We start from the raw sequence: 144,179 nt of genomic DNA on the forward strand, positions 1-144,179 counted from the left end.
CTGCACATAACCTCTAGAGATGGAGGTCACTGCAACCAGTCAGTTTCTAGCAGAGAGAAAATTCAGACAATAAGGCACATTGTTAACAAGCATCTTTTATCCAAATTGATAAGTGGTTTGATGACGCTGGAAGAACACGTGAAAAATCGGCTACTTGTCTGAGCAAGCTGAACAAGGAAACAAGAAAGAGCATCTGCAAGGCCCATTTCAGAATGTGGAATGCACAGTGTCAAATCCATCCATCGTTTAGCTGCCTTAATAGTAGATCTACGTCTCCGCCCCGCACAGAGATGAACAGGAGTGCCACAAATACGGTAATGACAGCTTCCCCCTTCTCTGTTTGCATTTTTATTATTGTATTTATTTACGGAGGGCACCTGGCATGCCACAGTGAGTGAGTAGATGTCAGAAGGCAACTTTCAGGAGTCAGTTCTCTCTTTCTACCTTTGTGGGTTGTGGGGTTTGAACTCAGCTCACGAGGTTTAGCAGAAGATGTTTCGACCTGAAGAGCCACCTCATGGTCCCTGTTAATTTTGTAGGGAGAGTACATCTTTAGCTAGAACATTTCAAATTCGACTACCCATGCCCCTGCGCCCTTCACTGACATTGCCATTTCAAAAGTCATACACCCTTTCCTTCCATTGTTCTCTTGATTAAAGAACATTTTGGCTTCTGTTTAGAAAAAAAAAAAAATGAGTCATACAGAACAAACCTGTCAATTAGGCAATAAGCCATGCTCTAGCAACCCTCATTTAAATGCTTCTTTAGAGGACACATGTTTCAAAAATTGAATATGAAAAAAAAAAAAAAAAAACACCAGGCCCATAAACTTCCTTATAACCAAATAATTGAAAACAGATGACGTCCTTGCCAAAAATACTGCCCTCCCAAATTTATCTAAAACATATAACATTCATCAGACATAGAGAACAAATAACTAAATATACACAATAATATATAATTATAGATATGTCGTACATGGTAATGAAGAAGAGTGATGTAATAAAATATATGAAAATCGTTGTAGTTCTATAAGACATTTCAACATCCAAATGTATACATACAGTTTTATATTGTGAGAATATTGTGAGAGAATGTTTCAAAGTACATTCCCAGAATAACACATCATGTAAAAAATCAATTTTACCCTTTCTTTTCTGAAAATTTGTTATATGAATAATCTTAAAAACCATCGGGGCATTGAAATGGTTTCATGTGTGAAGGCTTTTGTTACCACCCTGATAACCTATGTTTGATCCCAAAACCCATGTAACAAGGTGGACATCAACCAAAGGCCTGGGTCTCCAGTCTCCTTGTACATGAGCATATCTGCAAACACTTGTGAATACAGTCACACAAGCATACGTGCATCCAAATAATTAAGTATTAAAAACGTATAAATCACCCAATCCAGTGAGTTGATGCATGCCTACTGTAGTTCCACCAACTTAAAAAGCTATTTTCTGGAGCCCTGGGATTTTAAGCAAACCTGACAAGAGGGGACTGTGTCTCAAAGTTTTCTTTCTTTCTTTCTTTCTTTCTTTCTTTCTTTCTTTCTTTCTTTCTACCTCTTTCAGGAACAGAATGTTTTCTCTTTCATCTTTATTGGCAGCTCTACTTCTGGATTTGCTGGACCAATTCTCATAAGTCAGGTCTACACATGTAAATTGTGTCTTCATTCTACTACCAATGGGCTCATTTTGGTTCTCAGATTTCTTTGTATTGTTTTTCCAAATTAGTTGAGTAACCATATTTTACCAAAATTCTTTTTCAGTTTTAAACCTGTGTTCATGAAATAAAACAGTTTCTAAAATTTGTAAAGAGTAGAGAACAGACTAGCACAAATAAGTAAGTTAAATAAAGTGATCACATTTTTGTTAAATTAAAAATAACATTAAATTCTCAGTAGAGATAAAAATGACATGAGGTGAGGCTTCATCAAGTCTTTTCTGCACGCTCTCTCTGGAATATTCTGTTAAATCTTCCACAGCTCATTTTATTGTTTCCCTCAGTGCATCTTGAGAAACACCCTTCATTCTTCCCAGAGTGGAGGAGCGGAGTCTTGCGTACTACAAATTAATGTTCCCATTAACAGTAAACCTAATTAAAATTGTAAGGAATGAGCAACCACTCTGATTCAAAGAGGAAGTGATATATGAGCCAGGCTTCAGTAATGAAAAGATTTCGGGCAGAAAATGAAGGAAAGGCAGCTTCCTGCTGAAGGAACAATGAGCACAGGAACAAGAGTATGAGAGAGCAAATGTTAGTTAGCTAACAGCAAGTTGGAAGGACTGGGGCGTGCCATAGATGAGCCCAGGGAACGCTACATACTGTGACCACATTGTGAGTGATTTGTTATCAGTCTTTCCGCCAGTGAAATGAGCCAATTCAATACAAGTTAAAGTATATAAATGCAGGTTTATTGGGAGCAGCTCTAGGTGGATTCACCAATTCCAAGGAACACGGCCAGGGAGCTGGGCATGCAGAGCGAGAAAGGAAAGTGCACACACAGAGAGAGGAAAAAGAAAGGGCAAAGAAAAAGTGGGGAGGGGAGGGAGAGAGAAGAGAGGAAAAACAGAAAGAAGGAGAGGGAGGGGAAAAGGGAGAGGGGGTAACAAAAATGTCTGGTTATATAGTGAAGAGCTTCTGGGAGAGGGAAAGCCCCACCCCTGGGCTGCAGAGCTCCGGATTGAAGTCAGGGAATGCCAGCCACGCCCTGAAGCAGGTAAGGGACTAGGGAGAGTCTTTAAATAAACATACATCTGTAGGCAGTGAAGTGACATGGCCAGATTTGTACTCATGTGACAGCAAATTTCACAACAAAGTTGAAATGCTGTCCATGGATAGTCAGGTGAGATTCACAAGATTTCTCTGAAGAAAGTCAGTGATAGGAATGGACAATGAGTTGGAAGAACTTACTGATAATGTTGCAGTGTCTTGGAATAAATCAGTTATTGACTATTACTACTTGTGAATATTTCGGTAAAACAGTGCTTTAGAAAAACATTAATTTTATGAACATTTATTAACCCTATGAAGGTATGTTAAAATATTTGTCAACTGAATGAACCAGTGAATATGAATTATTACTTCTGATAGATACCCAGAAGCTCATTCCCTAAGACTCATTTCCCCAATAACTGACTCATATCTGGCCTCAGTAACGTCATCAGATATATATTTGGAAGAGTCCCTATGTTCACAGCACTAGACACTAGAGATAAAATTATGAATGAAGGAAGGTACACAAAGTCTGTGGTTTTAAATAAAATGATCACAAAAGCAAACAAATGTAAAACTACAGCTGTTTTGCATAAAAAAGGAATTCATTATTCAGTTTACATTAAGAGGAGTTGAACAATTGGATGCCATCAGTAGCAGCTTTGTTGGTGAAGAGAATACGGGGTGCATTGAATTCAGACCGCAACACTGACTGAGCAGATACGTCCTAGGCAAAGACTAGAGAGTGGAGGAAAGTGGGCCAAGCAGAGGCATGAGGAAGGGAGCATGCGCAAATGCACTGAGAGCTGGAATTGTGGGAACAGGAAAATGACTTACCTCTTGGGGAGCTCAGGATGTGCCGGGGAAGACTTTCCTATACTCTGGATTCTCTGTGACATGAGCAGTGGCAAGCCACCAAAGCTTTTCAGAAAAGATGCTTCTACAATCAGAGAGTGATTCTTACCTCTTGGCCTGTTCTCCTTAGTTATCTAAAATTGGAAACAGACGACGCAGCCCTTCTGGTACCATATGCATAGATAGTGCAGGCTTCTGTTCAGGGTGCTGTTTTACAAAAGGGAGGTGGGTCGTTGGATAAAGCGCTTGTTACCCAAGCATGAGGATCTAGGTTCAGATCATCAGCGTACAGGTGAAAGCAAGGCATGAACACATAGGCCTGTAAGCCCAGCACTAGGAAGGGAGGAGACCGGCAGATTATGGGCACTCGGCCAGTCAAGATAAAACTGGTGCTCTTCAGGATCAGAGCGAGACCCTGACTCAAAAATATAAGCTGGCAGATCCCATGTGTAGAGCATTGTCTTTCCACATGTAGGTGAGTGTACCTCACACACATATGCATAAACACAGATTCATCACACATGCACACACACCACACAGAAATGTGCACGCAAAGTCAACATATTTATCTCAAAGAGGACAAACAGAATGATGAAAGAACACACCACAGGTCCTGGGTTCAAAGCAAAGATTTATTGTCTGTATTTTCTAAGTTAAACATACTTAACAACAACAAAGTAGTAAAGCTCCTCCCAATTTTTCCACTAATTGAATTAATTTCTTAAAATGCACAAAACTGTCTACCAATAGCATCAGAAATATAGAAGACAAGAGACCTGGATGGAGGCTTTCTACCCAGCACGCTCCATCTTGAACTGTGTGACAGGGAGCCCATTGCTTCCATGAGAAAACACCCCCGTGTTCCTCCTCTGTTGGACGTCATCCGCCTGTTTCTCTTCTGATGAGGACTACGTGCCAACCTATATCTGCTCATAAATACCAACCATAAAATGTATTGTTTCTGATCCAATCCTCATCTCAGAATGAGGACTATGATGTTTGGTTTACTACCAGCTCTTCCCAATCCTTTTCATGTCTACTTTAGATTCCCCCAACTTTCAAGTCCCTCGGTTGGACCACAAAAATGACACTGTGGTAATGACAGTCGATCATGTGCTGCATGCTTAGACAGTACAAACAGCGGATTTTTAATATTCTCACCCCTCAAACTATATGAGAATGCAGGTGCTAATTAGTTTGGTTTTTAAAATTTCACCATAGGGCTAGAGAGATAGCTGAATGAGTAGGAATACAGATTGCTCTTCTGGACAAACAGGGTTCAAGTCCCAGTACCCACAAGGCGCCCCACAACCATCTGTAACTCCAGTTCCTGGGAACTTGCCTCCCTGGGCAAAAGCATGGTTCATAGACATACGTGCAGGAAAAACACCCATAAAAGTAAAAGTTTAAATACAATTTAAAGTCACTATATTTATGTATATATTTATATTTATGTATATATTTATGCATATCTATCATGTTGAACATTATACACATGCAAATTTTTATTTGTGATTAGCATTTGAGAAATGTAAATACTTGACTTCAAAATAATTTTTAAATGCTTTCCTGTATTGTTTTTATTCACGTATGTGTACACTGTGTGGGGAAGAGCACACATGCTACCGAATGCACACCGAGGACGGAGAGCAGCTTTGTAGAGATGATGTACTCCTCTTTCCACTTTTACGTGGATTCCAGAGACTTAATTCAGGTCATGGCTTTTGCACTGCATCTTACCTGCTAAGCCATTGTGCTGGCTCAAATAAAAATAATCTTTTTGTAAAATATTTATGTTTATTCACATTAATATATATGCATGTCTGTGTGTTACTTGTTTGCAGTGCCCGTAGAGGTCAGAAGAGGGGGTTAGCTTTCCTGAAACTGGAGTGACATCCACTTAGTAGTTCTGGGAGCAAAACTTGGATCCCCTGGTAAAGCTATAAGTGGTTTTAGTAACCGAGCTAAGTCCCCAGCCTCACAAAGTAACTTTAATGGAGGAAAACACTTGCTATGCCCCAGCTATTTAGATTAAGCATTTCTTTTTAATATTTTATATATTTGTATCCATTCCTGCCCGCTTCTCCTCCTCCTCCTTCAACACATTATGTGTTACAAAGTGTTACTATGTAGACCTGGATGGTCTGGAACTCAGAGGAATCCACTTGCCTCTGCCTCCTAAATGCTGGATTAAAGGCATGTGCCACCAGGCCCAGCTATTGTTTGTACTAATTCTTAATAAAGACAGTTTATGCAGAAAAAGTTTAAGCATCAATTTGAAATCATTTTTACATTCTGTTGATCTGTTACATTATTAAATATACGTTCTGGCCTACGCTCATGTTGTATACAAGTTCATGAACTTAAAGCCATCTCAGCGTACTTGTGGTTCTGAATGCCTGGCTTTGAACCTCGGAGGCAAATCCTTACAGTCTGAAGGGGAATCTGAAAAAAAAAAAAAAAAAAAAAGTCAAACTTCCCCAAAGTCATCTCTTTAGATCTCAGTGCAAATTGTAGGGATAAAGATCTTTTGTACATACAGCAGGTATTTGGAAGATTCTGTCTGACAAACTGAAGAGACACGGAAGGGCTGTGTTAAGACCAGGATTACCAGGGAGGAGCCCTTATTTTAAGATTTTCCAATGTGTTTGTATTTGGTACTGTTTTAACCTTCCTGCTTCTTCTAGTCAAAATGGTTTGCTGCAACTTTTTGGTTGAAAGTAAAAATTAGTTGTATAATATTTTTAGCTTTTTTTTTCTGGTTTCCCACACCAAAATTTAATGATCTGGTAATGGAAGGACCTACCCTTCCAGGTGGGAGCACCCACGCAGGGTGCACAGATTAACCTCCACTCTGTTCCCGACAAACTTGCAGATGAGTGAAGCAGACCTCTTAGCCCTTGGAATCCGTGATTTATGTTCCCTAGCACTTCCGTTAAGAATCCAGGCTGCCAGTGGAATTCAGATTGCTAAACAATTGCCTTTAAAGTGGGGATATTATTCTTATTACTCAGGTAAACCAATGCAATCTCCTAAACCCTTAGAAGTGCCATAGGGAGGCAGACCAGAAGTAAGCATTGTCTGATTGGAGACTTAGTTCACTGTTGCTGGCTTTGAAGATAAAGGTGGCTGCGTGTGCTAGGAACCTGGGCAGCCTTAGAAGCTGGGAAGGCAAGGAGTTCTGTCACTCAGCCTGCCTAGAGGAATGCAGTCTTGGCAACCGCTGGTTTTTCCTCAACAAGAGGCATTTCGGACTTTTGACCCCCAGCGCTAAGATGAAAGCGTGATGATTTACACCACTTAATCCGTGTTAACCTCTCGCAGCAGCAGTAGGCAGGTAGGACAGTGAGTTTGACTTATTTATTTATTTATTTATTTACAATGACAACGGAACTAATCAAGCCAAACTGGAATACTCCCCTCTTATAAGAATGCCTGGACTCCCATTTATACAGCACACTTGCTTCAAAAGGTTACTGATGGGGATATTGGGTTAGTATTTTCCTTATAAAAATAACAATATGCTTTTTTAAAATTATTCCTCAGTTATGTGTAAAAAATATTGAAGGGCTTTTGGAAAATCAAGAACATTATTGTTTGTCATATTTTTTTTAAGGCAGTATATGCAAGGTTCTGGATTTGAATCACTGCTACTTGACTATTTGGGAACATTAACCTCTTGAGTCTCTTTCTTAATCTGTAAAATGGGACACACCCACACAAACACACACCAGGCTTACACACTAGGTTCACGGGAAAGTGATAATTTATTCATAGTTCTTGTACAACACCTAGTATGTAATAAATCATCCATCGCATAATGGTGTGAGCTATCACTATGACTGTTCCATTACCTTTTCCATTTTACAAACTTTCCTAACCAAAAAAAAAAGACCTTTTAAAACCCCTGCTGTGAGAACAACCCACAAGTTTAGTCTTTTTCTTTCAATTTTGTTTTCTGAAAGCACCATAGCAAACTGTTGAAAATAGCACCTCCCTAAGTAATATTTGGCCCTGCGTCAATAATTTTGTCACTAAAGTAATTGATGCGAAAAAAAACAAGAAAAAAAAAGAAAGGAAGGGAAAGGAAGGAAAGGGAAGAGAAGGAAGGAAGGAAGGAAGGAAGGAAGGAAGGAAGGAAGGAAGGAAATAGACTGGTTCAGAATGGCTAAGACAAGGATTGTAATTAAAACTTTCTTGTTATTGGTTCTATTTCCCCGAGTCCGGGCAGAGAAAAAGTCTTCGCCCAGAACCAGGTGTGCCCCACCACGTGGCTCCAGAGCTGGGACCCTCTCCGGATCTCGAGGAGCAGCGCGGGTGCCCGGACGGGGCGAGGTGAGCCTGCTGGGACTGCCGGAGCCCAGCACTCTGCGCGGGCGGCCACTGCAGGTTGCTTGGCCGCATCCGAGACTCCTCGCGCCTCGGTGGACTCTGGCCAGCACCCGGGCAGGGGACGCACGAGGCCGGATCTGTTCAACCTCTGGGACGATCCCCGCCCTCCAGCGCGCTCCCGGGTCTCCCTGCCCCGCCGCGACTCGCTGCGGGCCTCCCCGGGGCTCCGGAAGGGAAGGAGGCGTGTCCGGAGCGGGCGGGCGGGAGCTGTATAAAAAGCGCTGGCGGCGCAGCCGTCCGGGCTTCACTCGCAGCGTGTCTCTGGGACCGAGCGTGCCGCGGGAAAGCAACGGCTGAAGACGGGGCGCTGCGCTCGGGCTACCCAATGCTGGAACTATCTGCAGCCGCTGCTCGTGCAATATGCTGGAGCTCCAGAACAGCTAAACGGAGTCGCCACACCGCTGCCTGGGCTGGATCGCAGCGCTGCCTTTCCTTATGAAGAAGACACAAGTGAGTAGGGCACGCCCGGGAGGAGCTCGGAGGCTTTCCAAGAAAATCGGCGCCCGGAGCCCCCGGCAGCCCGGCGCGCCCTGGGACCGGCAGCCGGGCCATGTGGGGCTGCGCCCGCCGGGTGAGCCAGAAGGCTGCGGGGGACGCAGGCATCGTGAGCAAGCCGCAGCCACCGCCCGGGGGAGGGAGGGGGTGAGCCCGGGAGCTGGGGAGTGCTAGGGGTGAGAGGGAGCCGCTGGCAAGTTTGCAGCGGCGGCGGCGAAGTTTGAAGCTGTCAGTCGCCAGCCGCGGCGGCAGCCTTCGCTCCCCGGCCTGGGAGTTCGAGTGATCACGGGGAAGGCTTGCTTTTGCACGGGAGGTCTTTCCCGGCGGATTCGGGGAGGTTATGAAACAGCTTCCCACGCGCCACCCTCGCTCGCTCGCTCGCTCGCGCAGTCGGCTTTATCCGTGCCGTACCCAGGTGGGCGCGGGACGCGGTGCGGACGCGAGTGCAGCCACTGGAGCGGAGCCAGCCCCGAGCTCCTCGGCGGCTGCGCCAGGCGGGGTGCAGCACCTGCCCGGCGGGCGGGGGAAACTTGGCAGCCGGCGAAGTCGGCCGGGTTCACAGCTCTGGGTGGGCCCTCCGGAAAGCTCTAGATGGAGTAGTAGGACCTCCCCACCGCCGACACCCTCTTCCATTACAAAACAGTAAAAGTTCTTTTTTTTCCTCTTTTTTTTTTTAACTCCTCCCCCCCTTCTTTTAATGTGCACCTCCTAAGGATAGTTATTGAGATAATGCCCAGGGTCGCTAAATTGCTCTTTATGCATAAAACATGGCCCGGGGGTACAATTACGTTTTTTCTTCGTTGACACACGTATCTGGCTAGGGGTTAGAAAGAGCCACTGAAGTCACCTTATTCTTCTCTGTAGTTCTTTTTATCCTCGCGGTTGTTACCTCTCTATGGCTCTTCCTTTCCGAATTGATCTGCAGTTGGTTGGGTAAAGCTGCGCTTTCACCCCTAGCCCTTCTCCCAACCCCCGCGCCTCCCCCCGCCCCCCCCCCCGCTCCATTCTATAGGTGATTGAAATTTCTGAAATAGATGGAAGGGGATGGGATCCGAGGGTGCTCATCTTCGGCTTTGTTAAAAGCATCAGCGTGTTGCAAATAATTCATTAAGTTACTGGTTACTGGTGTTATGTCTTATTTGAAGAAGGTATCTAGGGCGGGAGTCTGACCCATCAGGAAACAGGAAGAATAAAGCACCTTTCCCTAGTGTGGAAAGGGATCCGGTAGGGAGCGTGGCCTGGCATGCCGGAGGTGCTCTCCTTAGAGCGCTGACCTGAGTCTGTGAGGCTGGGGGAGAAATGGGACTCTGGTATCCGCCCCTGCGCGCAGGCTAGTTTTTACTCCAGACTTCACACCTGAGATCACTACGCTCTCGAGATGCGGATGTTAACGAATTCCTTCAACAAAGAAAAGTTTCGCTGTGATTGCTTGCTGTGTACATGCCTTCTGCGTTGTGGAATAATAAACAAGGGTGGGGTACCTATTTCTTTTTTATACTAGCATCCGCTCACATGAATAATGGTGGTGTCTCTGAACGGAGCAGCAGGAAGGGAGCTCAAACCTTCTTATTTAAACAAGAAAACAGGAGGCAGACGAGGTTAATGTCCAACACGCCATGGCAGAGCAATGTGCTCTGGAGTGACTTTGAGAGTCAGTAGGATTGATGATCCCTGCACCCTCCTTGCAAAACAAGGGCGAGCTGTGTAATCTTCTTCCTCGCTTTGATTAAATGGCTGTGTAAATAGGATTACATGGAATAATTCCATTGAAAACTAGAAAGAGGTCCAGCCAGCCTGAAACACTGTGGCAGTGGCATTCGTGACTCAGTGCTGCCGACCAGAGATATTTGAGACGACTAAGTATTTTAGAAATGTGACCTGTTGGGACCAAGTTAAAGTGCAGGCCCTTTGGGGGGGAACTTGCTGCTGATAAAGGGTTTGCAGGCAAAAAGGGCAGTGCTCTCATTGAATGAAGGCATTCATTGTCTGGGATCTAATGACCTTCAAGGTTTCTTTTAAGGATACGGCTAGCAATTCATAGTCTTGTCCCTGAAAAAGAGGACAGAGGAAACAGCACGAAATCAATAAAAATAATCCATTGCAATGAAGGAGGGGATCAGATTCTCTTTCCTGTTGTCAAATCTTCGAATCCAAGAGTTGCAAAGAGATTTTCTGTACAACTCTGCATGTGTGGGTCCTGGTGTACAAGTGTAGGAAATGGACACTAGGAAGGATCCAGGCTTTTTTTTTTTAATCTGATGTTATTTTTTGCGTGGGAGGAAAATCTATTGTTATTGAATAGTCTATTGTAAATATGGGAATAATACCAACTTCCCTTATAGCCTCCTTGTTCAATATGCTCTCATGACCCAATAAACGAAAAAGAATTTAATGATAACATTTGAAAGGATTTTAATTAAAATTATATAGTTTCACAAGAATCTTGGGAGCACCAGGCCTTTTGAGTCTTCAGTGAAGCTAAATAATTGTGAAAATTCTAACAGCAGCCACTTGGGGCTTGATGGATGACTCCTTAATTTACTTGGTAGCAGTGGTGTACTTGAGTATTTGGGAAATAAGTACACAAGTGACAGTCATGAAGACATCCAGAGCAATAAATTATGTCTTAAGTCTGTAATGGAAAATATGTATTGTATTTTTGAGATTTCTTTTTGTTTCTCCTCCCCCGCCCCCCATATTGTAGGAATTTATGGTATATAGAGAAAATTGCATCTCTCATTTAGAAACTGCTATCAGCTACTTTTAAAAACACAGGGTTCTGATAGTTACATTACAATGAGAGGCCATGTTGCAACGCCACTGATGGTTAAAAGTGTGGTCAGTTGAAGGTGCTTGTATTTATGCCTCATGTTTTAGCTCCCCAACAGGTTTCTAGAGTTACTGTGAGTGTTGTCAGTGTCAGAAATACTGAGACAGGAAAGATCTGTCTTGAAAACAATGCAGAAAGGTCTATTTTAGGAACACTGAAGCACTCGGGGAGGAAACAAATAGCATTTTAGCTTTTACTCTACTAGAAAAAGATCCTCCATTTTTTGGTTTATGAAATATTTGTTACTTGAGTTACAATGGCAGTTACCATATAGATAAATTAACATATTTGTGAAAAGAGCATTTGAGAATCTTGTCCTTGCATTCACTCAGTTTGCAGTGTATGCTTCCAATAGTTCTAATTTATGTAGCTTTTAATTGATACATTTCTGCCAAGACCTTCAGACTCAAGTGCTAAGTCGATTACATTTAACATAAAACGGAAAATAACCATATGGAAATCTAAAAGTCAGTGCCAAACCAATTAAAATTGCTAAATTTTATTTATGTCTAACTGTTGAGGTGAAGATAGCAAATTGTGAGTGAATGTTTGTTGCTTAATGACAGGTGATTGATCAAAATCTTGCCAGCACCTTAAGTAACATTACAAATAAAATTCCTGCCAAAATAGCTAGTCTTTCAGCTTTGGGTGTTCTTTCATGTTCCCTTTCTTCTCCTGCCCTGTTGGTGGAGCACCTAAAATACTGTTAGTGGGAGGACCCTAAGCTCTAGCCTGTGAACACTTAGGCTCTGATTTCTGTTTCACCACTTGTGAGAGGAATGACCTTCGGCAAATGGTATCTTGGGATTTCCGTTTTGTAATCTGTATGATGTCTGTAAAATCGTTATAAAGATGTTTCTCAGATGGTGGCTGAAAGGACTGAAGGGGATAAACAGTTTCTGTCCCTGCACAGTAGCTCACTAGTACAGTCTGAAATACATCCCTGAGAATTGTCTTTCCCACCAGTTTAAAAAGCCAGAGGAAAATGATCTCTAAGGAGAAAGCAGAGGCAAGCTTTTCTAAATCTGGATCCTTTAATTCAGTGCCTGGCCTTCATTACCAGCCGACATCTGATTAACAGTTGTCCTTAACACAGGGCCAAACTGCAAATGTGCAGAAACCAGGATTGTGTTTGGACCTGAGAATGGGAAGCTAACTATACTTTTCTTTCAAGTTGAAAGTGAATGAGAGAACGAGGGGAGACACGGAAAGCAGGAGCACGCGTTTGATTTAGTTTCCTGTTTGTGTATTTGTGCTAAGTTCATCCTCTGTGGTTCTGAAAGTCTGTCTCCCCTTAGAATAAGAAGAATTGGTCAGCTTGATGTTGTAATTGCTTTTCTCAGTGAGGATGTACATTCATTTACTCTTTATTGCCCTAACCAGGCAACAATCAGTGATATTTCTCCCTGCATTATCTAAGTTTGGGGACCCCCTTTTTTCATCCACCTTAATGTTGCCATCTGTAAATTGGGGTAAGACATTAGGATATTAATCTCTGAGGAAAAAAATCTCTTTTCTGTTCAGGAACGTGACTCACCAGAGGCTGTAGGAATTCCGCTTTTGGTCTCAGTCACCTGTGTGATGAGAGAGGACGCCCAGATGAGACTCTTGAACAGTGCTCTCCATTCAGGGCTGTGTACAGACTTACTTCCTGGAAACCACCGACTCCAGCCTTGCTGATTTAAAGATGCCACAAGATATTTTGCCTTTTCACTTAATTATGGGCATACTAAAAACTGTTTACCCGGGGCTGGGGCTGGCATTATCATTATCCTTCCCTACCTATTTCAGTCTATCCAGAAAGAAAAGAGAAGGTGGAATGCTTTTCATATAATTAGGCCTCCAGGTTCTTTTTCTTATATTTTTTTTCAAAAGCGTGATGTGTGTCATCCAAGGGAAGACTGTTGTGTTACTCTCTGTCCTCTGGCTATATTTTACTGATTGTTTCTAGGCCGCCACACAGGCTTGCTTATTAGGAGACTGTTCTTTTCTTAACCTGAATACTGAGTTGTGTGACTTTGGGAAATTATTTGAACCTTTCCTAACCTGTTTCCTCAGTCGAAGGAAGGGAAAATAAGACTGGTTATTTCTAAGTGCCTCTACTTCTAAGTATCTTTCTCTTCTAAGACACTAAGGGAGAAGGTTGAGCCAGGTGACCTGGGAGCCTCCATTGGTTCTGAGATTTATATGGCTGTTGCTTCTGTGTGAAAACAATAAGCATATCGCTGTTGCTTTAGGATGACGGTGAACCCGTGGGAGGGAAAGACCCTCAGATTTACCTTTAGACTGCTCTTTCACCTCCTGCCTGTTATTTCTTTAAAACAAAAATGATGTTTGTAGTTGAAGAAGACCTCTATTCTCTCCTAATCTTCCGAGTACTCTGAGCGAGGAAGAATCTGAAACAGAATCAGACAGTCCTAGGACATGCATTTTCTGAGACAGTGTCTTCCGTGTCTGCCTGACCAGTGGCTGATGTGGCAGAAAATATCATGAGTACAGAGAACCAGAGGAAGAGGCTGTGCACCTGTTCTGTCTCCAGGCGTGTGACCCTGGTCCAGAGTCTCTTGTGGCCTCTATCCACAAGTTAATACTGAAAAGATACTGGAGATGACAGGCAACAGCTGAGGCCACAGAGGTGGACAGAGCAGAGAGCCTTGGGGGAAGGCTAGCTCTGTGGTGTTTCGCTAAGTCTTTGCTTGCCTCAGCATTTACCAGGTTCCAGGGCATCTCTCCTGCAATCCATGTCAACTTTATTTCCTTGGTTAATACTGGATACAGGACTATAGCCAAAGGCAGATTTTCTTTAGATGTCAAAAGCCACGCTTCTCCTTGTTGACATCAGAATATTCAAAAGCCAGCTGGACCTTCCTGCAGCCAAGAGACTGGAGATTCCTCTGAAACTTATGCCATGGAGATGGCAATAATGCTCAATTCTGAGTGCTGCCAGAGCGCAATGAGTCGCCTATTAAAAGAAAGTTCACAATTGAGGCAATACTCCAGATAATTAAAAAAACAAAGACAGCACAGCTCTCCTTTGGTCATCTGGATGCAGATTTAGCACTTGACTTGCACCTGTAGCGGCTGGCTGTGCTTGGCTTTCTTGAGTGCTGTGGATTAGAGCCTGGTTTTATTGGAAGAGGAGTGAATAGGTGGCCCTTTTTTGTGTGTTCTCTGTACACAGACGACAGCTGAAACATCTCCTGGTTGCCTTGCAAAGAATGCCTTCGCTCTCTAGGGTGACCTCGAAAAGGGGTGTGAAAGGAGCACAGGCAAACTCATCCATCCACGGAACCCACATAGAAAAGCAAGTCTGCGTCATCTTTGCAGAAAGGGCATCTCTGCTGTGCAACTGTGTCCCTGTGTAAACCTTGGGGGGAAGTGCACAGCCTGGCCCGGGGTGGGGGGTCGGGGGTTTGGTTTGCTTTGTACACACATTATTGTGTAGCCACCAGCAGTCCATCTTAGGAACAAAAGCCCCGTGGGAGCTTAGAACATTATTTTTCCTTTTCACCTTGATGTATGGGAAACCTCTGAAGCAAGCGACCATTTCCATTTCAGTGTGCTTACTAAACTCCTGGGTGAATCATGTCTCATTACCGGTTTGTGTGTGTTTGAGTGAGCAGAGTCAAGCTTGCTGCCAACTCAAAACTGTATAGTGGTTGGTGCCTCTGGAGAGTCCCTAGGAACTCCACTGTGATGAGTTTTCTGCTGTGTTCTGGGTCTCCCCATCCCCATCCTCACAGCAACTACCCCATGAGAACACACCAGTTCCTGGGTTTGGAAGAAGAGAGCTCACAGAGAAGTGTGCTTCTGTTATGAAGGTTTTGCTACCTCCTGGGATCTGCGCTGTGGCTGTGCCGCATCTTAACACTGTTGAAATGCACAGTCACTGCTGAATGTTAGCTGGATGAGCCCTGGGAAGGGAGAGTAGAGATGTTTTCACAGGAACAGGTTTCCAATATGATCTGGGAAACCCAAGAACTGCAGAAGAGATCTGTGGAGTCCTATGCGGAGCTTTTATTTATGCTTCAGTGTCACCTCACACGTTAACACCTCTGAAATCATAAACACATCAGACATTTCCAGTTCTCACGACCAACTCGGACCTCCTTGGCTGCTTTAGCCTGGATCTGTGACTCTTTCAAAAAGAGTATGTTTTGTAGGCCTTACCAGAGAGCTTTGGTGTGCTTTCTGTCACTTAGTAGGCTCTTCCTGCTGTGGGGTGTGAGTGCACAGGGGAGCACTGGCACTCCTTGTCTCCAGGTGGACCCCAGGTGGGGGCTACTGCAGTGTCATAGAGGGGCCAATCAGAGGGAGAGCATTAACATGGAGTGCTTAATACTTGGAAGACATTAATTTTGTGTAGAAATGCAATTTCCATAGCTTTTCTCTTTCTGTCTTTTAAAAACTTAAATCCTTCCTAGGAGTGTATTTTAAACCCTTTATATATGTTTATAATGTCTAAGAGCCATACCAGTAGATACCCTAACACTATTTAGAAGACAGTAGAAACCTTTTTCCACTCTTAGAATTGTTTGGTAATTTACTAAGCTAGATAGTTTAATTTCATGAAAATGTACATTTCACTGTGAAGAATTTTAATTTTAAAAATCAGGAATAGCTTTTTAATACTTATAGCTAGTTTTAAATCTGCCATTCATAGTTAAAAGCAGATTCATTCTAAGCCCTTTATATGCCTCAACATTTTAAACAATTAGACTTTTAAATACAAAGCGGATTTGGCCACAAACTTCTGAGCACATGCTCGCATATTAATAACTCCACTTGAAGGATCAAAATTCACTATAACCTATGTAAAGAATTAAAATGTGAAGCTATAAAGTTGCTTTATTTTCTAAAAGTAGATCCATAATTAATTAATTCATTTACTTTTTTTTTTAGACACAGGGTTTCTCTGTGTAGCCTTGGCTGCCCTGGACTCCCTTTGTAAATCAAGGTGGCTTGGAACTCACAGCAATCCGCCTGCCTCTGCTTCCTGGAGTGCTGGGATTACAGGCATGCACCACCTTGCCTGGCTCATTTACCTTTTTTTTTCTGGGAGGTGGATGGTATTTCTTTTTAAATTTCATTTGGCAGGTGAGGAAACTAATGAGTTTCTCAATGAATTTGCGTCGTTGCCATTATTGTCACCCAAAGAGATGAAGTGTGACTCAACAAGTACATTAGTGTGACTTATTCATTACTTTGGAGATAGCAATTCTGTTTACAGGAACACTAAATAAAAAGCAAATGTGACTCAGATAGTGCAAATGGCTGCCAGTAATGGAATTTGGACAAAAAGTCATAGTTCCTGTTGCCTAGCAGAATGCCTCATGCTAGATGCTCAGTCAGTGCACAGTGAAGTAAACACATGTCTGATTCAGGTTGTTGACTATTCGCGCAACTGTCTGAAAGCTTTTCTTTCTTAAAAAAATAAAATACTGAATTTTTAAAGAATAGTACTCATTTCATGTGCAGATAATTGTAGAGGCGGCTTAGCTCACCACTTACAGGAATAATTTCCAGTGGGCAGGCGATTCATTTAGTTCTACGGACCACATCCTCTATTGCTAGAGACTGTAAGAGCTAAAAGAGCCAAGGATGAGACTAGTCACTGCTTTAGTCACTTACTGCCTTTGTGACCCTCACTCGGTTTTGTTTTTTCCTCTCAGAACTTTCCTTTCCCCATATTTAAATGGGCAGCAATAACTACAGGGAGTTTTCATGGGACAATCAAATGGGAGGCTAGGAGCTGTCTGGCGACTGGCACCTCACATATTACCATTTCAGTGAGCGGTACCCCAGAGGAGCCGCTGCCTAAGAAGTGAAAGAGCAGTCTGTTGGTTAAGGATAGGAAGAGTAGTTACTAACAGAGCGTGCGTGCGTTGATCTTACTATGAAGAAGACACTGAGCCACAGACTATGCAAGATTCTCAAGCAAAAATATCTTGACGCACATCATACAATGACCCTATTCCAGCCTTTGCCAACACTGAGTTTTTCAAAATAAAGAAAGCAAAGTTCAGATGGGTTCTGAAGATTTGCGTAGGGTTAACAGGGAAAGAATGCAAGGAAGTCTAAGGATTTAGAAGTGGAAGCCACACCTGTTGAATTCTAGAGACTGGGCTCCTCTAAATCGATGACTTGTCACACACCCGCATTTACGCACGTGCTTAGAGATACCACCTGTGCTATGGTCTTGTTCCCCCAAGGCAAGGTGCCGAAGGCCTGGCGCCAGCTGTGGTGCTATCGGGAAGTAGTAGAGCTTTTGGGAGGTGGACCTAGGGAAAGGAAGTTAGATCATCCAGTGCATGCTCTCGAAGGGAATGCTGGGGCCCTGGACCCTCCTCTTCCTTTCTGGCCTCTGTGAACAGTCCTCAGCCATACCAATTCCACTACGGTGTACAACAACCCCAAAGCCATGGGGTTATGTGACCACGTGTTACACAGTCTTGGTACCTCAAGGCCAAACGAGCCCTTGTTTCTTAAAAGTTAATCATCTCATCCCCACCCCCCCATAGCTATGGAAATGACCGTAACTTGTAAGGTTTGATTGGCTGTTGCTGCAGCCTCCTCTTCATTTCCCCCACCCGCCAGTCCAGTCTTTCTCCTTCCCCTCCTCTTCCTTCTTGCCCCTCCTCCCCCTCTTAGTCCTTCTCCCTCCCCTCCTCCACCCTCTCCTCCTTCCAATCCTCATTCCTCTTCTCCTTCTTCTCCTCTTCCCCCTCCTCCACCCGCTGCTCCTCCATTTCTGTTTAAACCAGGGAACCTGAAAGCAAGCAGAGTTGGTAAACGTCCAGTTAAGTGGAAATTTTGCTTCGATTCCAGCCCCTCCGTGCTGTTCAAGTGTCAATGGTTATGTTTGAACAGTGCCCTGCAAGTCAGAGATCCTGGCCTTCCTAGGCAGCTCTCCAACCCCCATTTCCGGAACTGCCCAGTGCCCCGTCGACTGTTATAGGGGAGGCCTGTGGTAAACTGTAAAAAAAAAAAAAAAAAAAAAAAACCTTTTACTTGATGGATCTGAAACCTTGGTGTCTTTCAAATAAAGTAGCGTTTGAAAATTTAAAATATTTCTAAATATTTTAAAATTACAGTTCTAGATAATTTATTGGAGGGAGAGGGATGCTCCATGGATTACTTTTGACAATTTGTTCTGACCCTATTTCCAAGGTTTTTGAAGACAATTTTAAATCTCCACAATCAGATAAGGAAACTCATAAAAATGCCTTTATGATTGATAATGTCTGGGATTTAAGTCTGTAATTCATTTGTATTGTGGCCTTTGCTTTGGAGTTCCATACCATCTCCACAAAGACCACAATACAAATAATATAAAGAGATTTAGAACCATGCCCCAGGATCACAAGCGTCCACTGCATGTGCCTGGCTTTTTATGTGCCTGCTGGGGGATCTGAACTCAGAACGTCATGCTTGCACAGCACGCGCTATACTGACCTGAGCCCAAAGCGGTAACTTTTTTAACAGATAATTGTTCTAGCATCTTTAGCAACAGTATTGGCGTGGAACTAAGTAATTTGCGGTGTAGTGCACAGCAAACAGGAGGCTCAGTAAGCAGAGGACAGCAGATGCTCTGCTCTTCCCTCTGTCCCGGTCTTTCCATTTGTCAAGCAGAGTGAGCAGTTGCACGTTTCAGGAGACTGTGAAGGATAAAAGAAGCAATCCACAGGAAGCACTTGAGCCAGTGCCTTGCAAAAAGGGAACATTAAACACCCAGTGAAGTTACTATATTCGCATGAAGCCATCGCGTAGTGGCCGTCTGTAGTGATGCCTCATTTCTTACAGAAACCAATCGTCAAGCCCCAAATGACCGCAAGGGAAGATTAGAAGCACTTATCCAGTCTTAAGAGAGTTTACCAAGAGCAAAGTTCCTTTTCTGTCATGTGCCCAAAGCTAGGAGGTCTGTTTTCAAAGATCACATGGATGAGTTTGGTGAGGGATGGAGGAGTGGGTGGGGGCAGGGAGGGGAGATGGCACAGTGTTAACCTTTACCCATTTTGATTCAGAGAATAATTTCCTAGGTGTTTTTTTTTTTTTTTAATTTGAGAGGTGTCAGTTGAGGGAGAGAGGGAAGGGCGCTGCTTCTGTGTTAAAGAGCACCTAGGTTTTACCTCTGGCTCTGCCCCTGGGCTGCTGTGGGGTCTTGGGCAATGTATTTGTCTTTGTTTAACCTTTCTGTAACCTTAGGTAAAATGGAGTGATGAGACTTTGTAGCCTCTCTTTCTTCCTCCTTTGTTTGCTTTTTTCCCCCTCATCCCTTTGTTTCTTCCCTTTGCACCCTCTAGTCTCCCTTTAAATCTAGAAATAACATGTATGATGAATTCTTCTCAGAATTCTTCTATGATAGTATTTTGTAGAACTGGGGACTGCTTCCCTAGCATGTGAAAGGCCCTTTCTATCCCTAGTTACAACATGCAAATAGAAGGAAATCTTCCAGAGTTAACACATTTTGTACTATATTGTAAGCCAGCAAATTCTGTTTTGGCTGTTGTTGGCTGGCCACACACCCAGGAGAAACACGAGTGAGGAGGAGGCTTATAGCTCTGTCAGCCACTTAGGCCATCATAGCTGATTATTTTTCTTTTTCGAGGCCTCATATCTTCATCTAGATCAGTGGTTCTCAACCTTTCCCATGCTGCAACATTTTGATACAGTTCCTCATGTTGTGATAATCCACAACCATAACATTATATCATAACTGCAATTCTGCTACCATTATGAATTGTAATGCAAATACCGGGTATTTAGAATATCTGACATGAGAGTCCTGTGAAAGAGTCCTCACCCCCAACCAGGTGGAGACCCACAGGTTGAGAACCACAGATCTAGACAAAGGTGATGGGGGTAATTTACAGTTAGAAGAACACAGGATTAAAGGAGGTACTGCAGGAGAACTGTCTAACTTTAGGTGCCGTGCCCTTTCAGTAATGTCCCTTCCTGATCTTCCAGGGGGCACTCTCTGTCTTCATTCCATGGGTAGGATGGCTATGATCATTTTAAGGCTGTTTTCACTGAAAAGCAAAGCAAGATTATAGGCAATATGTGATGTGAGGTTGTGTCACTACAGACAGCCTAGCAAAAGGCATGGATGTTCGTAAGGAGGCTGACCCAAGTTTTTGAGAGTCAAGGGAGAGGAATGGATAGGGTAGTGTTCTGTAGACTCTTTTGTCCTATTCTGAGGCAAAAGTCATACTGTCATGAGCCTAGAGTAAGGGAAAAAATTTCAAACAAGTCATAAAAACATTTTCAATATCTGTTTATTAATGCCTTTTAACTTTTTTTTTTTTTTTTGGTTGTCGAGGTTGCTCTTCTTGGGTGCAATCGATTTCTCTACTATTTAGATTTTCCTCATTTGTAAAATGAGGCTACAGTCTAATTTCTAAGGTGGTTCCAAGCATTAATGACTGTAAAGGGAGAGAGCCTGGTTACCAGAAACCTAAGTAAATATTTCTTGCTTCCAGTTAAATTTTTTGTTGTTGTTTTGGGATATAATATTATTGTTAATTTTTTTTTGTTGTTGTTTTTTGTTTGTTTGTTTCTTGGTTCTTGAGACAGGGTTTCTCTGTGTAGCCTTGACTGTTCTGGAATTTGTTCTCTAGACCAGGCTGGTCTTGAGCTCACATAGATTCTCCTGCCTCTGCCTCCCCAGTTCTGGGATTAAAGGCATGTGCCACCACCATCTGACTGTTGTTAATTTTTTAAGTGTTACTTTAATAAATGTAGGAGAAACACAGTTTGAAACATTCATGTTTTGTTTCTTGTACAATTGAAGTAAACCAAAAGCCTCTTCCCAGTGATTCTGTTCGGAGCTTAAGGGCTTAATTGTCCAGGTTAATCTGGGAATAAGTTTTGTATCAGCCAAGCCAGACGCAAGTTTCTTTTTATCAATCCATTAGCTCAGGTAAACAAGCATTCCGTTCTTTGACAGAACATTAAATTGTTATGTTTCTTTAATGGTGTGCCAATGTGTTCAAAGCACTTGTGAGAGAGGAAAAACAGCTCCTGTTTTCTATTCTTTTCCAGCTTCACAAGCGTTTTCAAGGGTTTCTTGCCTGAATCTTTGACTAAACTCACCAAGCCAGAGTGTGTAGAGTAAAACTGAGCTCGAACCCAAAAAGTCCAACCAAAGGAAAACAGATGAGAAATCTCTCATTCGTGGTGGTAGTGGTAGCCGGCAGTGATGGCGGGGTGGTGTGTGATGGTGTGCTAGGGCGATGGGATGGTGGGTGTTGTTGCTGCTGGTAGTAGGGTGTTGGTGGGTAGTGCGGTAATTTGTAGTCTGCTTGTGATTTCCTTCCCTCAAGGAAGAGAACAGTCAAGACACACTAGGTCATTTTAAGGCTGTTTTCACTGAAAAGCAAAGCAAGATTATGGGCAATATGTGATGTGAGGTTGTGTCACTACAGACAGCCTAGCAAAAGGCATGGATGTTCGTAAGGAGGCTGACCCAAGTTTTTGAGAGTCAAGGAGAGGAATGGATAGGGTAGTGTTCTGTATACATATGCCTGTATGCCTATGAAGAAGCAGAGTTGGATTTTAAAAGACCCGAGGAAGGTTTCTACTTTTCCCTACGGGTCTCTGTTGCCCTAGTCTTTTGAGGGAGAATCCAGGAAAAGCAGACTAAGAACTTGAAAGGCAGCACAGGAGACTCACACCGTAAATTCAGTTGTCTGGGACTGACCTGTAGTCATGACACAGAAGAAGGTATCCCTTTTATTATAGGCAAAATGGACGGTGGCTTCTAGAAACTTAGATGTTTTCTTTAGTGTGTACTGCGCAGGGGTGTCCAGGCAAGGCTGACTGTATGACTAACCTGGCCAAAATCTTCCATTGGTCTTTGCAGTACCAGGATAAACTCCAAGTCTGTAGCACCCTAGTCAAGGTCCTCTGTGGTTATCTCCTCCACACCCTAGGTAATAAATGTTACTTCAGCATCTTCTCATCATGAACAGAGGTATTCACACCATAGCTCATGTTCTTAAAGGTCCTGTAGTGACTCATTTACCAAAGCAGATGAGTCTTTTTTTAAAATTATTTTTATATTAATTAGATTTTATTCACTTGGTATCCCAGCTGTAGCCCCCTCCTTCATTCCCTCCCAACCCCACCTTCTCTCCCTCATCTCCTCCGATGCCCCTCCCGAGGTCTACTGATAGGGGAGGTCCTCCTCCCCTTCCAGCAGATGAGTCTTTCTCCAGGACTAGTCATCCAGGGCAACCATTTGCCATTCTTTCCTTCCTCCCTCCCTGAGCACTCATTCTCTCTCTCTCTTTCTCTTCTACCCCCTCACACACACACACAATCATATTAGAAGTACTATTACAATCATTTGAAATTCTTTTTTCCACTTTTCAAGACAAATTACATTGCTTATCTTCTTATAGTAACACAGTGCCAAAGTCTTTGTGAAGATTTTGTTAACTGAACTACGATTTTTTTTTTTTTAAGATTTTACTGCATTTATATAGTGTGTGCATACTGCGGCATGTGTGGAGGTCAGGGGAAGACGTGCAAGCTTGGGTTATTTTCTTTCCACCGTGTAGGTCCTGGGAATTGAACTTAGGTTGTCAGGCTTCTCTACATCCCTGAACTAAGATTTTAGTGAGTCATGATTGGTGGCTCAGGAAAACATCCACCACCACCAGCACCACTCCATCTAAGCATGGATCTGGGCACTACTGAATCATTTTATGCTTAGGCATGAGTTGACACATTGTTGGCATTAAGGAGGGTAAGTAGGACAGTAGGAAGAAATGAGTAATATTATTAGTATGCATCAGAGTCCATGAAAACACATGAAACCATGTGCATACCAGTCCCCTGCATAAACACACATGTTGTTCAAGCATAATTCCGCTCAGAGAGGGAAATGATAATGACTCTACTTGAGGTTATGGAAGACAGTGGGCAGCTGCTTGGCTTTTTTTTTTAAGGCAGTGATTCTCAACCTTCCTCAGACTGTGACCCAGCTCCTCATGTTGTGTAATCCCCAACCATAAAATTATTTTGCTGCTACTTCATAACTATAGTTTTACTACTTTTATGAGTTATAATGAGAATATTAGTGTTTTCGGATGGTCTTAGGTGATCCCTGTGATAGGGGGGTTCAGCTCCCAGGGGGTCACAACCCTCGGATTGAGAACCACTGCTTTAAGGAAATAGCACAATAGCTTGAAAGGCAAATACCAATTGCAGATAATTGAAGATATATGGATGAATTAAGAGCTAGTTAGAGTTTAGAACTAATGCTGTTCATCTTGCATGCCAGATTCTTAACTGTGAGTTAAGTGTGTTCCATACATTGTATCCTAATTTGCCCTGTCTGTGATAGCAGCAATGTGACAGCTCCATTTTACAGAAGAAGAATATGGGTTCAGAGAGGTTAAGCAAGTAGCTCATTTTATAACTGTCAGACATCATCTGGTCTGTTCCCAGTTCCCAGGTAGGTGGTAACGCTGTGGAAGAAAGTTAGAGTAAATGTGTCACCTCGCCCAGGTTACCCGTACTCACCATGCTTCCTTCAAATATCTCCCCATGTTTTAGATTAGGTAATAGGTACCCTAGGTAGCCAGTGCAGGGCACATGCATAGGGTGTTGTAACCACATGCCAGTTCTGAGTCATGTAAACTGAAATGTCAGTTCTGTAACAGTGTGAGAAGCTTCGGATGGTCCCATCAAGAAGATAATTATCAGCGAAAGGATGACATGGTTAAGGAGTTTAGCAGAACAGTATTCCCATGATTAAGATTAGAGATGATGTCGGTGTGGAGTACGGTCTCTGGAGAAGGCTTCGCAAGAAGGGATGTTTTTAGGTAGCATGTGTTCTTAGAGGGCAGTATCTTAGGCATGCGTATGGTGGTGTATGTTGCCATGCCAATACTTAGGAACTGAAGGCTGGAGAATTGCTGCAGAGTTCAAGGCGAGTTGGACCACATAGCAAAACTTTCGTCTCAAAACCAAGCAACGAACAAACAAAATCCAGATAAACAAGTTAGTAGTTCCAAAACCAGCATGCCTTTCAAATTTTAGATAACTTTTATCACAAAGGGCAAAGTTCAACTCTTGCCTCAGTTTGCCAGTGGACCTCCAGAAAGAGACCATTAGTGAGGGGAGGAGATAACAGAGAAAAGCGAGCAATGGAGGCTCATTCAGGAAGGTCAGGGCAGCCTTGGCACTGGGACTCTGTAGCAGCTGAAGCATGTCGTCTTAATTTCATTTAGCTGGATGCCCTGCTCACAGGCCCCTCTCTCCGTTTCCTGAGGAAGTCATCCCATCCCCATCCCCTGCCATCTGGTGAGAGAGCCTCTTTGCTTCCCAAACAGTCTAATGTTTACATTTCTTCCTCCACCCTCTTTTGAATCCTCAGCAAAGCAGCTGGTTTGAAAAGAAGCCCAAAGGATTATCCTGAGAGGGTTTACCCACTTACCCTCTTTCCTGTCCATAAGAGAAAGTTTCTTCTTTTCCCAGCATGACTTATTGTGGGGATGTGAAATCTTGAAGTACATTTTTCTCCTTCTTCTTCTGATTTCTAAACTTACATTAATTGGTGATTTTCTTAAAGTCTCACAGAAGGATGGATTTCAGAACATCATATTATTGTTTATTTAGAACATTAATGCATAATCTTTAAGAACATTTAATAATGCCAGTGGCACTACATACCTTTAATTCCAGTACTGTGATAGCAGAGACAGGTGGATCCCTGTGAGTCCTAGGCCAAACACAGATACACAGTGAGACCCGATTTCCCCAAACAAACAAGCACTTAATGATAGCAGCAATGTCTGCTGTTACCAGCTATGCTGATCCATTACAAATACAATATCTACTTCTTTTTACTTCCAGCATGCATGACTTTAGAATATCCTTTAGAATCTTATTATACAGAATGCTACGTTTAGTTTCCCAGACTTCATGGTGAAAAAAAATTGAACAGCTTAAAGAAATTGAAAATTGAAAAGTTTAAAAAGTGAGCTTGCTTCACTTACTCATGCTTATTAGCATGAAAATGCAATAAATAAGCGTCTTTTGCGGAGGGATGAGTATCAACATGAGTTATATGACATGCCACTTCTGTTTCGTCTAAAAAGTCACATAAGAGGGTGCGTCAGCACTGTGCCACATGACCTTGAAGAAAGTGCAACAAATATTGTTCTAGAGTCAAAGTGAAAAAAATGCCATCCCTATGAGTGGTTTTTGGCCTGCCTTTGTAGGGATGACAGATAGGTTAAGAGTCATCCAAAGCTTTGGGAAGGGATGTGATTAGCATTTAAAAGAGTAACCTATGTTATCACTTCCAAATGTGTCTGTCCCTGGGTGAAGTCTTACTTCCTGTGTGTGTTTCCTGTGCAGAGTGGCCATGAATACACATATATACATACATGCATACACACACACACACACACACACACACACACACACACACACACATATATATAAAATAAAAAGCTGCTTTAAGAATTTGGATTGATTGTAGCTTGTTTGCATTATGTGGAGAAAATTATAGCAGCATGGAATTTAAGACGCCTCAGAGACTTGCATACCGCTGTGTGGGAACAATATAAGAAAGTGACTTTCCTAGGCTACCTTTACCTACTTCTTCAGGAGGAGAACTCAGGATTGAACCACCATCACTCAGACTTACTATGTATTTGCACCATCTACTAGGAGAGGATTTTTCTAATGGTTACTTATTCATGAAAACCAACTTAGCAGTTTTATACTGTTTCTGAAAGCCAGAGATACGGTAATAAGCACACCACTTTCAGTTCCTCTGGTCTCCACGGAACTGGCAGAAGGCAAGCAGAGAAGCATTTTGTTCATTAATAGTTAGATCTTAGAACTCTGCAGTGACTAAAACCAAGAGTAAGAGCTATGACCATGGTTTATGCCCAACTGTCAGAAGACTCTTGTGACATTCATTCATTCATTCATTTATTCATCCATTCATTCTTAAAATATTTACAAAAGGCTTTTTCAAATTTGACACTAGTCTAACCTCTTTTGACAGAAGAGTGAAAGACTGAAAGTTCTGTCTTACAATGCATATACTCGAGTGTGGGAGACAGATAAGCAAAACTGGTTAGGGATGTTGCAGCTCAACCCCATTTAGCAGACACCATCTGCTAAAGATTGAACGAAACACTACCGGAACTTCCTCTTTACCCATTTCATATACTTAGGATTATTCTCAGTATGGTGGATGAAGATGTTGCAAGTATCATGGTCTACACTGTATAAAAGAACATTCAATTGTAGGAGGATTGATTTTTTTTTTTTGGTGTGTGTGTTTATGTGTTTTGTTTTTGGATACAGGGTCTTACTGGCCTGTAACACATTACATAGCCCAGGGTAACTTTAAATCATGTCAGTCCTTTTGCCTCAGACTCCTAAGTGATGATATTATAAGACTATAACATCACACCTGGCATTGTGCAACTCTGAGGCGTTGTGTAGGAACGGTGAACAGTGCATACCACTCACAAATGTGGAAGAGTACACACTACAAGGAGCAGGGTAAGGCAGAACAGGAATGGTGAAACCCTCACTCCTACATTCTATATACACTCACCACAAGGGGCAGATGATGAGTGTATCTTCTAGGTTTTCATACATGTTTTTGCCCTGGGTAACTCAGGGATAGAGTGCTTGCCTACTGTGTGGAAAGAAGTAAGCAAAAACCAAGTGGATAAAAATAACCATTTACTTGAAGCAAGACTGTCAAGAGTTCAAGGCTAGCCTGTAATACATAATAATTATCAAGCCATTCTTGCTTACAGAGTGAGTTCTTGTCTCTTTCTCTCCACCTCTCTCTCCACACACACACACACACACACACACACACACACACACACACACAGAGCATTACTTTTTACGGTTGACATGAAGAGCTTTCTTGAGATGCTGCACTAGTAGCCTTGTGTTGCTTGGCACACTGTATGACGAAACAACGGTGAGAAAATGGCTCTGGTTCTCATTCGGGGGCTTCCATCCCATTACGGCAGAGCTCAGTTCATGGCAGTGGGTATGCATGCCAGAGGCTGTTCTCACCAGGGCTGACAGAGAGCAGGAAAAACAGGCTGAGTTGGAAGCTTCAAATGCTGGTCCTTAGTAATCTTCCCTCACCAGCTAGTCTCTGCCTTCCAAAGGCTTTAAGCCCTTCCTAAATAGTATCCATCAGCTGGGGACCAATATTCAAAACAACAACAACAAAATAGCCTGTGTTACACGTGTCATATTTAACCATACTTAAGAACCAAACATTGGAAGGCTTCCCCGAGGAAGAGGTTCTGAATAATGAGAAGGATTTGCCACTCAAGAGCAAGTACAGGGGGCTTGAGGATCAAGTGTATTTCATATGTTACAGAAATGTAAAGAGGCTGGTATATATAGCCAGAGCATAGTAGAGAGAGAAAGCTTTGCAAGGCACAGAAATTCAGTATAATAGTAGATTGTGCAAGAATTGGTTGCGAGTTCAAATCTTATTGTGAGTGTAATCCAAAAGTACTGTGAAATTTCACGCAGGCGGTGACAGTTTATGTTTCCAGCGTATCAAGCACAACAGGGAAAATGCTGTTTATAATATCCCTATAGACATACTCCAGTAAGGGAGAAGGAGCTTAGTGGAACTACAGTTGTATAAAAGAAAATGAAGAGGAGTGACTGTTTCAAAATCATGTTTGTTTGTGGTATTAGGGAATATAACAGACAAGGTGTAGTGGAATAGGGGAACGGAAAGAATCAAGATGATATCCAGATTTTTGACTCAAACCAACATCATGCAAGTTTGCAAATGGTATTACTGTGTATGTGTATTTAATATGTGGTTGAAACTGATAATAATAGCTGGAGCATTTTTGAGATGTTTCTCAAGTAATGTATCAAATGTCTTACATAACTCCGACAGTTCCGTCTAATCTTCCACCCATCTGATAAGTGCTTTCTTCTCTTATGCCCATGCTACAGACAAGGAAACAGGGACAGAAAGATCAAGCAACTCTCTGAAGGCCACAGGTTGGGTGATGGCAGATCCCAGAGGAACATTTGGGAAGTCTGCTTCTGAAATTGATGCTTCCCATCTTTCTCTATTTACACCACCCCTCCCCCCGCCATAGTAGAGTAAACAAATGCTTTGGCATCTCTAGCTTCCTTGGCATTATCAGTGAAGCTGAAGCTGGCTTTTGAAGCTGATATTTAGGTTAACATTCAGCTATTACCCAAACAGAAGAGCCACACTTTTACAGCAGGTAGACAGGAGACTGTCTCCTTTGGGATTGCTGATCCAGATCCAACCCCAGGGGTGATTTCACAACTTCTCTTTATCACTCCTGTGTGCTTGTCTTTCATCTGCAGGGAGACCAGAATGTGCCCTCCAAAAGTGTCTTTGACTTTGGGTTGTACCTTTCAGAATTTAAGGGATTTACTATTTGCTAATAAAACAGTAACTAGCATGAACTGTCACATAATAGTCTCATATCTGCCTACCCTTTTATGGGTACGTTACAAATAATAACTTATTTAATCTTTTCAAAGAATTAAAAAAATGTTATTTCAGAAGAATCTTTAAACAAGATTCAGGAGAATCATAAACAATTCATAATTTGTTTATGGTGACATTGCAAAAAAAAAAGACAAAACAAAATTTGAACCCTGGTCTTATTTTGATGATATTCTACTTCAAACATCATTGCCTTTGTAAAAACAGAAAGGGGTCCGCTGAAGTGCAATCAGTGATCTGTACAATCCGTGGAAGGGCTGCCCGCAGTCCAAGGTGTGGGCTGAGCTTGGGAACACTTCCAGAACTGGAACCCAGTTAAGTTCACTGCAGTCTGTAAAACTGTTAAAACCAGTTTTGAAAGACATTACCACAGCTGCCTGTAAAGCCTCGCTGCCCTGTTCCGGCGCTGCCAGCCTCCAGCGGCTCTTCCCCACTTTCTCTTCCCATAAGAAATCTTACAGAGTCATGTATGACTGACTAAGAAAACTTTAGTCACATCCACAAGCCTTGCAAACTAACTGAAAGCCGGAAAGGTCAGGCGTTTAGCGTTCTCGGCATTTCAGGACAGGATCTCCTAGAAGAAAGGTACAGTGGGGTTTGAAAAGCTAGTTCATGTTATATACCCCACACTCACTGTACCTGCTCAAGTTATTCTAATCTCAGGTATCTCAAGATGGCCTTTGAATGGAATGAAACCCCATGTACCACCTTAGACATTTGTGTGTATTCTCCCTAAACATAATGCTCATTAGCTGCCTGTATAGTGGTCCAGGCTGCACAGAATGTGTAAGAATCACTTAGGTGGCGTGTGATGTACATGACTGAAAGACACCCTGAGAAAGATCTTGCATTTTAAGTCAGCATCTCTAACCATAAGAGAGCTGGCTCCCCTTTTTCCACATGGGACACATTCTATGAGAGGGGAGAACCCCTGTAATTCATTTAGTTCACCAGAAGGCAATTAATGTGTCTAGCACACATTGGGCAGCTTGTCATCTGATGTGATGAAGAAAATGATCAAGACTGTGAATGTTTGCTGAGTTCATGCCTTCAACTCTGCCAGTTTTGATAATTTTTTTTTTTTTGGAAAATACTCAAGCAAATGATAAAAGCTTAGTTTATCTTAATACAAGCGAAAAACCCAGGAAACATAAAAGTTTTGATTTCTGAGACTGTCTGACCTTCTTCCTGATATGAAGGGTTTTTTTAATGCTTTTATTAGAATCAGTGAATATATACCTAATTGTGGATTTGATTATTTATGTTAACTCCCCTTTTTAAATTTAATTTTATTTGCACATTTATTTATTACAATTTATTCACTTTGTATCCCCACTGTAGCCCCCTCCCTCATCTCCTCCCATTCACCCTCCCCTACTCTCCCTATGCCCTTTCCCTAGTCCTTTTCCCCTTCTATCTGACCCTAACCTATCAGGTCTCATCAGGACTAGATGTATTGTCTTCCTTTGTGGCCTGGTAAGGCTGATCCTCACCTCAGAGTTTCATGATCAAATTGCCAGCCAGAGTTCATGTCAGAGACACCCCCTGTTCCCATTAAGGGAACCCTCTTGGAAACTGAACAGCCAAAGGGCATTCTTTAAACAGGGGTCTAGATCCCCTGTTTGCATGGTCTTTGGTTAGAGTATTGGTCTCTGCATGCCCTTCTCTCTCCCCTCCCCCAACCTAGGTATTTTGGCTCTGTTGTTCTCCTTGTGGCATTTCTGTCCCCTCCAGGTCTTTCTGTCTCTCTCTTCTTCCATAAGGATTCTGGCACTCTGCCCAAAGTCTGGCTATGAGTCTCAGTATCTCCTTTGATGCCCTGGTGAGAAGAGTCTTTCAGAGGACCTCTGTGGAAGGCTCCTATCCTGTTCCTTGTCTTCTCTCACTTCTGAAGTCTATTCTGTTTGTCCTTCTGAATGAGGCTCCTCCTTGTCGTTTAGCTTCTTTAGGACTACAGATTTTAGTATGTTTATCCTATATTATATAGCTAATATTCACTTATAAGTGAGTATATACCATGTGTGTCTTTCTGCTTCTGGGTTATCTCACTCAGGATGATCTTTTCCAGTTTCTACCATTTACTTGCAAATTTCATAATTTCCTTGTTTTTAATTGCTGAGTAGTATTCCATTGTGTCAATGTACCACATTTTCTGTTGCTATGAACATAGTTGAGCAAATGTCCTTATTGAATGGTGGGGCATCTTTTGGGTATATGCCTGAGAGTGGTATAGCTGGATCTTGAGGTAGCACTGTTCCTAATTTTCTGAGAAAACACCAGATTGATTTCCAAAGTGGTTGTACAAGGTTACATTCCCACCAGCAATGGAGGAGGGTTCCTCTTTCTCCACATCCTCTCCAGCATGCATCATCCCATGAATTTTTGATCTTAGCCATTCTGATGTGTGTGAGGTGAAATCTTAGGGTTGTTTTGATTTGCATTTCCTGAATGACTAAGGATGTTGAGCATTTCTTTAAGTGTTTCTCTGCCATTCCTCTGTTAAGAATTCTCTGTTTAGCTCTGTACCCCATTTTTTAATTGGATTAACTTGGTTTGTTGGTATTTAACATCTTCAGTTCTTTATATATTCTCTATATATGTAGGGTTAGTGAAGATCTTTTCCCAGTCTGTAGGCTGTCGTTTTGTTCTGATGACAGTGTCCTTTGCTTTACAAAAACTTTTCAGTTTCAGGATGTTCCATTTATTAATTGTTGATCTTAGAGCCTGTGCTCTTGGTGTTCTGTTCAGGAAGTTGTCTCCTGTGAGGTCAAGGCTCTTCCCCACTTTTTCTTCTAATAGATTCAGTTTTATGGTTTTATGTTGAGATCTTTGATCCACTTGGCCTTTAACTTTGTGCAGGGTGACAGATATGGGTCTGTTAGCATTTTCCTACATGTAGACATCCAGTTAGACGAGCATCATTTGTTGAAGGTGTTATCTGATTTCCATTGTATGGTTTTGGCTTCTTTGTAAACGATTAAGTTTCCATATATGTGTGAGTTTATTCTGGGTCTTCGATTTGATTCCGTTGATCCACCAGTCTGTTTCTATGCCAGTACCATGCAGTTTTCATTACTGTTGCTCTGCAGTACAGCGTGAGATCTGGGATGGAGATAACTCCAGAGATCTTTCATTGTAGAGGATTGTTTTACTTCCTTGTTCCCTGCCCCCAACTCCCTCCCTTCCCAACTAGCCCCCTACTGCCCTAGCATCTTTTCCCTTTCTTTTTTGTTTTTCTTTCTTCTTTGAGGGGTAGTGGTGACTCAGTGAGTTTCATTAGTAGATTTGTTTGCAAAAGTGTGGTATGAGAGATTTGCTTGCAGGAGCCTTTGTGTCTTATCGGTGGCTACACCTCTAAGGAAAATGTCTATCTCTCCCTAATTAACCATTAACTGTGTATAAGTTCTCAGGGTTGCTGTGGAGTTTATTAAAAATTGACACCTTTCCTGAGACCCCTGTGCTGAAGTCTTCGCATTGAATCTGACAATACTTAACATCCAATTACATCCGTGGCAGGGAGCGCAAAGGGGCCTGAGGAGGTTCTGGGCACTCACTCCCACACTTAGTGGGAGCTCACTCTCGTTTCCCATCACTGAACTGTTTGCAAGTCAGAAGATTCTGTTTTTAACAGATCTTAAAGAATGTCAGGCTCTTGCTTTTCACAAGATCACACATTCAGGATCCAGCCCCTGTGTAGCAGAGTACAAACTGCTCTTCATGGTTTTGTTGCTGGTTTGGGGCAGCTACGGACATCAGAGCTTTGCAAATCTGGGTGGGTTGGTTTGAAGAGCTGCTAATTGGTGTATGATTGAACAGCGCCATCATAAAAGAACCTGTGCCTGTAGAGGTCATGGATGTTTCAAAGAGGTTAGGAGGGTTTTGTTTGCTGCCTTTTCCCCCTGTATTTCCATATTCTGGCCAATGTTGGGAGTTGTTCCTCTTAATTTCTTTAAAACTATATCTCAAAGAGTGAAACTCAGAATATGCCATTGTATGTTCAAAGTCTTCTTTCCTTTTCTGTCACATTTCGTCTTCATGTCTTCATAAAATTGACGAGAACTGAGCCATTAATTTTATTTTCTAGTGGACTGCAAGGTCTTGTTTATACCTGGCCCCCAAAGTTCCCAAGTTTGGTATAACTGGTGAAGAGCTGTTAATAGGAATATTTTGTGAGATGTACTTTGTTCTTGTCCTTAGTGGAATAACATATACCCCAGCGCAGGTGCTTATCCAATCACACATGCATTGAAAATAGTAACAGCAGATCTTGAACACCCAGACCAGGTGTCCGGTTTCTCCTCAAGGTCAAAATGTCTGAGCTTCGGTGGTTTTCTTTAGCCACAGGTGACTCACCCCCTTTAGGTCATTTGAGAAAGGTAATTGCTGAGGCAATCTCTTCACCCTCATTATTTCCCTCCTTACCAAGGCAGAGGTGAACTTTCTACCTCTCCAGATGCTGCTCGTCCACTTTGTCCTTTTATGACCTGATGTTCTAGCGCAGTCCTGTGGTCCCTCCCCCTCTCTGTGACCTCTCTCCTGTGGTCCAATTTCAGTTCCGTCACTCCACTGTCCTCATCAAGATCAGCCACACTGTGAGGTCTTTGGGGAGTGCCATTTATTTGACCTCTGTTAGTGCTTATTTTATTCCTCCTATCCCGCACGTCATTCTTTGTTTTCTGACGGCCAAGGACATGCATTTAGACCAAGCCTCTCTTCTGCTCATATATGTACATATGTATACATATGGCTCAGTGAATACTAACACGCTTTACCCACTCAGCCGGCTTGTAACCTGAAAAAATCAATTTTACCTTCCCTCTGCCCCACTCATCTGTTAGTCAAGGAGACCTTCCATTCTAGGTCCATATCAGCTCCCACTTGCCCACTACCTTCCACTCTAACTAACACTGTCTCCCATCATGCCCAAATGTGGATCAAGCTGCTAGAGCTCTCCTTATCGGCCTGCTGCCTCTAAACTTGTTCTTCCGCATCTCCACCCATTCTCTCTGATGCCTAATAAACCTTTCAAAACTAAATCAGATCTTGATGTGCTTCAGGTCCTTCGAGGGCCGCTAAGTCCTTTATAGTAGAATCCAAAGGATTGGGAAGACTGCCTGTGTGCGCTCTGAGGTTAATGCTGCTCATTGCCTTCATCACAGACACTTCCTGTTGAAGTAGGTGCCGGTTAATACAGAGATTTATAGCTGGTCAAATGGAGGGAAATAAATGACTGAGGAGCGGCTGGCCTGAGCTTAACACACCTGTGTCACCTCCTCCAAGGCTCAGTTAGCTTCCGGAAAGAGAGTGAGAAGAGAGTGTGCCGGAGGGGTGGGGGGGTATCCAAGAGGATACTGTGTCTTCTGGACACAACACGGCCGTTGCTCTCACTGCAGGAGCTGTGCTTGCCGGCACGAGATTAACTGATACCATTTCATCTTGTGTGGGAGAAGGTTTCATGTGGCCCCAAACTCATCGAGGAATTATGGACCGCTATTGGATATTGGATGCTGGGGGAGAGGGTATCATTTTCTTCAGCGTTGTGACCACTGATAACCGACGCACGTTTCACAGCCACCAGACCCCCAACCCCTGGAGCAAGTGGCCATAATTAAACTCCACTAAGTCGCTAACTCCACGAACATAGCATCGTGTGAACAGTTCTTGTCGTCTCCGTTCTTCTTGACCTGGCACCTCCTGTACACCGTTGAAGAAACTTCTGTCTCCCACAACCTGTCTTAGGGCCTCTGTCTCTGGGTAATTGGCAGATATATTGAGCATCTCACTCAATTAGAAGTCAACTGTGGGGTCCTGCTGTGTATCCTGCTTCGTGTCCCAGGGCCCCCTCCCCCAATACTCCCCTAGCAGGTTTGTCCTGGGCCTTTCCACTCTGCTGGTTTGTGAGTAGGTAGTTCTCATATCTTCTCTACTCTTATCTTATCTACTTTTCAGGTACTCAGAAGTTGTTTGTTGAATAAGTGGCTTTGAGAGGATTTTAGAACTCTGAAAGCACCTATACCTGTTAGCAGCAAGAACCTTTCAATTTAAATTTTGGGTTTCTTCTTACCCTCTAAGAATGTAAATTGCTTCTTTTTAAACTAAGGCTTCGAATGCCTTCATTTACCTGCACTGCTGGCTTATTTCAGTTTGTGGTTTCAGTTAGGAACTGATTAAAGGGTTAGGGGTGGAGCTCAGCGGGACACTCGCCTAGGAACTGATTATGTTAAAGGAACACGCATCCCTTCCACTGCACAGACCTTTACATAAAACTTAATGGTCCATTGCATGTCAGTGAAATCAGCTTTCTTATCTTACTGGCCCAGTATTTTTCTCTGCAGCATAGTATAGTCTTGGTTAAAACCTAACAGTGATTTACTAGGGGCAGGGCCTTAAGGAAGTTACTTAATTTCTCGTGTTTTGTTGGACTCCAGAACAGGGCAGTATTTACTTGGTAAATGAAACTGCTATATGAAAGATTTGCCAGTTCTTCATGCTGTGTGAAACCCTGAGTGTCAGTATTCTCTGAAGGACCCTTTAAGTAGCCATTACCTACAACAAGGACTTACCTCTCAGTGTTTTTATTTTCTCCCTTCCACAATAGATTCATAGTTTAAAGTCTTTAAAGTTCTTTATTAAATTCACCTGCCTTTTATAGTAAGCAATTCTTTCCTGGGAAATGCAAAATTGTTGGCTTGCTTGTGAGAGTAGCTCTCTCTGTATCCCAGGGATGGACAGGCACTTTCCATGCAGCCTTGAAAGCACTGGGATTATAGGAATTCACCACCCGCCAGCTTGCTCAATCCTGTGTTAGTTTTGTTTGTTTGTTTGTTTGTTTGTTTGTTGTTACATGAGTTTATTCACTACACACCTACCATTATGCATATGTTAAAATTCCCTGAAGTTTTCTTTAAAAAAAATGTTTATTTAGGAGCCTTCTAACAGGAAGGCTTCACTGTAGTAGAAAGTGTAACAAGGCTTCACTGAACAGTAACATTTAGAAAAGGATTCTGCTGTTTCTTTTGTTCCTTTGAAATGACTAGACAGAAATCAGAGAAAGCTTAAGTCTGTGTACAGTGGGTTATCTCTGTTCTTTATAATGTTTGATGATAATTTTTTTAAGCATTAAAAAAATTCCGAAAAATACAAAGTGCTTATTTGCCGAATGATAATCCTGTTGCCGGTTTACTTGGGAAAAGGTGGGGTTTTTTTGTTGTTTGTTTGTTTGTTTGTTTTTTCCCTCCGTATGACCTCAGAAGACCTGAGCTTAAGACTAATTACTATACCTGTGTCTTGATAATTTACTTTCCTGGCTCTGGGTGGCTAAGCCAGTTGGCTATGTTCCATGACACATTTGGGCTACAAGGAAACTGCCTGCTTTCATAGCGGGCTTGTGAGATTAAAGAAGAGATGAATGAATGTTTCTGGTAGCAGCGGCTGTTTTGTTCAAAGGCACTTCTAATATCCATTTGTTGGTTCTCCTGCACACAGAAAATGAACCGCTCACCTCTTCCTTTATGACACCATGGAGTTCCATAACATGGAGCTTAGTAATGTATGCTTTGAAAATTCCTCAGGCACATAGGCAAGAGGGTGTTTATTGTCCTCAGCATACAGGAATTGGGGTCTTCTCGTTTCTTGGGCAACCCTGTCTCGTGTGTGTGTTGTCTCCGAGTGCTGCTTAGGAAACAGCAGCAGTGTGCCATAGAAGGTTTCTCTGAACTGCCCCATGTTCAGATCAAGGAAATAGTCTTCTGTAGGGGATCGAACCCTATTGCTGGTGTGTGGCTTTTTACTGCATGGCAAGCTGTGTTCTCGGGGGTTAATGATTAGATGCACTGGTGCCCTTTGAGGTGGGTCTCCCCAAAATTCTTCATTTTAGGGGTAAGGGTGGGCTCTGGCCAGCTCCACCCTTCTGTCACTTCCCAAGCTAGTTGGACTGTAAAACCTGTTCTCAAAAAAGGACCTGAGACCCGTTCTTTTCAACAGAGTGTGAACTGTGCTATCTGTTACTTCCTTCTCCCAGAACTGTTTCTATTGCATGACTGAGTCCTAGCAGGACATGCAGATTTTTCATTATTTTCCTTCTGTTGTGCCCACAATGTGAAAGCAATCTTCTGCAATAAAAAGGCATTGTAGTAAGTTTTATGGGGAGTGTTTGGGAGATACTTTTGATCTCTGCCTCTAAATAAAAAAAAAAAAAAAGTTGAGAGCTGCCGTCAGTAAGATTTGTTTAGTGTGCCTGTGTGGTAAAGGTTATCTCAAAGGGAGAGGTTATCACACACTGAGCGTGGCCTAGAGAGAATAGTTATGCTGCTCTAAAACAAAGTAGCCAAAGAAAAATGCCATGCAGATGAAGAGAATGTTACAGGGAGAAAAAGCAGCAAGATGATTCTGCAAACTGAAGGGATACATTTGGAACAGAAGTCACAAAGAAGGGACGTTTTGCCTCAGCACCCCATCTGCACTGGGGTGGGTGTGTGCGTCTGTTAGTGTGCATGCATGTGCAGGGGAGGTGCTTGTGGACAGACTCGCCTTGAATGTTTTAGAACTTGCTGAAAGAGGAAGAGAAGGAAATGAAGATAAAGATTCTATATTTTCATGCTTCCCTGAATTTTCCTAGCTGCTTTTGCCCTCAACACACTTGAAAGCCAAAACATGGACAGGGCATTTGACCACCCCCAAGCGGTGTCAAAATATCTGTGTATAATAGTCCACACTCTCCTTCCACGTGGCAGATATGATTTTGTCTATAATTTAAAGGCCATACACTGTTTGCTGATAGTTCACTATGTAGAGGACTTCCCAGGAAGTCCTTTATGTGAGCTTTTCATTAGTTCTTATTTTATTTTATTTATTTCATGAGTCAAAATCCCACTGTGAAACTCAGGCTGCCCTGGAACTTACTATGTAGTTAGACTGGCCTTGAACTAACAGCAATTCTCTACCTCCCAAGTGCTAGGATGATAGGTGTGAGCTTATTCAAAAATTCCTAAACTCTTTTTCATCCAGCCAAACGTTCATAAGCCATACGGTGAACGCTTATATAGTTCCTCTGCTTAGAATAGTGTTTCCCATTTTTATTTTTACCACCAGTTCATGAAATGGGTGAGGCTTATTTTTTTACTTTTCTCATTTCGTAGGCTGATCAGTGGGTATGCCAGAGGATAAGCTGACTTGTTTGGGGCTCATGGGTTTTTTGAATTATGTGTTTTTCTCATGGTTTCACAGAGTGGGGAGAGAGTGCGTGCAGGTTTCTTCACCCCTGGAAACCTTTGTTCAAGCAAAATCTTACTCAGAGCCATGAATAAATAAGACAGTACAAAAGCTGGGTTTCTTTCCTTAAAATAAACATAGGGATCCAGAATTCTGGTAGCAGCAGCTCAGCCTCTTCAGGCAGAATGTCTTGATGTGATCAGGTTACATGCTTCATGAGTTCATTCAGAAAGTGTTCATTGAGGTCTGCCTTGATTTTATCATTTTACTGTGAAAAACAACTTCAGAGGCTTAGTGGCATGCAACTATATTATGGTTTTTGTTTTGGCTTTTGTTCAGATCATAAGTCTAAAATCCAGTATTCCTTCCCAAGGACTAGAGAAAAAAAGCATTTCCTTCCATTTTCCAGGTTATAGAAGTGGCTTGGTCCTGACTCTTGGATTATTTTCTCTGCTTTCAAAGCTGGCTGTGGTAAATCTTGTTCTTCTAATGTCATTATTTCTCTGACCAGAGATGATAAATATTCTCCATTTTTAAGGACATAGGTAAAAAAACAAAAATGGATCCCATAACCCAAGATAGTGTCCCCTGTTGTCATCCACTCTATCACATAAAACACAATCACAGATTCTAGTGATGTTAAGACATCATCAGGGTTAGTTAGCTTGTTCCTATGGGTTCCCATGACGGATGAGACACATGTAATATTCACACACCATCAAGAAAACTTTCAGCAGGAGAGTAGGAGAAATGGGTCTTCTTCATGGTGACCTTACCAATTGGTTATCCAGTCTCTAATTGTTGTTCCTGGAACATATATACAAGTACAGACTGACATGTCTGGAAAGAGAAGGGATTAGTGATGTAATGATATTAGCTCAAAAAATTAAAGAAAGAATACAATTAAAAAAATTGACCAAGAGCACACAAATGCCAAAGAAAATAAGAAGAAAGAGAAAGCCTTCAGCAGGCTAGCAAAGAGGCACATTTTTAGTAAGAATATGATGTGAGTAATGAAGTGAAAACTGAAAAACCGTGATTCTGGGCTAGAGAGATGGCTCAGTGGTTAAGAGCACTGGCTGCTTTTCCAGAGGACGTAGGTTCAAATCCTAGCACCCACGTGGCAGCTCACTACTGTCTGTAGCTCCAATTCCAGGGGATCGGGCACCTTCAGACATACATGCAGACAAACAAACAAAAAACACCCCACAAAACCAAAAAAAACAATGCACATAACAAATTTAAAACAAACTAACAGACAGTTATTCTTCGAAGTCCAGTAACTTGGAGCATAATGCAGTTGCTTTACATGGTTTCCCTTTAATACAAGTTTAACACTTCTACTGAGGTCCAAGAAATCGGGAAAAGTTTCTTACAGAATCATTGATACTGAAAATGCCCCATGAGGTCTGCATTCTTAACACTGCCCCTTTATCCTCCTGCTATACTAGAATACAGAGTAAGCACTTTATGGCTGACTCTTTGATCACCTCCTCCTGAGGTGTGTGTGTAGGGGGGCGCCTTACCAGGCCACAGAGGAAGACAATGCAGCCAGTCCTGATGAGACCTCATAGGCTAGGGCCAGATGGAAGAGGAGGAGAACCTCCCCTATCAGTGGACCCGGGGAGGGGCATGAGGAGGAGAAAGGGGAAGGAGGGCAATATTGGGAGGGGATGAGGGAGGGGGCTACAGCTGGGATACAAAGTGAATAAATTGTAATAAATTTAAAAAGTTTAAAAAGAACTTCACAAAAGTGAGACTCTTCATGGCATCAAAGTACATGCAAAAACTGTGGTACAGTGCGGATTTATTTGTAATGGCTTTGAAATAAACTCCTTCAAGAAATAGAACCTTTTCAGTGCCAATTGATAAAGTTATCACAGGGTTCATTTTCACTATAATCAAGTACATTTCCATAAAACTAGCAAAAACATTTTTATAGACATTTGTGTTTGATTGACAGTAAAGATTGAGGCTGTGCAGGTGAAACTATTTTGCAATTGTACCAATCTGTCTTAATTGTATTTTAAGAAACCATCAAAGGACATATACTAAAAAGTATGATCATCTGAATGGTGAAGAATATTCAGCTATGCATGGAATATGGAACAAATGCCTTCCCATATGTTTGGTATTTGCAAAATTATTAAAATAGGAGAGATATGCCTTAGTGTCCTTGTAAACAATCTGACAGATTTCATGTAGTCTTGGGACAGTATGTTGTACTTAAAAGGACTGAAATTAGAAGTAGACAGACCCGACTTTGTACCCTAGTTCCACTCTTGGGAAGTCACTTGGTTTCTTCATCTTTAAAATTAGGACACATTAAAATTACATTTTATTTTTTCTTAGATATGCAAGATGCTTAATACAAAGTAAGTGTTTAAAACAAATAATTTCCCCCTGGATTGTCCCCCACCTAACCAAACCCCATGTCTGTACTAACATCCCAATATTTTCTAGTTTTGGTGAGCTATCTACATTTGTACTGAGAGCCAGATGCTGTATTTTTGGCACCCGTCTCACCTTGTCCGTCTACTCAGATATGTGGCTCTAGCAAGTCCCTTTCTTTTGGTCCACATCGCCAGTTGTTTTTTCTCACGGTATAATCCACAGTCTCATTCAAACACGCTGCTGTTTCTACCTTCTTTCACTTACCCCACCCCAACTCCTACTTCCATGTCTACCACCACTTCCTTTTGTTTTTGTTTTTGTAGTCTGTTTATTAAGTTTCTCTCCTTTGAAAGAAATCTCTTCAAAAGAGTTTCATATTCTGTCTTGTTACTTTTTTTCTCATGTTTTCTTAAGCCCACCTCACACAAGTCTTTTCCCAGGCTTCCTCAATAAAAACTCTGGATTGGTGTTACCAATTTAATTCAGTGGTGGGTCCTCAGCCTTTGACATAGTCTGGCCCAGCCCCTTTCTTCTTAACTTTTCTTTTACCTGTATTTATTTCTTATTGAGAAGGGTGTCACTGTGTCAATTCATTGACAACACTGTGATCCACCTGCCTCAGACTCCAAGTGCTGGGATTTGTTGTCATGTGATACCTCACTATGCTCTCAGTTCTACTTGTTTCTTCCTACTCCTTTGGTGTCTGCCTGTCTAGCTCCTGCATGTGTTCTCATCTCTGTGGAAGGCACCTGAACTCTGACACTGTAGGATGTTCGGTAGTTTGTTAGTTTTTCTATTTAGAATCCATGTATGTAGTCATCAGGGAAATACAAATCAAAACGCCCTGAGATTTCACCTTACACCCATCAGAATGACTAAGATAAATAACTCAAGTGACAACACATGCTGGAGAGGATGTGGAGAAAGGGGAACCCTCCTCCACTTCTGGTGGGAATGTAAAACTGTACAACCACTCTGGAAATCAATCTGGTGCATTCTCAGACAATTAGGAATAGTGCTCCCTCAAAACACAGCTGTACCACTCCTAGACATATATCCAAAAGACGCTCAAGTATACAACAAGGACATCTGCTCAACCATGTTTGTAGCAGCTTTATTTGTAATAGCCAGAAGCTGGAAACAGCCCAGATGCCCCTCAGTTGAGGAATGGATACAGAAATTGTGGTACAGCTACACAATGGAATATTACTCAGCAATAAAAAACAAGGAAATCATGAAGTTTGCAGGTAAATGGTGGGAACTGGAAAAGATCGTCCTGAGTGAGGTATCCCAGAAGCAGAAAGACACACAGGATATATATTCACTCATAAGTGTATACTAGATATATAATATAGGATAAACATACTAAAATCTGTACACCTAAGGAAGCTAATCAGGAAGAAGGACTCTGGTTAAGATGTTCAATCCCCATTCAGAAAGGCAAAGAGGATGGACATCAGAGGAGGGAGAAAACAGGGAACAGGACAGGAGCCTACCACAGGGGGCCTCTGAAAGGCTCTACCCTGCAGGATATTGAGGCAGATGTTGAGACTCATAGCCAAACGTTGGGCAGAGTGCAGGAAATCTTATGAAAGAAGTGGGAGATAGTAAGACCTGGAGAAGACAGGAGCTCCACAAGGAGAGCAACAGATCTTAAAATTCTGGGCACAGGGGTCTTTTCTGAAACTGATACTCCAGCCAAGGACCACTCATGGAGATGCCTGGAACCCCTGCACAGAGACAGCCTATGGCAGTTCAGTATCCAAGTGGTCTCCATAGTAATGGGGACAGGGACTGTCTCTGATATGAACTGATTGGCCTGCTCTTTGATCACCTTCCTCCGCGGGGAGAGCAGCCTTATCAGGCCACAGAAGAAGACAATGCAGCCACTCCTGATGAGACCTGATAGACTAGGATCAGAGGGAAGAGGAGGAGGACCTCCCTTATCAGTGGACTGGGAGAGGGACACGGGTGGGGAAGAGGAAAGGTAGGATTGGGAGGGGAGGAGGAAGGGAGGTACAGGGGGGATACAAAGTGAATAAACTGTTATTAATAAAAAAGTATCCATGTATGTCTTAATCCAATCCTTTTGTTTAGAATCTTGTTTATTTAGTGAAGCAATCATATTTTTATTTCCAGTCCCAACCAATTCCCTTCCCATATCTAGATTGCAAGGCTCTGACTTGCTATCACCAGGGGAAGACCGCACAAGTTACCACGCGAGCGGAGTAACTTCGAGGCTGCCCCACAGTCCTCTCCTCTGGCACAACCACCATTCTTCAGATCCAAATCTTTGAGTTGCCTTGACTCTCAAATCACAGCTCAGCTGTAATTCTCCTGACTCAGTGTTCAAACTCCTACATGTTTCTTCCCAATGCATTTTTGTTACCATTCTTTGGTGGCTTATAGTGGTAACTCTTAATTAATATCTTTTCATTTTATTCTGTTTAATATGTTTCTGCCTTTTGTTACCCTAAAGCAATCACGGTGGTTTTGAGACAGGGTTGCCAGTATCCTGGGCTGGCCTCAAACTTAACCATCTAGCTGCGAATGACCTTGGACTTTGAACTTTAAACTTGCTTCCAGATCTTGAGTGTTGGTATTACAGGTATGCACCACCCCGTCTGGTTTGTGTGGTCCGGTTCGAGGCTTTGTGCTTGCTAGGAAGCATTCCACCTCTGACCCCTTATTTCATTTGCTTCTGTTTTAATTTAACTCATCTTGTTTCATTCACAGTAAAACTGGACTGTGGGCTGCAGTACCCTTGGTTTTGCCTCCCCGTTCTCTCTGATGCCATCTGCTGCTCCTGGTTAACTTTTGCGCTTTAAATAAAGATGATTCCTTTAGTATACCTAAGGGACTTGACATCTGGTTTTCTCTGTAGCATCATTTCCCCACAGATGTCTGAGTGGAGTACTTTAGTTTCATCCAGTCCTTGGGGGGAAATACCCACGAGGCACCAACTGATCACTGTGTTTATAATGCCATTTTAGGTTCCCACCCATGCTGCAGTCCTGGAGGACAGGGGTAAAGGCTGGTTCTGATGGTCTTTTCCTTGGACTCGGGAATACCAGGGAATTTGGTCCTCCCTGTAATTCTTTCCAAAAACCTGAGCTCAAGATATATGCAGGTAGCATGCCTGTATTTCACACAGGAGAATACAGCTGAAGATGTTAGGTAGATAATTGGTGGGATGATTCTTTGAGAGCCAGTGTGGTCAGAGGATGGAAGTCCCTCAGTGTCTCCGAAGGGCCACTGAACTGGGAAGATACTAGAGGGGTGGTCCTGCATACCTGTTGTCTGTCATTGCCACACACATTGCAAGTGTGCAGCAACTTACAGACACCAGGAAAAGCGTCGGGGTAGACGAGCTATCAGCTCAGCTGTAACAGCACTTTGCTACCTGTCCTGAGTTTTCCCCTGAATCTGGAGATAGTGTGGGTTCCATTCCAGACACCGTATCAAAGCTACTATCACATAAATGAGAGTCACTGGACCTTTGATTTTCCTGTATATATAAAATTTATAGCCACACTATCCTGTAGAGCAGTCATTGTGTTACAGAGTTACACATGAAACGGTGTGCACACATGAAATTGAAATACTTTTTTCAGTTTCTCAGAGATTAAGAATATTAGCTGCTCCTGGCTTCGATTCTCAGTACCCATCCGCTAGCTGACAAGGTATAACTCCGGTTCCAGGGTAATGATGCCCTCTTCTGGCCTCTGTGGGAATCAGGAATGTAGATGGTGCACAGATCCACATACAGGAAAACCACTCATATACAGAAAGTGGAATTTAAAGGGACTATATTACTTAAATGCTGAGGGTTATCTGAGGTGGTGGGAATTGGCACCGATAAACTCCATCACTATGTGCTTGCCACAGACCGCCAGTTTGTAAAAAAGCAGCTGTAAACCGCAACATGGAAGAGCCTGCTGAAATCAGGTACGCTTGTCCTGCTCCTGGATCTTTTGTGACCATCAGTTTGAACCTAATACCGTGCCTGTTTGTGACTTTAGGTTCAAATGATCTCATTTTAGGTGTTTTAATATCAATCCTCTGTCCTGGCTCTAATAATTCTTTTCTCCAAAGATCTTCTAACATGCTACATACTATAATTTCATGCTTCTTTATGGTTCACCGCCCTAAGTTAAAGGTGACATGTAGGGAGGTAGAGGTAGTTTGTTTTCTTGTTCAGTGTTTAGCCGTAGCGCCTAGAAAGATGTGTGGCACATGATGTATACTCAATAAAGCACCGATAACTATTTGCTGAATGAATGAGAAACTTTTATATCTCTATCCTGCGCCTTCCCAATTTTCATTCAGTGTGATGGATAATGCCTGATGAGGACAAAAAACGTCATTTGCTTCCTAGGACCTACAATATGAACATTATTCTCGGTGAGGCTGGCCAGTTACCAAGGTCCTTGGGGAGGCTTCCCAAATCTTATCAGGATAAAGGGCCTTGGAGAAATCATTTTCAGGAGGAGTCACATTTCAGCGTCAGCAATATGAAAGAAAGGCGTGATATAACAAATAGCCGTGAAAGCAATCTGTGAAGTACATGTGCCAGCTTTTCCTCCAAACAGGAATGGCTCCCCACACAGATCATGTGTGCAATTTGACCTCTACTGTGGTCTAAGGGGGATGGTATTAGGAGGAGTGTTCCCCACAGTGCTCAGAGTAACCCCAAATAAACTTAAATAGGATTACTACTAAAGCAGACCTCAAGTGGTGAAAGAAGAGATTTTAATTCTATCTGTGAGCCGCTATATCCACAGAAGCACGGCTGTATTGACAAATTTTAGCAAATGAAAATCGTCATGTGGTCCAGTGTGTCAGTGGGCAGATGCTTTATTGAAAATAATTTAGTGCTTTTTAACACGTGGCTAGCCTCAGAAGTAGGAAGGATTCTAGCCATGGAAGCCCGTGTTTTGCATAATTTTAAAATGCTGTAGACGAATGCTAGTGCATAAAAGCGCTAACCCCTCTTTTAAATACTTTCGCATGCCTTTGTTCATGTTCCCCTTATCCTCCCCCCCCCCCCTGAAGTGGTCATTCTTTCCTTATCAGTGTTTCCAGAATCCTTGTCTTTTTGATTTTAAACAGTCACATCTTTTCTCTAGGTTTCCTTGGAGTTGCTTTCCTACCCCGTGTCTCCCTCCCCTTAAGATTAATTGATTAATTGCTTTCTTCTCTGTGTTCCCAAAATCATTTATCATGGTTGAGGTATTATTTATTTACCTGCCTCTGAGTTTCAAGGACATCTTCATCATCTTCGTTTCCCTGGTGACTGTTGCAGTCACTGCCTCCTGAAACTTCGCTTTGGTAAATGGTTTCTGAGTTAGAGAGTTAGAATAGATTTTTGTCTTGGCCATGGATTCATCCGGCAAACACATGTTGAGGGATTTCTGTTTGCAGGGCACTATTGTATGTGTTTGTAGATGCTTGAAAATAATTATAAATCAGATGCTCACGTTCTGAGAATTCTGTAATATACTGTAAGAAAGAAACACAAATCACTCATAAAAAAATAACTAATCTATGGTGGAAGGTGTTATTTTCTTAGAGGTGTGTGTGTGTGTGTGTGTGTGTGTGTGTGTGTGTGTGTATGAAGTAGAGACAGGCCTGTGAGGGGACAGGGATGGAGAGAAAAAGAGGGACAGAGAGAGGGCAAGGGAGGGAGGGGGAAAAAAAGGGAAGAAAGGGAGAGAGAATTTCCTGCCACAGTTCAAAAACATCTTCCTATTGGCTAAGAAAGTGTTTCCCTAAAAGTGGCTAGCAATCTAATGCCATACAGTAATTCTTTTGCTGTCTTAGAAATTGGGTTAAACTCTGTCTTCGATCTAAAGGCACAGCTCTCTGCCTTGCCATTTGGTGCGGTGTGCTCTGGGGTGCTAGCATATCCGTCTAAATGAAAGTTCCTCTCAAGGTTTGTGTCTCTGCTTGCCTTTATGAGTGTCTACCTTTAAAAGTGAAGCAGTTCCCTTCAGCCTTAGGGTATGAATTTCACACATTCCTACTTTTTCTGAGGTCCCCCTAAGTGATAATTCCTCCACATGTTGATACAAGTTCATCCCTAATTGTCATCAGGGAATTGGCGGTAGAAAGCTTACAACAGAAGATAAGAGTAAAGCCATTGAAAAAAATAATTCAACGGGATTGTAGCCAGGAGTATCTTGTTGTTGCTCTTTTTCTTAAATTTGGTGAGAGCAGCTTGAATGCCTGACATTTAATTATATTTAAGCCACCAGATTAAAAAAAAAAAAAAAAAAAACAGCAAAAAACCACTCCTGTGTATTTGCATTTACCGCATATGGTATAAGGTGTTTCTGCTTTGCATAATTATGGATTTTTAACTGATGGACACCAAGAAATGTTTCTGTTTTTGTTTAGACTTGGATTATCACTTGCATTTATCTTCAACTGCTCCTATTTAATCCTCTCGTCAAAACTAAGGAAATCTGCGGGAATCCTGTGACTGATAACGTAAAAGACATCACAAAATTGGTAAGTAAGGAATGATTTTGGCAGCTACGAATCTGTCTTTTGCTTGCTGACCATAGGATTAGAACACTCCTGCCCCAAGTGTTCAGTTTTCTAAGACAAGGAATTACTTTGTGAATCTGAAGAGCTTTTCCAGGTCAGGTGGGAGATATTTTAGGTCATGGAGGATTTTTCTGTAAAGCAGGCCCTTTGAACACCAACATGGTGACTTTGGTTCTTTGCTGGTCTTGTCCTCTCAGTCAAAGACAGTGACTGGCTTTTCCACATTACCTGCTGAGTGGTTTTCTCTGTGCGACGCTGTCTGCCAAATACCTTCCTGCTCTGATAGAAAGCATAGTCACAAGGCATCCATGATGGACACGTTCACCTATCAGCACACAGTTTACAGTTTGGCATGTGTGCCACGAGATTTGATTCCAGTGATTGCAGCAGGAAATGCTTTTCCCAGCCCCTACTGAGGATCCACTCACCTCCATGCTTGTCACACTGGAAATCCTCCCTCACCAAAATCCATTCGGTACACATGCAAATTGCTCACACCCAGCTTCCTGGTTTCTTTCTCTTGATGCTCCTTTTAAGACTCAAGTCAGAGAGCAAAGCTTAATTGAGATGCACTATGTCCTACTCTTGCGACCTAGGAGAGATATTTTATACTTACTTGGACAACTGACAATGACTTGGATGTCTTCAGAGTTTCAGCCAGGCATGGTGACATACACATGCAATGACTCGAGAAGATGAGACAGGAGAATCATGAGTTAGAGAACAGCCTAGTTCTATATGATGACCTGAAAGAAAGAAAAGCAAGTTGAGTGAAAATTCCTAAGCTATATGGCCCTTCATTATTTTAAATTTGACTAGAGAACACAAATGATACAAGAATGAGGGAGAAATAAGAGTTGTTATATAGAAAAACGAAATAACATATACTTACTGATATTAGTATAAAAAACAGTGAGCTCCATCTTTGTATACACATTACTGGGTTATGGGTTGAGTGTGTGTGTGTGTGTGAGAGAGAGAGAGAGAGAGAGAGAGAGAGAGTATAGTGTTCATAACAGAACTTGAAAATAGAATTCTATTGTTAGGGTTTAGCTGATTTAGCCTCAGTAAAGAATTAGAAACACATACACACACAAACACACTCACTCACGCATAATTTATGCATATTCCTTGACATGCCAAGACATTCCAGGTTTAAAAGCATTCTTGCATACTGTGCACAAGGCCCTGAGTCTGTTCCTTAGCACTGAAAGTCATAAAATAGCTGACAGTGTATGTATGGGCCACTTGAAGGTCCAGTGAGCAAAGCAATACGGCTTTTTCCTATTGGCTTTCCAGCTCAGCATATGGAGAGTGAGGAGGAAGTAGTTTTGGAAACATAGATCATGTTTCTTTTCTTCAAGTTTCTTTTTAATATGTGACTCAAGAAATAATATTAAAAAGATGATGTGTGTTTATAGGCTAAGTTCTGTGTATATCAAAGGAAGATGTTCATTTGTTGACACCCAAGTTCCATGTGTGTGGGGGTATGTGGTCTAAGGCATTGTATTTTCCCCCTGTGCTTATGAATGTGACTTTATTCCAAACTAAGTTTTTTGATATATAATTAATAATCTTGAGAGATCATCTTAAGATTCACGGTAGGCCCAACATTCTGTACCTGTAGAGAGAGAGAGCTTTGATACGGAGGTAAGACATGGGTGGCTAGGGGCAGGTGTGATGATTAGCAGCTGTTGTCAACGTGGTTACACTTGGAGTCATCGTGGAAACACAACTCTGAGTGTGTCCATGAGAGTATTTCCAGGAAGATTTAACTGGAGAAGAAGGACCTACCCTGGATGAGGATAGTGCCGTCACTGGCACGGGATACTAGTCTGAATAAAAAGGAGACTGCAGACTGGTTACACACCACCAGTGACTATTCTCTATAGGAATTGTGTTTTCTCAGTATGTGCTTGAACACTGAGCTGCTATGTGTATCACCAGCACAGAAGTCAGGTATTTGGGAGACTTTTTGGCTTTCTTTTGTGTGCACATATTTTTGTTTTGTTTTCTTGCTTAAAATAGGCTTTTCCTCTGTAGACAAGCCTGGTCTCAACAAACTTGTGATGTTTTTAGCCCATGCTGGCATTACAGGTACATGCCACGACACCAGGCGCATTGACCTAGTTTTCTCTTCCGTTAACAAAAGCAGCCTGAGAAAGAATGATTTATTTGGCTCATAATCCCAAGTCCATCACTGATGGGAAGTCAGGGTAGGAGGAACTTGAGTCAACTGGTTACATCACACCCACAGTCAGCAGAGAGCAACGTATTAAGGCGTGGACGCTAGTGCTCACCTCAGTTTCTCTATTCTAACTCTAGTTGGCATTTCATGCCCAGGGAATGGTGCCACCCAAAGTGGATAGGTCTTTTCACACCGGGTGGAGCAATCAAGTGATCTCCCGCAGTTATGCTCACAAGCCCATCTGATGTAGACAGTCCTCTTCCCGGGACACCGAGTGGAGCAATCAAGATGATCTCTCGCAGTTATGCTCACAAGCCCATCTGATGTAGACAGTCCTCTTCCCGGGTAATTCTCAATCGTCTCAAGTTGGCAGTTAAAACTGTCCGTCACACCCATTGTCTAGTATTGTTGGGCGAAGGGAGAAAGGACAGGCTGTGCTTTGATGCACATCACCATTGCTCGTGGTGCTTATGAAACACTGGGCCCTAGTCCAAGGAACTGATTCAGTAAGCCCGGGAAAGGGTCCAGGCACTGACATTTTTCATGAAGTTCTGTAGAGAGGTTTCAGAACAGTCTGCTTTAGATGGTCTATTCTGTCGAAAGGTTAGAGACAAAGTATTCAAGATTTAGCTCAGTGCTAGAGCACTTTCATGTGTGAAGCCCTAGGTTAAAAAATAAGTCAAGAGGTCATTATTGCTGTATTTCAGTACAAATCCTAATCTTCAAGTGATTCTAGGTTATGCAGATGTTAAGCATATCAGTTAACACAAAGCTCCAAAATGTGCTTAAGGTAGGTCACTGGAAAAGAACCTGGAGCTGCTGCTGTATTGGTGGATGCTGGGAGTAAGCTTGGGGAGCTACAAATTTCAAATAGGTGCTTGTAGGCTGGAGATATGGCTCAGAGGTCGAGCACTGGCTGCTCTTCTAGAGTACCTGGGTTCTGTAACTCCAGCTTTAGGGGTTCTGATTTTCGCTCCTGACCTCCTTGGCAGCAAACACACACATGGTACGCCAGTATGCATGCAGACAATACACTCCTACATATAAAATAAAATACATTTTAAAAACAGGTGGTTCGTGTGTTGGAAGATGAGGGGGTATCGGACCACAGGCTGGACATATGGAGATTAATGCAATGCTTCAGAGATATTACTTGTAGGTGTTCTTGCAGAGTGTCAAGGGGACATGACTTAGGAGGCACTGCTTCTTATAAATGGCAAAGTGGAATTTTCAAGCAGCACAGGTGGAATTACAAATACCTCCTAAGATTATCTATTCTTGCCTTTATCTGCTGATTATTGCCTTTTCGTAACAAGTTAATACATTAAAAAAAAAAAAAAACCAAAGGCATTGTGAAGATAAGAGAGAAGAAATGCTTGGAAAGCTGGTGTTTGTTAATATATATAGTAAGATAGAATTTCTTACTCTGAGCTCAAATATTAAGTCGCTGGGCAAGGAAAAAAGATTTTCTTCCTTCCAGCACTTGACTCAGGGAAAAAATATCCAAGAGGTCTTCTAGTGAAATCAGAATGTTCTTTTGGATATTTGATAAAAGACACTTGAAAATAAATCAGTTTAGGAAAACCAGGACTCGGAAGAGTGCTTGTACCTGAATGAAGACCTACACAGTTCACAGCCTGTAATTTATAGAGGAGAAAATTAAAGTGCATAAAACAAATCCTGAACACAGAGAATTATTGAGTGAGTTTGATAGATTAGCTCTCAGAATTACTATGTGAGTGTCCCACTATACCAGGGAAAAAAATGTCCAGCAAGATGGCTTGGCAGTTAAAGGAACTTTTTGACAAGCCAGACAACCCAGCTTCTATCTGTGGTTCTCCAATATGTGAGAAGGAGAGAACTGATTTCCATAAGTTGCCTTCAGAGTTACACATACAGATACACATACATTCTGGCATTATGTGCATGCATGTGCGTGAGCGTGCGCTCGCACAAGTGTATGCACATACACACACACTAAATAAGTGTAAGTAGTTTTTAAAATTTCACAGCATCGCAGAGGCTCCGGTCTGTGCTAATGTGTACACTGGTTAAAATAATGAATCTTGGTAGATCTGTGTTTACATGCTACCTCTTTTACATTAGATAAGTAATTACCTTTCTGAGTCTGTTTCTACATTTCAATTATATATTCGTATATATATATATATATATATATATATATATATATATATTAAATAAGGAGGTTTTTTTAAGCCAGTTATTATTGCATAACTTCTGTCTGCCCCAGCTTTCTTGCCATTTACCATAAATTAATTGTGCTCAAGCCTATCAAATGATTGTGAGAACTGAAACAGAAGAGTGTCTGGACAACACACCTTCTATTGCTCAGCCATTTATGGTGGTGGTTGTGGTAGTGTCCTGGATGTAGAAGGGAATGCAGAGGTGATCTAAAGAAACAATAGACAAAAAAGGAAGCAAGAGTGCCAGAGAGGTGGAGCCAAGCTCTGGGACCCTTTACCTCTTCTGTGCCTTCAGGAACAGTAGCTGTCAGTGCTTTGTAACGCCACCAAGCCCTTTGACTTTTGCTTATAGATCCATGCTTCTAGATAAGGCTTTGCTTGCTGTAGATTTGCGCTTTTTGAAAGAATGCCCCAAAGCCATTGCTTTAACCAAAATTGGTAAGCTAGGAGGAGAACTGCCCCAGTCTCTTGGGAGCTGTGCGAGCCCCAGTGCAGAAGTGCTGAGGTAGAGCTCCTGGGTGTGGGTTTAGGAAGCCTAAGGAGATGATGAGTTTCCCAGCTACTTTAGCTGGGCTTATGTAGGCTTGCCTTGGTTTTCTCGTGTTTGTAAAGAACTTAAGTGTTTTGCTTGTTAATCCGCCAGCCTCCTTCATTCAACAGGAGGAAACGCTGAGGTTATGGAGGGGGAAAATGCAGAATTTCTTTTAAAGAGTGGTAGGCAGAGACCCTTGGTGGAAGCTGGGGACACAAGGTAATTTGAATACCATTGAATACCACTTCATCTACCCCGTAGGCAAACTGTTGGACCCTTCTGGGATCCACTTTTCTGAATATCAAAACAAGAAACATGGACAGGATTGAGAGTCCCTAACATTTCCAACTCTAAATTGTCCTTTCCAAACCTTTATGTCCGTTTCTGGAGGCAGCTGTGTATATACAGCTTTCCTCACTTCACAGAGAATCCTGCGCCCCCAGGAAGAAGATCTATATGATTAGAGAATTTGGCAGCCCTTCTTTGTGCTTTATATTATTTTTATTCCACAGTAATGTCTCATTAGGCTGTACCATCTAGTATAAGTCAATATTGGCCAGACTAAAGGGAATTGTATGGAAGAAAAGGACTTGGTTTTGCAGGTGTAGCCCTGGTGCTGTTTTGTGATGGGAAGAACTCGGGCTGGCACTGTGTTTTTGCTTTGTGCTCACAGCTGTTCCTCCAGTGGAGATCATTCCTTTGTGTTCTCTACCAGCTCTGCCCCTACAGTAGGTGGCAACTTACACTGTGCCCACAGACCTTAAGTATGTTTGCTTGGGTGATTCTCATGCCAAGGAAGCACATGATTTATAGCTTTACATTTTTTTTTTAATTCCTTCATGGACATTTTGTACTGCCTCTATGGTCCCCACAGCTTTTATTTGAAATTCTTCGGGCATGTTTACTTAGCATAATAGTTCATCTATTTACAGAACAACTTTGTTTTTGAAAAATGTTGCAAGACTTGTTTCAAATGGCAAACGCAGAACTACCTAAGCAAAGAGTCTAGTATGTGAGAAAAGGATGAGCTGAACTTGAAGTATTAATTCTCTGGATGATTAGGATGTAGTGTTGAGTGCTTGTCAGTGCTCATGTGGGAAGGAATCCAAATCTTGAAATAGTTCGAGTGGATTCTTACCGTCTGTCCTCCTTATTCTTCTTTTCATTTCCCTTCACTTGGGGAACTTAATTAAGTGTGAATTTTTAATTCTTTCTGGCTGTTCTGCTTAATTGTTAAATAGCGACCCGATCATGATTTGTCTTTCTCAAACAGTTTTTTGAGGTAGGCTGATGTTCATAATGGATATTGCTTTGCCAGTAGCCTGAAGTAAATGATTCGGCTGTTGTTTATGAGTTACCAGGACAGTACAATGAATTCTATTTCCTGAGCCACCTTATCTTATTGTGATTGGAAAGCCATTGCATTTAGAAGCTCAATAACCATAACTTAGCTGGAACCATCATAACGTGTATATAAGCATTATACTCTGTCCCTGTTGTTAATAACGTAATATTACAGACTTGGTAAATTATGAAGGGTTTTAATTTGCCTCACAGTTCTGGTCCAAGTCAAAGATTGTATCTGGTGTTTCTGTCTGACAGAGTCCTAAGACAGGGTAATATATCACAAAATGAGACAGAAAGCAAAGATAAGACCCAATCAAACTGGCTTATGTGGCAGACATACTCATGAGGTAATTCATTAATCTATACATTATATTAAGAGAACAATCCACATTCCTAAGGACAGAATCCCAGCTACCTCTTAAAGGTTCCCACCATGTATCATATTGAAGGTTAAATTTCATCAAGATGGACTGTTGAGTTAGTTTAGGAAGCAAAGATGCTTAGCTAAATTGAATCCCTGGGACCCACAGATAGGAGAGAACTGACTCCCACAAGCTGTCTTCTGACTTCCACACATGCACGCACACGCACATATACACACATAGACACAGACAAGAAGGGGTAGGGTTATAAATAAATGCAAAAAACTAAAATAGTTCCAGCATTAGTTTTTCAGGAACAAAATGTATTCAAATTATGGCATTGTGAAGTAGATTTAAAAAAAAAAGACGATCTTAGGCTAGGATTGTATCTCATACCATATGCACAGAAAGAAATAATCTGTTTTGTTTGAAAGGAAACAAAGGTTCTATGTACTTCCATTTAGTTGTTCTGAACTAAGGAGAGATGGTATAGAAAGCTTTCAGAAGTCATCTTAATTTTTAAAATACCAATTGAATTATCTCCTTCTGTTTCTTTCTTAAGTAATCATGTAGATACCCTTGGGAGGAAAAAAAAAAATCAATGATAGCCAATCTAGTTAGCTAGGTTTTTAGACAGTATTAATGGGGAAAAAATTGTCCAAAGACACTAAAAGGTGTTTTTCTGAAGTACATATGAGGACTGGAAGTCATGTTATAGAAAGCCGGACAAAAGTGAACTAAGATGGATGCATTAAGTGTTCTCTGCTGCAGCCATGATTATTAAACACCGCTACCTCTGATGAGACAAAAAGATCATGACCTTCTCTCCCATAAGGATCTAGCAAAGGAAACTGTCTAATAGATGGTGCAAAGGAAACTGTGAGTCACTGCTGTGGATGTGGGAGAAACACTGAGACCATAGGTTCTTGTCACAGATGTCCAAGTGCCCGCTGATTGCACAACTTTTAGTGACCTTGATGGCATCTCAGTCATGCGAACCAGACATTTTAGATCACTGACCTAAGAGATGGAGTTAAGTGTCCTGAATATTTGTGTTCTTTTCTCCCAAGTCCAAATACCTGCAGGGGCTGGTAAGCAGCCAGTGCCAGCTTGCCTTGCCAAAACTTTTTCTTGGCAAAGTTTTGAGCCTTTCCGAAAACTGTTCCCCTTTGCTGTTTTTTATTTTATTTTATTTTTTTTCTTTTTCTTAATGTCACTGAATATGGTCAATCCTCAAATATCCAAGGAAGACTAAAAATGGGTCCTTCTAGTTAAGTTAGTGCATTATGCAGTCTTTACTACCAGTGTGTTAGCTCTGGAGAATCTAGACTAGTACCTGCTTTTCTTTTCTTCCCTCTCTCTTTCTCTCCCTTATTTCCCCTTCCTCTTCTTTCATCTTTTTTCGTTATTTTTTAACTTTTGTCTCTCAGTCTTCTCCCCATGTTCTCCCTCCCCCAGATCCACTCCTCTTCCATTTCACTTTAGAAAGGAGCAGGTCTCCTGGAGATATCAACCAGACACAGCATGAAAGGATGCAATAAGACTAGGGGTTAAATCCTCATATGAAGGCTGGACGAGGCAAACCAGTAAAGGGGAAAGTGTCTCGAGAGCAGGCAAGAGTCAGAGGCATCCCCACTGCCTTTTTAGGAGTTCCACAAAACCCCAAGTTAAGCTAGTTCCTGCTTTTCTAGAGATTTCCATTCTCTTGTGTAAATGCTGAACAGATGTCCAGCACTTCTCTAGTGGCACTGTAAACTCTGCTTGTCTCTGACCTCTCCATTCTTCCATCCATCATTCCAGCCTACACATCCTAAATTTACTGCCCTGTCCCTTCCCATGCTTGGCAGAAAGTCTAACTAGACTATCTCAGTAATTATCCACTTAATCCTCTTTCACGGACAAAGTAGAAAGTCCGAGGAGGTAATGCAATGTGCCTTAGGGCCACTGTTCCTGTTGAACGGTGCTGCCTCCCACAGGAATCTGGTAGCCCAGCTCACAGAGGTCCCTTTTAATTCAGTGTCTCTTTTCTAGATGTCTCAAACACACAGCAAGCTTCCACATCCTTTCCTTGCAAATGATTCTTCTGTATTTAGCATTCGCCACTCTACTGCACTTATTTATACACATCTGAATCCTACCTTCCTTTCTCTCCCTTCTTTTCTTTCCTGCCTTGTCTTACCTACCACTTTCTTCCTTTCCTTTACTGTGGACTTTAGAGACATGGCCACCATGTAATCTAGGAGGGACAGACAGTCATGTAGCTCAGGGCTCTCAAACTCTTATCCCTCTGCCTCAGCTTCCAAAGTGCTCAGAATAAAGACATGCATCACCATGCACAGCTAGCCCTTAGCATGAGTTATTTAATCCTCATGAAACCTTTAGCCACACTCTAGTCTAATTTGCATTTAAGCACGTGGAAATGAAAGCTGAAGCAGTTGAAGTAACTTCCCGTACCCGAGTTAGCAGGTGGTGGGCCGGCCTCCAATGTAAACCGTCTGTCTTCAGAACCTGTGCTGTTGGCCCCAACTTCAAACTCCACACCTTTGAGCAACATCTGTCTTTCAGGTACAAGGCTCTCTTCTCTGCACAACTTTCCCCAGTGATCAATAAACAGAGACATGGAATGTATCGCAGGGTTATTTGTGCTTTCTCAGTCCAGGATTCTGTTCAGGATTCTGCAAATGCTGAGAAAGCAATACAATAACTTATGAAATGATCATAAACAGCTGCAGCTGAGGTTTTTTTGTTTTTGTTTTTTTTTTTCAAATTCTCCTCAAAAGGTAATTGAAAGCAAACACGGAAAGCCAAGTACTAATGAGTCAACACTGTGGCTTGGTGTGCAGACCCCAGCTCAGTGAATCAGGGTTTCTCCCTCTTCTCAGGTACTCCTAGTGCCCCTGACCTTGGAGGTAGCACTTAACCTCCCACCCCCCCATACTCCCGCAACTCCTGTTCCCATGTGTAAGACAGGCTTAGTAAGCTATATCTATCTCATGGGATTGCAACCGCAACTGTATGAAAACTTACTATAACTTGTAAAGCCGGATTCAAAAATAGTCTTTTCTTTCAGTCCCACCAGAAGTCAAACATAGGTAAACCAGCTCCAGGAGGGGCGACATCCCCCACTGACACTGTGGAAGTGTCAGTGTCCTTCCTGGTCACAGAACTTTTTTGCCCTTTCTTTGGCTTCTTTAAACAAGCTTTTATGTGTTGATGACTCATGAAGTTGGGCAGCATCTCTCTTAACTCTGTCCTTTTGATATGCCCTGGTCCTAAGGTTTTAACTACTGATCCTAGCCTTTCATTTTAAAATGTATCTTAAACTAGATCTTCAAGCAAGTGGCCTCAGTCAAATGATTTGGTCTCAGTAAGTCTCATTTTCTTCACTGGCTAAACCCAGATACTGTGTTAGAGTGATGATGATGCCACTTGCACCCTTAAGAGCACAGTGCCTAGAAAATCGCAAATACTTGAAAACAATTTTGCTATTGGAAGAGCAGTTGTTGAATTTGCCCACCAAGGCTGAAGTGAGTGAGAGGTGGAATAACGTGAGACCAATTACTGCCTTCGCTCTGCTCTGACAGCTTCTGTGTCTGACTAGCGTTCTCTCACCAAATTGCTTTCAGATTCTATTGGCAAGTCCAAGAAGCAGCGTATGTCTTATGTTGTAGAAAGCTTAAAAGATAACCTACCCCTGTAAGCACACATGCGATCCCAGCTTTCTACAGAAACAATGAAGACATCAGACACAGTTAGACATTATACACCATTGAAACCATTTTTTTCTAGCTAGTTCTCAATAATAATAATGATAATGATAATAATAATAAAAACAAACATGGTTGCCATTTTACTGTGTGTTTGGCACTTCCCTTGTAACATGTAACTGGATCTCTGTTTTGTAAAGGAAGACAACCAAGATAGTTTAGCTTAATTGCAAATTCTGTAGTTCCCAGCCCATTTGCTTATTCGCTGACACCACAACTATTGCTGTAAACATTTTAGATGCTTTCTGAACCTTTAGAAGCTAGCGAGATTGGTGAAGCATGTCGTGTTCAACCCAAGGTAAGTGGTCTGAGTCACAGAACCCAACCTTTCTACGTTAAACTCTAAAGCGTCCCCTTTTTAAAAGTGTAGCCTTGTCCTTCCGAAACCTTAGTGACTTTTCATGGGATCAACATGGAAAATTAGTCCTCCAGCCTGAGGGTTTGTCAGCATCACTGGGAGCCTTGTTCCATATAATTCTGCACATCTGCCATGACTTGTGAACTTGTACCTCTAAGAGCTTCCTTCTTCATGCTGATCTATCGCTTTGAGAATCACTGATGAGAGAGGCCGAACAAGCTATGTAGAAACGGATTAGAAAATTGTCCTATAGGGGAATTCCAATGTAGCAGTTAGAAATCAAGATTTGCATACTATATTTTCAAAGGAATTTGTAAAGTGGTCGTTGTAGATTCACCTCCAAGATCCATGTCTTCACTAGTCCTGGGTCCCGTATCAGGTATGGTATATACTTAGCCACCCATAAGTGGATTTAGAATTCAAAAGTTTTGTTTTATCACTGTATATTGGACAACAAAGGGGAATGGAATGTAAATGATGTGACAGGTTGGATGTATGAATTTTCTCAAGGAATTCTTTCATGTCTACTCACTTATTCATCTATTGGTCTCCGTAGGTGGCAAATCTTCCAAATGACTATATGATAACCCTCAACTATGTCACCGGGATGGATGTTTTGGTATGTAATCTGCACATTTCTGAGTTATATTTTAGTGGCTGATGGGGGAAGTGGGGTCATCCACATTAAAGAAATTATCTGTTCTTTGTCTTGATTTAAAAATCATGTCTTTATAGATGATGAGTTACACATTTAAACAAAAATCCTCAATCTGCTGCTAGATTATCAGTGAACATTGTGTATTTTAGACCTGTGTACTGAAAGGAAATGATCATCTTCTTTAGACTTAGAAATCAATGTCCCTTTTTCCAGTGGCTATCTCTCAAAGGAGTTTGAATGTAAAATCATGTTAATTAATTTTTTTTCCTTGGCAGTGTCTCATATATATGGTACTCTCATCCCTATTTCATTTAAAGGGCGTGGAATTTTTATTTGTGAGCTTATTAGCCATGCAATAGATCTTTGGATGAAAGTATTTGGTTGTAACCGAAAATTCTACCCTGTGTCTAAAACACTATTACACAATGTCAGAATTTGTGAATATGAAAGAGACGTAGTTTGTATAGCCTCTTCGTAGAGCTTCTCAAACCATAGCTTCGCTCAGCATCTACTTCATATGTTCACCCTAAAGGTAAAATGTAACTCAGCCTCATACAGGCTTCCTGCTTCCCCCCCAGCCCCTCTCCATTACTCCCCACATTGTCTCTTAATGGTATTATTCTGAGCTAGAATTTTCTGCTTTGATGTGAGTGGTTGAGTGTTAGGCATTGGACAAATTCCACTAGAGTAATGCAGACCAAAGGCGTGCACGGTGTCTCTGCATGACCTCAGGCTTTGCAATACTGAAAGATGTGCTGTTAATGCTGGTACACTATGTGTTCCAACTCGCACCTTAGTCCCATGTTTTCCACACATGCTGTCCATGGTGGTTCTCTGCAGCTTTTGTAACCCTGGAGTATACTTAAAGCCACTTGAGCTGCTGTTTTTGCAACCCTTACTTTTACCTACAGCAAATACTCACAGCATGTTGATTATACATCTGTTGTTTCTGGTTTTGGGGGACCAGTCAATCAAAAGCATGTTACTGTGCTCCTTAAAATACTTTTCAAATACTTCACGAGATTTTTTCAATTCCAGTTACTGTCCATGGCTATACTTCTTTTACTTGATGAGTATTCTTAGCATAAACTGCCAAGAGTTCTTTAGAACTCCCTAGAACATGTGTCTTCATGCTGTACCATCTATCCTCAAGCCTGGCCACCGTCTGTCCATTCTGGTAGAGGGGTTCTTTGCAAATAGAGATGGAAAGTTATAGCAGCTTGAAAATTAGTCAATGCAGTCAGTTGATCCCTTTAATCAGCAAGTGTTGGGTGAAGAGCCTTACAGAGCCTGTGCTTACAAATTTAAAATCTCTGGCCTCAGCATTCAAGTGCTTGCCCAGCAAATGTCAAGTCCTGGATTCCATCCCCAGCACCACAAAATTAAACACACAAACTAACAAACAAAAATTAAACGCACAAACTAACACACACATACCATTATGTGGGGGGTGGTTTTTCCTCTCATCCTATAGCTCCCAGAAGGACCACTCATGAGATTCATTACACATTAAACAAATACCTAGACCATATACCTAGGCTTCTCTTTGACTAACTCATAACTTAAATTAACCCATTATATTAATCTAAGTTCTGCCACATGGCTGGTTACCCTAGCTCAGGCACCATGTGTCCATCTTCTTCACATGTTGCCTGCTGAATCTCCCTTGCCTGTCTCTCCCAGAATCTCTTCTGCCTTCTATTTCCTGTCTCAGCTATAGGTCATAGGTTTTTTAATTCACAGGTGTTGCATCCATATAATACACAAGAGATTCCTTCTACAAACATTTTTATAAGAACTGTGGGGAAAGTACTTAGCCTTTTTGTCACTTTTTTTCATTTGCAAAATGATTGTCACTCCACACACACACATAAGGGTGAGAAGAAAGCCTGTACATTAGGTAGACTTATTCGTATTCACAAAAGACTCAAGAAGGTTTACAGCCCAGACTTATTTTAACCCAGGTTCTACAGTTTGGACATAACAAACCTAGCAATAATAATAATAATATAAAGAATTAAATAAATAAATAAAACTCTAATATCTTCTCTACTCCCACTCACATCCCACCCTCCCCCAGCTATCTGACTCTTAACTGAGTTACTGAAAATGGGGATAGAAGTAATTACAGTGGTGAGCCAAGTGTTAAAAGGAAGCTTCTAGGTAACTGTAGCCCTCTTGAGTCTGGCTACTGCCAGACTTGCTCAACGCAATCCTGTTGCTCTCTTCAAAGCAAGTGTTAAGCGGGAAATAACTAAATAGATGATTTTTGTGCCGCTCTAATTGTATACGGTGCTAAATCATAAATTTCCGCATGAGCTGGTGATAGCTTGAGCCAGGCTTGTAAAAATAAAGCCGATTTATTGCCACATATTTTGTGCGTGTTTCTGCAATTGAGAGAAGCCTATTATTTGGTCTTGGCATGCTATCGTGGAACTACTGAGAAACATTGTTCTTGGCCACTGCAGTTGGCAGGAAAAAGCAAGCTGGTGCGGAGGGCTTAGAACACAAACTGGGGTCTTACCCTTTACCTTCATTTTAAAGTCTTCATTTCTGCCAAGACCAGAGGCGTTTCCCAGTTGAGTGGCCTGTGGTGATTTGTTGGTGGTCAGAGTCCCAGCTGCCTAATCTTTTGTATTTAAACAATGAAGGGTGGAGTGGGACTTGATGCCAGAAAGATTCCCTGGGGCCAAAGCAATAAAAGTCAGCCTTGGGCACTGGGCAGGATACAGTTTATTTTTCACTTTTCACTTTTGTTGTTTGAAAAAAAAAAACAAAACAAAACAGCTGAAGACTGAAAAGGAAAGTCTACTTTGCTCATGGGCCTTCCATAATAGATAGAAAATTAACCTAGCATATTCTCTCTCTCTCTCTCTCTCTCTCTCTCTCAGAAATAGCAGGTTGTGATCATCCAGTCAGTGTTTGAATTCACTAATAATCGCCAATTCAAAATCCTCACAACAATAATATTGCCAGATGGGTAGGATTTTTTTTTCTTGAACTTCTTTTTTTTTAATTAAGAAATATTTTAAAATTTATTTCTTTATTCACTTTACATCCTGATTGCAACCTCCTTTCCTTCCTCCCTGTCTCTCCCCTGCCACCTTACACACTCCTCTTCCTCATTCTCTCCTCTCCTATTCCTCAGAGAAGGGCGAGGTCCCCCATGGATACCAACCTGCCCTGGCACATTAAGTCATTGCAAGACTAGGTGCATCCTCTCCCACTGAGGCCAGACAAGGTAGCCCAGTTAGGGTACAGTATCCAAAGGTCAGAGAGCTCTGCCAACCCACTGCTCCAATTGCTGGGAGACCCACATGAAGACCAAGCTGCACATCTGCTCCATATGTGCAGGGGCCTAGGACCAGTCCGTGCATGCTCTTTGCGTGGCGGTGCAGTCTCTGTGAGCCCCCATGGCCCCAGTTTAGTTTACTCTGTAGGTCTTCCTTGACCCCTCCAGCTCCCTCAGTCATCCCCACCCCCCAACTCTTCCATAGAAATCCCCAAGCTCTGTTTAACATTTGGCTGTGGGTCCTTGCATCTAACTTAGAAACACCTGAATGAATGCTGCTGGGTCTTTCCTTCACCCATCAGTTACTCTGCAAAGAATGGACTCAGGGTTGCTGAATGTGTTTGTTCTAATGTGTGTATCAGCCCACAACCCAAAAGATGCTGGAGTAAATTCCTCATCATTTTCAATTAGAGTAAATTATGTAAACACAGTCCCGGTTTTCTTTGACTTTTTATTTGGAAATACCTTTAGTTGTACAGAATATTTGCAAGAACATTTGAAGAACACTACATGCTCTATTCCAGATTCAACTATTTTTTTCATTTGCCTTATCAAAACCTTTTCTGTATAAATACTTATTACATTATTTTCTCAAATAAATTGTGCACACATCATGGGCATTTGCTTCTAAACACTCTAGTATATGTCTCTTAAGCAGAGAATTATTATCTTACCTTTCAGCAACGTATTTTCAACTCTAGTAAATTTAGCAATAATCATTCTATTTTAATGTATTGGATGTCTTCAATTTTTATCTTTTTTGTGTATTCACTTCTATTACTCTAGTAAAGGTCCATTCCAGGATCATGATTTACATTTAAATTTTTTAAATGATTTTTTTAAATTCACTTTACCTCCTTTACATTTTAATTTTTAAAGATTTATTTTGATTACTTTAAATTGTGTACCTGTGTGTGTGCACGTTCAGGCACTCTCACAGGCATGGGAGTAGGTGCTCATAGAAGTCAGAAGTATTGCTAGACTTGGGTGCTGAGAACTGAACTTGGTTCCTGGAAGAGAAGTGCATCTCTTAGCTGCTGAGCTGTCTCTCCAGCAGTATGATTTTACTATTACAAATAGAGACTTCTCGAAAATCGCTAGTCCAGTTAATTTATCTAGCTAAGGGGTCATTGAAGAAGTAATTCAGTTAAGATTTTTGGGATGAGAAGAATAGCCTAGATTATGGAGTGGGTCCAGTCAGTGAACTTGCATCCTTATCTAGGAATCAGATGTGTCTGAAATAGAGGGGGAGGTTTGCAAATGTTTCCCTGTTGGCTTTAAAAATGGAAGCAGGAGCAGCAGGAATCACTGGCCAATGGCCTGTTGGAGTTGGAAAAAGCACAACAAAGTTGTCCCTCAGCACCATGAGTGTTTGGTAAGATTTATTCCGTACGTGTGGCCTCAAGAACTGTAAAAGAAACTTGATCTTGTCAGTGGTAATTTGTCCTAGCTACAATAGGAAATCAACAGACCATATTTTAAAGTCCCTTTCAAAAGTCCTTTCCCCTCTGTCTTTACGGCACTGAAAGTTTTGAATGAGTCACTCTTCCCCTTGATAAAGTATTCCCTTTCACACATGATAGGTTCCTACTAATATTCTGTGGACCGTATGCATTCTAAGTCAGAGCCTCACATGATGACACCTGCCCAGAGCATGCAGTGTCTGTCATCTCATCCAAAGCTTCTTGTTTCTCTCACCTGGTTAATTGTGTTCAACTGATTTCTGTGCAATTCCTCATTAACAGTCTTAGAGACAGGTTAAACCCACATGATCATCCTGTTCCTTATCAAAGTTTAGTAACCACTGACCTTTATTACTTGAACTAATCTTTGCTGTTGCATCTTTTTGTTTGTTTGGGTGCTTAGGAGTATAGTTCTGCCAGACACACTAAGCCATATGCCCAGTTCCAAAAGCATTTTAAAAAAGGAACAGCTAAAAGGGAAGTGATTGAGTGAGGACTTGACAGTAAGCCTTTATCTATAACCTTCCTCGGGCATGCACATCTTCACTTTGAGGGCTATTTCCATTTTCTTTCGTCTGTGTCTTTTTTCTCTTTATCATTCCAGGACTTATTATTGAATGCTTTGTTTCTTTGGTTGAAGGAGCGACTTAAAAATAATTATACAATTGTGGTTCTATTCCTTCCTCCTTTGTATATGCTGACTGACTTCCTGTTCATTTCAGAGTCAGTAGAAAGTGTCATTGCAACCAACGCTCAGATTGCAGCTTCCTGGTTGTTTTCTAGGTTATATGATTGATACCCTTCCCTCTAGTTTACAAACTTTACAAGATGAAGACTACACATCCACATTGTTTTCTTTTGTTGTGCTCCTCTACCTACACCTGCAAGGCCTTCCATGTGGTAGGACACTTAATAAATATTTAATGGGAGGATGCAAGAACAGGAAGAAGGACCGTTCCCTAATGTGTAACCGCTTGTCATTTCCTTGATATCCCAGGTGGCTGTGATGGCTGGGTGCCTAGAATTCACCACCCACTATCTGAACCTAGAAGAGGCTGCTATCTCTTCTTCATACTTGTGCACATTTCATGACGTCTTGGTTTTAGGGGATTTTAGTTGTGCATTTAGCCTTCTATTCTATTTGTATTGAATTGTTTCTGCTCAGGAACCATCTCACTGTTCCAGTATGCTGAAGGCTGAGAGCTGAATCCCTAAGCCTGATGTTTATGAGACTCTCCCTCATCTTGGCTCATCCTCATCTTCTCGTTGTAATACCTGTTTTTTTCTTACACCAACTCACCACCCCAGCCTGAGGCACTACTACCCTTAAGTCATGATTGCTCTCAACTCTTGTGCTGCTCACCTTTGCCATGGGTATCCTTTTGTCTGTCCACTTACTCTACCATGGAATCATGACTATTTCGGAACCAAACATGTCTTAGCAGCTCTTTTAGGAGCAGATTAAGGTCTTGTTTTTACAAAAAGCCTTTATCTACACCTCTAGACTGTGTTTTCTCTCCCCTGTTTAATATGGGACCATAGAAAATTAATACTATGTATAGTATGAACTGAGTGTTTTTATTGAAGCTGAAAACTCAGTGGTCAGCAACAGTCACACTGAACCTGCTGAAGGAATGTTGTCTTGTAGCGTATTATCTCTTGATTTCTGTAGAATTTCCTAAAAAGCATTCACTGTGGGTATAACGTCATTACTTACAGGGCAACTGAATGAATAGTGTACATGGTAAGTGCTCATCTCAGAGTATTGTGAGGGATAATTCAGATATGTTAAACAGCCTTATGTGTGGCCTGTGCATAGCAACTGTCATTGTCATCATTATTATCATCATGGTGATGATAACTTTATAATGTTTGGAATAGGCTGTGGCTTTTTAGCCCACGTGGGTCTTAAGCTCTCAGTCTTCTTGCCTCCCAAGTGCTGCTGTTACATGTATGTGCCACCATGTAATCCCCAGATGGCATGGTTATGTTGTTAAGTTTTTGTTTGTTTGTTCTGTCTTAACTATAGAAAAAACAGGGATGGCCTCTTTCACCTTGTTGTATTCTTTACCATTCTCTAGATGATTCTTTGCATAGTGTACTCACTAAAAAAATACTTACCGGGCAACATTTATTGTAGTGAAATTGCCAGTTTGTGAGTATTAAAGAGACCCATCTTATCACACTAATAGGGACTCCTGTGCTCCTTTTAACAATAGTGAACTCAAGCTTAACCAGGAAAAGGCAGGGAAACAGAAAAGAAAAGAAAGGGAAAGGATAAAAGAAAGGAAGGTAGGTCTTATTGTTACAGGATGCTAACCCTGCCAAGGGCCGGGGCTTGTGCAAAGTTACCAGGTTTTCCTTTCCTAACTCTACTGGAGCCTGCCTGCTGATTCTCTCTGCTTCTTCTTTGATACACAACTCTCTCAGAGCCCCCAACTTGAGACACTGTAAGTTTAGCTTGGCTCAAAGGTTAATTATAACTCCTATCACCACTACCAATTGTGGGAGGGATTTTTCTCAATGGCTTTTGTAAGTCAGGTGTCCACCATCACCTAATCAGTGGTCTAGCAAAACATGTCACTATACATATGGATTTAGATGGACCCCTATGATATGGACTACATACTACGGAAATTAAATTCAGCTAAGCAGATGGTGTGCTTGTCACTTTATTTACTTCTACCTCTTATTTAGAAGGAAAATAGCACTTTTTAATTTTAATGAATAATTAAGAGCAGATTAAGCTCTTGTTTTATTTTATTGAGAGAGGGTCTTTGGTAGCCTAGGATGACCTCCAAATCATCATGTATCCATATGAGTATATGGAATTTAAGGTCCATATCCTCCTACTTCATCCTCTGAAATACTGGGCTCATTGTCTCATGCCACCAATACCTACCTTAAGAACATTCTTCTCAAAAAAAAAAAAGGAGAAGAAAAGAAAGGAAAGAAAATGGATAAACTAGGAGTTTGTATACTGTTCTAGATAGCTTTTAGTATATTCACACTACAGCACTGGGTTCAGCTTAATAAATGAGATTGAGACACTGCTTAGAACATGAAGACCAAATTGCCACCTGATAGAAAAGGAGAAACCACATGTAATCTTCAATTATTGAAAGGCCACATTAAAAAAATTAAAAGAACAGATGCAGTTGAATGTAATAAATTGTATTTAGCTTACAATATGACAACTACAATCACTTACATTATGATTAATATGAACTTACCAGTAGAATATTTAACCTTCCTTACATTATTGAAAATCCATTATGCATTTCAACAGTACAGAAAATTCTACTTCAGACACTACGTGTTCCTCAGAGCATGTGGTATTAAGTAGCCATGGGTGGGACTGACTTCAGCATTTGCCAGCACAGTTTAGACAGGTCTTATTATTCAGCACATGGAGGAAGTGAAGCACTGAATGGGTTGACTCGCCTAGAATTCGAAGTGAAGTGACAGGGACTAAAACCCGCTTCTCTGGCCCTGTAGGGATCTGCTGCCCTCAGCACTCCCTGAGATGTTTCCTCACTTGACTATTTTGCGTCTGGCTGAAGGACCGTTTATAGGCCTGTCCCAAGAAGTAGCATGCGTGTATACTGCTCGGAAGAATTGCCATTTTAATCAGACTGAGTGTTGTCTGTCTTTTTAATCCAAACAAGAAAGTGCTGAGGATCCAGATGTTCAGAGGAGGACCGACAGTGTCATCCCGAAACCCTGATCATCCAAATGGAGTTAAGATTTTGGGAAGTCTATACTAGAGATGTCAATACATAATGTTTTACAAAGTGCTTTGATAGGAAAATTTAGATTGCTGTTGCCAAGAGTTAGAGGCTGTGTGAACACTCACTGTGAATATCATTCAAAGTTTTCCAGCCAGGGCTTTTCTCCCTCAGAATTTGATTGATATTGGCAATATACCAAATTTAGACTTGCAAATGAAGCACATAGCTACCAAGTGTGCTTTGTTTATTGTGAATCCCATGAATCTCCTGATAATCACAGAGACTGCATGTCTGAAACTGATGGAATGTGTCGGGTTCTGAGGGGACAAAATCTGCCAGACTTGACAACCCCCCAAGGTGTTTCTACCACATTGTCTTCACACATGGCTCAAAGTGCCCAGTTTTGACACACAGAGTGGCTGCCTCACACATCTTAGAGAATCCAGGCATCTTCTTTTTCAACATTTGTTTGGCTTTAGGAGTGGCTGGGTATTTTCATCAATGCCTCTCAAAAGCAGTCATAGTCCTCCTTGTGTTTAGATTACTGATAATTATATTTGTCTTTTACTGTATCTTTTGTTTAGTCATGTAGTGAAATCATGTGTTTGGTGCCCACGGTACATTAAAATCCCTGAGGAACTTCACAGCTAAATCATTAGTGGCAGTGATCTGCTCATAGACCAAAGATACTAGTTTAATGTCATGAAGTGAATTAGCATTTTAGATTAATACATGTTACAAACATATAGGAGTTAAAAGCACATGCTCTTTCAGTAGTCTCACACAGGCCCGCTCCAATTAACCCAGAGAATGTAAGTCAGAAGGTAGAAGGAAGGAAGATGAGATTATATAAAGTACAGAGTCAAAGTAAAACTCAGGCAAAATTTCCTAGTCAAAGCAGTTTTCATTTCTTCTTTGGGAAGCTATGTATATGATTAGGAAAAAGAAAAGTCAAATTATATGTCCTGCAAAAATGTGAAAGCTGTATGTTGTCTCTCTGACATCTTCTGTTACTGTTAACTCTCCTGATCCTTCACATTCCTTCAGCCGATGAAGATGAAAACATTCTGTCGTAGGTTCTTCTAATGACTGGTGAAAGTTAATATTTGTTTTAAAGTGTTTTAAGTTTTAATGGCCTCTGAAAGATAAGAAGCAGTGATACTGCCATTTTAAGGCAAAGGAAAAGGGATTCTGTTTGTGAATTTGACAACACTTAATCATCTGTTTCATAATCGTAATCTTGGAACAATTGAAACATGGACCTCCTATCATCTCACAAATGAAATACTTAGCCCATTGTGTTTTGTCCTTTTTGCAAATCATTGACTAAATTCAATTATAAAGAAAAATAGAAGGGCAAGAAACTGCTTGATATTCTAGTCGAAACTGGTTCTTCTCTGTTCCCCACCCCCCAAACCCCCGCCAGGCAGGAAGGTCAAAGGAGGCCAACAGTGAATATGATCTGTTTACTTGTCTCCTGAATAGATCCGAGAATTTCAAAAACTGCTTCATAGCTAAGTAGACAAATTAATGAATGTATAGGACTGAGTTAAAGATACAGTCTTTTCCAGAGACTTGTGATACAAAGAATAATAACTATTATCTAAAACAGCAAGGGTTTAGAAACATGTGAGCTTTTAGCAGTATACCCAAGAGCTTACAGAGAGCCTGGTATGTGGTGGCATGTTTCTCCTATCCCAGTACTTGGGAGGCTGAGGCAGGAGGATCACAAGGTGAAGGGTCATCTGGACTTCATAGGAAGGTCCTGTCTGTGTAGCAGTGTGGGGAATGGGGATAATGAGGAAAGAAATGAATGAATGAATTTATGTCAAAATTGTTATTATTAAGAGATGCTGTCTCTGTGTTTGAAAAGATAAACCTTGGGAAATCCCATCTCTCAGACTTAATTTAAGCCTCTGAAAATGAGAGAAGTTATAACTAAATAGAAAAAAAAGATGAAATGTCATAAATAGAGCTGAATAGAAGGGATAGTAAGTTTTCTGGCACTTCCAGGTTAAAAATAAGAAATGGGCTGGGTTTGGTGGCACATGCCTGCAATCCCAGCACTTGTAATGGCAGAGGCAAGTGGATCTCTGTGAGTTCGAGCCCAGCCTGGTCTACAAAGAGTTCAAAATAGCCAAAGTTACACAGAGAAACCCTGTCTCGAAAAAGCAAACAAAACAAACAAACAATAACAAAAAACAGAAAAACAAATAAATAAAGAAATGAATGAGTACAATCCTGTACTATAACTAGGGAGCTTTTGGGGCGGGGAGGGGAAGAGACAAAGAGAGGGAGAGAAAGAGCACTTTTTAAAAGGAAGAACCACAGGATAAAGGGAGTGCCTCAGTTCAAAACAACATAATTTTATTGTGTCAGAAGATCCAAGAGGAAAGCGAAGACTATTGGTAGCATACAATAAAGAGAGTTTAAGACCATAATACATGGATTCTATTATCATTGAAAAGTTGCCTAGCTGAGACTGATTGTACAAGTTGGTGAAGGCTGCTCTACTGTGTGAAGGCTGCCCAGCTGTATTGTAGTCTGTGCTGTAATCAATGCTATCAGCCTTTGCTCAGAAGGCTAATACCTGAAAGGAACTGCCAGTGCCCCAGAGGAGAGAAACTCACAGTGAATCAACGTGGGAGGAGTTTGAAAGGGTCTTACTGTCTTGTTAAGAAGCCAATACGATAATCTGCCTATGCTTCACATGAAGGGTGTTTGAACAACACAAAGAATGAATTCTAAGTGCACCTGAGGCACACAGAGACACCCAGAGCTTAGTGTGTGACCAAGTGGTCCCTCTTTTTACCTTTGTTTTTCTTTTTTTCTTTTTATGCTACTTGGAATTGAACTCCATGCCTTGTCATTGAGCTACAGTTCGAGCCCATGTACATTGGTGTGTTTCTTCTATGAAACCAGAACCAATATTTCAAAAGTTTTAATGATGTTTAATGCTTGCCTCTAGGAATTAGAGCATACTAATCTTTTTATAAACCAATTTAATGTTCTTTTTTGCTGTGTTATGCTATTGAAAACTGTTCTGTGAAACAAATATGAACTAACTATAATTTATAATGAATAAAGTAATTTCCTCCCACTGGTAAGTAGAGAAATCGGATTTATTAGTTCAACTCATTTTATGTGATGTTAGTTCTTGTAAGTACTCTGATAATAAAGGGTGCAAGTTTTGAAGGCCAACGAGGCGAAAAATAAAATCGACCCAAGGAATTCCACATTTCTCATTAGTAGAGCTCTTTGAAAAAATAATTCATTAAACAAAACATATTCAACCCTTTTTACATTTTTAGTGTTGTGATAAAATTTCTAGAAAACCAGGCACGATAGTGCTCGTTTACAACTACAGCATCAGGGAGGTGGAGGTAGATGATTAGAGTCTAAAGCCAGTGGAGGCTGCTTAGCAAGTTCAAGACCATCCTTAGCTACAAGACAAACACTGTGTCAACCAAAAGAGGGCTGAGCATCAATCTGAGTCTTAGAGTACTCGCCTGGCAAAAGCAAAGCCCCAAGACTGATCCCTGGTCCTGGGAGGGTGAGTGTTTTGATAGAAATGTGCTTGGACTCACACTGTGTGTAATAGCCTTGATTTTATCTCTTGGCACACAGAGCACAAAATAGCTTTTGAGTTTTGCCAAGAGTGATAATCTGGAATGTAGAGTAGTTTTATAATTCCTTTTTTTTTTTAAAAGAGATTTTTAGGCTTTTATGTTGATGACTATTTACTTGCACGTATGTGCAGTATGTGTTTTCCAGGTGCCAGAAGAGGTTACTGGATCCCCTGGAACTGGAGTTAGAGGTGCTTGTCAGCTGGCCTGAGGATGCTGGGAAGCATCTAGTGCCCTTAACTACTGAATCATTTCTCCAGCCCCTAATTAATTTCATTCATTCATATATCCTTTTAGTACATGGTTCTGAAGCCACCTCCATATACTTCAGAATGCTCTAGGCTATAGCGACACAACAGAGAACAATATTTTTTAAAATGTTGCCCTTGTGTAACTTATGTCCAAGTTATCCAGGCTATCTCCTTCGTTTTCATGCTGTACACTTGCAGTGTGTACTTCAGAGTTAATGTTGTTTGCCCGGAGTCTCTCAGATAGACCTGAGTGCAGTTAGGCTTGATTCCAGGTTCCAATATCTATCTAACAAGTGGGCAGAACTGGCTTTGTGAACTGGATTAGTGTTCTGCTATCATGACCCTGAAATTCTAAATAGTTTTTGAGCCAATTGTGGAATGATAATTTTGAACAAGAAATACACTTTCATTTTGCAGTCACTCCCACAAAAAAAAAAAAAAAAAAAAAAAAAAAAAACATAGCTGGTACTGCTGCTAGGCTGAAGTTCTATTCAGATTTCAAGCCACATCCTTACCCCATTGAATCTATTTTGAAGCCTTGAAATCTATCAAGACCTTTAGGTTAATTTATTTTAGACTGGGAGTTCCTTCAGAGCTAAGATTCTCTTGCCTAAAAATGTTTGGTAATCTCATCTGTATCTAATGTTCCTTTGAAAACACAGTGAGTAAACCATGAATAATCTTCCATAGAATTATAATCGATCAGTACATGAACTTTGTGTACGGTAAGGATCAGCTTTCTGTTGGCTTCGTTTTCTTCTGTGGAAGGACAGAAATCATTGGCCATTTCCTCGGATCTCAGTGCATTTGTTTATTTTGAAATGGATGTTAAAGCTGACTTGAGCAAGACAAGAATTGACCTGCTGTGTTCTAAGGACGTTCTTTGTCCTGCAGTCAGTGACTAAAGCCCTGGCAGATTTGACAAGCACTCTGAATTTGCCATACTTATTAATAGATGCTTTCTCTTTTCTCTGAATTTCTTCCAGCCTAGTCATTGTTGGCTACGAGATATGGTAATCCAATTGTCACTCAGCCTGACTACTCTTCTGGACAAGTTTTCAAATATTTCTGAAGGCTTGAGTAATTATTCCATCATAGACAAGCTTGGGAAAATAATGGACGACCTTGTGGAATGTATGGATGAAAACATACCTAAGGTAACTTTGTATTCATCACAATTATTTTTTCTCTTATAGTTACCTTTCCTAAGCAATGGTATTGGTGGGATGAGAGCCACCTTATTTTGTGTTATTTTAAACTATCATCTTTTAATTTAAAGATAGGTTAAGAAGAGTCCGTAATTTGTAGTTCTACTGCAGTGATACAATGGATATTCATACCTAAATATATATTTCACCTAAGATGAAAATATAGTATTTTCCCTGTGATCCTAGAAATAATTTTGCTTTTTGCTCTTACTTTTGTTTCATACCTCAGTGAAGTTCATACCATCTTCAGAGAAAGATATGGTGTGCTTAAATCCAACGTTGCTCTTGGAGAACTAAGTCAGACTACTTTCCCTGTTATCTGTAATGTAATTACCACAACAGTGCATTTTGGTTCCTCAGGTCATTGTACGATTTGTCATCCAACTTCAGATTCTGGACGTGACACCAATTTGGCTTCTGAGGCTATGGAATAGTCATGTACCCCAGGACTGAAGGAATTTGTACTAAGAGGTTCAAATTCTAAGTGTCACTGTGGAGCCTTGCTTATGTAACTTTTCTGTTCTCTTTATGTCTAAAATGGGGACAGTGGTACGATCTCTTTCCAAAGCTTCAACAATAGGGTGTCTCTGATGAGTACTTTAATGCCAGATCAGGCAAAATAAATGTAGACGCATCTTGACATTGTTATTTGTAGTCCTGTCTCTGTAATAAATGAGGCTTTGGAGTATCTAAATCAGAGCTTTTCAACCTGTGGGTCACAACCCCTTTGGGAAGTTGAATGACCCTTTCACAGGGGTTGCATATCTGATATGCAGGATAGTTGATATTTATATTACAATTCATAACAGCATCAAAATACAGTTACGATGTAGCAATGAAAATAATTTATGGTTTGGGGGTCACCATAACAAGAAGAATTATATTAAAGTGTCACAGCATTAGGAAGGTTGAGAACCACTGATCTAATTGTATAGAGGGCTCAGCTAGCTTAGTAATGTCTTTTCTTGGCATTCTTGTCATATTCATAATCTTTTCATGACAGTTTACCATTTATGTTGTTTTACTCTTTAACTTCTGAAGTTAGAATATATCTTGGCATTCACAATTTCTTAGCATTGCCTTATCTATGTACATCATACTACTATTGCAGATAGAATGTCATTTCTTTATAGCAAGTAGGAATCACAAAAGAATGTCTATCTCACAAGGTTATCACAAAAAAAATAACATGTATTGAGGATTTAAAGATGAGTTGTGTTTAAGAAACGGCAGTGTTGGGTAAAGCGTTAGAAATAACAAAGAATGCCATGTGCTAGACATGACATTTTTATTAGAACCCAAGGAGTTATAGTTGTATACTATTTATATATTATGATATTAATTTTGTTTATGTGTCCTTAATATAGAGCTATGATTTGAACCTTTAAACTTTATATAAGTTAGTCATACTATCTTATTTTTTACAATGTGTTTCTGTCATCTTATATTACTTATAAGATATGCTATCTTTCAAGCACATAACATTAGTTGATTTTTTGCTGTTTATAGCGTATTCCATTATTATTGAGGATACAACTATTTATTAAGGCACTCATCCATTGATTGATGTAAGGATTACAAATACTGCTGGTAAATTTTTCTCTCTCTTATGATATGTGTGCAGGAAAGTTTTACTAGGGTTTTTTTTCTGTGAGTGGAATTTCTAAATCAATGTGTAAGAGTTTCCTTTAGGGCTGGGGAAATGGCCTAGCAGCTAAGAGCAGTAAATGTTCAGGCAAAGACCCAAGTTTAGTTTCTAGAACTCATGTTGAGTAACTAACAATCATCTGTAATACCAGCTCTGGAGGATGTGATGCCCTTTTCTGGACCTCATGAGCATCTGAACTGAAACACACACATAACACCACCACTCCAACACATGGGCACACCTAATTAAAAAATAGAAAAATTAAAGGTGTTCTCCTCAATCCATATTCTTGTCTGTATTTAGTTTGCCCAGCTGTAAATTCCTGGAAGATATGTTATAGAGGCGTGCCTCTTAAAAGCTAACACTCATACTTTAATAAGCATTTTTAAAATTCTTAATTATTTTGGAGGGATCATTTCATTATCTTGTTGTCACAACCTTGTCCTGTCCCACTGTTCATTGTTCCTTCTGTCATTTTGTTTATTGTCCCCTAGTTGCTTTGGTCATGACTTGAGTCTGAGACTGACCTGATGCCATGGTTACCCTCTTTAGCCATTTTGAGTTGTGTCTATTAGAACAGCTGCTCAAAAAATGCTGGCTTGTAGAGTTCAAATACTTGAATCTTTGAGGGCATAGTCAATAATCCATTGTCTTGACATTAGTCAAGTCTATGAGTCATTTGAAAAATAGGATCTTTCTTATTTGTTTGTTTGTTTGTTTGTTTGTCTAGAATGTAAAAGAATCAACTAAGAGGCCAGAAACCAGGCTCTTTACTCCTGAAGAATTCTTTAGTATTTTCAATAGATCCATTGATGCCTTCAAGGACTTCATGGTGGCATCGGACACTAGTGATTGTGTGCTTTCTTCAACATTAGGTCCTGAGAAAGGTAAGGCATTTAAGCATTTCCTTTTTAAATGCTCATAGCAAGCTTGAACTTCTGTAAGCCTCTACTTCAGTATCAACTGAATGTGTTGTTATACAGAGAACGTTTGCTCTTCTACAAAAACAAAAAAACAGCAAATATCATGACTGCTAATGATTATTATCTATCATTTGAAATATGTTAGTATCCAAGAAAATATTTTTAAATTTAAGAATTGTATGAGTTAACAATACATGATGGTGGTTCATATTTTTTTCTTATCTGATATTTGCTAGTAGAGTAGAATCATGCTATTCTTCATCTCCAGTTTCCCTAATGTTCACTTCTCATATCTTTTTCTTAAGGGTCTAACTCTAAGACTTGATTTCTGATCCTCACCCGTTAATTCTGAATCCCTACTCTCCCTAAGCTGGGTCCCTGTGATAGAACTAACTTCATTGCTTTCGTTTAAACCATGATGAATTACCAACAATTTTTTATTATTCACATTTCCTAGCATGTGGATGCATGCAATAAATCATCACTCTACAAGGCAACTATGGTGTATTTCTTGATAAAACCGAGCAGTAGAGCTGAGTCTGAAATAAATAGGAGCTGAATAATGGAGAGTTGGGAAGCAGACCTGGCACATACTGTGCTATTGAACTTCACCTTTGGGGGACTCTGTGATTCATACACATCACCATGTAACGCTGACGCATTATTGCTTTCTATTTAGATTCCAGAGTCAGTGTCACAAAACCATTTATGTTACCCCCTGTTGCAGCCAGCTCCCTTAGGAATGACAGCAGTAGCAGTAATAGTAAGTACACGTATCTGATTTAATGCATGCATGGCTCCAAGTAGCCTCTGTAGGAGTATTGCATGGACTTTAAAGAAATTGATAATTTACTACTAATAATACCACTCTCTTACTGTTATTCCTTGTATAGTGTTCCTGACAACTAAATATCTAGTTTGTCGAATTAGATTTCCCTAGAGTTTAAGATAATAATAAAGGAATTAGGCCAATAAACTTTCTTCTGAGATTATTTTTAAATAAGGTATGAAATTAATTGAAGGAATATGATAGAGGACTTATTTTTAATCATTGTAGGCATAAAAAAAAACATAGTGGAAAATGTCCCTGACCAAACTGGAGTTTTGACATTTCAAGTGCATGTATTAACTCTTTGCAGTTCCAAGGATGTTTTCAGTTTTGTGTCTCTGTATTTGCTACTGCCTGTTTATAAATTTGGTGATGCTGTTATCTTAACTAAGAGTGTGTGTTGGAGGAAGATGTACTTCTTTCTCTAAAATTTCTGTCCTCTTTGCCCAAGAACCCAGATTCCCGGAAGACTATGTTTTATTTCCTAGTCTGTGCAACAATCATTAAGATTGTTGAATAGTCTATGCATACTCTGCTCTCAGTTTTCACAGATTTATGATTGCTTGTTCAGTTTTTAAAAGAAAAATTTCTGATATACATGTTTTAGAATTTTTTTCCATTGAAACTTGACTTGAACCTACAATAGAGCTATATATAGTGTTTTATCCTTCTAACAATATCTATACATTTCACTGTGTAGATGTTTAATATACCCGATGGAAGGATGCTGGCCAGAACTCACTGGGTAGCAGCCTACAGTGTGCAGTGTTTGCAGGACAGTCTTCAGAAACTTAAGATTCTGAAGTGCTTAACACATCAAATCTGACAGATTTTAAAAAGGGACCAGACCCTGTATGTGTGTGTCATCTTAAGGCTTTTCTACTCATCTTTTCAAAGAAACCAATTTGAGCATTGCACACCCTCTGTTTCTCTTTCATTGATATTAGTATTTACCATTTTCATCCTCCTTACTCTGCTTTTAACTTACTCAGCCTGTCTCAGATTCTTAAGTTGGAAAAATTACATTGTTGATTGTGAGCTTATTTCTTTCCTTAGAGGGAAAAATTCCTTTGTAAGTACTGCTGTTACTGAGTTGCATATTCTATTGTTTTTCAAAAGTATGCATACATGTGTTTTGTGTGTTTGGTTGGTTGTTTTTTGTTTTGTTTTTTTTCTTTTTACACAAAGTCGTAATGTGTAGCCAGGCTAACCTCAAATTTGTCATCTGCCTGTCTCAGCCTCTGTCGTGCTGGGATTACAGGTATGCGGTAGCACACCCAGTGGTCTTTGGTATTTCAGCTCTTCATATTTAATGTAATTGTTACGGAAAAAAGTGACTTTTTCCACTTGCTTGCTTGTCCTAGGTTTTATCCTCTGTTTCTTCATTCTATGTCCTTTATTCATCTCTATTTGATCTTCACGGTCTTTTTCCGTTATTTATAGTGATTTTAGGAACTAAAATATACATCTTAACTTGTAATATTTTTCTTAGAAAAACATGAACCTTACCTGAACCAATCTATTGTGTTTATAAATGTCCTACCCTTCACAAACTTCCATCTGTGCTTTTAAACTGTTGTTCTAAGCAACTATGTATCCTTTCAAGTAGAAAATGTGTCACCTTTTATGTTATTTTCATACTGTCCATTCTTTCCTCAATTCACGTTTCTACAATCAGGAAGAATTCTTTTCAGGAAATAGAGCCCTTTTCACATTTCCTGTAATACAGATAGATCTGTTGGCAACAAATCTTTTTTCTTTTATTTGAGAAATGTCTGTAGTATTTGTTGCATATAGAGGTACTTTTTATTAGATAGCAATTTCTGGGTTAATTAATTTTTCTTTTATTCATTTAAAGACACCATGACATTTTCTTTCCAAACATGTTGTTTCTGAAAGGCAAAACTCACCCTTTGTATTTGTTTTTCTCTATGTACTAGACATATTCCTCCTTTTGCTGTTTTTATTTTTTCTTTGAGCAATGTGAAGGATGCCAGTAACAGATTGGTTTTCATCTAGTGTCTTGAGTTTACAAGTTTAATTTTTTTTAATCCAAAGCATTGGAAAGTTTGATCATTGTTTTTTTGTTTGTTTGTTTGTTTTGTTTTTGTAAATATTTCTTCTTTATTTTTTTGTTCCTCTCCTTCTGAAATGAACAGTCACATGTACTTTGGTCAGTTTAGTATTGTGTCATATTGTATTGTTGTATTCTGTTTTTAGTTTACATTTTCTTTTTCCTTCACTTGAGACAAGATTTTACATACTCCAGGCTAGCCTTTGAATTCATTGTGTAGCTAGTCTGGCCGCAAATTTCTGATTCTCTGCTTTCAATTTCCCAAGTGCTGGGATTACATGTATTAATTTTCCCAAAATCTCTTTATTATTGTTGATCTCAATGTGTAATTTTCACTTCTCTGTTTTCCAGTTCACTGTGATTCCTTTCTACCATTTCTGAACTGAACCTTACACTCAAAGTGTGCTTTCATTTCTTGATTTCATTTTTATGTTCTAGAATTTCCATCTGATTTTTTTTATGCTGAGACTTTTCCATCATTGTATTTTTTTTGTGCATTGCATTGCATTATTGCATCATTTTGTGCATTTTCTTTTTTTGTCTAACATTCTCACCACCTAATTTGAACATGTATATCATTTCAGCATTTAATCTCTATAGACTTTTTTTGTCTTCCTGGTTGTGGCAAGATATTTCTCTAAATAATCAGTAGTTTTTTAACATATGCTGCATATTCTGGCTGTTTTGTTGTTAGTCAGCTTCTGAATTTTGTAGCATACTATTGGAGAGACCACTAAGTTCTGTTTGGTGAGGAGTTCACTTACCTGTGGATAAGTGTATCTTTCTTTCCAGGCTTGTTTTCAAACTTGGTTAGGGACAAAAGGAGAGTAACCTCACTCTTAAGGTTTAGGGTTTCTGAACTGTCTCTTAAATGCTATGAACATTGAACAATCTATGCAGCAGACATCCTTGCATTACTGTGAGAATTCAGTAATTTAATTCAAAGGGTCTCACTTTGTATATTACTTTCTATTTACAATTACACATTTTTGGGCTAATTTGTAAAAATAGTTGCTTCATATAATGTGTCGAGAATTATTGTGATTATTTACTTTGAGACGGCTAAAAACCCACAGTGATCCTCCTGTCTCTTTCTCCTGAGTGCTAAAAAAGGCATCCACCACCATACCCAGCATAAATAAATATTTTTTTGAGACAGAGTCTTACTCACCATCATGATTAAAAGCAACTTACCCACTTCAGAGAAATTTACCTACTTACCAACTTCAAAAAAAAAAAGAGCTGAATGCAAAATCCAAAAAAACTATTTAATCATCTATCTATCTATCTATCTATCTATCTATCTATCTATCTATCTATCTATTTATTGCAAGATGGACATCCTTTTCTAGTTTTCCCCTCTTCCCTCATGCTTATTTCTTTTGCTTTTTTTTTTTTTTTTCATTTGTAAAACAGATCTTACATGTCACAGCCTGGCTAGGTATAATGTCATTCATAAGTTAGATACCAATGCACAAAACATTATGGTGCTCACATTCTAAGAGATACAAATGAAACACCTGTGTACGCTATATAATATGAATCATCATAGAAGTTGTAAATGTTTTTACTTGTTGCATAAGGAAGTTAAACTGTTTGGGGAGGAGTGGTTAGGATAATTTGAAAAAAAAAGCATCATAGTTTCTGGGGATAAGTCTTAAAAGCTGTGACAATGAGACTTAAGTCCAGGACTTATGAATGACTTATGAAGGACTTATGACGTGAATTTGTAGGGAGAAGTCATGGAATAGTATAGAGGCCTACTGTTTTATATGAATGGGATTATATTTTTTTAAACTTTTATTAGTTACACTTTATTCACTTTGTGTCCCCCCATAAACCACTCTCTCCTCCCCTCCTAATCCCACCTTTCCTCCCCCTTCTTTATGCGTGCCCCTCCCTAAATCCACTGATAGGGGAGATCCCCCTCTCCTTCCTTCTGATCTTAGTCTATCAAATCTCATCAGGAGTGGCTGCATTGTCATCTTCTGTGGCCTGGTAAGGCTGCTCTTCCCTCAGGGGGAGGTGGTCAAAAAGCAGGCCAATCAGGATTATAGTTACAGGATTTCTTATTCTCGAACATTTAAGTTTGAGAGCCCTTTAAACAGTATTGAAATTATGTAGAAAGAAAGTCTTGCTCTATGATTAACTGTGCATCTTCTAGAGATCTGTTATGAATCAGAATGCCTGGTCATTTCATAGCATGATATGGGCATGTTGCTTAAACTTTCTGAATCCTTAGTCAATTGGTATGTAATAATCCCCTAATCGCAGGACTTCTGCAAATTTAAAGTTAGTATGAGTTAGTATGCGTGTGCATGGAGCCATGCTTAATCTCTAGTAAGAATTAATCACGACAATTAATGGTTAATTAATTAATTAATCAATTATCAGTTAACGAAGACAACTAGACCCTGACGCAATAAGACTGGAGGACAGTGATTCTGAGGAATTTTGGATCTGAATCATTTGCCTGTTTCCTAAGTGCCAAGAGAGACATTGTCCTGGAGTTCCTAAGCAGACTAACGCCCTAAAAAGAAGCTCCGGAAGATTAACACCATTTTCTGTGTGCGGGTATTTTCCAGATGTTGATTATTATGATTTGTATCAGATCAAATCTGTAAGCTATTTCAACCACGGGCAGGTTTTAGTAATAAAGAGACACAATCCATGCTGCAATGACCCAGGGATTGAGCATGACTCAGATCCTGTCCAGATTCGCTCTCCTTCCCACAAATTCTTGGCAGACAATTGCTGTGCTGAGGCAGAGGAGCTCTGCTATGCACATGGGCTTTGGCTCAAATACCCTTCATGTGGGCCAAGAGGCATCCAGTTCTGCTGGGCTGCTGCAGTGGAGCTGCTGAAGTCCTCCCTGGAGTTAATGTAAGCAAGACTTTTTTTTTTTTTTATAAAGCTGACCTCTCTCTACAAGGATGATTAGTGTACCTGGAAGAACTGAGGTCTGGTTTTCAAGTGTGAAATAACAAAAGCAATAGTGACCTCTTGAGATGGATTTCACCCAGGGCTCTTTTTCCTCTTGTCTTTAGGGTCCCTCTCTCTTCCTTTTCAACAATGTTGCTGCATTTTAGACTGCACTACTTGCATTGCCCAGTAGCCTTAGGGTGAATGGTCCCACTAGACAGTAGTGGGCACAGCAGGTTGTCCCTCAAAGGGAATAAAACACAAACAGCCAAATTATTTATTTGTAGACAGTGAAATTCCCAAAGTCGTAGAAATTACTTGTGACATACTTCGCTTATTCTCAATCTTTAACTTGGCTGCTATTTTGTTTTGGATCGATATATGAGTATTGTTTCCAAGTTGGGATTCTTAACATGTCTGTCTTGGGCTGTATGTTGTAGCAGTCAGAGAACGGTTAATTTTGTCTAGAGGAAGCAGTGTATTATTATGTAAGTGGATGACACCACCTCCTACAACTCCTCCCACAATCCCTGCACTTCATCCTGAACACCCCCCCCCCAGCATCCCCTGTAACACATGCATGCATGTGAGCTCACCAGCAAACATGGTATTGGAAGTACAGCAATCAGAATAGTAAGAAATGTGGAAGGACTAGCCGGTTTCTGTTCTCACTATAGTAGAGAAGATTGACTTGTTACCTTTTAGATTAAACCTATGAGCTTTCCTCCTTATCAGCATGGAGTGCACATACACAATGGACCTGTTCCTTCATAGGAATCACTTGGAGGGATGTTAGATGTTAAATAAGTAATTGTAAGGTGACCTTGTGGCCAAATTCCTGTTAAAAGGTTATCTAAAAGCAGTTACTTGACATATAAATTTGAAAATTTATAAATTCTTTGAAAAGGAAATTTCAACCTGGCAAATGTGCCAATGTTTCCAAATAACTAAACTGGTCTTTGTAGTGAGTCCTATAGGAAAGTCAGTCAGTCTCACTTTGAGAGAAAGAGACCCTTGTGGATTCTCATTCAGCTTCTCGGGGGCAGGGAGAAAAGGCGAAGCAGGGTCAGGGAAGATAACAAGTCAGTGCCATTTGTTTTTGTCACTAAGGTGGTATTTCGAGGTGGGTGACACTGGTGGCTTCAGTCATTCTTCAGTGTAGTGTCAAACTTTCTAATGTAGAAAGTATAAGAATCCCACTCCCCTGTGTGTACCGAGGGAATAAATGAGCAAAGGGCTCATTTAAGGCTGCTTCAAGTGCTGTATCCACAGTATGCATTTAATGATTTGCTGTCTGCCACAGACTAACCCTAGCTGAATGCATGCAGGATCTGATCCATCTTGCAAGGCTCTTTTATGTTGGGGTCGAAATGCGAAGAGCAGCAACGCTAAATAATATTAGATTGGAGAGGAAAGCTTTGCTTGATGGTAGACATCTTTTCTGCTCAGGAATATGCCAAACCTGTATTCCAAATATGCATGAACCTTAACTGTGCCAAGTGTCTTTCTGTCTGTTGGGTTTCTCTCTTTTTTAGAGATTATATGGAGTTATACTGCTTGCAAAAACAAAATTCATCAGAAAACTCTGCTTTTTGAAACTGTAAAGGGCTGTACACATCAGTACGAAATCCTTTGCGAACAGCCACAAACTAATAGCCAAACCTCTAGACTGGAGCTGCTGAATTCACCGTCACCTTCTTTGAATTACAGGGAAAGCTGCGAAGTCCCCTGAAGACCCGGGCCTACAGTGGACAGCCATGGCCCTGCCGGCACTCATTTCTCTTGTCATTGGCTTTGCTTTTGGAGCCGTATACTGGAAGGTGAGCACTACTCTTCTTCCCGCCCGTCATCCATTTTATATACCTGTTTGCTCATGCTACAAAAATATATATACTCATGATTCTATACATGATTACTATGCTCATCATAACCATTTCTTGAAGAAATGATCATTCTCACTATAACATGGGCCCTCAATGAAATTCAGACTTTAGAAAAGTTTCCATTATTTGTCATTGTGCATTGGAGAAGCCCTGATACAGAGAATGCACACTTAAGTGATGGGACCCAGTTTAATGGTCTGAATTAAATATAAAAAGGAAGAAAACATGTTGGGAAACCTATGCTCTGCTTACAAGCTAGGCTGCTTTTTCTGCATGCCCTCTCTTTTGTTTTCTTATTTAAATCTGTCTAAATTTTCCTAATATGCTAAATCATTATAACTCCCATTTAAGAAGTATCTTAAGAAGTAAAAAACATACTTAAGAAGTATTTTTTGACTGCTATTTATAGAACAACCTAAAAATGTTGAATTCACTGTAGTTACATTGCTTTCATTGCACACACACAAAAATTACTTTGCATGCTAAAGAAAAAGCACATGTGATAGCAGTTAATTGTTTTTTTAATTTTGTAATAATTATTTTTTTTAATTTTTATTACAATTTATTCACTTTGTATCCCAAATGTAGCCTCTCCCTCACCCCTTCCCAATCCTGTCCTCTCTCTTTCCATGCCCCTCCCCCAGTCCACTGATACTGGAGGTCCTCTTCCCCTTTCCTTTGACCCTAGCCTATCAGGTCTCATCAGGACTGGCTACATTGTCTTCTTTTGTGGCCTGGTTAGGCTGCTCCTGCCCCTAAAGTCATCCACTGAGTTCATGTCAGAGACAGCCTTTGTTCCCATTACTAGGAAACCCTCTTGGCTACATCTGTGCAGGGGTTCTAGGTTATCACAATGCATGGTCCTTGGTTGGGGTATAGGTTCAGAAAAGACACCTGTGCCCAGATTTTTTGGTTCTGTTGCTTTCCTTGTGGAGCTCCTGTCCCCTCTAGGTCTTTCTAGCTCTCCCTTCTTTCATAAGATTCTCTGCACCATGCCCAAAATTTGGTTCTGAGTCTCAGTATCTGCTTTATAGAGTCTTTCAGAGGACCTCTATGGTACGCTCAGAGAATTCTCAATAGAGGAATACTGAATGACAAAGAAACACTTAAAGAAATGCTCAACATCCTTAGTCATCAGGGAAATGCAAATCAAAACAACCCTGAGATTTCACCTTATACTCATCAGAATGGCTAAAATTAAAAACTCAAGTGACAACACATGCTGGAGAGGATGTGGAGAAAGGAGAACCTTCCTCCACTGCTAGTGGGAATGTAAACTTGTATAACCACTTTGTAAATCAATCTGGTGCTTTCTGAGAAAATTAGGAATAGTGTTACCTCAAGATCCAGCTATACCACTCCTAGGCATACATCCAAAAGACGCTCAAGTATACAACAAGGACATTTGCTCAACCATTTTCATAGCAGCTTTATTCGTAATAGCCAGAATCTGGAAATAGCCCAGATGTCCCTCACTTGAAGAATGGATACAGAAATTGTGATACATTTACACAATGGAATACTACTCAGCAATTAAAAACAAGGAAATCATGAAATTTGCAGGCAATGGTGGGAACTAGAAAAGGTCATCCTGAGTGAGGTATCCCAGAAGCAGAAAGACACACATGCTGTATACTCACTTATAAGTGGATACTAGACATAAAATATAGGATAATCATACTAAAATCTGTGCACCTAAAGAAGCTAAGCAAGAAGGAGGACCCTAGGTAAGACAATCAGTCCTCATTCAGAAAGGCAAACAGGACAGACATTGGAAGAGGGAGAAAACAGGGACCAGTTAATGGGTAAAAGTAAAGACCATAGACCTGAAACATTGCAGCCTTTGTTGGTGTTTCTGCAATAGATGTCATTTTGTTGTTGTTGTTGTTTTCCAGAAGAAACAGTCAAGTCTTTCAAGGGCAGTTGAAAATATACAGATTAATGAAGAGGATAATGAGATAAGGTATTTTGTTCCTTAACCCTGTGCTCAGATAAGCCTGGTGCTGCTATTCCTCATGCTGTCTTGCGAATGCTCAGAGCATCTTTAGGGCAGTGTTCCTGGTGTGCTGCCCCTCCGCTTCTGGGCGTTCCACATCTGCTGTTGTTTCTGACCTTCTACCGTCTTGTCAGTCCTGCGTCTTTATCTGTGAATAACTGTCTCGGAGGGCACACTTGCCTGTGTTCTCTTTTCTACAGACTCCTTATGTCCTTTGGAGACAACCTTTTGCACCTATGTCTGGTGTCTGTATTATTCGCTGGCTGAGTTGCTATCAGAGCCTTTTTTTCTTCAGATTTTGTAAATACTTTTTTGTTTGTTTGTTTGTTTGTTTGTTTGTTTTCTGAGACAGGGTTTCTCTGTAACCTTGGCTGTCCTGGACACACTTTGTAGACCAGGCTGGCCTCAAATTCAGAGAGATCTGCCTGCCTCTGCCTCCCCAAGTGCTGGGATGACATGGGTGTGCCAACGAGCCTGGCGTGTAATAAGTACATTCTTTGTCATGTTATTTCTTAAATCTCGTTTGTGATTCTACTTCTTGTTCAAAACACTTTAGATGACTTTTCTCTTCATCCTTCAATAATACTTTTATTTCAGTCTGGTTTTCACAGCCCTTAGTTTTCCCCAATTTACTTAGCATTTTATCTAAAGCTAAACAAAGCCACTATATTAAAATGTTTTCAAGCTGGAACTCTTCCACCTCTCTCCCTGTACTTTGCATTTTGTTTTTTCTACCTTCAAATATAATCTTCAGCATGGTATTTTCTCTTATTATGTCTGTCAGCATGCACGTGCATGCATGGGCACACACACACACTCCCCCTGCCCACATACATGTGTGTTTTCAATGTGATTTTTTTAACTACTTCACCCAATATTTTTGACACAAAATCATGTCTCTTCCCTAAAGGGCAGACATAGGATTGTCTTCTTATGTGTCTGTCTCCCTCCCCCAGCCATATTTATTGCATTTCTAGAAAAACTTTTTACAATACCCAGCTCTTGCTGTACTTCAGAATCTGACCAGAAGCAAATGAGGATTGTTCTTGCTGTTTTTCAGTATGTTGCAACAAAAAGAGAGAGAGTTTCAAGAGGTGTAATTGTGGATGTACCAACATTGTTACCTTCGCACAGTGGTAAGTTGTTGGAAATCAAGCTGCAAGAGCTTGCAAGAACTGTAGATTTTAAAGGCCAACACTTAGAAACAAACTGTATTTTTATGTCTTTGATGGAACTGATGTCTAAATATTAGCTGAAGTTGTTACATAGTTGAATTGTGGATCTCTCATGTCCAAATTCTCGGGTTTTGAAAAGTGAGCAGTATTGGTCCATTTTAGACCGGTATTACATAAAATAGTAATCATTGACTTTTAATATGGAGTAAAAGCAAACATCAAATTATTAATAACAAAGTAATCAGGAAACAATAACCACAGTCAATTTTGATTAGATTTGACCATTGTCAAAGGACAGTGACCCATTTGCTAGATATTTAATAAAGAGAAAACCCCAAGCTATTTTGCCTCACCTTAAAGGAAAAGTTGGTGTCTTAGAGACAGAATATGCCACTCGATGCAGGGCTGCTCACAAGTGAGCCCCAGCTGAGGCCATAATCCAGGGCGGACTGAGTGCATAACCAAGAACAGATACCTGATGTGATTGTGTGGTTTGGGGTGGAGACACTGTGCAAGAAAGTCAAGTATGTCATGGCTGGGAGGAACAGATGCTCATTATCTCTCGTGCTATCTACCTTCCCGGCTCTCAGGCACAGACATGGTTGGTGGGATGCCCAGAAAGGCATCAACTTGATCCAGTATCAGTTCAACATTTGAGTAACTTTTCTTTCTAATATCAGGTCATTAATGATTGCTGACGCTTGCATGCATTCTCCACAGCTGGTAGGAACGCCTGCTCCTCTCCCAGGAGCCTGAGTCCTTCCTACACACCTTCTGATTTCTGATACAGTGTCTGCTGAACTGTCTCCTTTTCCTATAGGTCACTGTCTTTCCAGCTGCTGCTCTGCCCTAGATTCCAAAATTATCTCCAGACTGAATCCTCCCTGGGGAATTTGGGTCATAGTCTCTGCCTCTTGCTCTAATAACTCACTTTGATTGGCATAAAAGACCGTTTATAACAACTGGGTTTACCATGAGAAAATGATCGCTCCACAGACATTTGACTTTTGCCTTCAGCCATCCTCCTGACTGCCACATACGGAGCAAAACTACGAATCTCTTATCTGCCATCACCGTAGCTTCTGTGGGCTCCTTTTCCTGTCTAATAACATAAGTGAACTGAATCTTCTTTGTTTTCTAAAATGGTATTCTTGAAGCTGAAATCACTCTTCTTCCTAGAAACACTCTCCTCTATCATTCAACCCCACCACAAGCCTCAGTTTCTTTCTCAGAACTGCTACTTCAGTTTCTTTATGCCAACTATTTATACACCACCCCTTAAGTGGCTTTTTGCATTTTAAAAGTTCAGATAACATCCACCGCTGCTTCGGGGGAAAAGAATTGATGATACTTTAGAACAAACATAACCGATCAAAACATACTTCAGCTAGTCTCATAACATGCGAGGACAGCAGCTGAGTCTGTCTGGTTCATACCTTATCCTGAGCACTGAGCTCACTTTACGTACAATATGGATTCTTGCTGAATGTTTGCTGAATAAGTGTATCAGTGAGGCTTAACTAAATTTAACCAAGAAAAAGAGAAAACATTGAATAGTTAATTCCCCATAGGAAATAACAAAATTTATAGACAAAAAGAAGAGTAATAGTTTAAAAATAAAGGAATAATGTAAAAGGAATTAAATGATGAACAAGAAACAAGAGAAGTTTGTTTAAAAATGCTAAAGCTGCATTTATTTAACATCAAACATGAAAAAATTGTATTACATTAAAAATTGACTTTGTCACCTAGATGATATTAATGGCTTACACAGAAGTTGTTAGGAACTCATAAACTGGGTTGTGTGGAGCACATCTTAAAATATAGAAATAAAATGGATATATCTTACATTGAAAGCTTCGTTTATACTGGTGTTTTATAGAAAAATTGTGTTCTTTGTTCTTCTCGGCGTGTTCCAACACACCGAGACAGTGCACTGGGTGTGTGCAAGACAGCACAGCGTAGTTGTGTCCTCATGTTAATTATGGCCTAAAAAAGAAAACACTGCAGAACTGTGGTTTTGAAGTAAATACGTTTACAGAGGTCAGAAATAACTAATGGAGTTTGCAAAGGATACACAGCTCTAAGAAGTTAGAGATGAGACCATTGCATATAGATCTGACTTTGTCACAACGCTGATCTTGATGTGGAGAGCTTCCGTTAGGGCTGTGCCAGGCCCACCCACATACAATCTCTTTATTTAAAAGAGTGAAGAAATCACTTGCAATGGGAGAAAGGCTTGGTTCTGTAATTGATAGAGGTGGCGTATACACTAGATAGTCAAATGGTGGGTGATTCATAGGATTTTATTAGCAATAGAAAGGGTTAATGTTGATACCACACATGGCATGGGCAAAGCTAGGAAGGACTCAGACTACAACAAACTGTACTATTAAAGCCATACACTTTGTACAAATTGATTCAAGTGAAAGTCACACACATGGGATGTCTTAGTTAAGGTTACTATTGCTGTGATGAAACACCATGACCATAAAACAAATTGAGGAGGAAAAGGTTTATTTGGCTCACACTTCAGCATGGCAGTCCATCACTGAAGGAAGCCAAAACAGGCACAGAAATAGGGCAGGAACCTAGAGGCAGGAACTGATGCAGAGGTATTGGAAAGGTCCTGCTTACTGGCTTGCTCCTCATGGCTTACTCAGCTTTTTATTTTATTTTATTTTATTTTTTTCTTATAGAACCCAGGACCAGTAGCCTAGAGGTGGTACCACCCACAGTGGGCTTGGCCCTCCCCCATATGTCACTAAATAAGAAAATGTCTTAACAGGCTTGCCTACAGCCTGAGGCATTTTTTCCATTGAGGTTCCTTCCTCTCATATGACTTTAGCCTATGTCAATTTGACATAAAACCAGTGAGCATACAGGGTCAGTATTGAGAAGAAAAGAGTGAACATCAATTTGAGAGCATGTTTGAATTCTAGAAATGTAGCTTATGTCCATTAGGTAATCTAAAAACTGTTTGAGGGGGTTAGAAAAGTTCTAATGATCTCATCAAAGCAGAGACTTCGGGAATGTCATCAGATATTGGTGTGACCGGAGGAATAGAGGTTGCCCAGGAGAACTGTCTTCCATTCAGATGAGAGAGGAGGAGAACTCAGGTCAGGGCTACAGCAATTAAAAAGGATGGAGCACTTTGGAGACATCGCAGCAGAAGAATCAGCCAGTCTTTACTGAAAGAACATGGAGCTTGATGGTTCTTAGATATGATTTGGAATTACAAAAAAAAAAAAGAAAGAATGATGGTGCTATTAAAAGAAAGGCTTGTCTGGAATCAAGAGAAGGAGCTGTTGATAAATAGGGATAGTTCTGTAAGTTACCACATCAAAGTGTGGAAATCACTTTGGTCTGGAACTGTAGATTGGGAGTTGGAAGTCATCTATACAGAATCTTGCTTGAGACCTTGGGAAAAATACTGTTGATTCACAGAGAAGGCTCAGGCTGGCTGATAGTAAATTATATGCATGTGTGCATGCATTTAGTTACTTTCAGTTATCTCACCAGAGTAAGAGTAGAAAGTAAATTATTATATGTTTAATTTCAAAAATACTTTAAGTTACATATTTATTGTGATTTTAATACAGACGATTTTAAGTGTTTTTGAAATTATTAAATATAACATATTTTATAATTTATATATACACTATATATATTTATGTTATGATTTTTACATATATATATATATAAATATACACAGACTCACATATGAGTAGAAAGCCATAAAGAAGCCATAAACAGAGCACAAGCTAAAATTTTCCCATAGGACACTGGGAGAAATAGAGCTAGGACTTAGTAGGAGGAGAACCTCAAGCCAGGCCTCGATATTTAGGACACAGGCTTCTAAATGGTAGGTAGCAGTTCTTTGAGGCCCTGATTGCTTTACCAGCTATTTTCTAAAAAAAAGGCTGAGCTTAGGGAGTTTTGTTGGTGAGGTTTTTTTTTTTTTTTTTTTTTTTTATTTTAAGTTTTTTCATTGCTACACTATAAAGCAAAAGACTAGAAAAGGTTAGGTTTGGCCTGTGGTCAGGCCATGACTCTGCAACTAGCTGTAGCATCCTAGATGGTTTAGTTCCTTTAACTCAAATACTTTCATATGAAGGCATGTAGCACATGCTGATATTTCAGCCAGTCTACGACACTTACTGCAGTATTTTCCTATAATACCATATAACAGTCTAGCTCTGTAGCAGGTTATCCCATTTGGGTGTGTAGACTTTTATTGTTTGTACAGTAAAACCACCTAACGACTTGTTTGTAAGAAGGCACCCCACCCCTCATTAAGTGAGATTTCACCGTATGACATAGCACTACTCATTCCACGAGTGTGTTGCCAAATCCAAATGTGTATCATTCTAAAGAAATGTAGCTTTGTTCTATGGAAAAATTGTGGCCAGCCTTCAATTTTATTTGCTTTAGTGACTCAAGAACAAAAATCCTAAAGAGAGTCCCAATCCTGATTCCCTGTATTTAATTAACTCCAGAATTTCAAATTATGCATAGCTTTCTTGCTTTCTGTGGTTCTAATTTTCTTATCTTACCATGCTCTATTTTTAAAACATCTATATATTCTCAATTTCTGAAAATTTCTTCTAATCTTTCTTCATTTATCTGTATGGATTTAATTTGGCTTTCCTAAATTACTGAACAGCAGAAATATCTGAGCATTCAGTGGTTTAACACCAGCAGCTGAAAACTAAAACAAAGTATGTCTTTCATGTTTCACCAAGTACAATAAAATATACTGAGACCAAACGAATTCCTCAGCGCGTGGTGCCAGAATTTTAGTTGCTCTTCCTTGGAATACAACTGTTGAGTGAGAGCTTGCTGCTGTGGTTTCCTTAGACATGGGAAGTGACTGTTAAGAACGTAGCTTGGTGGCCAGGTCCTGGAGCTGCTCAGGAGTGACGCTGGTGACCCACTGCTTCTCCACCCACTGCAGATGTTTCTCCCCTGCCATTCCATCTGTCTCCATGTCTGCACTTCCCAGACCCTATCTTGAGCTTCATACTTTCTTTGCTCAGCACTTGTCTATTACTGTGTGTGCTAGGCAACTTCGAAGTTACATAGATTGTTCATTCTCCTGTCACAAACTGAGAAGTGGTGGTTTGGGGGCATGAAAGAGGCAAGATGCTAATTTATTTGTTCTTTTTTTCTTGTGCATGTGTGTTCATGTGCATGTATGCATGTTGAGACAAGAGAACGACTTTGACTGTCATTCTCCAGGCACCATCATCCATCATGGTTTTTGAGATCTTATCAGCTTGGAGCTTGCCAAATCTTCTGGGCTAGCTGACTAGTGATCCCCAGGGATCAACCTGTCTCTGTCTCCATATTGTTCGGAGTATAAGATCATGCCACCACATCTAGATTTTTTTTGTTCTAAGTGTTATAATTATTAGCTTACAAAGAAATGTGTTTCAGTATGGCTTCACACACACGTGAACATAGATATCATGGTAGGATCTACACATAAAAGGCAGCATACTTTTTTTTTTTTTTTGCATTTGGGTCACCTCACTTAACATTCTGCATTCTAGATCCAAGCTTTTTCCTGCAAATTTCTTTATTTTTCTTTATTACTGAGTAAAATTCTGTTGTGTGTAGTAGCCCATTTCCTTATCCATCTGCACTAGTAATGGACACCTAGGCTGGCTCCATTTTCTTGCTGTCATGAACAGAGAAGCAGTGACATTTATCCATTCGTATATTCAAGAAATATTTTCTGCATCTGTATTATACCTCTTGCCAAGTCCTATTCCAAGAGTTGTGTTGTAAAAATGAAAATAAAACTTGACTTTATGGAGCTTATAATCTAATGAGAAAAATAGACAACAGACCATAAGCAAGTGACTAATCATCACAGCTAATTAAAAACAACAACGTATCTACCCAGTTCTTTTTTTAATTAAATTTTTATTTTTTTAACATTAGTTACACTTTATTAACTTTGTATCCCAGATGTATCCCACTCCTTTATTCCCTCCCATTCCCACCTTCCCTCCCTCATCTTCTCTCTACCCCTTTCCAAGTCCACTGATAGGGGAGGACCTCCTCCCCTTTCATTTGACCCTAGCTACCCAGTTCTTTAAGGCCAAGTGTAATACACATTATGAACTCTGTTATTCATTCTGGAGTTGTATATGAATTTAGCTATTGAGAAAAGAAAAAAGGCCGAAGGACACATCTTAATCCCTCTTCTCTTTCTTCCTCTCTAGGCTGGTAACAGTTCATGTTTGCTTCAATAAATGAAGCAGCTTTAAACAAATTCCTATTCTGTCTCAAGCGACAGACCTCATCTTTATCTGTTCTTGCTACCCATGACCTTGTATGGATGATTCAGAAGTTGGAGCAGAGTGTTTAGCTGTGAAACTCGCACTGAATTATCATCTATAAAGAAGACTTTGCGTGAAGCAGGACTCTGGAGGTTTTGCAAGTGATGATGGGGAAGAGAACACGTGCCCAGTCTACATTTGCATGGCTTAGGAAATGTCGAAGTGCTGAAACCCCACACAGCTTTGTTCTTCAGTTCCAACCTGAAGCCTGTAGTTAATTATGGTCTCTGCAAGTAGATTTCAGCCTGGATAGTGGGGGGAGGGTAGAAAACAATTTTAAAAACAGTAACTCCATAGCATCAGCCACTGTATGGAGTTAAAGCCATGGGGAGTATTTTTTTTTTTTTTTTTTTTTTGTGAGCAGGCACATCCACTCTGTAGTGACGTATTAACAAATTAACAAGAGCAGCCAAAACTTCAGCTCTTCCTGATGCATACCATGTACACCATAACCCACTAGGAACATGGACATGGTTGGCTGGTTCTGTCCATGCAGCAGAGCCGTGCTGAGCTGCACCATGACGCCATGGTGTATGGAAGGCTCCACAGAAGAGCCCTCCCAAGAGATAACTGTCAACAAGGACCAGTGGAAGAACATGCCAAGGAAGACATTTGGCCCCTAGTGAAACCAGTCTTTTCCCTTACCCCATCACTCTAGAACATGTAGTATAATGTGACGTGTTTATGTTTTGAAACCACTACAGAGCTGTGAAAACAGACTTGGGAGAAAATGCTGAATGTGTAAGCCCCCTCCCCTTTTAAATTCATGATGGGAGAGAATAAGAATAAATGATGGTTTTTAGTACCTAAGATTAGAAGTGTACACTTTATGCTAATATGGGTGTTGCAAACTAAGTAACTCGAATTGTACAAGAATGCAAGGAATCAGAAAACATTAGTTATTTGCAGTATAACCATTATCTCTTTAATGTAGCCATTTATTTCAAACCAGACACTCTGTATTCATTAAGGTTTATGAAATGAAATAAAAAGAGAGCTTTATGTAGTTATGCATGTCAGTTTGCTATTTAAAAAGCGTGGCAGCATTTCTCATATTAGACAGAAATTGGCAGTAATTCCATGACGAACATTGTGCTTTTAAACCAGAATTTATAATATGCATTGTAGATTCCCCTGGTTTTATATACATTGAGAACAATGGGCTAAAATCAAAGAATGGATTTTCTTCTGCTTTTATTTTGGTCAAAGTTCTCATCATCTACCATAGACATATATAACATTTAAAGCTTTCCATTCTAATGCAATCCTTGTAATAATTTTATTTGCCCTGTCATAATACCTTAAGACAACCATTTTCAATGTAATTATGGAAAAGTGCATGGGAACCTAACTGCTAGATTCAAGTCTGTCCTGAAAGTGCATGTAAAGTTCTAGCTTGCATTCAAAGTTAGTCCAAGCACAACTCCAGTACACGGCCGCTACTCTTCTTTAAACCAAAGAGTTCAGATGGTTTTCTGTAGTTCCTTTTCTAAAGCCCAGAGGTTCCTCCAATGCTATCATTCCTGCAAGATAGCCCAGTGCATCAATTTTGCTGCTTTTCCTTGCTCAAGCCCTCACATACCCCAGGATACCACTGATTAGTAGTAAGCTAGAAATCACCTTAGTTACTGAAAAGGACATATTTTGTTGTTTGGCATTGATTGCTTTGAGAATAATAATAGATGTAGGTTAACACGAGTCATAGGTGTAGGTGTATATAGATTGAGGCTGTTGTTACTTCTCAGCTTTGTGGCTTGATTTATTTATCTGGTAGTTTCATTTTGCTCTGCTTTATGAAAATGCTATTTACTGAGTTTGAGAGTACAATAAATATACTTTTTCCCCCTTCAAAGCTAGCAGATAAATTTTAACACTCAAAAACCTGATCTTAATCAATAGAACTAAATAAACAAATTTAACAGGTTATAATACCTGACATGGTAAAAGGCAAAAGATGTGTCCTGCCTATTAAATATGTCATTTTATTGAAAGTTACATGGATTGCCAATTTTTTAAAATACTAAGATCCAATAAAATGCATGAATAATAGAAAAATGCTGAACATTATTTTGAATGCTAGCTGCTTAGACATTAACTATGGCATATCTGTTTTCAGATTAAAATACATATTCTTTGCATAGTTTGTTCCATGTATGTTCTGAATATTTTTCTTAAATTATGAAAACCTCATAACTGAGAAGGTAAAGTATAAAATGACTCTTTAAATTGCCCATTTTTTCTGAGAGTTCTTTTTTGTCATGTTTAAAATTTGCTTTTTAATGAAAATGATCTCAAAAATCTTCAGAGTGTCAATTGCATTGAAAACCTTGTACCTCCTTGGTAGAAACCAAGCCTATAACAAAACTAGTTGTGTGATCCGTGGTCAGTGCTAGTGCGGTCCTGGTTTTTGTGTTGTTATCTAACATGCTGAACACACTGCCACGTTGTAATGAATCAGAAAAAAGTGTATTTTTCTTTACAATAATAAAAAACCTAAACTACACTACAAAGAGTATTGCATATGAGAAAAAAATGGAAATACTTAAATGTATCCACAATGAAGTATGTGCTTTTAGCTAAGAATTAAACATGTTTCAGTGAACTTTCATGTGCTTTAAAAAAAAAGTGTAGCATAGTCTGTTACTTTAATTCAATCGAAGTTATAAATGAACAGAAAAATCTGTTGTGGAATCTTGATTGTTTCTACAGTAGGTTTTGATTTTGTGATTTAATCCTGATATGGAATCTTAGCTATCCTATACACAAGTTCCTGAAGAAATATGTTTTCAAGTCAGGCAATTAGGTTTAGTCGGGTGAATGTTGAGAAAGGCATGAGGAGGCTATCCTTTCCTACTGAAGATACAATGTCACCTCCCTCTTTGGATCTCAGTTTTGTGTTTGTGTGTAGGTAGGTCAGAGGTCACATGTAACAAAACAGGAAAAACAGAAGAAACAGTCCTACTCAAAATACCCAACCCTAGCTTCTTAACAAGCATTTGGACAGTGAGAAGCTCTTGCTGCTTTAGTTTCTCATGTAAATAGAGTTCCTTAGTAAGAGTGAAATTCAGTCTTAAGTAGAGGGAAATGGATAACCATTTACACATGAGGTGGCTTTTACCTTTGCTTAAATAAATGTTTGGGATCACCTCCGAGGAATGAAAACCAGTAGTGCATTTTCAGCAAGAAAAGAGATAAGATGTATGTAGTAGCATTTGGAAATGTGTCAAGAGTATTAATGTAAATGTTCTCACTTTATTGAAAGCTAAGAACAAAAAAAATGTAGGGTGCTACTGAAGACCTGGAATGCCAAGAGATAGTTTTAAAGCCAATTTGTAAAATGATAGTCCATAAATTACATTTAAAATTGGAAAAGTAGGACAAGAATTTTAAAGTAAGCCAGTTTGTCCTTCAAATAATATTGTAAAGTTGGCTTTAAATGTAACTGTTCCAATCAGAATTTATTTATGGAATCTGATAACACAACTCCTGTTAACTTCCATCCCACTGACCAGTCTTAAAATGCCTTTGTCAGTATAAAATAATGGTACCTCTGTCATAACTGGTGTGGGTTTAGGAGTGATCCATATTAAGGTGGATATTTATGATCCTAAAATGATTGATAAGCACTGGAAATGCACAACTGCCATCTCCTAATATTTTCTTAAAACACTTTCTAAAAAAAGAAAATTGTTTAAACAACAACAAAAACCTTGTATTTTCATTTACTCAATTTCTAGACTAAAAGACTTCAGTAAATTAAATTTTACAATCAAACTTCTTATAGTCTTATTTTCCAGTAGTCTGGAGACTGATGTGTGATTATTGTGTCCACCTGCCACTGTTTTTTACATCAATGGACTTGAGAAGTATTCCGACATTTATACGGCTTCACTGACATATTGCTAGTTCAGTCATAGATTGGAGTTTGCATATTGTAATGTAAATGTATGTCAACACTATTCTAAATAGTTTATGACTGAAATTTAATGAAATAAAAGGTTGTAAAATGTGATTTGTATATGCTGTATGTGTACTTTTTAAAATAGGTCTATGTCCTGACCCTTTTTATACAGGCTTGAATTTGAAGTTACATTATATAAACATATACTTTATTGTTCTAAATAAAGAATTTTATGCACCATCATAACTCTGCCCTCTCATTTGATATCTAAAGGTTATTTTGTTATTAATAACATGGATTAGCATTTATTAAGATAAAATCATTTTATGTGGAAATTTGTCATCAAGACATTTCATAGGAATGTAAATGAAAGTGGATAAGAATCTCTTAATTCAATGCACAATTTTTATCACAAAAATAGGCAAAGGAAATCAAGATGAAATAGTATATTGCTCTCAAAAGTTTTATAACGTAAGTTAGGAAGAGAGATGAAGGCGGCTATAATGTACACAGAATCACACTGAAGTAACTACCTACTGCTAAACTGGAGTCCAGTTTACATGCTTATAGCATACATTTAAAAAATGTGCAAAACAGGGGAAATTCTTGAAAAAAGGTGGTTTTGGAGTTAGAACTAACAAGGATAAGACATTCTCAGATACCGAAGGAAAAAAATGTGTACAAGAAACTCCAAGCTTTTTCCATAGTCAAACAACCATGTCCTTACCATATATTATGTAAAAAAGATATGCACAGAGACGAGAACTTTGGATGGTACTAAAGGTAATGAAGACACTTTTAGTCTCCACATCCATATGTGTTTTTGAGAAAACCGTTGCCAATGATGATGTCTATGGTTGGGGCAATATGTCACCATCTTATTCAGTCCTTGGCTAGCGCTAGCTGGAGACTATGCAATGATTATGCTTTGTGTTAAGTTGACTGTGTATAGAGTTAATTACCACTGTGTTGCGTTTGTAAGGACTTTTCAAGACAGTTTTCACTGATTCTGGAAGACCCACCTTGCCTGTGATGTGAGCTGCACCATCCCACTCCCAGTGCCCCAGCCCGAAGAAAAAGAAGCTGGGTAGAGCACTAGCCCTTAAGTCTCTCTTTCCCGACTGAGGACACTGTGTGAACAGCCACTTAACACCCACGCCATCCTCCCTTCATCATCCAGGCTGCACTCGTGAAGTGCCAAGATGAACCCTTCCATCAGTCATGGCCGCCAAAGTTACCAATGCAGAAGAGTTGCACTGAAGGAAGTTCCATTGTGGTAAACATGACAGTGTGGTTCTTAGGGTGTCTCCCCTGATCTGTGGAAGGAATTGTTGAAGACTTTGGAGGTTTGGGCTACAGAAGCCTAGACTGCTGCAAGCTGAGTTTAAGGAGTCAGTCTGATGGGATTTTAGAATGCCAGAAGGCTGAGAGAAGGAGAGACAGTGAAAACCTTGTTCATGAGGTTTCAGAGGGGGACAAGTGAAAACTAAACTCACGAATCTCCATTATAGTCTGACTGAGAATCTGGTTGCCTTTTGCTGGTGTCCTGAGCATTTGAGTGGGGCTGAATTCAAGAATAATGGAAGAAGTCATTTTTTTAATTAAATTTTATGTTTTATATTAATTAGCGATTATTCACTTGGTATCCCAGCTGTAGCCCCCTCCCTGACTCCCTCTCAACTCCACCCTCCCTCCCTCATCTCCTTCCATGTTCCTCTCCAAGTCCACAGATAGGGGAGGTCCTCCTTCCCTTCCATCTGACCCTATCTTATCAGGTCTCATCAGGAGTGGCTGCATTGTCTTCCTCTGTGGCCTAGCAAGGCTGCTCCCCCCTCAGTGGGGGAGGTCAAAGGGCTAGCCACTGAGTTCATGCCAGAGACAGTCTCTGTTCCCCTTACTAGGGTACCCACTTGGACACTGAGCTGCCACTTGGACATTGGGCTACATCTGAGCAGGGGTTCTAGCTTATATCCATGAATGGTCCTTGGTTGGAGTACCAGTCTTAGAAAAGACCCCCCTGAGCCCAGATATTTTGGTTCTGTTGCTCTCCTTGTGGAGCTCTTGTCCTCTCCAGGTCTTACTATCTCTCCCTTCTTTCATAAGATTCCCTTCACTCTGCCCAAAGTTTGGTTATGAGTCTCAGCATCTGCTTTGATATACTGTCTTTCAGAGGCCCTCTGTGGTAGGCTTCTGTCCTGTTTCCTGTTTTCTCCTTCTCCCAATGCCCATCCCGTTTGTCTTTTTGAGTGAGGATTGATCATCTTATCCAGCAACTTCCTTCTTACTTAGCTTCTTTAGGTGTACAGATTTCCGTATGTTTATCCTGTATTATAGGTCTAGTATCCACTTCTAAGTGAGTATATACCATGTGTGTCTTTCTGCTTCTGGGATACCTCACTGAGGATGCTTTTCTAGATCCTACCATTTGCTTGCAAATTTCATGATTTCCTTGTTTTTAATTGCTGAGTAGTATTCCATTGTATAAATGTACGCAATTTTTGTATCCATTCCTCCATTGAGGGACATCTGGGTTGTTTCCAGGTTCTGGCTATTACAAATAAAGCTGCTACGAACATGGTTGAGCAAATGTCCTTGTTGTGTACTTGAGCATATTTTGGATACATGGCTAGAAGTCGTATAGCTGGATCTTGAGGAAGCGCTATTCCTAGTTGTCTGAGAAAGCACCAAATTGATTTCCAAAGTGGTTGTACAAGTTTACATTCCCACCAGCAATGGAGGGGTATTTCTCTTTCTCCATATGTTCTACAGCATGTGTTGTCACTTGAGTTTTTTATCTTAGCCATTCTGATGGGTGTAAGGTGAAATCTGAGGGTCATTTTTATTTGCATCGCCCTGATGACTAAAGATGTTGAATACTTCTTTAATTGGTTCTCTGCCATTCTGTATTCCTCTACAGAGAATTCTCTGTTTAGCTCCATACCCCATTTATTAATTGGATTACTTAATTTGTTGCTTTTTAACTTCTTTAGTTCTTTCTATATTCTGATTATTAGCCCTTTGTCAGATATAGGATTAGTGAGGATCCTTTCCCAGTCTGTAGGCTGTTGTTTTGTTCTGACGACAGTGTCCTTTGCTTTACAGAAGTTTCATGAGGGTTCATTTATTGATTGTTGCTCTTAGAGACTGTGCTGTTGGTGTTCTGTTCTGGAAATTGTCTCCTATGCCAATGTGGTCAAGGCTCTTCTCCAGTTTTTCTTCTAACTAATTTATGTGTCTGGTTTTATTTGAGGTCTTTGATCCACTTGGACTTTAGTTTTGTTCAGGGTGATAAATTATGGATCTATTTTCATTTTTCTACATGTAGACATCCAGTTAGACCAGCACCATTTGTTGAAGATGCTGTCTTTTTACCATTGTATGGTTTTGGCCTCAAAACTCAAGTATAAGTAGGTGTGTGGGTTTATTTCTGGTTATTCTATTAGATTCCATTGATCCACCTTCCATTTCTATGTTAGTACCATGCAGTTTTTTATTACTATTGCTCTATAGTACAGCTTGAGATTAGGAATGGAGATACCTCCATCTGATCTGTTGTTGTACAGGATTATTTTGGCAGTTCTGTTTTTTTTTTTTTTTTTCATATGAAGGTGAGAATTTTTCTTTCAAGGTCTGTAAAGAATTGGTTTGGTATTTTGATGGGAATTACATTGAGTCTGTGGATTCCTTTTGGCAGAATGGCCATTTTCATTAATCCATGTGTTAATCCTACTGATCCATGAACACAAGAGATTTTTCCATCTTCTGATATCTTCTTCAATTTCTTTCTTCAGAGACTTGAAGTTTGTTTGTTTCTGTTTTTGTTTTTTTTCCGAACCGGTCTTTCACTTGCTTGGTTATAGTCACATCAACATACTTTTTGGTTTTAGTGGCTATTGTGAAGGGTGTTTTTCCCCAAATTTTTTCTCAGCCTGTTTGTCTTTGGTATACAGGAAGACTTCTGATTTTTTTTTTTTTAGTTAATTTTGTATCTAGCCACTTTACTGAAGGTGTTTATCAGCTGGTTGAATTTTTGGGGTTGCTCATGTATACGATCATATCATCTGCGAACAGTGATACTTTGACTTCTTCCTTTCCAATTTGTATCCCCTTGATCTCCTTTACTTGTCTTATTGTTTTAGCTAGGACTTCAAGTACTATGTTAAAGAGCTACGAAGAGAGTGGGCAGCCTTGCCTTCTCCCTGATTTCAGTGGGATTGATTTAAGTTTCTCTCCATTTAGTTTGATGTTGTCTATAGGCTTACTGCATATTGTCTTTACTATGTTTATGTATGTGCCTTGTATCCCTGATCTCTCCAAGACTGTAAATATGAATGGGTGTTGGATTTTGTCAAGTGTTTTTTGGCATCTAAGGAGATGATCATGTGGTTTTTCTCCTTCAGTTTGTTAATATGGTGGATTACATTGATGGATTTCCATATATTGAACCACCCCTGCATGCCTGAGATGAAGCCTTCTTGGTCGTGGTGGGTGATATCTTTTATGTGTTCTTGGATTCAGTTTTAAAGAATTTTATTTAGTATTTTTACATCAACGTTGGTAAGAAAGATAGGTCTGAATTTCTCTCTTTTTGTTGGGTCTTTGTGTGGTTTAGGTATCAGGGTGACTGTGGCTTCATAGAATGAGTTTGGTAATGTTCCTTCTGTTTCTTTTTTGTGGAATAGTTTGAAGAGAATTGGAGTTAACTCTTTGAATGTCTGGTAGAATTCTGCACTGAAACCATCTGGTCCTGGGCTTTTTTTTTCCCCCCTTTGGAGAATATAGAACTATTCAATCTATTTACTTGATCTTAATTTAATTTTGGTAAATGGAATCTATCAAGAAAATTGTCCACTTTGTTTAGATTTTCAAATTTTGTGGCATATGGGCTTTTGTAGTAAGACCTAATGATTGTTTTGAATTTCCTCAGTGTCTATTGTCATGTCCCCCTTTTCATTTCTTATTTTGCTGATTTGGATAGTTTCTCTCTGCCTTTTAGTTAGCTTGGCTAATGGTTTGTCTATCTTGTTGATGTTCTCAAAGAACCAGCTCTTGGTTTCCTTGGTTCTTTGAATTGTTTTATTTGTTTCTAATTTATTGATTTCAGCCCTGAGCTTGAATATTTCTAGCTGTCTACTCCTCTTGGGTGTGTCTGCTTTTTTTTTTCTAGGGCTTTTGGGTGAGCCATTAAGTTGTTTGTATAAGATGTTTCAAATTTCTTCTTGAAGGCACTTAGGTGCTATGAATTTTCCTCTTAGCACTGCTTTCATTGTGTCCCATAAGTCTGGGTAGGTTGCGCCTTCATTTTTATTGAATTCTAGGAACACTCTAATTTCTTTATTTGGAAGAAGTCATTTAGCAGCGGAAGTTTGAGGATAGCATAATGTCCAGGCTGTCACATGCTTATTTCTTAACTGCTTTTAGAACTACGGTGAAAGAGTTCAGACAGATGTTAAAAATGTTCCATTCACTGTGGAAAGAAGTATTAATGAGCTGAAAGATTCACATAGAGCAGGTATGGATAAAAAAAAAGAACTATCATTGTTAAAGATAAATGTATTAAAGAGAAATCTTACACTCTAATAGAAGAAGTATCCTGGGTTGTGGGGAGAGCAAATACCAGACTCCAGCTTCTGAACATGTGAATTCATTTGAATTAAAAGGAGAAAGTTTGAACACACACACAAAGACTGCAATGGCAAGTCTCTTGCCTGGTTGAGCCAACTAGACCTAGAGCAGTCACTGCAGATGTGTAGGAGATAAGGTCACATCTAAAGAGGGCAGCAGAGCTTGGTAGTGTCAACCACATGTTCCTAGCTCTGCAGGAATTCAAGCTGCAAAAATTCCCATGTAAATAAGTCCTTCACCAAAGTTTCTGGTGGCCAGACAGTAATGTGGCAGAATAAGGTTCATGGAACCCCAAGATACTGTGTTTGGCACACTGGGTTCTGGTTTTGCTTTGAAGTTCAATCTTTGCTCATGACACACTTCCTTCTTGTGATAGGGAATTTTATAATTTCATTATGTTGGAAACATGTAAGTTGTGTTTTGATTTTATAAGCGGTCAAAATTAAGACTGTCTTGAGTATTGGATTAGACTTTAGGCTTTGAATTCTTGAGCACTATTGGAGCTGTTAAGATTCTGAGGGTTTTGAGAAATGGTCTAAGCCCATTTTACATTATAAGATGAACTTGAGACGTTAGGGGCCACGGGTAGAGTGTGATATGTTTGGAGGTGTAGAATTCTGATGATTAGTCTTCACTGTCAGTTTGACTGGATTTGAATCAACTAGGGTATATAAGTCTGATATACCTACAGAAGCATTTTTAGAAAGATTTACCTAAGCCAGGAAGACCAAGCTCTGTGGTTGGTGGGCAGCATCTATCCATAGGCTGGAGGCTCAAAGGTGAAAAGAGAAAGCCACCTGAGCACGAGCATTCATCACTCTGATTCCTGACTAACGGCTGTCACATTTCACCAGCCTACTTCTATGCTTTTCCCACCCATGTTGAACTGTATTCCTCTGAATTGCTAGCCAAAGGACCCCATCCTACCTTCCTTACATTACTTTTGCTAAGTATTTTGTCAGAACAATGAGAAAAGTAACTAGTACAGACCACACTGTACAACCTTGTGACATCACACTTAGGCCCTTCCCATTCCCTTTCTGCTAATATCAACCTAAATGATGGTAACAGTTACATCATTCTCATGCTAAGACCCAAACTCCAATACAACTCACCAGTCCTTCTTTTATGTATCATATAATTTTTTAAATTTATTTTTTATTAATTACACTTTATTCACTTTGTATCCTCCTGTAGCTCTCTCCTTCCTCCCCTCCCAATCCTTCCCTTCCTCCCCCTTCTCCAGGCATGTCCCTCCCCAAGTCCACTGATAGGGGAGGGCTTCTTTTCCTCCCTTCTGATTCTAGTCTATTAGGTCTTATCAGGACTGGCTGCATTGTCTTCCTCTGTGGCCTGGTAAGGCTGCTCCCTCCTCAGGGGTAGATGATCAAAGAGCAGGCCAATCAGTTCATCTCCTATCATAATTTTTGAGGGAGCTAATATAACAACTGTCTTCTAAGACATAAAAACTTGACAGTTGAAACCATAAATCCTTATACTACTGTATCTCTCAAATTTAATAAAAGTGTTTATGCAACTAAGACAAACTTTGTTAACTAAAATAGGTATTATCTATCACATCATTTGACAAAAGTTATTTCTTAAGACTTTTTATGGAAAATTTGAAATACATATGAAATTGACATGACAGTATATTAGGCTTCCATAATCATAGTAATGTTCTAACCTTAAAACATCTCATTTTACCCAACCCTCTATTAGTACTTTCTTTTTTTTCTCCTTTCATGTTATTGTTATGTGAAAGCCTAAAATATATGTTATATAGAAACTGGCAAAATAAGTCAGTGGTTAAAAGCACTTTGCTGCTCTTGAAAAGGACCTGGGTTACGTTCCTAGCATCCATATCAGGTAGGTAATGATAGTCTGTCACTCCTGCTTCAGGGCATATCACACTGTTTTCTGGCCTTCATCTGTACCTGCATACACATGAGCCCATACATGCACCAAATGAACTCATACATAACACACACACACACACACATACATACATTTTCTATAGATGTTGAATCTGCTGATCAAGAACTCACTGATAACAAAGGCTTTTTTTGTTCATATTCAGCTGTTTCACATTTTACAATGAAGCACTACCTTAAAGAATAAAGTACAGCTCCAGCTCCAATGCTAGCCCTAACCCTACACTCTTCCCTCAATAAGGAAGATAGCTATTCCCAGAGCTGTCAATTCTAACTATATCTTACTAATCTCTAGAATATTTTTGAATGTAACATGCATATTTATGCAAATGAAATATTGATCTGTACTTTGCAATGCAATATATAATTTCAATATTTGCAATGCAATATATAATGTTCTGACTTTTACACTTTGAAGAATGCGCATCAATATAGAAAATTTTCCTCCACTCTAAAGCAGCAGGCAAGAAATTACAGTTGGCCTTGAGGGTGTGATATGTTGTGCATCCTTTGACATTGTGGCCCATGCTTAGCAAAATGCAGGTTAGTCTCCAGAATTACCTTTCATCACTTCATAATTAAATGCAGCTTCTTATGAAGACATCTCTCCTTCCACCCTCTCAGCCCACAGCTGCCACACATTCTCAAGATGAGTCCTCCACAACTCATTTCATTATCTGGGTCACCTTTTATGGCCCTGAATTTGACTCTCCTATGACCAGAGTACACATTTAATCATTTATTGGTCCTTTCACACACTAAGGGGCTCTCAGTCAGCTCTTTGGTAATTTTAGTGCCATCACTATTACTTGATTTGTTTGTACTCTTATCTTAATTTCTGGTTTTTCTGTCATAGTAAAAAGACTATACTGTCAGAATGTCTCTTTTCATATATACTTCATAAGTCTTAGGGGTGGGCCGAGCGGCCTTTTCACATGGTCACACCGATTTGTAGCTGTTGTGATGTAGGAACGGGGCCTCCAGTGACAAATACCGGCCACTGTGACAACTCACAAGACCCAATGGTGTATAGCCTGAGGCTATATTGTGGTAGAAACATGTTCTGTGGACCTGATATCTGCACATGATGAGGAACTGCATGGTGCCAGAAGATATTCTGTAGAATGTTATTATAGCCATTAGTTGCATGCTCTGTGAAATTATAAAGGGAGACTGCTTTCATCAAAGTCTGCGCAACAGAAGGTTCTCCATGTCAGGAAAACAGTGGGGCAGTTCACTTGTGCCTCGATACTAGGGGATTGTACTAAGAATCCGCTGCTCATATCCAACTCTAAGATGCCTAAACCTCATGGCATAGGGTTTGTACCTATGTGCATCCCTCATACAGTAAATCATCTCAAGATTTCTTAAAAGGAAGTGAAAACACCACATTAATATGTTATATTGTATTGTTTAGAGAATAATCACACAATTCCAGTCCAGACACTTGAAAACTATTTTTATCAAATAAAATAGTTTGGACATGTACCTATGGACATGAGGGCTGATGTATACAAGTCTTTCTTTCTTTCCAAGGGCAAAGAAGCTATAAAATTTAACAAAATTGGCTTTATATTACACGAGTGTGTGTGTGTGAGTGTGCATGTGCATGAGTGTAAAACACCACGTGCATATGGAGTTCTAAGGAGAGCGTGCAGAAGTCTGTTCTCTCCTTAACCCATGCGGGTCCTGGGTCTCATTCAGTAACGTTCCATTGTATGGATATCGCAGGTTTTGTTATCCATTCATCTGTTAAAAGGCATCTTGATTGCTTCAAGTTTTGAACATTATTAGTGAAACTACTGTGCAAGCTTCTGTGTGGGCCTAAGTGTTCAAATCATTTAAATGAATGCCAAGGAGAACAGTTGCCTCCTCAAATTGTAAAACTATGTTTGGTTTCGAAGAAACTGCTAAACTATTTCCCCAAGTCGTAGTGACATTTTACATCCGTGGCTCCCATGAATGAGACTTCCTGCAGTTCTCCATCGTTGCCAGCAACTCTCATTGACCGTTTTGCCTTTTAATCAGGGGTAATAGTCCATCATTACTGTTTAGAATGCAGTTCCTCTGCGACAAACGATGCGGATATCTTTTCATATGCTTATTTACCATCTGCATATCTTCAGCAAGGTTTCTGTTCACATATTTTGTGCATTTTTTTTATTTTTTTTTATCAGTTACATTTTATTAACTCTGTATCCCAGCCATGTCCCGATCCCTCATTCCCTCCCAGTCCCTCCCTCCCTCCCTCATCTCCACCGTGCCCCTTTCCAAGTCCACTGATATGGGGGACCTCCTCCCCATTCATCTGATCCTGTTTTATCAGGTATCTTCAGGACTGGCTGCAAAGCCCTCCTCTGTGGCCTAACAGGACTGCTCCTCCCTTCGGGGGTGGGGAGACCAAAGAGCCAGTCATTGAGTTCCTGTTAGAAATAGTCCCTGTTCCCCTCACTTTGGGAAACCAATTGGTTACTGAGCTACCACAGGCTACATCTGAGTGGAGGTTCTAGGTTATATCCATCTTTTCTGATATTTTGTGCATTTTTAAGATTGGGTTGTTTGTTTTCTTATCCATAGTTTCGAGTGTTCTTTGTGTGTTTTGGATACAGGTTCATTGTTAGATATGTGATGTGCATGCATTTCATCCCAGCCTGTGCTCGCCTTTTCATTCTCCTCACCACGTTTTCCATAGAGCAGCTGTGACTCTGTTTTAAAAACATGAAAACAGGGTACAACTCACGTGATGAGTCCATTCCTTGATCTCACGAGACAAAATGCAGTCTCCGTGGTACCAAAATTTGATTACTCCAGGATGTCACATCTGTCGTTTGTTTTCCTTCCTAGTAACTTGGATTTTAAGAGCTTTCTATATCAAGATGCTGTGTGTTACATCCTAATGACAGTAAAATATAACAGCTTATAGAGTTCTCAGTATTTTCATGTCTTTTTAATGTGTAAAACAAAAACCAAAACACATAAGAAATAAAATGTTGACAAAATTTATGTACATTTAACTCCATTTGTAAGGATGTTTGGAAATGTATCAGAAAAAAACAATTTAGATATTATTAATCCCTGATTTCAACATAAAAATGGATTTAAAATTCATTTCAGTGTATCCATTTATTTATAAAATAACTGAGAGGATATTTAAATAAATATGAAACATAAATCAATAAAGATCACTGAAGAAAGTCAAATTATTCTGGTATTGAGAACCAAATTTTAACAAAAATTTGACATTAAAAAAACCCCCAGTAATTTGTCAGCATAAAAGTATAACTTTACAAACAGAATAATGAGTAGGCATTTACAATGATTTATAATCAAATCAACTTTTAAATGGGCCACTGCAATATAATGGCAAACTATTTAAAGACTGTGTTGACTTTATACGGTACTGTATTTTCTGAGAATGATGAAATCTCTGCCTGTAATCTCAGCATGGAAAATATGGAGGCAGGAATATTATGAGGTCTAGGCCAGCCTATACTTTTCCTTGGCAAGATAAGCCCCAATTCAAAGAAGAAAAAAATGAAATATCATAATGAGGAAAATAACATAATACTCAATATATTCTCCACAACATGTTATCTATAAACAGTTTAAAAGGTGTCATCAGTTTAAAAAAGTTTAAAGTTGTTCCTTCTTAGATATGATGTGACTGCCACAGGCTCATGTGTTAGGAGTGTGATCCCTAGCTACCCATCCCTTTAACAGGTGACTGAGTAATGAGGACACTAATTATAACCATGGATGAGTTCAAAGCCTAAGGAAGAGCAGCAAGTGCTCTTAACTGCTGAGCTATCTTTCCATCTTCCCGGGCCCATTTTGTCTTTATTTTTATATATAAAGATAATACAGTCTTCCCACAATTATACTCTTAGCATGGATGATACAACTGATGAACATTTAAAATGTGGTAGAACATTTCTTTCATCTCCATGGCTCATTCCCATGCTGCCAGGTGAGTTGATAGAATTATCAAATTGGAAAAATCTTATGTGTTTTTTTCTCTTTTTTTGGTTTTATTTATTTATTTTTTTAGAAAATAATACTTGGGGTTTGTTTTTGAGAAAAAGAAAATGTGTACATTTTCAACAATTATTTTGTGTATTTTTTATTTTTATTTTTAATTCTTTATTAATTACAAATTATTCACTTTATATCCCCTCTCCGGTTGCCTCCATCCTCCCGTCCCAATCCCTCCCTTCCTCCACTCTCTGCATGAATGCCCCTCCCAAAGTCCACTGATAGGGGAGGTCTTCTTTTCTTTCCTTCTGATCCTAGTCAATTAGGTATCATCAGGAGTGGCTGCATTGTCTTCTTCTGTGGCCTGGTAATGCTGCTTCCCCCTCAGGGGGAGGTAATTAAAGAGCAGGCCGATCAGCTCATGTCAGAGACAGTCCCTGTTCTTATTACAATGGGACCCACTTGGACACTGAACTGCCATGGGCTACATCTGTGCAGGGATCTTAGGTTATCTCCATGCATAGTCCTTGGTTGGAGTATGAGTCTCAGGAAAGACCCCTGTGTTCAGATTTTTTGGTTCTGTTGCTCTCCTTGTGGAGTTCTTGTCCTCTCCAGATCTTACTGTTTCCCTCTTCTTGCTTGAGATTCTCTGCACTCTGCCCACAGGTTGCCCACAAGTCTCAGCATCTGCATTGATAGTCTGTAGGGCAGAGCCTTTCAGAGGTCCTCTATGTCAGGCTTCTGACTTGTTCCCTTTTTTCTCCTTCTTCTGATGACTATCCTCTTTGCCTTTCTGGATAGGAATTGAGCATTTTAGCAAGAGACCTCCATCTTGATTAGTTTCTTTAGGTGTACAGATTTTAGTAGGTTTATCCTCTATTATACGTCTATATGAGTGAGTATATACCGTGTGCATCTTTCTGCTTCTTGGATAGCTCACTCAGGATGACCATTTCCAGATCCCACCATTTGCCTGCAAATTTCATGATTTCCTTGTTTTTTATTGCTGAGTAATATTCCATTGTGTAGATATACCACAATTTCTGCATCCATTCCTCCACTGAGGGGCATCTGGGCTATTTCCAGCTTCTGGCTATTACAAATAAAGCTGCTACAAACATGGTTGAGCAAATGTCCTTATTGTGTACTTGAGCCTCTTTTGGGTATATGCCTAGGAGTAGTATAGCTGGATCTTGAGGAAGTGCTATTCCTAGTTGTCTGAGAAAGTGCCAGATTGCTTTCCACAGTGGTTGTCCAAGTTTACATTCCCACCAGCAGTGGAGAAGGGTCCCCCTTTCTCCACAACCTCTCCAGCATGTGTTGTCACTTGAGTTTTTGATCTTGGCCATTCTGATGGGTGTAAGGTGAAATCTCAGGGTTGTTTTGATTTGCATTTCCCTGATGGCTAATGAGGTTGAGCATTTCTTTAAGTGTTTCTCTGCCATTCGATATTCCTCTATTGAGAATTCTCTGTTTAGCTCTGTACTCCATTTTTTAATTGGATACTTGACTTTTTGCTGTTTAACTTCTTTAGTTCCTTATATATACTGGATATTAGTCCTCTGTCAGATAAAGGGTTGGTGAATATCTTTTCCCAATCTGTAGGCTGTCATTTTGTTCTGATAACAGTGTCCTTTGCTTTACAAAAGCTTTTCAGTTTCACGAGGTCCCATTTATTGATTGTTGTTCTTAGAGTCTGTGCTGTTAGTGTTCTGTTCAGGAAGTTGTCTCCTGCGCCAATGACCTCAAGGCTCTTCCCCACTTTTTCTTCTACGTGGTTTAGTGTGTCTGGTTTTATGTTGAGGTCTTTGATCCACTTGGACTTTAGTTTTGTGCAGGGTGATAAGTATAGATCTATTTTCATTTTTCTACATGTAGACATCCAGTTAGACCAACACCATTTGTTGAAGATGCTGTCTTTTTTCCATTGAATGATTTTGGCATCTTTGTCAAAAATCAGGTGTCCATAAGTGTGTGGATTTATGTCAGGTTTTCTATTCGATTCCATTGATACACCAGTCTGTCTCTATGCCAGTACCATGTAGTTTTTAATATTGTTGTTCTATAGTACAGCTTGAGATCAGGGATGGAGATACCTCCTGAAGATCTTTTACTGTGGAGAATTGTTTTAGCAATTCTGGGTTTCTTGTTGTTCCAAATGAAGGTGAGAATTTTTCTTTCCAGGTCTGTAAAGAATTGTGTTGGTAATTTGATGGGAATTGCATTGAATCTGTAGATTGCTTTTGGTAAGATGGCCATTTTTACTATATTAATCCTACCTAGCCATGAGCATGGGAGATCTTTCCATCTTCTGATATCTTCTTCTAATTCTTTCTTTAGAGACTGGAAATTTTTTCATACAAGTCTTTGACTTGCTTGTTTAGGTTCACACCAAGGTACTTTATGTCCTTTGTGGCTGTTGTGAAGGGTGTTGTTTCCCTAATTTCTTTCTTGGCCCTTTTGTCTTTTGTATAAGGGGGGCTACTGATTTTTTTAGTTAATTTAATATCCAGACACTTTGCTGAAGGTTTTAATCAGCTGTAGGAATTCCCTGGTAGAATTTTTGGAGTCACTCACATATACTATCATATCATCTGCAAATAGTGATACTTTTACTTCTTCCTTTCCAATTTGTATCTCCTTCATCTCCTTCAATTGTCTTATTGCTCTAGCAAGGACTTCAAGAACAATGTTGAAGAGATATGGAGAGAGTGGGCAACCTTGCCTTGTCCCTAATTTCAGTGGGAATGTTTTAAGTTTCTCTCCATTGAGTTTGATATTGGCTACAAGGCTTGCTGTATATTGCCTTTACTATGTTCAGGTATGTGCCATGTATCCCTGATCTCTCCAAGACTTTCAAAATAAATGGATGTTGGATTTTGTCAAATGCCTTTTCAGCATCTAAGGAGATGATCATGTGGTTTTTCTCCTTCAGTTTGTTTATGTGGTGGATCACATTGATGGATTTCCGTATATTGAACCACCCCTGTATGCCTGGAATGAAGCCTACTTGGTCGTAGTGGATGATATCTTTGATGTGTTCTTGGATTCTGTTTGCAACTATTTTGTTGAGTATTTTTGCATTGATGATCAGGAGGGAGATTGGCCTGAAATTCTCTTTCTTTGTTGGGTGTTTGTGAAGTTTAAGTACCAAGGTGACTGTGGCTTCATAGAATGAGTTTGGTAGTGTTCCTTCTGTTTCTATTTTGTAGAATAGTTTGAAGAGTATTGGTGTTAGCTCTTCTTTGAAGGTCTGGTAGAAATCTGTGCTGAAAGCATCTGGCCCTGGGCTTTTTTTGCATGGTAGACTTTTAATGACAGCTTCTATTTCCTTAGAGGACATAGGACTATTTAATTCATTTACCTGGTCTTGATTCAGCTTTGGCATGTAGAATCGATCAAGAAAATTGTCCATTTCATTTAGATTTTCAAATTTTGTGGCATATAGACTTTGGAAGTAAGACCTAATTATTGTTTGGATTTCTTCAGTGTCTGTGGTTATGTCCCCTTTTCGTTTCTGATTTTGTTGATTTGGATAGTTTATGATGCCTTTTAGTTAGTTTGGCTAAGGGTTTGTCTATCTTGTTGATTTTCTCAAAGAACCAGCTCTTAGTTTCATTGATTCTTTGAATTGTTTTCTTTTTTTCTAATTGATTGATTTCAGCCCTGAGCTTGATTATTTCCAGCCATCTACTCCACTTTGGTGTGTCTGCTTCTTTTTTTTCTAGGGCTTTTAAGTGAGCCATTAAGTTGAATGCATGAGATGTTTCGAATTTCTTCTTGAAGGCACTTAGTGCTATGAACTTTCCTCTTAGCAATGCTTTCATTGTGTCCCATAAGTTTGGGTACGTTGTGCCTTCATTTTCATTGAATTCTAAGAAGATTTTAATTTCTTTCTTTATTTCTTCTCTGACCCAGCTGTCATTTAGTAGCAAGTTGTTCAGTTTCCATGTGTGTGTAGGCCTTTTGCTATTTTTGTCATTGAGGTCTAACTCTAATCCATGGTGATCAGATAGGATTCAAGGGATTATTTCAGTCTTTTTGTATCTGTTGAGGCTTGCTTTGTGATCAACTATACGGTCTATTTTGGAGAAAGTTCCATGAGGTGCTAAGAAGAACATAAATTCTTTTGTGTTTTGGTGAAAGGTACTGTAGATGTCCGTGTCCATTTGATTCATGAGCTCTGTCAGATTTATTGTTTCTTTGTTTAATTTCTGTTTGTTGACCGGTCCTTTGTTGAGAGTGGGGTGTTGAAGTCTCCCACTATTAATATGTGGGGGTCTATGTGTGGTTTAAGTTTTATTAAAGTTTTTTTTTTTTTTTACAAATGTGGGTGCCCTTGCATTTTGGGCATAGATGTTCAGGATTGTGATATCTTCCTGGTGGATTTTTCCCTTGATGGGTATGAAGTGTCCTTCTCTTTCTTTTGATTGATTTTGGTTGAAAATCTACTTTATTAGATATTAGAATGGCTACTCCTGCTTGCTTCTTGGGTCCATTTGCTTGGAAAACCGTCTTCCAGCCCTTTACTCTCAGGTAATGTCTATCTTTATGATTTAGGTGTGTTTCTTTTATGCAACAGATTGTTGGGTGTTGTTTATGCATCCATTCTGTTAGTCTGTGTCTTTTTATTGGAGAATTGAGTCCATTGATGTTGAGGGAGATTAATGACCTGTGGCTGTTAGATTCTTTGATATTGATGTTGGCTATGGTTGTGTGTTTGTGTGTTTGGCTACTTTTTGTTTTACTATAGTGAGGTTATTTATTTCTTGTGTTTTCTTGAAAGTAGTTCATTTTCTTGGGTTGTATTCTTCCTTCTAGTATCTTCTGTAATGTTGGATTTGTGTGTAGGCATTATTGAAATTTGTTTTTGTTGTTGAATATCTTGTTTTCTCTGTCTATGAGGACTGAGAGTTTTGCTGGGTACAGTAGTCTAGGCTGACATCTGTGTTCTCTTAGGGTCTGCATGACATCCATCCAGGCTCTTCTGACTTTCATCGTTTCTGTTGAGAAGTCAGGTGTGATTTTGATGGGTTTGCCATTATATGTGACTCGGCCTTTTTCCCTTGCAGCTTTTAGTATTTAGTATTTTTTTAGTATTTTTTCTTTGTTCTGTATAGTTATTGTAAATTATTGTGAAATTTCATCATAAAGAAATGATAAATGGTTGAAGAGGTACAGATATGGCTAACCTGGCTTTAACACTGTACAGCGCACAGAAAATGTTTAATATATACAATTTTGTCAAGTAAAACTAATTTCTCTAAAAATACTTAACATAATAACACATAAGTAGTAATGACACTGTGACTTAAGTATATCTGAATAGGGACGGTAGTTTTAGTACTTATTTATGTATCCTAACTTTCATTTTGAAGTTATCTCAAAAAACAGCATTTATGGAGGGGTCTGTAAGATTCTATAGTATTCTAAAATCCAAAGGAATAATCACATATGTAATTAAGCATAATCACATTAATGTGAATGTAATGAAAATGTCTGTTATATAAAATCTTTGCAATATGTTAGTGTAATGTACCTCCTGAAGCTTTTAAAAACCAGTGTAACTTATAGACTACTTGTGATTTGAATCTTGTTAATCTTGGCAGTTGACTTGACAAACTAAGGAAGAAGAGGTGAAAGGAGTAGATCTACTTTGTTTCCTTTATGAGGACACCAGTCTCATTTGTGAGGGTAGGACCTTTATGACAATCATTTTCCTAAAGGCCCCCTATTACTACCATGACATTGAGAATTAACTTTCAGCATATGCATTTGGGGGATACCAATATTCAGACCCAAAGTAATTTAAACAGTGTACATGTTGGGAAGCAATGACCAAGTCAACCCATGGTACAATTCTTTCTGTATTAGATGAGATGGGCTTCTCATCCCTACCCATCAGGATAGAATGCGTGCATGTGCAGGATGTCTGCACCTGCTTTTCTCCCTCAGATACCCCAAACACTTTGAGTAGTCATGGTTTTCAGTACATATTTGTGAAATAAATGATTATTGGCCTTTGTTTTCTCTTCTGTAAATTTTTTTGTTTGTATTTTTGCTGATCATGGGTTTTAAATTGTTTCTTGTTGTTTTATGGTTTTAATATTGCTTGCTCATCTAGAAATTCAATTCTTCTTTATATTTTCAGCAAATATTTTTACCAGTTTGTCTTTTTTGCTTTTTGACATTTTAGTGATAATTTTTGTTTTCTGATTACTTTGGTTTTGTGTTTTATATAATTCCATGCAATGAAATTTCAAGTTCTTACGTAGTCAGTTCTGCCATTAATTCTGTGATTCCTGCATGTGATGCTTTGTTTTTAAAAGACACTACCTATTTCGTGATAATAAAAATTGCATCACTTTTTCTAATGTTTCTTTACTGTTGTTATTAAGCCACTGTTTGAATAAAGCATTTATTTCAGTTTAAAAATATAGATTTCACTTGTACTCCAACCAAAGGCCTAGCCAGCTGTTTCAGTCCTAGTCAGTAAATAATTGATTTTCCTCACTGTGTTGAAGAAACAGCTTTGCCACACACCAAATTCTCATGTGAATTTGGTATTTATTTCTGTAACTGTCAATTCTGTTTTATCTATTATTTTAATGCCCTCTCAAGGTCTAGCTATTTAACTGACTGTGACCCTGAAAACAGTTTACAGTTTAGCATTGCATATTAATGACCATGTAAGTTAAGGGTTTGAAGCATAAAATATTACCCTTCCAAACTCTTTCTATAAAAGTTACTCCAACAAACAAATTAGTAAGAATTGTAAACAACAGTTCAATCATCATCTGAGGAAAAGTCCTCTATGAGACTTCTTTTTTATGCAGTCAAATGTTTATCACAGTTCCGGGCATATTGTCAACACACAGAATTTTAAATGACTCAAATAACTTCTAACAGCGGAAATAGGATAGCATGAATGGATTTCTTATAAAGGAAGGGTAGAAAAGTCTAGCAATGAGTTTTCTGTACCTAGACATCTACCTGGTTAGCCTTTGTGTTAAACAGTGTCATGAACTGCTATTTAAAATTTTTGATTGGCGCATCAGTGTTACACATATTGATACAACTGTACATAATACAACATCACAACAGAAAATGTCCTACTCCTCCAAGGACAGCTCCTTAAAGACTCAAGTGCAATGAGTCTTTGCACTTTGCACTTTGAATCCACATGAATTCAAAGAAAATATATGCAAACACAAATGCTAATAATTTAAGGTGCCTTGGGCAAGTAGATTCAGACTGTTAATATCAGCCTTAAAAGTTCACAATAATTTAAACCCAAGTCCCCAATGTACTCACGGTAATTAATTATCCTTCCCCTTTGCTTTTCACTTTACATAAGCCCATGAGAGGCAGGAAGGATTGAAAAATAGGGATTATAGCCTTCTTTCACCCACCCCTCCTTCCACTTCCAGATGCATGTGAGACTCAGGCTTTTGGGGGTGGTAAGTACAAGAACAATTTTCTTTATTCTTGGCAATGAAACATGCTTTTTTGAGCTTATGAAAAACATTTCTTGGGAACACAACTATAGTAACCTTCTTAGCTATAGCAAGTATTGAGCAGATTAAATATGTGGGTGGGGACAGCGAAGGTGAAGAACAGAGAAACAGAAAAGCCCTGTGTGCAGCTTTCGCCAAACTTAAATAGCTATATTCCAAACACCTATTTTATTTAATCCCCAGTTTCGGGGGATTTTTGCTTTAAATGACTTACATTGTTTCTCGAGACACTTTAAGACTAACTAACTGTATTCTGTGTTGCTTTGCTCCCAAAGTTGTTATTGAAATGTCTGGGGCATTCAGAGCATTGAAAGTAGAATTCTGTCAGCATAGTCAGGTAGAAGCATTTCCAAGTTCTATAGAAAACAGACAAAGCCAGGATGTTTCCTGTGCCAATTAGCCCTTTCGTTGAGCAAGAAGGAAGTGTGTCTAAGGATGCCTGAATAAGGACCCAGCAAGCTCGGGTATTTGAATGAGAACAACACAGCAAGCTTCCTTGGGCTTTTGGCACCCATGTGGACTACAGTAAAGAGTTCCCAAGAAGGTCATCCAATCCCACTGAACCACAGGGATTATGTGGGAGGGAAGTAACTCTATGGCTTATTTGCTTCAGCACATGTCCAAGGAAGGACATTTGCCAATGCCTGGCACCATGCAGCTTATAAATATTTTCCAGTAATTTTATGAATACAGGTTTTCAAACGCCAAACAATTGGTGCTAAAGAATAAGTTCAGCGAAACCTATGAATTGTCTGACAATTCAATGAAGTTTCAAGTTTGTACTTGAAAGTTAACAGATGTGCTTCAAGCACACATTTGATTTAGATTCTGGGGAAAACTTTCTTAGCTGTAGACTGTTTACCTGGTGATTTTGTATAACAGTGATGCAACACAGGGATTTGAGTCTCTTCCCAGGCTTTAAGTAACATTTAAGTTTAAAGAAAATAAATGGCATTATAAGATAGTGGTTGTTTTAGATGTTCAGCTGATACATCTCTTTTATTATAATCCAGAATTTTTTTAGGTTCCAATTCATTTTGAAATATAATAACATTTTATTTTATTCTTTATTTCAGATCTGTTAACTTCCTATCTGTACGTTCATTTGGCTTTTTCCCTTTTCCTTCTTAAACTCACCTGCCTATTAGTTTTCCTCTTCTATGAAATACAATTAACATGTCTTTTCATATTACATTTAATGCATATGTACAGGCATGCAAACACACAGTATATATGATATATGCATATATATACATTTATATCATGACTGATAAAAATAGAAAATCTCAATACATTGATGATAGCTCAGTCAAATAATTTAGAGTCAAACAATTTAGAGTAACAAGCATATGAAAATGAACAAGCTCCAATGTGATTTTTTAGGTTTATTCACCATCAAACATTTTTACTACCTCTCCATCATGCCTTTTTGTTGGTATTGAGTTTGTTTTGCCACCTAGAACATAAGTTCCATGGAGGCTGAGGGTTTCATTATTTCCCGTATTTGTATGTTGTTTTGCCTATAAAGAAAAAAACTGCAATATACAAATCCTCAGTAAATGTATGGTGAGTGTGTGGATGTACTAGAATTCTACAGAGAAACAGACCAATTGTGTATGTGTTCTTATACTCATATATATGTATGGGAAAGGGGAAGAAAGAGGGAGGAGGAAAGGGAGAAAGCCAAAAGAGAGATTTATTGTAGGAACTGGCTTTCATGATTACTGAGGCCTAGAAGTCTGACTTCTTAGCAACTTTTCTAGAACCACCAGAAAGTTGGTGTTGCAATTTTGTTTGCTTTGAACTTGAATATCTGAGAACCAGACATGTCTCCATCTGATGTCAAGAAACGATAGATGTACTGACTCAGAAAGATACTCTCCCCTTTTGCATTTTTCTTGTATTTAAACCTTCAGCAGACCATTTTCCAATAGTCTATGTATTCAAATGCTAATCTCTTCTAAAAACTTCCCACAAATGCCTAGGAATAATGTTTTTACCAACTATTCTGACAATTTTTAACTCGGTCAAGTTGAGGCAAAAGTATTAGTCATTATAAAGTCAGAATAAAAGATCAGGGGAGAACAAAAGTGTCAGCGATTCTTGCTCATGGGATAAAGGAAGACTTAATGCACGATGTGACAATTTTATTTGTCTTTGAATGAAAGACATTTTCGAACTCTATAAAGAAGAAAAGGTACTACCCAAATCATAGAAAACAGTGCACTAGAGTGCTCTGGAAGAACTCCTAATAGAAGTGACTCAGTGATTTAGTCATTACATTGGCACATATAATGGGAATGCCTGACATCAGGCGTTGTCAGCCTTCAGGTTGAAATTCTCCAATAGTTCTTGTGCTGTTTCTATGTCACTTAATCCCTAGAGTGGCTTTCTTTTTAGGGTAGCTTTTCTCATAGAAGCAAAAGAGCTTGAATAATTCAAAGATTCAAATTCCAACACTACAACATTTTGAGGAGAGGCAAAAGCTCTTAAAACATAGAACACAATGTTTTCTCTGATTCAGACCCTTTTCTCAGTCAGTAATTTGACACATCAGCTTAAGTAGACGCCTTGCAGTCAGCCAGGTTCATATTAATTAGCTGCTGGGAACTGAAAATTTGTTAAATATTAGCATGTTTTGAATAAAATAATAATTTTCTAAGTCATGTATGAAAGTGGAAGGGTGCCTCTTGAGAGGAAGGATGGCGACCACAAGAGTAATAATGGGATGATTGGGGTCAAAGTACATTCTATATTAGTCTGAAAATGCCATGAAGATGTCCATCATCTGGGTGAGTTTTTTTTTCCTTTCTTTCCTGTAACTCATTGCACTTCTTCAAACTCTTTTTTTTAAATTTTTTATTTAACTTTTATCAATTACACTTTATTCACTTTGTATCCCCCCATAAGCCCCTCCCTCCTCCTTTCCTGATCCCACCCGCCCTCCTCCTTCTTCACCCATGCCCCTCCCCAAGTCCACTGATAGGGGAGGTCCCCCTCTCCTTCTTTCTGATATTAGTTGATCAGTTCTCATCAGAAGTGGCTGCATTATCATCTTCTGTGGCCTGGTAAGGCTGCTCCCCTATCAGGGGGAGGTGATCAAAGAGCAGGCCAATCAGATTATGTCAGAGGCAGTCCCTATTCCCATTACTATGGAAACCACTTGGACACTGAACTGCCATGGGCTACATCTGTGCAGGGGTTTTAGGTTATCTCCATGAATAGTCCTTGGCTGGAGTATGAGTCTCTGGGAAGTTCCCTATGTTCAAATTTTCTTGTTTTGTTGCTCTCCTTGTGGAGTTCCTGTCTTCTCCAGCTCTTACTATTTCCCACATTTTACATAAGATTCCATTCACTCTGCCCAACAGTTGGCCATCAGGCTCAGCATCTGCTTTGATAGTCTGCAGGGCAGAGGCTTTTAGAGGCCTTCTGTGGCAGGTTCCTAGGTTGTTTCCTGTTTTCTTCTTCTTCTGATGTCTATCCTATTTGCCTTTCGGGATGGGGATTGAGCATTTGAGTCAGGGTCCTCTCTCTTGCTTAGTTTCTTTAGAAGTACAGATTTTAGTGGGTTTGTCCTATGTTGTATGTCTATATGAGTGAGTATATACCGTGTGTGTCTTTTTGTTACTGGGACAACTCACTCAGGATGATCCTTTCCAGAGCCCACCATTTACCTACAAATGTAATGATTTCCTTATTTTTCGTTGCTGAGTAATATGCCATTGTATAGATATACCACAATTTCTGCATCGATTCTTCAGTTGAGGGGCATCTGGGTTGTTTCCAGCTTCTGGCTATTACAAATAAGGCTGCTACAAACATGGTTGAGCAAATGTCCTTTTTGTGTACTTGAGCATCTTTAGGATATATGCCTAGGAGTGGTATGGCTGGATCTTGAGGAAGCACTATTCCTAGTTGTCCGAGAAAGCACCAGATTGTTTTCCAGAGTGGTTGTACAAGTTTACATTCCCACCAGCAGTGGAGAAGGGTTTCCCTCTCTCCACAACCTCTCTAGCATGAGTTGTCACTTGAGTTTTTGATCTTGGCCATTCTGATGGGTGTAAGGTGAAATCTCAGGGTTGTTTTGATTTGCATTTCTCTAATGGCTAATGAGGTTGAGCATTTCTTTAAGTGTTTCTCTGCCATTCAATATTCCTCTACAGGGAATTCTCTATTCACCTCTGCACTCCATTTTTTAACTGGATTACTTGGTTTTCTGCTTTTCACCTTCTTTAGTTCTTTATATATACTGGATATGAGTCCTCTGTTAGATAAACGGTTGGTGAAGATTCTTTCCCCATCTGTAGGCAGTCATTTTGACGGTGTCCTTTGCCTTACAGAAGCTTTTCAGTTTCATGAGGTCCCATTTATTGATTGTTGCTCTTAGAGCCTGTGCTGTTGGTGTTCTGTTCAGGAAGTTTTCTCCTGTACCAATGAGTTCTAGGGTATTCCCCATTTTTTTTTTTCTAGCTGATTTAATGTGTCTGATTTTATGTTGAGGTCTTTGATCCACTTGGACTTCAGTTTTGTGCAGGGTGATAAGTATGGATCTATTTTCATTTTTCTACATGTAGACATCCAGTTGGACCAGCACCATTTGTTGAAGATGCTATCTTTTTTTCCATTGTATGGTTTTGGCGTTTTTGTCAAAGATCAGGTGTCCATAAGTGTGTGGGTTTATTTCTGGGTCCTCTGTTTCGTTCCATTGAGCCACCATTCTGTTTCTATGCCAGCACTATGCAGTTTTTAAAACTGTTGCTTTATAGTACAGCTTGAGATCAGGGATGGAGATACCTCCAGAAGATCTTTTATTGTAGAGGATTGTTTTAGCAATTCTGGGTTTCTTGTTATTCCATATGAAGTTGAGAATTTTTCTTTCCATGTCTGTAAAAACTTGTGTTGGTAATTTGATGGGAATTGCACGGAATCTGTAGATTGCTTTTGGTAAGATGGCCATTTTTACTATGTTAATTCTGCCAAGCCATGAGCATAGGAGATCTTTCCATCTTCTGATATCTTCTTCTAATTCTTTCTTCAGAGACTTAAATTTTTTTTTTCATACAAGTCTTTGACTTGCATGGTTAGGGTTACTCCAAGGTACTTTATGTCATTTGTGGCTATTGTGAAGGGTGTTGTTTCCCTAATTTCTTTTTTTTTTCAATGCACTTTATTCAGGAACCTTGAACAATCATCGGACCCTGGGGAAAGCCAGCCCACAGCTTATATAGCCTCTGGGTAGCCAACCCCAGCGTGCCACGTGGGCAATGCAGATAGGTCCACATACATGGAAGCAAGCCCGATCCTCAGCCTTAGCCAAATGTAGAGTTGTTTGTGACAGAGAGCACTCACCATCAGGAAGGTGGAAGGCAGAAACCAGCTCCATCTTTAAGGCATAGCATTCCGCAGCTCTCTACAGCTCCCCCTTTTTGTTTTAGACGCATCAGGCAAGAGTAGAGGTCTGATCTCTGATATTAGAAGTAAATTGGGACTTTGTATCAATGTTCATTTAGGTGTCATCCACCCAAAGAGCATCAGACCCGTCTGATACCTTTTTCTCAGAGGCGGGACATGGGGCATCAACCCGCATGCAATCAGACATGCTCTTCTCTGGGTCCAAAGCAGCTGACCCTGAGTGCAGTGCTTAGCCTCGCATCCTGAGCGTAACATTTTAGCTTTTTATGGTAGCCACCCATGCTTGGGGAGACTGTCCTGCTTCAATGGCTGTAAAGGCCTGAATGGTCATGGCTGCATTATGCTGTTGTGAGACTCTAATCTTGCATATATACCACAGGCAAACCAAGGAGACCAACAACAGAAGGCCTGCTAACGCTCCCATGCCCTCCCATTCCTTCAGATGATTCATGGCTGCAGCAATCCATGATGATAATCCTGTGGCTAGTCCTGCGTCCACTCTGGTAGAATTTACCATGACAATGGCCACTCTCAGCTGCTCCATCGTAGTATCGAATTCTCCAGTCCAATTACCTAAAATATATTGTTTAGACAGATTTGCAGCACAGGGAAAATTCTTTCTCAGCCCTTTTGTCTTTTGTATACAGGAGGGCTACTGATTTTTTTGAGTTAATTATATATCTGGCCACTTTGCTGAAGGTGTTAATCAGCTGTAGGAGTTCCCTGGTAGAGTTTTTGTCGTCACTCACATATACTACCATATCATCTACAAATAGTGATAATTTGACTTTTTCCTTTCCAGTTTGTATCCCCTTGATCTCCTTCAACTGTCTTATTGCTCTAGCAAGCACTTCCAGCACTATGTTGAAGAGATATGGAGAGAGTGGGCAGCCTTGTCTTGTCCCTGATTTCAGTGGGATTGCTTTAAGTTTCTCTACGTTCAGTTTGATGTTGGCTATAGGCTTGCTGTATATCGCCTTTACTATGCTTAGATATGTGCCTTGTATCCCTGATCTCTCCAATACTGTAAACATGAATGGATATTGGATTTTGTCAAATGCTTTTTCAGCATCTAGGGAGATTATCATGTGGTTTTTTTTCTTTCAATTTGTTAATATGTTGGATCACATTGATGGATTTCTGTATATTGAACCACCCCTGCATACCTGGGATGAAGCCTACTTGGTCATAATGGATGATATCTTTGATGTGTTCTTGGATTCTGTTTGCAACTATTTTGTTGAGTATTTTTGCATCAATGTTCATAAGGGAGATTGGCCTGAAGTTCTCTTTTTTGTTGGGTCTTTGTGAGGTTTAGGTACCAAGGTGACTGTGGCTTCATAGAATGAGTTTGGTAATGTTCCTTCTGTTTCTATTTTGTGAAATAGTTTGAAGAGAATTGGAGTTAGCTCTTCTTTGAAGGTCTGGTAGAATTCTGCACTGAAACCATCAGATCCTGGGCTTTTTTAGAATGGGAGACTTTCGATGACAGCTTGTATTTCCTTGGGGGATATAGGACTATTTAATTGATTTGCCTGGTCCTGATTCAGCTTTGGTAAGTCAAATCGATCAAGAAAATTGTCCATTTCATTTAGATTTTCAAATTTTGTGGCATATAGACTTTTGAAGTAAGTCCTAATGATTGTTTGGATTTCCTCAGTGTCTGTAGTTATGTCCCCCTTTTCATTTCTGATTTTGTTGATTTGGATGGTGAGGTGCCTTAAAACTTTTGAATTTTTCTTAAAAGGTTTTGATTGTGTTCTTTGTTTTTATTCTGAAATGTTCTTCCCTAAATCTTAGGAGATCCAGAAAGTTCATTTCATTCTTGACACTTCTGAAGTATCAAACGCCCTATGGTGAGATCTCCATATGGCAGAACCCACCAACGTAAGGAAGCATCTCGATCCTCTTGCCTTGCTTTATGCTTCCAGATATTACAGGCTTTGAGGTCACTTTTCTTTCTTATTGGGAGTTCCTTCGTTTGAGGGTAAGCACCATGAAGGTATAGGGTTTTTTATCACAGTGGCATACTCAGCCTGATGTTGAGTAACTTTATCGGTTAGTCACATTCAGTAATGCCCATGCCTAGAGGTCACCGAGCACGTTGTGAAAGATATGCATTCCACTATGTAGAGGTCTTCCATTAAATGGAAATGGAAGTCAACCTCCTGCATCAACATATCTGTGCCCTTCAGAGGGATGGCACACTAGTCCATTTCAACACCCACTGAACTAGACTGGGAAAAACAGGCCAACTTGCCAAACTTCCTTGTAGCTCTTCAGGGACTTCACATCTCTTCAGTGTTCAATCTCTTCAGGGATTTGTGGAGCACATCTCTCAAGGGACCTTGAAGTCTCAGTCTCTCATGCTAGTGAAACGTGTTACCCACCAACAGGACTGATCCTCAAAGCCTGCAATTTGAAGGGCCAGTAGCTGTCCCCCTGCTCTGCCTTTCATCATCATATCTCACAGTTAGAAAGGCAGAGGAAAGGGTTTTTTGTTTCCTATACAAGTTGGTTGGAAACAGCAGCCAAACCTTAGCCTGTGGGTTTCCATGCCCCAGGATTTACTCAAGCCACTGTCTTCCTCTAAAGATCAAGCAGAGGCAGCAAATCTCCAAGTGCACACATTCTTGGAACATGATTTTCCTCTCATATACTTATAATTGTAAAATTCATGGCACACTTATGCTCTTTTGAGAGGTATTGTAAGGATATTACAGGGTTCTGCTGCAGTTTGGGGAGGGATTTAAACCCTTCGGGAGAATGGATTTCATAGACTTTTCCCAATGATGACCCATTACATGTTTATTATTGAAAGAAAAAAGTGGGCTGTAGCTCTTAGAACTAATATTCTTTATCTTTTATTTAAAAACTATTATCTGTCAAACAGTATCCTGAATACATTTGCATGCTTATTGAAATGGCCCAATGATTTAGGATTTAGATACTATTATTAGTCTTTATTAATGTATGAGAGCCAAAGAAGTTAGGTTCTTGGTTAAATTTATGTAACTGACAAGTGAATGTATAGAGTTGACTAGCACCTTACAAAACTCAAGTCTACTTGGGACCTTAGAGCATGATTTCATTTGGAAATAGGATCTGTAGATGTATGTGTATGTGTCCGAGATGCTGTCACTCTGAATTGATAGGCTCTAAAATTCAACGATTAGAGCTGAAAGAAGTTGCAGGAAGATAAAATCAGGGAGAAAAAGGTCATATGGAGATGGAGGAAGAGAAAGGAGTGACACATTACAAACTGAGGACCAATACAACTAAGGGAGTGACAGTCATAGAACTCATTTGCCTTCAGGGCTTCCAGAAGAATCTGACCGTGTAACTGACCATTTCACTGTATTAGTCTCAGAGTGTCTGTTATGCATCTCTGACATAATTGTCCTTCATGGCAATTACTTGAAATGAAGAATAGAAAATATATATTTTAAAAACATCATCAATCAAAGTATATGTCTTAGCTAGGGTTTTATTGCTGTGAAGAAACACAATGACCAAGGTAACCAAGGAAAACATTTACTTGGGACTAGATTACAGCTTCAGAGGTTTAGTCCGTTATCATCATAGTGGAAAGCATAGTGTGCCAGGACATATGGTGCTGGAGAAGTTGCTGAGGGTTCTGCATCTTGATAAACAGGCAGGAGAAGGAGACTGTTTGCCACACTGGGCATAGCTTAAGCTTAGGAGACCTCAGAGCCTGCCCCCACAGTGACACATTTTCTTCAACAAGGCCATACCGCCAACAAGGTCACTCATACCTCCTAATAGTGCTACTCCTTACAGGCCAAGCATTCAAACACATGAATCTATAGGGGCCATACCTATTCAAACCACCACAGTATAATTGACAATAATTATATACAGAAATCTTTGGTATCTGCAGGTCATTAGGAACAATGCAGATGTCAAAGTCGGCAGATGCTAAAGTTACTTTGTAAAATGAACACTTTTGAGCCACTGCTGGTAGAATTCAGCACAGGACTGATGACTAAGGATGTCCCCCTGTTTATTATATATGCAAATATATCTGACTAATTGTTTTATCCTCAGGCCTGTATAGTGCATGCCACAGTATACATAATTAGTCATAAAAAAATGCTCCCTTTTTGAATTACTGGAAAATCCTTCCTTCTTTTCTAGTTCTCTTGTATTTTACACATCAAAGGAAATGTCTGATACCAACAACAGTAAATATAGTAATACGTATAATCTTTCTCTTAGATACAATTCTATACTTGATGAGTTTGGTAACTAACCCCTCATTCTTAAAGTTTATGTGCTTTAAATTATCTGTTTGGATTACTTTTCTGATTTGTTTGATAGAGACTCATCATGATTTGTTTGAGAGACAGGATATAAAGTAATTTATAACAATGTAATAAAGTAGCATAATTGCATTTGGAGAACAAACTCTAATGTTTTAGAAAGAAAAAAATGCCCTCAAGTTTAGCTTCTCATATTCAGAGTCATTTATCATATCTGTGGCTCTAAAGTATGTCACCTGAAGTGGTCACCTGCTGACTGTCCTCTAATTCAACCCAATTTAGATGTCACACTCTTGGAAACAGAATCACATCCTACAGGTTGAGTAAATGCCACAAGACTGCTCTCACTTCAGAAGTGGTTGATGTTCAGTTTTCTAGAACTTCTGACTGAGTGTAGGATGAGGTCCACACTATGCATCTTTCAGATTCATTCATTTGCTAGAGTGGCTCACAGAGCTCCAGAAAGCACTTATTTACATTCAATGGGGTATTAAAGAATATTAAAGAAGCAGATATAGAAAGGAAGGTTTGGAAGGATTAGGATGGTAATTGCTGCTTCTCCCAAGGAGCAGAGTGAGTCAACATGTTGGAATGCTGATGAGTCATATTCTGCTTCTCGGAAGACTCCACAGTTCACATCTTTGGAGTTTTTAATAAGTTTATTGAATAGGCATCCCTGAAAATTGAACAGTCCAAGCATGTATGTAACAGGAAAAAAAAAGCTATATGATTTATGGATACTATTCAGGGGTTAGGGGATCATGTATGGCTTGTCCTTATCCTTATTGGCCTCTCCCAGCTGCAGTCCTTCTCCTGGTGTATAAACAAAACCTCTTCTGACATGGAGGTCTTTAATCTACTACCAAGCAAAGTAGGCCAAATAACATCAAGGTTCAGCTGTAAGGTAGAGTTGTTGGGAAATATGACCTGCTTCAATGGGGGACTTATGGGCCAGGACCTCTAGGCAAGGCATGTCTCTATGAGTTGAAGATGTCACTGTCAAAGGAACAAAAGTGAAGAGTAAAAGAAAAAATAATAAGAGTAATAAATGAGATTTAAAGCAAAAAAAGATGAAATATTTTTTCAGGTTTTTTGTTTTGATTTGGTTTGGTTTGATTTTTTTGTTGTTGTTTTGTTTTGTTTTGTTTGAGACAGGGTTTCTTTGTGTAACCTTGGTTGTCCTGGAGCTCACTCTGTAGACCAGGCTGGCCTCGAACTCACAGAGATCTGCCTGCCTCTACCTCCCAGGTGCTGGGATTACAGGCATGCTACCATCACCTGGCTAAAACAGATTCTTGATCTTGGAAGAGATAGGTCAGAAGATGGGTACAAACCACCACAACAGTCAAATCAGACCTGCTTGGTGTGTCTTTAATTATAAATATAGTTACTCAGGATGCCTTCTGCAAGTTAGTCTTCACTGGATACCAAGGTGAAGATGTGACTGTAGATGAAGAAAGGAACATCACAAATGGATTTTCATCTATGCTATCATGCAGACAGAATCTGTCATCAAAGAAACACAGAACATAAAATTGGGTTCAAATCTTGGTTCTACCATTTACCAACTATGTGTCAATGAAAAATGTACTGTTTTTATCATAGTAACTGGGGATCATAAAAGGTTTTTTTGTGTGTGTGTGGGTCAGAAGACACAAGATATATTTAATTTTGAGTAGGGAAGATGCTCTTATCATTTTTCCTTGGTAAATTACTATTTCACAACAGAGCTCTAAGGAGTCTTTTGTGAATTACTTATTGCTCTTTTCTACAGATAAAAGCTGATGCGCATCTATAGAAACTTCTACAGGATACTGAGTTACAATTCTACATTTTCGCAGATTTATACATACTAGTCTATGTTTAGTAGTATTGCCATGCATAATGAATTTATAAGTAACCAATTTAAATAATTTCAGAGCAATGTTTATATTAACTTTTTGAGAATTTCATACAATATGCTTTACACATATTTAACACATCTCCCACCAAAACTCATCTTATAGCACCTTCCCCCACTTCCCATCCTATTTTGAGTTTTCTTCTTTCTCCCATCAAATCCAGTTTGTGTTGCTCAACTAGTCTTAGGAGTGGAGCCTGCCCTGGTGTGTGGTTGATCTACCAGAAGTGACACCATTAGAAAAACATACTCTCTCTCTCTCTCTCCCAGAACCTATCAAATGTCAATAGCCCCTCAGTTAGTGGTGAGATTTTTGTACCCACCTTCCCCACTCTATGTTAGGATTTTGTCTACCTTGAGCTTGTGCAGATCTTGTGCATGCCATCTCAAAAGCTGTGCGGTTTTCTGTTCTGCGGCCCTTATTCACCACCTCTGACTCTTACAGTCTTTATTTCCCTTCCTCCTCAAAAATCCCTGAGCCTCATTGGAAGGTATGTGATATGTGCAGCAGCCATGGATGAACAGGTCACAATCTCTTAGTCTCTACACATGGACCATTTAAGGTACTCTTTGTTCATTTCCATTTACTTCAAGGAGAAACTTTTCTGATGAGGGTTGTGATATACTCTTACATGTGAATTTCATAATTAAAAAAAAATTTGAAAAACAGTGCTATGCAAAGTATGAGAGTGCCGTGAACCATTCTGTGCAATGAGCATGGGCTGTGGGTTGAAAGTGAGATGACAGATAGGATGCAGTTTTTAAACCTAGAAATCTGCCATGAGTTCCATTGGACTCAGTGGGCAAATATTTCATACAATGGACATGATTCAAATGCTTAAGAACAGACAATACTGACACTTTGACTGATAAACAAAAGCCAAGTTCTTCATCTGGTTTTATTCTATGAAATTAGAAATTCATTCCTTCTGGAGATGAGAAGCTAGCTTCACTAAACTCATCATAGGAGAGCTGTTCCCCAGTAGATTATAGACCATAATTTTCACTGTGACCACATGTAAAACCTAGAAGCATATTTAAGATTTTATTTTGTACCAAAGCCCATGATTCACCTGACACTTGTGTCAGTTAAAAAATAGACGCTGAATAAATACATGTAGAAATAGAGCAAGAGGGAGAGAGAGGAAAAGTTTAACAAGGGAAAGCCTTGTTGGCTACATACAAACATGCTTTATCATTCTGTTTGTTATATCAAGATCCTTTCGGCCTTCTCCTCCTAGCTGGGAGGTAAGGCTCACCAGGGAATTCCTCTTTCTATCTGTTCTCTTACGAGGAATTAAGGCTACCCACCCCACATTCTTTTCCCAGATTGTTGGTTGGCTTTGGATTGAGTGGAATAAAGATAACAGCACTCCAAATAGGGCCATGAGGTCTGAGACTGAATTCTATCTCCTCTAAGTATTGTGCAACCTCTGGCAACAATCTTTCTCCTGGGCCTTAGCACTCTCACATCTTCACTGAAAGCAGGTCCAGATGACTGCTGCCTTGCCAGCTTGATGAGTGGTTTTTGGACTTTTATTCTAGGTTTTAAAGTATTTCCTTAACCATGAAGAAAGAGTACTATCTTTACCAAGGACCTGTCATTAAATTTATTCTCTTGCACAATACAAACTTTTCTTCTTTCCAAAGATAAGAGTTTTCTAATTCCAGGGCAAAACTGAGAGATTTTAGCATCTTCTGAAAATAACAAACAAACCCCACGATTTCATGCTTCATTGTTTTGTATGTATGCCTACAAATGTGTGTATATACAAACTAAACCTCTGAATTTTTTGTAGTTATATAAATACTAAACAAAAACATTTTTCCAATATATCTTCATTTTTGTTTGTTTCAGTTTTTTGTTGTTGTTGTTGTTTGCTTCCCTCCCTCCCACCCCAGAAAGCACTAAGATGATACGTTGATTTTTGAAAGGATTAGATTTCAACCATGAAGACCAGCTCAGGCTCCATGTCTAATTGTGACAGAAACTATTCTTTGGCTACACTCTGACATCCACTCTTTACAAACCCTAATAAGTTTGGTTACCATGTTTAGAACAGGGCTCCTGGGAAATTTGATGCCTATCTTAATTCTGATCTAAATTACATTAATGTCGTTCCTCTTCAGCACTCACCACACAATGACTCATCTCCGGAGTCTTGTGTAATCCAGATCTGACCATTATAATAAAAGAAAAGCAGGGAAAGAGGTAGGTTTCTAAGAAATGTTGTCATCTTGATTAATAAAATACAACAGGCTCAGCTGACTCTTCCATTCGCTGTTGCTTCTCTCTTTACAGCTAAAGCATAGACACAAAGCTTCAAAGTGCTATAACCATCTGTGATTGCACAGCAATAAAGAGAAGGGAAAAGCCTACACAACAGTGAGATGCCTCAACAGCATTGGGTAGCTGCTGCTCAACTTCTTTTCATGTAACATTTATTTTAGAAGCCTATTTTTGCCTATGCTACTTGTAGCTGAAAACCTCCCTTAAATAACCAATGTTAGTTTACCGCGATAATAAAGTTGGAGTGCTGAGATCCTTCAGATCCATAAATCCCTAATGGTCTTAGTTTAGTTTTAGGTTTTTTCTTTTCCAGCTCTTATATTCTGGTTGAGGAGTTTGAGCTTCTAAGCCCTAATATACTTTATTAAAGTTAATTTTATTCATCTCATCTCGAAGACTTTCAAGATAAGGAATATTGCAGCATGTCACAGACTGGCCTTTTGACTGCAAAGTTTCTAACTGTTTTCAAGTCTATAAGGTTTTTTTATCACTTCGGTGAGATGCACTGACTAAGGTCCTATCAGAATGCAACTGTTTCTTATCATCTCCCATGAAGTTCTTTCTGTTAGCTCCTCTTCCTCACTACTGGGAAGACCCTGCAAATACTGCCAGTATAAAATAAAGTTTTTATTTATTTCTTTGTTTGTTTTCTACATGGTCTCTGACGTGGGTAAAACCATAACTTCATATCCAGTTATCTTTCTCCAAAATGATAGTACCTCGTATAGCAAATATTAAAGTCCCCATGGTCTCAGTGCCTCTGCATACACTCAGCAAGCCTCTGTCCAGCACCTGATCTTGCAGTATGTCTAAAGAAAAGACTGTGGAAGACCATTTTCCAAACAAGGATTTCAGAGAACATTCGGCTGCCTCAGGCTGACTAAGGAAGTCTGTGTTTGACTAGGAATTGCTTTAAAACCCAGTGGAATAGACAAATGCCTGACCAAATGTGGAATTTGCTACTGTTCACTTAGCAATTTTCCACTTCCAGTGCATATGTCATGCAGATAAAAAGGCTTATACTTTAGTCATTCTTTTACCCAGTCATGATTTATAGACTCATTGAACTGCTAACAGTAACAGATGATTCATGTCTAATACACACGCAGAGGCTTATTCAGCGAGAGAATAGAATTCATTAAAAGGCTTATAGGGTCAGAAATGATTACAAACTGTACTGTATAGCTTTGTAAAACATGTCATATGAAGCATATCCACAAAAGATTGCTAAAAATTATATAAACTGATTTTTTTCTTTATCAGAAGCTTTCAGTGCGCAGTGTTGGCAGACACTAAATAAGAATTTGAGTTTGAGTGCAATCCTAGATGTGAGGCTTCATGCATGTATATCTTGAAGCAAATTTTGATTTAATAAGATGATTGCAGAATCAAAATTCTTCATGTTGGATACAGCTTTTCTTATTGGAATTATACTGTAAAATTAGAGATTATTCCTTCAGGTGAAAGAAATCTGTCTATTTTATGCTTGTTATTTTTTCTTATAAAAACATGTAACTGAAGACAGAGAAAAAAATGGTTCAAGAGATAGAGGAGATGGCTCAGTGGGCACAGCATTTGCTGCATCAGCAAGAGGAGCTGGGTTTGGATCTCTGGTATTCAAGTTAAGTACCTAGCTGTTCCTGGAAGCCTACCCAGAGTCCCAGAGCACACACTGCAGAAATTGAAGAAGGAATGTCAAAAGGCACACTGGCAGCTGGACTAGCCAAGTCCAGGAGCTCTGGGTTCAACCGAGAGAGATTGGCACCATGTAGCAGATGGAGAGCAAGGAAGGAACAAGCATGATGCCAACCACTGGCTTTCACATGTACAAGCACACGTGCATGGGTACCCATACAAGCATGTCCTACCATAGACCTGGGGAACACACACATACTAATACATGCATAACATCCACACATATGTCCGCTCCCAATAACAATGAATTGTCACAATGGTCTCACTCCAAGTAACATTGCATAATCTTAAATAAGATGTTACGGTTAGGTACTGCTGGTTGAGAGTGGAGTAAACCAGTGGCCCAGAACACCTCAGCAGAAACAAGTTTGATTCCTTTCAAGTGTGTCTATATTTCAGTCCCTCCTCTTTTTCTCTGCAAATGTCTTGCACTTTAACCAGCAAACTTGAGTTCTTTCTCACCATTTCAAGACTGCCTTCTTCAGCATCTCAAAGCTCAATTTGTTATCAATTTTTTTTCAGTATTGCCAAGGAACAGCTATACTTATTTGATAATAACTTCAGGTTAAAAGGTTATTAATTGGTTAGAATTGGCTACCATTTATCTTCTATGGCATATTTCTGTTTGTTTGTTTTTTTTTCTTTCTCCTATCTAGACTTCAAATTCAGCCTGTAAAGATAATGAACATACAACAGCAATTTTAGTCATTTACCATGCCGTCTGAAAAGGAAACTGCCCCTCCAACATTGTAGTGAGACTACAATTTTTATGAAGTAACAACTCTAACTATGCGCCTGGTAGCAGGCAGGTGTGAAAGGCATTGAGAGCAAACTCTGAAGTCAGAATGCAGAAATTCAAGTCCTAAGTCTACTGTTCACTTGCTCCCTCAATGCATAAGCCCCTCTTCCCCAAGTGCCTAACCAATGGAGCTCTTGTGAGCCTACGAAATGCCTCACACATCAAGAGTAATAGCTGTACCATCATTACTATTATTTTTATTCATTATTAAAAGTTAGGCACAGCTTAAAAGATCATGATGACTTCTGAATGTGTTCATGCTTGGAGCTAAGATTAAATGTTAAGGAAAGGTAGATAATTTAGATAGCCTTGGGGGGGTGGATCTAGAGAGAGGGGTGATTGATGGGAAACAGGGACTCTTAATTTTTGCCTGTGCTAAGCTGGTTGGATCTTGATCCATCATTCCTGCTCTCTACCACTTACTTTCCAGGTGTTGAACTCCATAAGTTCTAAATCTGCTGAGGACCACAAAAGTACAGCAAAGCAGCAATGTGTTGGTTGAAGTGGCTTGGCATGCATTTTTAAGGAAACAAATGTTGGCCAAAAATAAATGTCCTCACCAGCTGGTTTGAAGTTCCTGTATTAGATGCTTATAGGTCTTTGGTGACTTCACAAAAGCATTTCTCCAGCTGTTTTTCAGTGAGGCCAACAATCCTCCATGACAAGATGCTGACCAGTGTTGCCCTGGTAGGAGGTGAGTTGGCAAAGGAGCTCAGAAAATGCAGAATATAATTTTAGAAATATGGCTGATATGCATGAGAGTCACATTCTAGAAGGCATGTGATCTACAATGTCAGCCTTAACTCACACTGCAGCTGAAAATTCCTTTTTTGCTTTTGGTTTGAAAACGGAGCTAAATGTCCTAATTTTTGGAGGATGCTGCTCCCAAATGATGCAGCATTGACAGAATCTTAGCTTGTAGGTAACTACAGCTGACTTGCTGCTTTGTGTATATTAGCTATTTTTAACAGAAAATAAACATCTGAAAAATAGCATATTTCTTTCTCTTTTGGATAAAACAAATCTGGGGTTAGGCTTCCGGCAGCAGTATGAGAACTTTATACTGTGATAGACTCAGAATCCTGTCATCTTCCTCTGTCAATGAATAGTGTTCATGTAAAAAAAATTGTTTCATAATCAAAAGATTTGCTGTAACCCCAGCAATTACATTTGCCTCCAGGGAAACCTGAACAACAACAAAACAAACAGACGACACAGTGAGATGAGATGGCCTTTATTCGTTAACAGTGGTTATAACCAATAGCATACAATTCCCAGCTCTACCTCACTCAAAACCTAATAGCTAGCTCCAAAGCAGACTGCGAAGTTTTTCCTTTTGTCTCTGCAGCAGTGTGGGTACCTAATAGTTGCCATTCTCATAGCTGCGGGGAACACCGTCTTAGGTTGCAAGCTAGCCAGTGTCTTGCCAGTTTCCCTTCTTGCAAACGTGTCCTTTCCCTGAGGCTCACTTTTCTCCAAACAGGGATAATATTGCTTTTTGTAGAGTTTTAATATGAGAATTAAATGGAATAATACTTGTAAAATAACACCAGTAAAACAAACAAAACAGCAACAAAAACCTTTCAGTGGTTCTTGTCAACTGCTTGGATAATCTAAAGATTGCTTGAGCAATAGCATTAAGATAATTTATGTTATTTAATTCTGTTTGAGACTTCTTAAGTGAATCTCTGTGATGCACCTAAAACCTCTATACTAATTGAGAAAAAGTACTTCTTTGGACTGAAGAAAATGATACTCGGCAGAGACTATCATTAGGCTGTTAAAATTCTTTGGTTGGGTAACCAGTTTTTCTATGCAATTTTTCTCCTGATCTAAATGCTTACAAGATCCACGTTTGGTGTATTGTTAAGCAAATATGCATTATGAGTGAAAGAGTATAAAGGTTCCTGCCCAAGTTTTCAAGGTATAAAATAGAGCCAAGAGTCAGCACAAATAAATAAAAAGTGGCCTCTGTCTGCACAAGTGATGAATTGAATCAAGAACCATGTAATCAGAGTGAAGACTGAAAATATGACTGTTGCGTGTTTCCATAAAAGCTTTGCCCTGTTTGCTGGTAGCAAATCGACAGCAAATGGCAAGAGAAAAACCATTAAGGCCTTGAAAGACTGCCAGTGCTGCTGAGGCATCAAAGCCTAATGGCTGCCTCCCAACTGTGCTCAGCTGGTCATCCCAGAACAATGGGCGATAACAAAACCCAGATACTTTACCAGCTGCTGTTCCCCATGCTAAAACAGAATGTCCACGAGGCAGGCTCCTGAAACTCGATGAAAAGTCCCTTTGGGAAAAGCTTGAACAGTGCCAACTGTGGGAAGACAGTCACAATCGACAAAGGAGCCAGAATAGGTGTGTGTGCATTGCTTTGACAGTAATTAGAGATGAAGAGCTGACTTCCGGGAAGAGCAATGAGTAACCAGTGAGGCAGAGGAGAAGGCAGAGTGGGTTTAGAGAGGAGCTAACAGAGCGTTTGCTCAAAAGGCCTCAGCAAGGCTCCAGCATTTGGGTTCACTTGGCCCAGTGTTTCCTGAAGTTTCAAAAGTATCTTATCTTGAAGGCGGTGGGGTCAAGAGCAGACTCTTCTCGCTCACCTCTCGCCGAGGCTCCCCTCCCCTCCCGTCTCTCCTTGCGTGGTTTATGTAAGGGTTGGTTGTTGTGGATTATTTTAAGATCCTACTTGGGAAACTGAGTTGGAACTGTGTTTCGTGTGGTTCTAGAAGTATTTATATTCACTTCTGTCCTTATTTAAGTTCTTTCAACTGTCCTGGTGGAGGAAATGCTGGAGGGTTCTCCTGCTTCCAGTTCGGTAGACACCAGCCTTAACGTAGAGGAGTTATGTTATAAACTTAACCTTTGTGCAGAGTTTGAAAGAATTCGGTTATTCTAGTAAGGACAACGACTAGTTAGTACGTAGGAAATTCAAGTTTTTAGATTTGGGACGTTTATTTCCTTCTTCCTTCTCCATCTTTTTTCTTATCCCGTTCTAGCTCAGTATCACTCTAAACTCCCAGCTACCCTCTTGCCTCCGGCTACCAAGGGCCAGTGTTACAGACTCGAACCATCATGTTCACCTAAGATACGTGAAACTTCAAAAGGAAGATCCACTGCTTAAAACTTCCTAGTCAAGGGCTAGAATGAAGGCTCCAAAGTGACCAACACTTTGGGTTCAAGAACCAGAGGACCTTGGTTCAATTCCCAACACTGTATGACGGCCCACGACTGGCTGTAACTTCAATTGCAGGGAATCTGATGTCCTCTTTTGGCTTTCTCAGGCATGCACATGGTGCACAGACATGCAGGGAAAGCACCCAAACATGTAAAATACAACAACAAAAAAAGATCTTAAAAGAATATTAACATTTCTTATTCAAATGGAAATTCTTGATCATAAATGATTTTTAAAAGTACCATAGGTGTTAAGGAAATTGAAAGAAAGAATTTGTCAGAATTTTGGCGATTGCACTTGAGCCCAGGTTTTCTTTTATGTAATACAGCAAAGAGTAAATGTGACTGCTCATGGAATCTTAAAATTTCTAAGATTTATTTTTGTTATCTTTAATTATGGGTATGTGCAGGTACCTGTGGAGGCCAGAGGCGTCAGAGCCACTGAAGATGTAAGTTGCTTGACAGGGGACCCAAACTCAGTTCTGCAAAAGCAATACACACTTAACTGCTGAATCATCTCCCGCCAACCATCTCCTGTCTTTATGCCAAATATTAGGCATCCTGTATGAATAAACAATGAGTTTGCATCTGTAACATGTCAAAAACATGTTTTGTTATAGTTATACTATAGGAAGGTAATGGAATTATTTATCATGTTTTGTGATTCCACCTCACCCATTTTAAATATTCACTGTGTACATTTGTTTACTTAGACTGGGTCTCATGTATCTCAAGCAGGTTTCAAACAATGAAGCCAATGATAACCTTGACCTTCTGATCATCTTGATTCTCTCTCTCAAGGGCTGGGGTTACTGGGTGCTGTGGATTGGGCCTCTGATACTCTGTATACTAGAAGAGTAGTTTAGCAACTGAGCTACACCCCCAGGTGTGTGCCTTTTATTTAACCACTGACTGCTGCAGTCACTATTTTTCAATATTTTTATTGAATTTCCATTGAAATTTTATTGAACTTAATGAATTTTATTAAAATTCCATTCATTCTATTGGTTTGCTAGGAGATGGGTTTCCTTTCATAAAACTAGTGTTGTTAGTTTGGGGGAGAAAAATGTTTGTTTATGTGTGTGTGTATACAGATGTTTATATATATATATATATACATATATATATATATATGATGAGTATGAAATTTAAAATGGCATAAAAGTACAATGTATAAATTAAATAGAGTAAAATATAAGGGCATTTTTTTATAAAATTTCATGTTTTGATAAATTTAATCAGGCTCCTATAGAGAAATGTTTAGAGTCTCATATTCTCCCAACTGCTTCATGTCCTCACTCCCCACCAAAGGACAGCCACTGTCATGACTAACTGTACTGTCACAGGTTAATTCAATCTCTTTCTGAAGGTATGTAAGTGCAATCATGCAGTACGTGCTGGTGTGAGTCCAGTGTTTAAACATGCAATGACATGACTTGCTTGCGAGATTCTGCCTTGCTTGTGCGGAGTTGCTCATCCTCTTGCTGGGTAGCATTGTGCAGTAAGATGCATTGCGTTGCTCTATGAGTTCTATTGTTGATAAACATGTCCACTGTTTCTAGTTTGCAATGCAATGATTTTATGAGTGCTTTTGCGCACATGTGGCAACACATGCATACATTTTAACTGGCTCTATATCTAGGACTAATGTATTAGCTTATTAATACCATTACAATTTAAAACAAAATTATTTGCTTTTTTATTACCTTTGTTATTGTGACTTTAAATCTCAAACTAAAAGTTCTGAAGCTGCTGAATACCACAACAGTACTATTAAGCTTAAATTTTATTCAATTGTAGCTGTAAGATGATACATTCTAAGGCTCAAGGACACAAACAATGGAGCAGAATGGAAGCAGCAGAAAAAGCACGTGATTCCTAGTCTGGACTCTTAGCTCTCTTTCTACAGATGGTCAGGGGAGTTTGGGGCTGACGACGGAGATCCCAAATCCTGTTGCACCTGAAGTCTTGACATAGCTATTATTAGTATTCCACTCTCCTGTTAGGTCACCTAGCATAAAGAGAGACATTTGAACAGCTGCTGTTACTACTAAAATGCCAAGGAGAAAACATTTTTTAGTTAAGAGAGAATGCAGGAGACCTGCAGGGTTTTGGGAGTTGAAGGCTAACAAATGGTTGTTTACTGCAATGTGGCTTGTGCACCGTACCTGGCAAACATATGCGCCCTATCTTGAGAATTACAGTTACAAACAAGGAGTGCAGCAAGGAAACAGTGTCTAGACCCCGCATGAGCAGCCATGAAATTGCCAGCTGAATGTGAGTAGTTTGGAAGGGCAAAAGATGCCAGGCTCAAGACTCATAATTAGCAGTGGAACAGATGAATCACGAGGATGCAGAAAGCAGAGGTAAAAGGCTAACAATACAAACAACAGAATCAACTTTAGCATCAAGTCAGGATTAGGCTCACCGAGATAGTAAGCAAGGGGAAATTAATTCTTGCCATTGTCCTTATCAAAGAATTAAATCTTGAAGTTAAACACTGCAGTTTTAAAAGGAAAAAAAAAAAGCTTTTGAGACTCAAATATTTCAATGACAGAAGCATGAGTATACAATGTCTTAACTGTGGGATATAGTGACAGAATGTTTCACTTAGGACCAATGAGCCCTAAAATCATCTTTGAAAACATTTAGGTTCTTATATAATAGATTCCAGCTTCTGCTTTTTATCATGTTTGGTCATGTAACAATTTCAAAGGCAGCCTAGGACATATGAGAAGAAAGAAAGAAATGAAAGGAAGGATGAAGCAAAATTACATATGCCCTGTCAATGTGTCTGCAGAGAGTCACCATGTATTTTAACATACCAACTAAGCTGTGTGTGACTATGTTAGTGTTTTATTCTTCCAGCACTAAAAGTTACTGTTAATTCTCATAGGAAATGAAGTCTTTAGAATGACCTCATTTTAATCACAGGCAAGAGTGTTTTCACCAGGATCTGCAATCTTAACAAAAGCTTTAGGGTTACACCCCGACCTCTAACCTTACTTAGAAACTCAGCCAATGTCAGTGTTGAAGACAACTTTGACTAATTCATTAAACTATGCCTCAAATCCTTGGCTTATTGAATTTCTAGCCCTGTTTTCCCCAAGTTTTAAGTTTTCTATTTTTAATACTTTTAGTTGTGCTGTCTTTTCTGTGTTTGGCATTCATTATGCACGTCATTGATGTGGTCTTTGGCTCTATCAGTTTTGTCTACATGTGTATGTGTGGTCATTTGTTTTTGAACTTGTACTTGTTTTTCTAAGAATTATAAAGCTTTCTGATGTACCATTCTTTTTTTTCTGGAGGCTCACCCTTTAGTAACCTGTTCAACTTTTCCATGGGGTAATTAAGAAGGTTACAATCCTTACAGGCTGTTTTGATGAACCATTTTAACGATGCTCCTTTTCCTTTAGATTTGCTTGTTCTTACAGATGAGCAAAGGACTAGGATTAACATATGTAGACATTTGACTCAGCTTGGAAGTTGTCTATTCTCAGCAGCTCACCTGTCCAAATCATGGGAGTAGGGTGGGGCTCCAAATTTCAAAAGGCCAGATTCGCCCTGGCTGATAGATTGAGGATTAGAAGATTGACAAGCAGGTTTGGACTTCTATATGCAAGACATTAAACAAATCTAGACAAGACATTGCTCTGCTGTGTTGAGCCATTTATCTTACCCTCCTATCATGTTCTTTTCAATGTCAAGATCATGTTATATATACCAAGTCTGTTTATTGCTATCTTGGCCCAGCAGATTTTCACCTTGTTTTGAAAACCATTAATGTAAGTTTATATACTGGAGACAAATGTCTTAGCCTCCTGGCTATATAAATGTGATTCAGTTGTTTTAGAGTCTTCTGAAGCAGTGGTTCTCAGCCTTCCTAATGCTGCAACCCTTTAGTAAAGTTCCTCAGGTTGTGGTGACCCTCAACCATAAAAAAAAAAAAAATTGTTGCTATTTTATAACTGGGCTTTTGCTACTGTTATGAATTGTAATGTAAATATCTGTGTTACCACATGGCTACTTTCTATCCTAAGCCACTTTATTCTCCTTTGAATCATGACACTGTCTCCTGGGCTTGTTTCTGGTTTGTCTGTTTTTTCTCATCTGGGACTTTAGACTTTTGCCATTTAACATTATTATAGATTTTGAAAAGCACAATTATTTCATTTATTTTAAGTTAGAACACAAAGAAACTCCATGTATGTGTTTGCTCATTATCTACGGTCAGAACACTCACATTTTATTTGACTGTGTGTGATATAACCCCAGCTCTACCACACACCCATGCCTATAGAAGCACTGAGCTTTTCTGAGCTCTTTATTTGTAATATCTCTGGTTTTTGTTTGCACTGCCCTGGCCACAAAGTTAATCAAAGCCTAAAGTAGCCCATTGAAAAGGGTTTTAGGTATTCCCTCTGGCCTCATTTTTGCTGAGTCATTCTGCCCTTCCTGTGAGTCAGCACCACAGGCAGCAGTACAGCAGGACTTTTCTAGGCCATGTGCAATTACTCCCTGTCCCCCACTAAAAACGAAACAGTAAGAATTGCACTTTATAAGTGTCATGATAGAAATGTGGATATGATCCAAGTTGAACTCATTATTACACGTCAAAGTTATTATCTTCCTGCTTCAGCCTCCTGAGCACAGGCTTCCACAAGAGAAGCACTGTGTTTGGTTCTCTTGCCTCATAAAAAAAAAAAAAAACCCTTAAAATAATATTTAATTTATTAATTTATGTTTTAAGAATTCTATATGTGAGCACAGTTTTTACATCATTTCTACCTTTTACCACCCCACAGTTCTTCCAGTGTCTGTTACTTCCTCTGAAATTTATAAACTCTGCTCCTTTCATTATTATTGGTGTGTGTGTGTGTGTGTGTGTGTGTGTGTGTAAATACAATATGCTGAGTACATTTAGCATTGCCCATATATGTGTGTGTGTTTAAGAATGACCATTTGGGAATGGACAAACTTTCAGGTGTCTCATCCTTAAAGAAGACTGAACCTCCCTCTCTTTGCAGCCATTAACTGCCTGGAGCTTGTCATCTAAGAGTTGGAACTTGTGAGATTTCCTCCATTCCTCACTAGCATGCCAACTGATGTCATTTTCCAGGTCTTGCTTAGGGAGACCAGTACTGTTGAGATTTCATGGACACAGATTCACTGTCATATATAAAAGTCATTCATTGTCCTCTGGCTCTCAAATTCTTCAACTCATATTTCCAGATGTTCCCTAAGCCTTAGGTAGGGACCGTATTGTAGATGTGTCCATTAGGGTTAGGCGTCTTGGTCAGTTACCTGCATTTTGACTAGCTATGACTTTCAGTAGTGGTCTCCATGTTCTACAAAGAGAAGCTTCATTAGTTTCTTCCTAGAGCATATGAGAACAAATACAGAGACCCACAGCTAGTGTAAGACCTGGGGTCTCACAGTTCAGGAGTTCAATCGCGCCCTTCCCAGAAACTCCCCCAGACCAAGACTCGTTGCAAAAGCAAGAGGTTTATTAACCATTGTACAGAGGGGTCACCCTTGCTGGTCAGCAAAGAGTGGTACCGGGACACAAAGGCCTTTAGGTTTTTAAAAGAAAAATTGCGGGAAATTTGAAGTTGCAGTTTTGGCAATTTAGGATTGGATGAGGAAGTTATAAAGTAAGATAATTGGTTAGTCTTAGGTGCTCAAACTTGGCTAGTCCTGCCAAGTGTGGATGCAGCTGCAATTTAAGGTGGGAGTGGTTAGCTCATCCTTGAAGATTAGGGGCTACAGACTTTTGGCTGGAGGTCAAAAGCTACTCAGAAGAAGTCTAGGTTTGTTGCTAAGAAACGCTATCTCAAGGACAAGAGTCTGGTCCTCCTTTTGCTGAGTGAAGGTCATTGCTTGCTTGCCCTTTTTTTATATCTGTCCTCACAGATAGGGTCACATTCCTTCACTCTCTGGAAAGGTACTAAGAGGCTTTAGCTTAACCTGGACCTAAAACTCAAAACTATAGGCTTTAGAAGACATATAGGTTACAAAGTTAGTCTAACCCTTTCACTAGACAACATGTACAGAGTGATAGACCTCGGGAAACTCAGCCTTAAATGGGATGTTTCCACCAAATCCCTCCCCTCAGGGATCCCTGAGAAAGAGGAGGCAGAGGGAGCAGAAGAGCCAGAGGGGAAAGAGAGCACCAAGGAAATGAGGCCTTCTAAATCAGCAGGGTGAATGATCATAGGGACTCTCAGAGGCAACAGGCACAGTTCCTGTACCCTATGGATCCTAGAGCTGAAAAGGAGTCCTGGATACATACGCCATCCCTATCCTAGAAGCTATCTTTAACTGGTAACTATTTGTAAGTAAAATTTTAGTTTCCTTCAAAGGAGTTTCACTGGGGGCATAAACTACCATTAATGCTAGCCTGTATGCCCAGGAGTAGATGGCCAATAGAAAAAGAACTCAATGGCATCTTTGTTTCTAATGTCTTTTTTCTTTACTTTTCTTTTAATTTGAGCTTTTTAATTTTTATTTTATCTATATTCTTTATTTGTTTTCTCTCCTTTTTTTACCTTACAATTACTTTGCATGTATATTATGACTCTTGGTTTTGTGTTCTTATGAAACTTCTGGCATGTGAACAAGTGGGTCACTGTGTCTATATCTGCTCCTTGTGCCTTGCCTTGATCTCTTTTCCTTCTGTTCATTTCACCAATTTATATAATTGTATTTTATCTTATTATGTCTTATTTTATTACAGTAATATCCCTTATATATCTATTTGTTTTTTAATGAGAGACAGAAAGGGGGTGGACCTGGATAGAAGAGTGATGTCGAGGAACTGGGAGAAGTAGAAGCAGGGAAAACAATAATTTGGATATGTTGTATGATTAAAGATTTTTATTTTCAGTAAAAGAATAAAAACAGAAGCTTTTCTAATGGAGGCCAAGAGATACTGTCAGTATAAGAATAAGTATTTAGAATGTAGTTAGGAATTATGTAAGTTAAGCAAAGCTGCAGGCAAAGGTTCTCCTCTCTTTATCCTACCTGAATGGACCCTCTGACCTCATCAGCAAGGTTGGAGCTTAATCGGCTTGCTTCATTTCCCCCTGCTGCTGCTGCTAGGTTCTAATCCCCACCTCCAAATTCTGCCCTCATTTATCAATATTTTCAATTTTAGAATTGGTGTCTCTTACTATCTCTCAATTGATTTTACTGTGCCTTGTTTACTATTATCATGGAAAAGATAACAATTCCTGTGGAAAGAGTATAATGGGAATGATTTCTACTACCGTAAGAAGGCTTAACACCCATTGATCATTACCAGGTGTCATGCAAGTACTCTACATGTATGTGTAAGGCCTGGCCAAGAAAAAAAAGTCAGTTAGAGCACTCCATTATTTTTCTACAATATTACCCAGTACAGCGAATGTTACCACACAGGTGGGGTTCAGCCACAGTGGGAGTGTTTACCTCTGATACTAGTCACATATCTCATGTACATTCTTCATCCAATAGTAATAACGTACTGCTTATAAGGAGGTCTGCTGCTTCATAAAACTTCTCTATTCCATTCTACAACTTGCCTCAGAGCTTTGCTAGCTCCAGAAGTTTGTTATATATTGGCTGATTGATTACTTAATTGACAGCATAATTTCTTCATGCCCCATAGCCAAAAGTCCACTCAACTAGCAGACATTGGAAGAAAGCAGTGAGGTCAACAGTAGCAGGTCACTTTAAACAAAGAAACACAATGTAAGCCTTCATCCATCCTGCCCTGCCACTGGGAACTCTTCATCCCCTGCATGAGGACAGGACTGAACCTTACGAGAAGTTAGTAGGAGCTTGTTTTGGTACTATCTTTGCAGTGCTAACCAGAGCCACCTGAGATTGAAGGGTTGGTGGCTAAGTTCGTGGTACAATTTTCTGTATAGATGATAAGTTTAACACCAAAATAATCCCCTGAACCTGGAGCCATAGCTGTTTAAGTACCCCTATTGATCATTTCCATCACTGGAGAACTAAAATTCTGAGTTATTACAGATTTTCAGAGACTTAACAGCAATGTCCCCTGCCCCTGCCAAAGCATAGAGCAGAGAACTGACAGACAGAGCCGGGGGAGGCAAAAGGCAGAAGTGTTTGAGGAAGGGGAAGGGACTTCCTAAAAGAGAAGTGAGCTTGGCAGAAGATGTTTGCTTACTTCGCTGTGTCATTCTGCTTAGAGGTCACAGGCCTCATAACACTTCTGAAACACAGGCCACTGACAAGAAGTTCCAGAATAAACTGGTGCACATGACACCAGAACTCTTACTTGCTACAAAATGATATGAATGAAAACGTGAAGGCATTCGGGTACCTTCTGTTCTTTTCACTATTACCTACAAAGTCTGCTTGAATATATATTTTTATTAGGCATATGTGTAAGATATTGATTATTTTCAAAATTCCCACATACATTCCTAAAGCAATGGACTGTATATTTGGTAACACCTGCTGTCGGACTCTGCTATTTCAAGAGCCATGAATACCATCTTCAGTCTTCAGTGTTCCAATCGTCTCTGAAGACTCTTGCCGCATGAAGGTTTTTGTCTCAATTCATTGAGAGAGCAGAATACCGGAAGCAGTATAATCTGAGGTGTTATGTTAGGAGACATGATAATGACTGGACTAAGACATGAGAGTCAAGTGGGTTTCTGTGGAAACGTGGCCCTTCTGTTCCCCTTGCACAGATCCAACAACTACTTCAGATTTCAACACTTTCATGAGAACACAATTGTACATGTTTCTTGCTAGAGATTTATCATTTGTATTTATCTATTTGTTTTAAATTGATTATTTTCCCATTTGTCATAAAATGGAAAACAATAAATAATTTATATTTCTTTATGAAATATCATTTGGGGGTAGTGGCCCATGACTGTACTCTCTGATACGTAGATGGCTGATGCAAGAGAGTCACAAGTTTAATGCCTGTCTGGACTACAGGGTAGGTTCAAGGGCGGTCTATAAAATATAGTGAAACCTTGTGTTATAAGAGAGAGAAAAAAAAGCAAAAGTAAGGCTAGGGAAGGAGGTCAGGGATAAAGTATTTTTCTAGAATGTCTAAGGCCCTAAGTTCAGTTCCTACCTTGGAAGTAAGTTAGTTAGTGAGTGAGTGAGTGAATGAATGAGTGAAAGAGTAAATAAAGCTAATGCAAAAATATGGCTTTGAAAGCCAGTTCCTTGTGCTTTAAAGAAGCAAGGATGATTTTTTTTTTTGACAGAAAGCCTACAACAGTCACTAATGGACACCACTGCCCAGAAATACTGCAGCTGTTATTGACACTTCCAAGGGGATGTATAGAAGCACAGACTTCCATTTGGGACCAAGCAAGAGGGGGCTAATTGACCTAACAGGCGTATCACAGCTACTTACTTAGATTCTCTCAAATAAAAATCATATTATATTGTTCTATAAAAGTATGCGGCTGCAGCTCTCTGAATGCAAAAGTAATCAACTCAGTGTAGTAGCATGTCTATTCTCTGGAGACCTACTAATGGGGTTTGATACTTACTCATTCCCATTTCTCTGAGTGTCAGCTCATAGACAATAGTGTCTTTAGACAATGATTTGATGCACTTGTAATTTTAACTTTTAGCCAAGTAAAAATGGACACCTTTCTAAACCATACTGATCTCTGCAGGCTGTAGAGAATCTTCACAGACAAAGAATTCATCAGTTACTCTTCTTTGAACCTACTGAGGATTCAGTTGGTTAAGTGAACTTAATTGAGAAAGAATAGCTTTTTCATTCCAATGAGTTTTATTTTTATTAAGCTGTAACTATTAATTTTTCTTGAATCCTTTAGGTGTAGAATATGTGTAGTCACAAATACTGTGAAGTCACAAATAAATGCTCTGTAGTATTTGTGACATAGTCTTAGCTGTGTTGTGAGAAAATTATG

The 144,179-nt window shown here is 39.8% G+C and overlaps 1 protein-coding gene across 3 annotated transcripts; it reads left to right on the forward strand.

Annotated features, from left to right (window-relative positions):
- The first annotated feature begins 8,201 nt into the window (after positions 1-8,201).
- On the forward strand, positions 8,202-95,898 carry Kitlg (KIT ligand). Of its 3 annotated transcripts, none has more exons than XM_060377960.1 (10): positions 8,202-8,418; positions 46,812-46,925; positions 58,279-58,341; positions 71,730-71,900; positions 74,330-74,486; positions 75,250-75,285; positions 82,058-82,167; positions 84,126-84,193; positions 85,287-85,362; positions 91,635-95,898. In XM_060377960.1, the coding sequence occupies exons 1-9, from the start codon at positions 8,404-8,406 to the stop codon at positions 85,324-85,326; spliced, it is 774 nt and encodes a 257-aa protein (XP_060233943.1). In that variant the 5' UTR covers positions 8,202-8,403; the 3' UTR covers positions 85,327-85,362; positions 91,635-95,898. The 3 variants fall into 3 exon arrangements, with proteins under 3 accessions (XP_060233943.1, XP_021510310.1, XP_021510309.1); XM_021654634.2 differs by having other exon boundaries at positions 8,204-8,418; positions 75,202-75,285; XM_021654635.2 differs by lacking the exon at positions 75,250-75,285 and having other exon boundaries at positions 8,203-8,418.
- Positions 95,899-144,179: the final 48,281 nt, after the last annotated feature.

This window comes from Meriones unguiculatus, chromosome 2 (genome assembly GCF_030254825.1).
Source record: "Meriones unguiculatus strain TT.TT164.6M chromosome 2, Bangor_MerUng_6.1, whole genome shotgun sequence".
Lineage (NCBI taxonomy): Eukaryota > Metazoa > Chordata > Mammalia > Rodentia > Muridae > Meriones > Meriones unguiculatus.

Coding starts and splice junctions, on each gene's coding strand:
- Kitlg (XM_021654634.2), top strand. Junction 58,342..71,729: donor TCACCGGGATGGATGTTTTG/GTATGTAATCTG, acceptor AATTTCTTCCAG/CCTAGTCATTGTTGGCTACG. Junction 82,168..84,125: donor TTGGAGCCGTATACTGGAAG/GTGAGCACTACT, acceptor GTTGTTTTCCAG/AAGAAACAGTCAAGTCTTTC.